At 41.7% G+C, this 144,179-nt stretch overlaps 1 protein-coding gene, 4 long non-coding RNA genes and 1 pseudogene across 9 annotated transcripts; 3 read left to right on the top strand and 3 right to left on the bottom strand.

The window, feature by feature from the left end:
• The first annotated feature begins 14,692 nt into the window (after nucleotides 1-14,692).
• On the top strand, nucleotides 14,693-14,901 carry LOC121690520 (annotated as a pseudogene).
• An 18,031-nt stretch (nucleotides 14,902-32,932) lies between these two features.
• Nucleotides 32,933-121,927, top strand: LOC121690180 (voltage-gated potassium channel subunit beta-3-like). Its single transcript, XM_042070603.1, has 10 exons — nucleotides 32,933-34,414; nucleotides 61,866-61,909; nucleotides 62,008-62,045; nucleotides 62,184-62,263; nucleotides 62,391-62,435; nucleotides 62,977-63,021; nucleotides 63,229-63,272; nucleotides 118,862-118,948; nucleotides 119,119-119,204; nucleotides 121,787-121,927. The coding sequence occupies exons 1-10, from the start codon at nucleotides 34,218-34,220 to the stop codon at nucleotides 121,925-121,927; spliced, it is 807 nt and encodes a 268-aa protein (XP_041926537.1). The 5' UTR covers nucleotides 32,933-34,217.
• LOC121689776 lies at nucleotides 71,918-88,842 on the bottom strand. Its single transcript, XR_006024866.1, has 3 exons — nucleotides 88,725-88,842; nucleotides 81,599-81,600; nucleotides 71,918-71,927 (listed from the first exon to the last, which is right to left on the bottom strand). It is a non-coding gene; the product is annotated as an uncharacterized LOC121689776 (long non-coding RNA).
• LOC121689775 lies at nucleotides 91,644-92,615 on the bottom strand. The gene is made up of 2 exons (XR_006024865.1): nucleotides 92,341-92,615; nucleotides 91,644-91,949 (listed from the first exon to the last, which is right to left on the bottom strand). It is a non-coding gene; the product is annotated as an uncharacterized LOC121689775 (long non-coding RNA).
• A 4,126-nt stretch (nucleotides 121,928-126,053) lies between the features above and the next one.
• On the top strand, nucleotides 126,054-136,432 carry LOC121690364. The gene is made up of 3 exons (XR_006025050.1): nucleotides 126,054-126,456; nucleotides 127,694-127,698; nucleotides 136,421-136,432. It is a non-coding gene; the product is annotated as an uncharacterized LOC121690364 (long non-coding RNA).
• On the bottom strand, nucleotides 136,407-139,134 carry LOC121690363. Of its 5 annotated transcripts, none has more exons than XR_006025049.1 (8): nucleotides 138,261-139,134; nucleotides 138,063-138,143; nucleotides 137,691-137,708; nucleotides 137,492-137,533; nucleotides 137,229-137,393; nucleotides 137,053-137,127; nucleotides 136,886-136,953; nucleotides 136,407-136,784 (listed from the first exon to the last, which is right to left on the bottom strand). It is a non-coding gene; the product is annotated as an uncharacterized LOC121690363 (long non-coding RNA). The 5 variants fall into 5 exon arrangements; XR_006025046.1 differs by having other exon boundaries at nucleotides 137,492-137,708; nucleotides 138,261-138,407; nucleotides 138,749-139,128; XR_006025045.1 differs by having other exon boundaries at nucleotides 137,492-137,708; nucleotides 138,261-139,131.
• Nucleotides 139,135-144,179: the final 5,045 nt, after the last annotated feature.

Genomic DNA, 144,179 nt, shown 5'->3' with positions numbered 1-144,179 from the left:
GAGGACAGTTGTTCAATCACAAGAAGAGGAAGGTTCAATCACAAGAAATGGGATTTTCACCAGTGTTTGTTTTTAGTCAGAGGAACTGTTTCTGAGACTTGTGCTCGATTGTGTTTGCACCTGCTGGCAAGAGTGAAAACCTGTGAGCTTATATTTGTGTCAGAGGAGGTGTGTGTGTGTGTGTGTGTGTGAACACACCAGGGCAACATGTTTGCAGGCCGTGCGGGTTCTGCAGCTACCCCAATGGGTGCAACGGCAGGGAAGAAGCGCTTCTCAATGGGCGACCTATATGCCCTCTCCAGGAAGAGCCGTGGGGGGTCCTCAGGTGGTGGGGGCAGGGGATCCGAAGCCGGGATCCTGGCCGGGCAGATCCTGGACGCGGCTAAGAGGCTCATGGAACGCAGAAGGCTGGAGCTGTACCTTAGAGAGGTTAACCTGTCAATCACTGACACCACAGCGGACCGGACTAACATGGCATACAGGTGATCTCTGTCTTTCACACACACAAACATGCTGTATACATTATACAATGTAGTACAAAAATATGATACTGTGTGTGGTCATGTGGAGCCCATATCTCGCTGACCGTTTGTCAGACTGACCTAAGATTTCGTATGTGGCTCGCGCGTGGCACAAAAATGTGCACTCTCGATTTTGAAGATTTTTGAATGCATATTTCAAAATATGCTTATTTACGTAGGACATTTATCGCTGCACTGCACTGCACTGTTTCCAAGGGGACCAGTTTCAGGGGAGCTCCACCCCATGAATCGTGTAGCCAGAGCCCGTTTGGTGTAGCCTACTGACAGGTCTCACTTTGATGATAGTCAGTCGCTAATTAAAAACGGATTACTCGGGAACCGCTTGTGGATTAAGATGCAAGATGATTATCATGTCTGACCTCAACAATAAAGACTCCCTGTATGCAGTTTAATTGCTTGCATAAAATGATTACGCGGATTTTCCAACAACACACTAACAAACACGGGTATGTATGTAGTGACCACTCAAAATTATGTGCAATAAACTGACGCTTCGAATAGCCCAGGCTACTTTGGACTTGAGACTTTGACAAAACAAATGACAATTCCGACTGCAAGGTCCCAAATTGAAACGAGCGATAGGCTAATGCCACATAGCTAACGTTAGACAACAAGACTGAGCAACATCACTTATTACGCCATCAAACACGGGTATTGACCACTCAAAATAAAAGTATGTGCAATAAACTGGCGCTTCGAATAGCCCAGGCTACTTTGGACTTGAGACTTTGACAAAACAAATGACAATTCCGACTGCAAGGTCCCAAATTGAAACGAGCGATAGGCTAATGCCACATAGCTAACGTTAGACAACAAGACTGAGCAACGTCACTTATTACGCCATCAAACACGGGTATTGACCACTCAAAATAAAAGTATGTGCAATAAACTGACGCTTCGAATAGCATTAGGAAGTTATTCAGTAAACTATACAGTACACATTTAACTCAAAACAGTTGTTAGGCTTATGTCATTCTGATCTGTAGAAATGTCACATGCAGCCATGCCTAAATTTATTACACACGTATTAGAGGCCACATTAATTATAGGCTAATATATTATAATATTCAGTATTCATTATTGAATGCTTAGCTGGAATGATGTTTCCTTATCATCCTATATTTAAAGCAGGTATACTTGTGGGCATGTAATTGAGCTACGGGTTTTCTTCAGGAATGGCATGTTTGAACGGGCACTGCACTAGTGTACACTGATGGACACATGCATGTTAACAAAAATATTCTAACGGCCACACTTTTAGAAAAAGGCAATCGCAAAAATTCAAGGCATTTTTCAAGGTGAGTGTTGCTTTAATAGTGTACTCTGTTGGGACTTAACATAAGTTATATTCACATTTTTACCAGCTCAAAAGGCCTTGTGGTTAGAGTGTCCAGCCTGAGATTGAGAGGTTGTGCCCTGCCGAGTCATAATAAAGACTGTTAAAAATGGTAGCCAATGCCTCCCTGCTTGGCAGTCAGCAAATGTTGTATTGGGGGCAACATATCCAGGAAGGTGTTCATACAGTATACATCACGGTCCAGAATCAGGAAATCTAATCTAAAACATTTGCATCTTCCATGGCACTCTGATTTCCCCCCATTGTTCACCAAGCTTTTTCCATCCCCAGTCAGCAGGACTCTGATCTGGCTGACACTGGGTTGCTTGACCCCATATGCAGCCTGTCTGATATGCAGTACGTTTAGTGTGTTGAAGCAGAGCTGCCCTGAGGAATGGCTTCATATGGCCTCTGCTTTCGGGCAAACATGTCAAGTTTAGCCTCATCTACACTAACAGATGTGATTGATCGATTATACAGCAGGACCACAAACTTCTCAAGGATCTCCAGGTCACTTATTGTGAAAGAGTAGAATGTTGGTGGCAGTCATTCTATAGCCATCATGTTGGGTTGGGTTGGGTTGGGTTGGGTGATAGGAGGGGTTCCTTTGTGTCTGTCTGACAAAGACAATATTTCATCCAATCATCCACTCAAGTATGGGATACAACTAAGTTCAGGTCACCTACACCTAGCCCGATTATTCATCCAGTGCCATTTAAGTCCCGTGTGATCTACACCTTCCAGGTAAGCATACATGAACAAGACTGTGTCTCAAATCGCGTACTTCTGCACTTACAATACCTAATTTGAGTGCATGAGGGTGTTCACACTGAAAATTCCAACGACACGAAGGGCGCTGCAAGTTCCTGGATGGTGCACTCATAACGGTCAAAAAGCTGAGTGTGCAACGCTGGACACTTTTCGCCCTTAATGGACGCCATCTTGGCCAAATAGCGGAAGGAGAGGGAGTGTTTTCAAACTCGTGGTAATCGCGGTTGAGAAAGCTGAAGCAGCAGCAGTGGAAAACAGACTTTACAGAGGTACAAGCAAGTTATAACATAAACGGTTCATGTTTTGACACAGTATGACCATGTCACTGTCGAATTGAGGACGCCAATAAAGTTATATTAAAATGTTTGCAATTGTCATTTCCGTGAAGTGCACAGAGTTAGTGTTTGATATGAGACAATACTATTTTGTTAAAATTTGCTAACTCCGCCAGTAAGCACACAGTGCACATAGGGTACTACACGAAAGTGTACTCACGTAAGCAGGGGCGGAGTGGGGCACTAAAATCCACCGGGAAAATTATGACGACTTGACCTGCAATCGGCCTAGGCCTGCGTTGATTTAAGAACAAACAAACAAATTAAATTGTATTTTTTTTTTTATTTGTGACCATGAAAGTTCTGTAACGCCTGAATAACAAAATGAATTAAGACAAAAATGAATTAAGATAAAAAATTAAGGCTAGCCTTCACAAAAATCAGCATGGGAGAGATAAGTGTGCAGGGTAACCATGAATGACATAGACAGTCAGCGAGTGGTATAAATATTGGTTGGACTTCGTTTAACTTTGAAGTGTAAGTCTTTGAGATTTCTCATGTACGTCACAGGGCCTCGGCCGGCCCACCGGGAAAACTCCCGACCGTCCCGATTGCCACTCCGCCCCTGCACCAGTTGAGGCAGACTCCAAGTCATGTATTGCCCCGCTTACCCTTGGCTTGGCTCTCCCGCGCTGGAACAACCTGTCAATTCAGGTGCGGCCATCTAACTACTACTTTACTAGTCTATTTTCCAAAAAAAAACATTCTTAAGAGAGTATTTTAACAAAATGTAATCCATACATCACTGTTTGAACGATTGACATAATGACATTTGACAGAAATAGCGGCCATCTTGAAAAAATAGCCGCCATGTTGAATTTTTGGGTGGCCAGCGCCTTTTTCCCAAAAAGTGACGCTTAGAGAGTATCTGTGCCAAATTTCATGCTTTTATACCAATTTGAACGATTCTCTTGAAATATGCCATTAATCTGCTGCACTATACAGACTTTGGAGAGAAGGCAGGCTGCAGCCAATCACTCTCTCAGCAGAGCAAATGATGCGCTGAAGACTTCCCCTGTCCTTGACAGTGGCAGCAGCATACCAGATGGAGATGGAGGAAGTGAGGATGGATTCTATGATGGTAGAGTAGAAGTGCACCAACATCGACTTTGGCAGGTTGAATTTCCTCAACTGCCGCAAGAAGTACATCCTCTGGTGTGCTTTTTTCTCTGAGTGGTCCTTGGCTCTTGGGCTACTCTTCTGACTATCCTTCTGACTCCCTGGTCAGAAATCTTGCAAGGAGATCCTGTGCATGATGCAGTGATGTTCCTTCCACTTACAGAAAATGGCCCCAATGCTGCTTACTGGAAGATTCTGAAGTTTTGAAAAGCACCTGTAACCAGTTCCATTGATATGTTTTGCAACAAGGCAATGTTTCTTGTGTGACACCTTGGTAGCGAAAAACCTTTTTATAGCCCATCAATATGTATTAACCCAGTTTATATTAATTTGCACAGATAGGAGGGATAATTACTTATTAATCTCTGCTTATATAAACTGCTATAAACAATTAACTGCTTATAGATTTCAGCTTGTTCCGTGGCTTTCCTTGCCTTGGTGTACTGCTTTTTCTTAGCGTGTTCAATACTTTTTTCCTGTGTAATTTACACTTTATTACACATAACTACTTAAGGAGTTTAATGTTTGGATTTTTTTATATATACAATATACATGTGGAGTTAATACTGATGTCTGATGAAAATTTCATGCAAATAGTATACTTACTGAATTTTTTTTTAACATGTTCAGTACTTATTTCCCCCGTACAGTAATTTTAGGGTACATTTTCTTAGAGTAGAATAATTACAGTGGCTGACCCCTTATGTGGTGTGTGTGTGAGTCTGAAGGGGGTGGGGTCTTGCATATCTAACACAGATGTTCTCTTACGCATGAACACTTTAATTTACCGTCACATCTGGTGTGGGTCATCACTGCTCTAGAACAGGTGTCCTGTGCCGCGCATGTGAGCAGTCATATGGCCCCCAGCAATAGAGCACAGTTGACTTGGGCTGCCTTCCCTATATGGTGACATTCATTATCACCATGGCAGCAAAGGCCTCTATCAAGGCCTCTATCATTGACTCATTGACACGCCCTCTCTCACTCTCTTTCTCTCTCTCTGTTTCTCAGACACCTTTCTTAGGCTTTCCTGTTATGTCTGCATTCTATTTCTCTCCATCTGTACCTCCTCAGACAGCCACTCATGCCTTCTTTTTGTTTTCCACCAACGTCTCTCGAATCTGAAGTTTGTTGGATGGACAGGTGTGTGTGTGTGTGTGTGTGTGTGTGTGTGTGTGTGTGTGTGTGTGTGTGTAGGGGTAGATTTGTTCCCTCGGAAACAGGATTATAACAGAAAAAGAGGGCATTCAGGCCCTCACGGACTACAAGCCCGCGCCACAGAGCTGTGAGAGCAACATCCCTCTGCTCAACAACCTGAACCGCTTCTTTGCTCGCTTTGAAGCACAAAACAGCACCTGCCCACAGAAGACCCATCCCCCTCTACATGAGCAGCCCCTGTGCCTCTCTGCCGACAGCGTGAAGAGGACACTTGCTGCTATCAACACCCGTAAGGCAACAGGTCCAGACAACATCCCAGGTCGTGCGCTGAAGGACTGCGCAGGGGAGCTTAAGGATGTCTTCACAGACATCTTTAACACTTCCCTGAAGCAAGCCATCGTCCCATCATGTTTCAAAGCTGCCACCATCATACCTGTGCCGAAGAAAACTGCTCCATCCTGCTTCAATGACTACCGCCCTGTGGCACTGACACCCATCATCATGAAGTGCTTTGAGCGGCTTGTCATGTCACATATCAAAGCCATTCTCCCCCCCACCCTGGACCCCTTCCAGTTTGCATACCGAGCCAAGCGGTCTACAGAGGATGCAATCTGCTCTGCCCTCCACCCAGCCCTCACCCACCTGGAAAAAAGAGACTCATATGTGAGATTGCTGTTTATAGACTTCAGTTCTGCATTCAACACCATAATACCACAACAACTCATCTGCAAACTTGACAAACTGGGACTCAGTACCTACCTCTGCAACTGGCTACTGGACTTCCTCTGTCAGAGGCCCCAAGTAGTACGTGTTGGCAACAATACCTCAAGCAGCATCACACTGAGCACAGGGGCCCCCCAAGGCTGCGTGCTCAGTCCGCTGCTCTTCACCCTGCTGACGCATGACTGCACTGCAACCTACAGCAACAATCACATAGTGAAATTTGCTGACGACACAACTCTGGTGGGTCTCATCACCAAGGGCGACGAGACTCAATACAGGTTGGAGGTCGACCATCTGACCACGTGGTGCAGGGACAACAACCTCCTGCTGAACGTCAGCAAGACCAAAGAGATTGTTGTTGACTTCCGGAGAGGTCACACCCAACACCTGCCACTGACCATCGACGGTGCTGTGGTGGAGAGAGCGAGCAGCACCAAATTCCTGGGGGTGCACATCAGTGAAGACCTCTCCTGGACCACCAACACTGCATCACTGGCGAAGAGAGCTCAGCGCCGCCTGTACTTCCTGCGGAAACTCAGGCGAGCAAGTGCTCCACCAGCCATCATGACCACATTCTACCGAGGCACCATTGAGAGCATCCTCTCCAGCTGTATCGCTGTGTGGGGCGGAAGCTGCACTGAATACAACAGGAAAGCCCTGCAGCGCATAGTGAACACAGCTGGAAGGATCATTGGTGCTGCACTCCCCTCCCTGAAGGACATTTACACCACCCACCTCACCCGCAAGGCGACCAAAATTGTGAGTGATGCAAGTCACCCCGCTCACAATCTGTTTGATCTACTGCCCTCTGGGAAGAGGTACAGAAGCCTGCGCTCCCGCACTACCAGACTCACCAACAGCTTCATACACCAAGCTGTAAGGATGCTGAACTCTCTCCCTCCTCTCCCCCCTCCACCCTCAGCTACATAACATCCTGGACATTGGACCCACAATGGCCGCCTGCACTACTCCACTTGCACACTTGTACACTTTACAACTTGGTGTTGTTGTCCTGAAAACACAACACTTCTGCTGCTCTTACATAACTTGCACCACTATGCCACTTTCTTTATTACTTAGGTCAAACAGAACTACCCAAACCTTTTATTGGCCTGACTTTGCACTAGTATTTTATTGACTGTCTACGCACAATTTCAACCAAATTTTGCTGCTCTTATTTTTTCATTATTATATGTGCCCTCTTATTTACTTATTTACTTACTTTTTTGTTTACTTGAATGTTATGTTTGTCTGTGGACTTAAATTGGAAAAATATGTCTTGTCTTCACCGTGGGATAGTGAGAAACGTAATTTCGATCTCTTTGTATGTCTGGAACATGTGAAGAAATTGACAATAAAGCTGACTTTGACTTTGACTTTGACTTTGAAAAAAAAGCAGAAAAGAGAAAGAAGACAGGAGGAAGAAAGGGACAGTGGACTGCGTGAGCTGTACAGGGTGTTCAGCCATGTTAAGTTCAAAGTGTGTAGGGAGCTAGTGAACATAGCTACGTCACTTCACCGGAACTCAGTAGTTCAGTAGATGGTGGCCGTATTGGCAGATAAACATCATTTGTTTGCCTTTTTTGGGGGCCTAGCAGCAAAGCTGCGAAGGCACCCATTGAGTTACTAGCTTTTCCTATTATACTTCCGCCATTGGAGTCTATGGCAGCCCATAGAACGCCTGGCTAAAAAGTGCTGAAGTTTGGCAGAAAGTTTCGGGACACTCCACTGACCACTCATACTCATTTACGGACCTCTAAGCCCAGCCGTCTAGCGCCACCAACAGGTCATATTGGATTTAGTCCAAACTCTACGAAAAGTTTCTGCGGTCACAAATTTCATCCGATTTTCACGAAACTTGCACAGAAGATACTTGCCAGATTTTTCAATTTCAACTTTGTTTGCCCGTGACAGCTAATCAAATATGGCGATGAAGCCGCAAAACAGGAAGTGGGCTAACATCTCGGTGATGCTTTAAGTTAACATAACAAATCTTGATAACATTAGTCAGGACACTGTCCCAATCACTCAGCCATTTTCATGCATATACATTGAACACACTAGCGCCACCACCAATTCAATGCTGGACATGCGTTCATGCGCATGATCCTTGACTCTTTTGTCTGATTTTCACAATTGAGGTAGCGTCTGAATCCTTGGACCATCCCGAGTTCATTGACCCCTATCCCGTCACTTTCCACCATATTGGACCTCCGCCATATTGAATTTGGTCCAAACTCTACAGAAAGTTTCTGCGGTCACAAATTGTATCCGATTTTCACGGAACTTGGCGGAGATGATCTTCAGACCGAGCCGCACAAACGATACTTGTCAGATTTGTCAAATTCCACTTTATTGGCCCATGACAGCCAATCAAATATGGCAATGAAGCCACAAAACAGGAAGTGGGCTAACATCTCGGAGACGCTTTAATGTATGAAGTCCAAACTTGGTACAGGGACTTTGTATCTGATTGTGAGGACACAGTAGGAAATTGGCATCATTTGGCCTCTATAGGGGGCGCTGTAATACAGGAAGTGGGCTCATATCTCAGCAACGCTTCCTTGTATGAAGTCCAAACTTGATACATGGACATATTAGCTGATTGTGAGGACATTCAAGGAAAGTGGTCTCATTTGACCTCTAGGGGTGCTGTAATAAAGAAAATGAGCTCACATCTCAGCAACACTTTGTTGTATGTAGAGGGACATGGTAGCTGATTATGAGAACGCACAAGGACATTGGTGTAATTTGGCCTCTTGCTGTGAGTGCTTGCTCATGCCATGGCAACGCCATTCCTGCTATAGCGCACTGCTAGGCCCCCGCATTGCTGCTTGCAGCTATACAGTGGGCATCGCTTTCAAATGGCCACTTCAGTCGCGCATTACGAGGCGTGAAGCTTTAGTACCACTTTCAGCCACTGTGCGTTGCTCTGCCACTGTACATCGCTCTGCCTGCCGCCCCTTCTGAAAAAGCTTGATTTACCACGATTTAGACTACTTGGGTATGGCTTAAGGCTTGACTACACGGTGGTAACGAAAATCGAAATCGAAATTTGCTGTCTACATTATTGTCAGTGTTGGGGTAACGCAACTACGCAAATCAAAACAGTTTTGTGATAATTGAGCCAGTAGAGAAATAACTGTTCAGATTTAATCTGTAGCCTTGGGTAGGCTTCTGCGACGTTTTGGTTTCGTAAATAAATTTGCCCTACTTCTTGACTGCAATGTAGTCAATTGACTGCTTGACATGTCATTTTTATTTTTCTGTACAATAAACAAATACATCTGCTTTAGCCGCAGAATTACATTCATATTTGCAACTTACATAGTCCAATGCATCGTTACACTACGTTAGTGTTTCCCAAAACCATAGTAGCAACGAACGTTCGCTACCACTATCGTAAAGTTGTGTAGTTACAACTACACCTCTCGACCTGTGGTAGAATGCTAGTAGAAGCATAGTTCCAGGGATCTTCATGTCAAAGATGTCACTGACGCCAGTTATTTGTTTGCAAATTAATAATTATAAATATCAATATCAATATCAATATTTCTAATTGATATTTACACTTCTAACCACCATACATCCTTATTTTAAAATGCCCAAGGCAGAAAATACATAAATTAAAAGTCAATTTGCAGCCATGTGCACGTAAGTAAGTCACACACCTGCAGATAATAATAAGGTGGTGCGCACTTTTTGACAAGTCAGCTGAGAATATGTAGCCTTTGATTTTCATGGGGGGGGAGGTCCTTGTTAGTTTACGCAAACCAAGCCAAGAAGGCTGATTCTGATTTTGATAATATGATCTGCACAAAAGATAAACTTAGGTAAACAACGATGTCAATATTGTTGTCAAAATCTTAACCCAGATTCCAACTCTTGGACAGGGGACTGGTAACTGCTGTGCAACGGCGGCTGTCATCTGCCGGCCTTAACGCAATGCGCCACAGAAGTTTGTGCAGGTGCCCGTTCACGTGCTACTAAACGTCATTAACCACCTTAGTCCAGACTACTGAAGTTTGGAAACTATCATGGTCCAATCTTACAGTACTATGTAAGTACGACAGTTTTGGGAAACAGTCGTAACTTACATGTTGGTTAGTTGAACGACGCATCCTGTTAGTAAAAAGCTAACCTCCGTAATTGTACGGGAAACGCACCCCAGATCAGCTTGTAGGCCATTAGCAATCTGTTTATTTTATTTTATGAAGCCTACACAGTAGATCACATGCCACATTCTCACTTTCAATAGACAGATGCAATAGCCATTGGTCAAGTATTGAGTATAAAGCAATTAAGATAGTACCCTATACAAAAAGTACTTCATACTATCATAATAATTCGTTAAAACGAATAGCATTTTGCAAATTGACAAAACACTGGATTAAATATTGTAGGCACAGGAGAAAACTTGTACATCCATTGGCCCGTGGGGAGATCACATGCCAGTTGCCTCTCCCTTCAGTGCTATGACTCGTTCGGCTGTGAGCTTGTTTCGCAAAAAAAAACTCTATTGCAGATATCAACGCGTCTTTGTTCATGGGTTTGTCCTCACAGCAGAGGCTTAGACAACTATGACCCACGTTTTGGTTTCGTAATTTGCCCTACTTATTGACTGCAATGTAGTCAATTGACTGCTTGACCGGTTATTTTTATTTTTCTGTACAATAAACAAATACATCTGCTTTATGCCGCAGAATTACGCACTTGGCCAGCCTATAGAACGTGCACATTTTGAAGAGAATAGAGAATGTACGCACGCAAGAATCTGTAGGCTATTTGTGGCTGGTTACCAGCAAACAATGTTTAATGCATTAACTCAAGACGTCAAACATTGCTGAATGAAGCCCAAAGATATGAAGCCCAAAGATAAATAACAACTTGCATATCTGGCAAGTTGTTATTTTTTACTTAATGGTTAAGACTTAAATGGTTGGGCTATAGGCCTAGTTTGCAAGAAGGAGACATAAAGCGTGAGCATGCCACACTATCCACAGCTGTGGTAGCGGGGAGTAGGAGGATTGCTGTTAGCGCAGGATTTATATAAAATTCTTCAACAGAAGGCCTGCCTCGAATGCAGGCTTGCCCAAAAAAAAGGCCTGTGGTTTGCGCAGCCTACAGTAAGTAGGTCTTAGTGAGTTAGGAGTCCTCTAGACTTCTTTTAAGCTGTCTCAGAGGTGGAAAGTTGCATTTGTTGGGGGCAGGGCCAGATTAACAATTCATAGACCCTAGGGAACAAATGTCTGATGGCCCCCCCTGCCCCCCAGCCAACATGAATCGGGCGGTCAGTTAATAGGCCTATATCGTGAAGATTTGTATTGCCATTTAAGGCACGAGTGCATCTGTGAGGCCAAGCCTCACCAAGTAGCCCGTTTGTTTACAACTAACATTACATTTAATTAAACTGCTTATATATAGGCTATGCCGAAATAGTTTCAACATTTTGAATATCAGTGTCGGGTGAATTAGGAAATGCCTTATGGCTGAAAGCTGCTTGGGATCCCCCCTGTCAAGCAATAACCATACAAAAAGTTAAAAACAGATGACATGATGCACGTCACTGACATAATGCGCAAATAATATAGCCTAGATATTCCAATATATTCGAATACATATGTTTATTTTAGAGGGGATATTCGAACGTCATTTTTGAGCAATTTTGACAGCCCTAGTCCACTGTAGGCCACGCCAATCATCTATTAAAACCTTCCACCTAACCCCGGTGAGTGGGGGTCGCTATAATGCGTGTGAAATAGCACCATTGAGTAGCCTATGCGAAATAGCCTTAAATTCGTTCCGGTGTTGTGTGCCTTCTTGTTTCTCCACCTACTGGTTTCCTTGCGCGTGCATGTGCTGCAGCAGTTGTCAGACATTCACAAACAAGTTGTTTTAGGCGGTTTGAAGTCGCTTTTCATACGCCATGAGCACTCGGGTACATTACAGCCACTCGGACAAAGGACATGTAAAAAAAATATATGTTTTGAAAACTAGCATTAAACTGGATTCGATCCCGCAAAAGCAACACACGCGTGACTCTCTCCATCCTGATTCCCTACTATTTGAGCTAATATGTTACGCGAATCAATGAACTATTGTAGGCTACAATTAATTAATAACGTAGGCAACACCCAGGTAACATGTTGTCCAGGCTATCTGAAACAAGGGGTTGCCTCTCATCTACAACAACTGGTTACCTTGGGCTGCTACAGTCGTCAGTGCACTGTGCACAGTAGGCCTATGCTACTCTTTGTGGTTGATCAACTAAAAATAAAAGATGTATTTGGTGATGATGTTATTGTAGGCCTAGTAGACCTAAATTCTGAGAAATTAAATGGTACGAGAAACGATATACATAGCGCACCAGACCGCGATGTCTTCAATGGTTGAATGAAGGGAGTTTGCAAAAATTAGTCAATAAACATTCTTAATTTTCGAATGTCTTTGTCAGAGAACATCTGACTTTTAAAAACCATAGGCCTGGTAGTCGCTCAGACAAGGAGTTATAAGATTAAGGCAATACCATTTGTGTCATCTAATGCAGTTCAGTGAATTAGCAAGATACCATCAGAAGCCAACAATCATAAAGCGCGTTCTCTCCCCTGCGCATGAAGCTGTCTGCGTGTTGTAGGCTAGATTTGCGTGAGTTCTTTCTATCTGTTTTTCTTTTGTGAGTTGCGACCACCTAGGCTATGTTATAGACCCGACAAAGCCTTGTGTTAATTCTTCAGGTGGGAAGTGTCAGGAATTTTCATATGAGAGACGCTCTCATTGGTGGTTAGTATATGGAGTAGGGAATTGACAGCAACATATCCAATCACATTGTGACAGATGCTGAATTTAACATAAACTGCAATGTTTTATTTTAAATGAATGTAAATTTAGCCGGGACTGTAAGCTGCCACACGTGGGTGCTCGATGTTTTCAGTGGGTGCCCGAGAGACGGAGCACCCACGGTATCGGCGCCTATGACAAGCGTATCTCGTGGTTGCATCCATTACAAACAAACATGCAATGTGAACGTCTGGGATTGGGGAGAGCACTAAATGCTCTCCTGAATAAGCACGAAGTCAAGCCTTTAAATGAAAAACACTCTTTAATAATCAAAAAAATAAAGGCTAATGAAGTAAACTTGTGACCATCAAAAATCGTTTATCGCCTGTAACTCCGTGATAACAGGACGTAACAAGAAAGGCATTTGGCTGAGCAACGGAGGTTAATATGCTCTATATTTTGTCCAAATGATATCTGTCTATCATCGTTGCACTTGGAGAAAACCAGAATGTTTAATTTGTTATTAGGGCAGGCCAGGCATATTTCTGGCTATTAAATTATTTCTAAACCAGTCTGCTAAAGTCTGTAGTGTGTGAAGTCTGTGTAGGGTTTTCCAGCTCCATTTCTTTTTACGGGACACCCTGCTCACTTGAGACCTCTGCCGGTTGTTGCAGCGTCATTGCAGCGTCACTGGAAAAATACAAATTAAAGTCGCGTGATGCCACGTGATCCTGCGCGCGGACCGTGAGGGAAGCTGGCCAAGTCGAAGCACTGCCCACTGTATTTATACTTGGATTTTGTGAAAACTAGCGAGAAATAGACCTAGTACATTCTAAAAAGCTGTTATTGTAATCTCAAAATACATCTAAAAAGAGCCAACTATTTTACATTAGCAATCTAGCAAGCTAACCATCTACTGTTTTGAATGCATAATGTGTTGGACGCGTCTTGTGAAACATCAAACATCTCTATGGCAACTATGGACTGGCAGGGCATTCCAAATAAAACTGTTTTAGCGATCGAGTTCCCTATGAAGTTCCTTGTGAATTTTACACCCTGTGCACTGGGAAGGGAGTAGGGAATTCAGTGTAGGGACCATTGTAATCGGAACGCAACCAGAGAGAGAGAGGGAGAGAGAGAGAGATACAGACAGAAAGACAGAGAAAGTGAGAGCGGGAAGCTTGAATTAAATTTGTTTGAGGGCTGTAATTGTGCAATGAGCAGAGGAATAGTGTGTGTGTGTGTGTGTGTGTGTGTGTGTGTGTATGTGTGTGTGTGTGAGAGAGAGAGAGAGAGAGAGAGATAGATAGATAGATATGTCTGTGGGAACAGAGTGCCCTTATTACTCCTGCCATCTGTCTATAATCCACAGGCAAACAGGGGAGAGAGAGAAAATGTGTGAGAGTGTGTGCATGTGTCTAGTGTTTGACAAAGAGGGGCACAGACAGACAGATAGACACAGAGAGAGAGAGAGAGAGAGAGAGAGAGAGAGAGAGAGAACCTTTGTGTGTGTAGGGTTGGGGTGTGTGTGTGTGTGTGTGTGTGTGTGTGTGTGTGTGTGTGTGTGTGTGTGTGTGTGTGTGTGTGTGTGTGTGTAAAGTGACATTGGGGCAGCTGTGGCCTACTGGTTAGCACTCTGGACGGTTTGAGCCCTGACCAGTGGGACCACGGCTGAAGTGCCCTTGAGCAAGGCACCTTACCCCTCACTGCTCCCCGAGCGCCGCCGTTGTAGCAGGCAGCTCACTGCGCCGGGATTAGTGTGTGCTGTTTGTGTTTCACTAATTCACCGATTGGGTTAAATGCAGAGACCAAATTTCCCTCACGGGATCAAAAAAGTATTTATACTTATACTATATATATATATATATATATGGTACAATGTAATGACACCAGCAGAGGGCAGTGTGGTAAAGAGTTTCTGGTAAAGAGACTTCGCTTCTCGGCGTTTTGGCTAAGATCAAGTGTAGTATCTGTAGGATCAAGTGTAATATCAAGTGTAGTATCTTATCAGTTTAATATCTGATACGTGTTCTACCTGAGGACTATATATTAATTTGAGTTTTGGAACCGGAGGGTTGCCGGTTCGGACCCGACCAGTAGGAACGGCTGAAGTGCCCTTGAGCAAGGCACCTAACCCCTCACTGCTCCCCGAGCGCCGCTGTAGCAGGCAGCTCACTGCGCCAGGATTAGTGTGTGCTTCACCTCACTGTGTGTTCACTGTGTGCTGAGTGTGTTTTACTAATTCACGGATTGGGATAAATGCAGAGACTGCAATGCAATCAAGCATTTTGGGCGATGTGGAGGCACAAGCCGGCAGCAGAGCAAATTCTTGGAAGGCTACCTCTGAGAATGAGAGAGAGAAAAAGATTAAAAGAGCGATGCATACTAAGGAAGCTACCTTTATTTTAGAGACTGTTCACATGTCTGGTTTAACAAGTAGCCTATGGACATTTAATCTGAAAAGTCAAGTTATTCAACTCACACAGAATGTGACCAGGCATCCTGGTTTAACCGGGACAGTCCCTGAGATGCGTGTGCAAAGTCCCGACAAAAAGCCTGTCAGGACTCTAAAATGTTGCGGTTTACACCAATCACTATGAAAGTGTGGTCTTGTTATAGCCTGATCATTAACTAAACCCATGTAGAAAGACTATAGCCTAGCGTCTAGCGTATGATTTCGATAATGTGTGTGTGTGCAAGTGTCAGTCAATAGTAACAATCTGCATATTAATTTTGCATTTTGCATGCCTACCTGTTTATGCGTGTGCCTGCATGTGTGTGTTTACTTATCCTCATGCCTGTGTATGTGTGTATCATGCTTCCCCCGTCCCGTCCGCAGCCAACCTTACAGTATATCTCTGTAAACATTATTGCAATGCCTTGTCATATATGCCTCGTTTTAATGGTTAGGACAATGCAGAAGAGAAAGTCATCGTTGTCAAAATAACCTATGGCTGTGAGTTTTGTTTTCAAATGTTTTATGCACGTCTGGATAACGGGTGAGGAAGAGGCACCTGATGCTTGAACCACTCCACTCCCGCCCTCCCCTGCCACTGATACCAGTTGTTATCCTACTGCCAGGATATTAGATGCATTAAAAAGAGGTGGGGCGCAACTGTGCAGGGCCTCTTCAGGCCCCCACAGAACGCCCCACCTGGCTCTATTCCTAGATGATTTAGTTATTGTTTTCTTGAATGGGGGTGTGAATGTTGGACATCTAGTATGAGGAGCATTAAAAAGTAAGGTGTACAGAGTGGAGCTGGCCCTGGCAGTCACAGGGGAAGAGGAGGGATGTGGAGGTGTGGTGGCAGGGAGGCCCCTCTGGGTGCATATCCTCCCTCAGAGTAGACACACCCCTCCAGCTCATCCACCCAACCACCCCCCAAGGGTACCAGTCCTATAAAGGCAGGCCTTTATTTCTGACGTGGTGCGTTTTTATTGTGAAACATGAGTTTTGTTTGGAACGGCATACCGGTAGGCTATCAAAAGCAGAGGATGTTCGGTTTGGTTTGGGATTTAATTTACGTTTGGACTGCTTGATTATATTGTTAAATGTTGGGACTGATGGCCACTGAAATCTGTGGGGTATTTGATGGTTAACAAGTTGGTTCACAAGTTTAATGTAACTGAAGGAGTGTCAGGATTTCAATCCGCTTATTGCCAGATGAGGCATCCGCTTTCATTCATTCATGGAACGTGCACTGTGCTGTAATGGAAACCTTATTGCGTATAGCCAACGAGGTCTACGATAGCCTAAATTGAGTTATTTTTTTAATTATGCATGATTTACTTTTTTATAAAATTCGTAGTCTGGAATGCCTCGCAGCTCTCTGCGAGACACTCTGGCAAAGAGCAATGATGCACGTTACTTTAACCCCAACGCTCTGGGGAACCAGCTAAATTTATGAAGACAGCACTGCAATGTTGGAGGACAGTACACATTGGTCGTAGTGTTATCCGATTGCGTCGAAGTCCGAAATCATTCAGAGTAAACATGGTCTAGTGTTATCCAATTGCGTGCAGATTTTTAAATGCATGCTTGTTGCTGCCCCTCGAGTTGGGCCATTACATTGTTCTTTGCCAGACCCTTAAAGGGACACCAGGCAAGCCTGATGCTTTTTCTCTACAAAACTCCCCCTCGCTCGGTCTGAAGCTCTTTTCCTTTTCTTTGCGTCTTCCGTCAAGGGTTTTCGCTCTGTAAAGGCTCTGCCATTATACACATGTTTGCAACAATCTCTAGCGTTTCATTAGCCTGCCTCTGTGCTGTAAACTGATCCTGCTTCGGTCGGCGGGATACACCGAACTTGCAAGTGGGATATTCTTCCTACAGGCAGTAGGGGCAGGCGAGAGAGCCTTCATTCACCCCGTAATGAGTCATTTAGCCACATACCGACTTACGAAGATGATTAATTAACATGAAAACGTTGCCTGGTGTCCCTTTAATCTTTCTAGATTATCAGGGTCTGGATTTTCCAGGCTACCTCGCAGCAACAATTGTGTTTAAATGCAGGCTACTGCTTAAGCTTCTGGGAAGCTCAGAAGAGGGCGAGAAGTGGTTGATCAACAAAAAATGTCTCCACGGCTTATTTGATGTGTTTTAATACAGAAAAACACCCTTGGGTCAATTTTCGCTGGAATTACACTTTAAGAAGGGAAAGAAGAAGGATCTCTGGTACTGAAAAGTGTGAAATTGTGCACTACCTTGGACAAAGTATGAAAACATTGGATATTTCCCAAAAACTCATGCTTAATCATTGTACTGTGAAGAAATTTGTCGCTAATTCAGAGCACAGGCGGGTTCGTGCAGACAAAGGCATACATAATAAGGAAGGTTTCTGCCAGACAAATTCATAGGATTAAGAGAGCAGCTACTAAAATGCCATTGCAAAGCAGCAAACAGGTATTTGAAGCCACTGATGCCTCTGGAGTCCCACGAACCTCAAGGTGTAGGATCCTCAAGAAGTTTGCAAGTGTGTATAAACCTACTATTCGGCCACCCCTAAACAATGCTCACAAGCAGAAATGGTTGCAGTGGGCTCAGGAATACATGAAGACTAATTTTCAAACAGTTTTGTTTACGGATGAGTGCCGTGCAACCCTAGATGGTCCAGATGGATAGAATACTGGATGGTTGGTGAATGGCCGCCATGTCCCAACAAGGCTGAGATGTCGGCAAGGAGGTGGCGGAATCATGTTTTGGGCCAGAATCATGGGGAGAGAGTTGGTAGGCCCTTTTAGGGTCCCTGACAGTGTGAAAATGACCTCGGCAAAGTATGTAGAGTTTCTGACTGACCACTTTCTTCTGTGGTACAAAAAGAAGAACCGTACCTTCCATAACAAAATCATCTTTATGCATTGCAATGCACCATCTCATGCTGCAAAGAATACCTTGGGGTCATTGGCTGCTATGGGCATAAAAAGAGAGAAACTCATGGTGTGGCCCCCATTTTCCTCTGACCTCAACCCTATTGAGAACCTTTGGAGTTTTATCAAGCAAAAGATCTATGAGGGTGGGAGGCAGTTCACGGTTCTTTTGCAGTTCTTTGCAGGATGTCAGAATAGCCTCCCAGAGCTGCTCTGGGAGGCTATTCTGACATCCTGCAAAGACATTAAAGCAGAAATTCTCCAAGAACTCAATGAATGCAAGAATTGTGAAGGTGATATCAATGAAGGGGTCCTATGTTAACATGTAACTTGGCCTGTTAAAGAAGCCCTATGCAGGTCTGGTTATTCCTTCGCTGTTTCTGGGTTTTCGCCTGATTTGGGCTCGCATTTTTTACGACATAGCTCCTCCTGCAGCTTCGGTAGCAAGTGACTGCTACGCTAAACCCCCACTAGCTAGTGAGCTAGCCATCAAGAAACCAAACAAAACACATACAGGGCTCACAATAAAATGGTCGAGCAAACACATAGTTCAATAGACTATCAAACAACATTACAAAAATGAAGTTCACCCAAGGGTAGGCTACTTACAATTTCAACAGCAACAAAGCCAAGTCTGAGTCCGTTTTGCAGTCTTTTTAGAAACTACAATCTGACTACATTTTCGAGGCGCGATTGGATACTTCCGCTGAGTCACATCCGGATTTGTTCGGTCCGGGACCAGAAAAATGCATATTCGTTTTTTCCGGGGAGAAGCACTAGGGGGAGACGAAGCACCCACCAAACGACCTAAATTGTATAAGTGTATAGTGTATATATATACTCTTTTGATCCCGTGAGGGAAATTTGGTCCCAATCCGTGAATTAGTGAAACACACTCAGCACACAGTGAACACACAGTGGGTGAAGCACACACTAATCCCGGCGCAGTGAGCAGCCTGCAACAACAGCGGCGAAGCGCTAACCAGTATACCACGGCTGCCCCAAAAGTGTTGTAGAACCATCAGAACGACTCTCATTCTGCATAATTTAGGTATGCATTTTTGCTATAATTGTTGCATAGGGCTTCTTTAAGATGTTTTTGATTGAAATAACTTTTGATTTAATTTACAAATGACCATTTAGTTCTTTACATAATAATTTAGAACAGTGCATTTTGAGTTTTTTATTATTTTTAAAAATACTGTTATCATTGGGAGGTTTGTTCAATAAAATTCGAATTATACTCTAACGGTTGATGACTTGAAAATTATACTGACTGTCATTTGCATCAACTATTTAGGAAAATCTGAGAAAAATGTAATTTGCATAATAATTTGGAACGCAGTGTATGTCTCTATCACTGTTATGTACTTCTGTCCCCTCTTCTATTCCTCTCGTATGTATCCTTTCTCATTCCCTATTGCTTTTTTCTCTGTATCACTGTCCTCCCTTGTTTCTCACCTCCACTCCCCTCTCTCTGCTCTGTCGCTCTGTCCCAACTCCCATCCTCCCTTTCTGCTTTTTCTTGGAACTGGAATTTAGAATTAAAATAATTTCCCTGCATTTTGATGCCTAGGGCAAATTCTCTCCATGGTTCCATCCCAATATTTCACACACGCCACCTCACCATTAAACCATAACACACACACACACACACACACACCACACCTCATCAATGTTAAACACTTTTATACAGAGGCAATGGGATGCTCTTAACCATCAGAATTGTAATTCTCTTTTCTCTTCTCTTCTCTTTTCTCTCTCACAGCTGAGATTTTTTTAAAAAGTCTAGAAAGTTCCAGCTCAGATCAGGCCCACTATGTTTGTATAGAACTAGGGATCTCCTCAGACTGTTTGCAAGTGTTTGTAAATATTCACAGCAAACTCAAATGTTTGTGAACATTCACCTATGGTTGCAAATTTGAATACACCTCAGATAAAGTTCTAGTCCAGATAAGGCCTGGTCCTGATTTTGATCTACACTAGTAATATCTGGGTAACCTCCCCTATCCAGGTTCCGCTCCTTTTCTGAACTAAAGCTGCTGTAGTAGTTGTTGTTAGCAAGCCTAACCAGAGACTTTCTAACGAGGAGACACAGCACTCAAATAATCCTCCATAAGAATGTATGGAGTTAGTTTGTAACACCAATATGGCAGTTGTCTACACATATCCTGCATTGTCTACACATATCTACACATATCCCGACAAGTGAATACATTGTGCCAATCATATGGTATGTTGTGAATACATTGTGCCAATTACGCAGTGTGTGCCCAAAATATCAGCCTGATAACTGCCCAAAGTGCATTGCAAGATGGCCGCCTAGTGGGGGGACTTGCCTTAAAGGACTTTGGTCTAGCTTACTTCTGCCTGTATTACCTGATTTTGACAACACCATCCCTGCAGTGTGCTCTGGACATTTGAAATAATAGCATGGCTTGAAGTCTTGAACACTGGGCCTGATTTCAGGCATGGGCAAGACAGTTTAAGATTTGAAATAGATCATTATAGTCAAGTCAAGTCAAGTTTATTTAATTCAAGTGAAGTTTAGTTTATTTATATATTATAGATACTTCATTATTCATAATTCATTATAGCACAGGCTAAATGTGTACCTTTCTTTGAGCCCTGTAATAGTGATGGGATGTCCACCTCGTTTGTATCTTGACTGGCTAATGTCTAATTATGTTTCTTCATTACTGAGCCCAGAACATACAGTGGGCATCGCTTTCAAATGACCACTTCATTCGCGCATTACGCGGCGTGAAGCTGCGTGAAGCTTTAGTACCACTTTCAGCCACTGTGCGTCGCTCTGCCACTGCACATCGCTCTGCCTGCCGTCCCTTACATCATTGTTGCCGATAGTAATCCCAGCCTACGAATTCAATAACAAAATAAATCATGCATAATTAAACATTACCTCGATTTAGGCTACTTGGGTATGGCTTAAGGCTTGACTACACGAAAATCGAAATCGAAATTTGCTGTCTACATTATTGTCAGTGTTGGGGTTAACGCAACTACGCAAATCAAAACAGTGGTGTGATAATTGAGCCAGTAGAGAAATAACTGTTCAGAATTAATCTGTAGCCTTGGGTAGGCTTCTGCAGAAAACAATGTTGTTGCCGATTTAATACTATCTGGCGACGTTTTTAACAGGCTACGCAATAGAGGCTTAGACAACTATGACCCACGTTTTGGTTTTGTAAATTAATTTGCCCTACTTCTTGACTGCAATATAGTCAATTGACTGCTTGACATGTCATTTTTATTTTTCTGTACAATAAACAATTACATCTGCTTTATGCCGCAGAATTACATTCATATTTGGCTGACTGCAGACGCACCACTTCCCTCCCCATATTCCAAGATTAAGATAGTAGCCTATACAAAAAGCACTTCATACTATCATAACAAAAATAGTTAAAACGAATAGCTATTTGCAATTTGACAAAACACTGGTCCTCATTTTGCGAATGCGAGGACGATATGAGCCTGTTGCATTTAGTTAGATGTCCGAGTCACGCATAATGTTTGAAAACCACTGGCTCGTAATCACAATAATTTAACACACGACAGTTGGATAACCTACTTCATCATGTCCCCATGCCTACATTTTTGTGAGTAGCATAGAGATCGTTAAAAACAATAAAGTATGGCTCTCCGTTTGGGACATCGAAAACTTATATTTTTAATAGACTACCGTCGAAGATGCTGACTTGCAAAAGCCTCGGGATAACACGTTATCTCCACTATCATCAGTCATGCCCCTTGATCAAAGTGGGGAATGAAATAAAAGTTTGAGAACCACTGGCTTAACAAGTTACCTACAGTCCAGAACACAGAATCTGTTGCAATATTCTGATGATCGGCGATGATATCGGCAAATGTTTGTTTTCCAAAGTAAGAATTTCACTTCACCATGCACCTTCGACAATACCTGGCCTACCTGGTATCATTACAAACATTATTCTGTGTCCTAAAACTGGCATATTTTATGGCATTGTGTCATGTAAGTTCGTTGCAAAATCTAGAGAAATGTGTGAGGTGGTCAGCGGGGGACAATTGAGACACACATTGGATTGTGTTATTACTTGAACATTCCACACTATCCACAGCTGTGGTAGGCCTATCAGGGGCAGGAGGATTACGGTCAGCGCAGGCTTTATATAAAATTCTTCAACAGAAGGCCTCGAATGTTGTCTTGTTTGTGGAGCGCTTTGCTTCGCTTCTGTAATTTCGGCTTAATTGAAAATGAGGGCTTCCCTCAATGACCCTCCGAGAATAAATAAAGGTTGAATGAATGAATGAATGAATGCAGGCTTGCCCAAAATAAAGGCATGTGGTTTGCGCAGCCTACAGTAAATAACAGACCCGCCAGAATGTGCGTTATGATGCTTTTTTACAAGGAAGAGGTTTTTGGTACCCTACGCACACTGCATGTTCTTAAATAACAATGATCATCAGTAATATTCGACCATTAATTTGGGTAAATGGGCAAGCGTGACCACCTTGATTGGCTGATTGGCTGATGATTGTAACGCGGGCATGATTCCAAACACCTCCATTACGATGATGAGTGACAGGTCTCAGAATGCGTGTGCTACACAAGGACGGAAGATGATGAATAACTGGGGCCATAGGCTATTCACAAAGGCTTTTATCTTACTACTAGGAGTAGGCTACTCCTAAATCGCACTTAAAGATTTTAGATTGGAGTTTTCTCTTAAAAGTTATTCACAAAGCCTTTCAGACAACTCCTAATCTAGGAGTGAGTCTTCGTGGCTATGGATGACGTCATTACTCATGCACGAGCTTGACTGAAGTGACCACCTTGATTGGCTGACGATTGTAACGCGGGAATTCCAAACACCTCTCTTCCGATGATGACTGACAGGTGACAGATCGGAGAATGCGTGCGCTACACAAGTAGTGCGAAGGACGGAAGATGATGAATAACTGAATAAAAAGGCCTAGCCTAAATGAATAAAGAGTAAGGCAAAACAAATAGCTTAGTAGCCTAATGAAACATAGGCCTATGGATTGATGCAGTAGCCTACCTTTGCAACATTATTAAATTAATATGTCACCATATCCCTAGGCTATGTTTGCAAAGAGGAGAACATTTTAATTTGATTCACAATGAAACGTTACATTTAATTTACATGTTAACAATGAGTAGTTTTGGTTGTTGTTGGTGGCATTATATCGCACGATATCGCTGTTGCTAGCCAACTAGCAAACAAACGTTTAAAAAACAGTTGACACCGGCGAGCCCTCGCCGCGACACGATGCCTCCCCTCAGCTGTGCACCAGGCTGCGACTCCTGCGTCCTTCTCAGCGAAAAGATAGTGGAACTCGAAGCCAGAATAGCGACCCTCCATCAGATTGAGAAGGATGAACAGTTCCTCGACACCATTCTCTCCGTAAGTAACGTTACCTCTCTTACACACACAAATGCCAGATGCCCTGATTTCACTCTGTCCTCCAATACTTTAACCATGCCATGCACTAATGCAACTTCTGTCCCTGTTGCCTCTCCCCGGCCTCTGCTGAGAACCAAGCCTGCTCTGCTGGCCAGCTCCACTCCACACCAGCCTGAGCCATGGCGTAGAAGCAAGCATCACAAGCACGGCAGACGGTCCGGACGGCACTCAGGCCCAGCCCAACCTATACGACTGGAAAATCGCTATGCCATTCTGACCGAGGATGAGGAGCCCCTCCAGCCCCGAGACAACCATCCTGGTCCCTCCTCAAAGTCGGCGCCCCCCCGACCCCCTCCTCCCCGGACCTCATCAACCTCCACCCTGGTCATCGGCAGTTCCATGGTTAGAGACCTCTGCATTCCCCCATCATGTAGCGGTCCCTCCAAGGTCTACTGCTTCCCTGGTGCCAAGGTCCTTGACATCCAGCAGAAACTCCCAAGCATCCTGGCCCGCCACACCAAGGTCAACAACATCATCGTACACGTGGGCACGAACGACATCAGAGATAAGCAGTCAGTAGCACTGCAGGAAAACTACAAAACTCTCATCACCACTCTGATGGGCACAGAAAAACGCTTTGTCATCTCTGGGCCTCTCCCTACCTACAGAAAAGGTGCTGAGAGATGGTCCAGACTGTTCGATCTCCACACCTGGCTCAAACGCTACTGCGCTTCCCTAAGCATCCCCTATGTCAACAACTGGGGCTTGTTCTGGGAGAGGCCCAGTATGCTGAAGCGTGATGGTCTCCACCCAAACCAACATGGAGCCAGGCTACTCTCTGACAACATAGCGTCCACACTGAGACATTGACATTCTGTAGAAAATATTACAGATTCACGCCCCCCAGGTATTGATTCGAATGGCATTATACATGTGGATGAGTCTGAGAATGTTTTCTGCAGGGTAACATACAATACTACTACCATAGATCAAGCTGTGTCATGCAATAGCATGACTTATGCTCATAGTTCTATTCCAACGTTGATTTCTACCCAACGTATAGTAAAAAGAAAAGACAAATTTAAAACTAGAAACCTAACAAATATTCTTTCCATACCTCAGCATATTCCTCAAAAGCCAGAGGCATTTTCAGCTAACATGGGTTTACTAAATATAGGTGCACTTACTACCAAAACCTTTGCAATCAATGATTTTATTAGTGAAAAAAAATTGGATTTTCTGTTTCTTGTTGAAACCTGGCTGACTTCAGACAGCGAAGCTGTTCTTGTTGAGACTTGTCCCCCAAATTATAATTTCTTCCACTCAATTAGACAAGGCAAACGAGGTGGTGGAATTGCCTCCATTCTCTCAAACAAATATAGTTGCGCACGAGTCAACTTTGGCGAATTCGCTTCCTTTGAGTATATTGCCCTCACTCTGAAGGCTGACCCAGCTGTACTTCTATTAACCTTATACCGCCCTCCTAAACTATGGACTGGCTTTCTCGACCAGTTTTCTGAACTTATGTCGCTCATCATCACTAGCTATGATCGGATAATTGTAAATGGCGACTTCAATATTCATGTCAATAAGACAACTGATGCTAAAGCCAGTAAGTTCCTTAATGTGTTGGACAGTTTAGAGCTAAAGCAGCATGTTACAGGACCCACCCACAACCTTGGCAACACCCTCGATCTAGTCATTTCCAGAGGGATAGAAGTCACAGACTTATCAGTAAATGATATAAATATGTCTGATCATCATTGTGTATCTTTTAATATTGTACTACATACTCCAAAAATTCATCCCGAAATTGCAATCAAATCGCGACTCTTGGACATTAGAGCAGAACAGCAGTTCATAGCTCTTATAGACTCCATAAATTTAGATATTTTACATCATCCCATTGATCAAATGGTAGAGGCTCTCAATCGTGAATTAGGCGCTCTGCTTGACAGAGTGGCACCCTTAAAGACTAAAAAAAGGCCCTGTAGCAAACTGACACCTTGGATGAACGAAAATATCCATGATCTAAAAAGATCATGTAGGAAAGCTGAGAGAACATGGAGAAAAACTAAGTTACAGGTTCACCGTGCCATTCTAAAAGAAAAAATTGCAAATTATAATAGAGCTATTCGGAATGAGAGGAGGAACCACTTCTCTAAGGTAATTGCTGAAAACAGTGGAAACTCTAGGGTGTTGTTCTCTACCATTGATAGGCTATTGCATCAAACACCTTTTGATACACTCAGTCAGGCATCCTCTCTAAGATGCGCAGAATTTGCAGACTTCTTCAAAAACAAAGTCATTTCTATAAGGGAGGCTATTGGTAACACAAGTAATATGTTTGATAGTACACCCAAAAACAGCCCCCCAAAATTAAGGTCCTTTAGCACTATTACTCAATCTGAGCTTGGTAAAATTATAACTCAAACCGGCTCCTCAACATGTGTTTTAGATCCAATCCCTACTACATTCCTCAAAAAAGTATATGATGGCTTAGCTCCCTTTTTTCTCAAGGTAATAAATACCTCATTAGAAACAGGTATATTTCCAACTGCTTTTAAAACCGCTGTTGTGAAACCTTTACTTAAAAAGTCAAATCTTGACCATACCAATCTGAGCAACTACAGGCCTATATCAAATCTATCGTTTTTGAGCAAAGTACTTGAAAAAGTTGTTTGTAATCAGTTAAATACCTTCCTCAACGAAAACAGTATCCTTGAAAAATTCCAATCAGGTTTTAGATCAAATCATAGCACAGAAACGGCTCTAGTAAAAATAGTCAATGATCTCAGACTAGCTACCGACTCAAACAAAGTCTCAATCCTTATTCTTCTGGATTTGAGTGCGGCATTTGACACCATTGATCATAGCATCCTAATTCACCGCCTTGCGAAGTGGGTGGGTCTCTCTGATAATGCTCTAAACTGGTTTCAAACCTACATTACTGGCAGAGATTTTTATATCAGTCTAGGAGATCATGTATCTGAAAAACAAGACTTGCCTTTTGGTGTGGCCCAGGGGAGCTGCCTTGGTCCCCTGCTATTTTCTCTATATATGCTTCCATTGGGAAACGTCATAAGTCAACATAATGTAAACTTCCACAGCTACGCAGATGATACCCAATTGTATCTTTCTGTGGAGCCAACTAACCCAGATGGCCTTTGCTCCCTCACTGCATGCCTAACCTCCATTAATCAGTGGATGAGCAAAAACTTTTTGAAACTAAATGATGACAAAACAGAGGTACTTCTGGTTGGACCAAAACTAAAGCGAGATATTATTCTTAGTAATCTGGGGAACTTGGCACACCAGGTCAAACCAAAAGTAACAAGCCTCGGTGTCATCTTAGATGCAGAGTTAAGTTTTAAGCCCCATATCAGTAAAGTTACTCAGACAGCCTATTTCCACTTGAGAAACATTGCCAAAGTGCGGCCCTTTTTAACTCAACAAGATGCAGAAAAACTAATTCACGCCTTTATCACTAGCAGGTTAGACTACTGCAATGCACTTTTCACTGGTCTTCCCAAAAAACATCTAAAGAAATTGGCACTCATACAGAACTCTGCGGCTAGACTTTTAACTAAGACTAAGAAGAGAGAACACATCACCCCTGTGTTGGCTGAACTGCACTGGCTCCCTATTTCCTATAGAATTGATTTTAAGGTTATGTTAATTACTTACAAAGCTCTGAATGGCATAGCACCTTCATATATCTCTGAGCTTTTAATATCTTATCAACCACAAAGGAAACTTAGATCATCCAATTCTAATCTTTTAATCGTACCCAAAGTGCTCCACAAACAAAGTGGAGAAGCTGCGTTTATCCATTATGCCCCCAAACTATGGAACACCCTGCCTCTGTACATCAAGCAGGCGAGTTCAGTAAATATTTTTAAAAAAGATCTGAAAACATACCTGTACAGGAAAGCTTTTAGTTAACTCATCTTATCCTGTAGACTACATTTTCAGATTATTCTACATCTGCTACTATTGGAGGGCGCAGCCAGCCAAAAGCAGATGGGCTCCCCCTATTAAGTCAGGTTCTGCTCAAGGTTTCTTCCTGGAATATGGGAGTTTTTCCTTGCCACAGTTGCCATATGGCGTGCTTGTGGGGGGTAAGAGGGTTAAGGCTGCCAGTCTTATGACGTCATTTTCTATATTTTTGATATGTTGCTGAGTATATCATAAACAGCAAAGAAAAGTGATTGATAATGACTGACTATTATTGTGTTACATGCTTCAAATGTAAAGCACTTTGAGCTGCATTCTGTGTATGAAAGGTGCTATACAAATAAAGCTTTATTATTATTATTATTATTATTATTATTGCATCCCTTTTATGAATGCAAAATTGTTCCCTCGAGATTGGAAGCTCCTGTTGCGCATAGGCTATTTCAAAACATCGCTTCGTGAATTACTTTTTGTGAAAAAATTAGGAGTCCTAAAGTTAGGAGTGACACGCCCGTTATTTTTAGGAGTTGCTCCTAAATTCGCCAGTTAGGAGCTACTTTTAGCCTTAAAATTCTTTGTGAATACGGCCCCTGAATAAAAAGGCCTAGCCTAAATGAATCAAGGCAAAACAAAATAGCCTAGTTTATTAAATTAAATTATTTTTTATTTAATTAGTTAATTAAATTTAGTTATTAAATTAGTTAATTAAATCATTCTGTTACTACGTTTGCAAAAGAGAACATTTTAATTAGATTCACAATAATGTTACATTTAATTTACATGTTGACAATGATTAGCCTAGTTTTGGTTGTTGTTGGCGGTGTTATTGCATGTTAGTTATGTCTACAATGCAAAATTGCTTCCTCGCGATTGGAAGCTCCTGTAGCTGCATAGGATTTCAAAACCGCTGGTTTGTGAATAGGTCTGTGAGTAAGGAGTCCTCTTGACTTCTTTTAAGATGTCAGAGGTGGGAAGGTGTGATTTTTTGGGGGAAGGGCCGGATTAACTGGGCACAATTGTCTGATGGCCCCCCTTCCCCCGAGCCAACGTGAATCGGGTGGTTAGTTAATAGGCCTATCGTGAAGATTTTTCCTGCCATCTAAGGCACGAGCGCATTTGTGAGGCCAAGCCTCACCAAGTAGCTCGTTTGTTTACAACTAACATTCCATTGAATTAAACTGCTTTATAGGCTATGCCGAAATAGTTTTCAACATTTTGAATATTAGTGTCGGGTGAATTGAAATGTTCTCAAAGTAGCCTTATAGCTGAAAGCTGCTTGGGACCCCCCGTCAAGCAATATAACCATACAAACGCGCTTCCTGCACTCATTGTTTCAAAAGCAGTAATTTTGGCTTTGTCAGAACTGAAGAGCTGTGGACGGCACGGCACGGTATGCCCAATGAAAATAAATTAACGCAACGCAACACAACACAACACAGACCCCGCTTCTCTCGCGTCAGTCACTGACATGAACGAAACACAGAACCCGCTTCTCTCACGGCAGTCACTGACAGTAACCTAGAATAAATGCATGGGGAAAAACACTTCCCCATGACAAAGACATCGTAAAACACTGAAAGTTAATATTTTGTCACTAGCAACATTCATCTGTCCTTTGTCAAATGTATTATGTTCCAAGTACCCTATGCGTAATTCTGCTTCATAAAGTTGAACAAATACATTTGCTTATTTCACAGAAAAATATAAATAGCCAGTCTACAGTGCAGAGTTGGTAAGTTATGGTAGGCCAACTTGCAGTGAACATACAAACAGGGGAAATTATTTCTCTTGCAGCTGAGTAGCCTCAGGTGCGCACGTAGACAGACATAAGGCCGAACATGCAAGCGCCAAGAATCGTGCTCTCACGACAATCGCGCCGTTAAACTTAAATAGGTTAACATCACTCTAAGTTCGCCTTCAAGCAAGGAAAACGATGATTTGAAGACATCTGTTTCGTTGGAAGGGCAAGGGGTAGCAACAGGGCAACACAGAGACAGGCCCGATGGCAGGGCTGTTATGAGAGTATTAAAATATGGGATATTCTACGGGAAAACATTAAAACGGCAAGACAGCGGGGAAAGTTAAAATACGTGATAAACACGGAAAAAGTTGGCATGCATTATTTCGGTCCCCGTGCACAGGGATTATTTGTCATACTATTAATCACATATGATTATTTGTGAAATTGTGCAAACAGGCGCAACACATTTGAAAAGGAAGGACTGGTAGCATGCAAGCTCACGGGAAAGATTGATTTAAGAACGTTATCACAAAGTGTGTGGCTGTGGCGCGGGCGGAAGACAATTGGCAGGGGAGGGTCATGTCTTTTTTAACATTTCTGTTGGAGGGTCATTGAACAATTTCTAGCAGACAAGAGAGGGTCATGCAACTTCCAACTGAAGCACTCAAAATTCCTCCGGTGACCCCTTCAATAAATAACGATCAGTCCCTAGATTGCTGCTGGGCTATATGTCTTGGTTCTGTTAACAACTCATTGTCAAACGCATAGCCTATCTCGCGGTTGCATCCATTACAAACAAACATGCAATGTGAACGTCTGGGATTGGGGAGAGCACTAAATGCTCTACTGAATAAGCACGAAGTCAACCCTTTAAATGAAAAACACTCTTTAATAATCCAAAAAAATAAACCGCTAATGAAGTAAACTTGTGACCATCAAAAATCGTTTATCGCTTGTAACTCCGTGATACCAGGACGTAACAGGAAGGCATTTGGCTGAGCAACGGAGGTTAATATGCTCCATGTTTTGTCCAAATGATGACTGTCTATCATCGTTGCACTCGGAGAAAACCGGAATGTTTCATTTGTCCCCGTTTCAATCGTCCCGGTTGTACCTACTCAAAACTCAGATAGAACCTTATTATTCTAAGGTAGCGAAATAGCGTTCAGCATGATTCATGCCCAATTAATTCCCCCTGTTAAAGTGTTCGCCTTTGTAGTTTGGTTTCGTGATAGCCTATGATAAACGGCTTATGGCCAAATATGTGAAAACGTTAAAATACAGTAGACGATAGGCCTAAACCCGGAAAAAGGTGACAGTGATTTTTTCATAATCACTTTGGAGGGTCATAGAAAAATGTATTGCTGGCGAGGGAGGGTCACGTCTTTTTGGACTAATGCTCCCAAAACTCCTCCGGTAGCCCCTTAAATAAATAACGAACAGTCCCTAATGAAGTAAACTTGTGACCATCAAAAATCGTTTATGCCTGTAACTCCGTGATAACAGGACGTAACAGGAAGGCATTTGGCTGAGCAACGGCGGTTAATACTCTATATTTTGTCCAAATGATGTCTGTCTATCATCGTTGCACTCGGAGAAAACCAGAATGTTTAATTTGTCCTGCGTCTCTACGGCTGCAAACGGGATTCACTCGCAGTTAACCAAATATTTCTTTATTAGGGCAGGGCAGGCATATTTCTGGCTATTACATTATTTCTAAACCAGTCTGCTAAAGTCTGTAGTGAAGTCTGTGTAGGGTTTTCCAGGCTCCATTTCTTTTTACGAGACACCCTGCTCACTTGAGCCATCTACCGGTTGTTGGGTTGTTGTAGCGTCTGTAGCGTGATCCCACGCGCGGACCGCGAGTGAAGCTGGCCAAGTCGAAGCACTGCCCACTGTACCCATTTTGCCATGTAAGCTAGTGTAGCCATAGATGTGTATATTTTTTCTGTTTATAAAAAAGCATCCCACACACAAGTATTTTTTATACTAAACAAAGCTATGCATTTATTTTCTATTTTCAGTCTTTTCGTAATGAGATGACAGTACAGACAGCAGCCTTTATAAAGGTAGCAGAGATGATAGCAAAATAAATAAATAGTGTCAGCATAGTATTTCCTCTCCACCTACCCCTCCATAGTATACTACAATCAGGGTTGTGCAAAATTCCAGAATTGAATTGAAACTGGCTCTTAAATTCCAATTCAATTCTTGAATTTGACTTGCATTTCAATTGAGTTAGCAAACAGGAAACAAAATTGCAATTAGAACCCTACAATCAGCATGCATCTCAGTTTTGTGTCTCTTATGCAACCTACAGTACATATTGCCCCCCTTGTTCGGATGTTATTGGTCTCTTCGTACAAAACATCCCCTACAGCCCACAATCTCCTCTCTAATCTCAGTACAGTGTAACTGACCCAGGCTCATATAGGGTCACTGGGGTGACTGAACATATGTTGTGTGGACGATCCTTTAATCCCCCTTTTCCATGCCCACTCGTTCTACTCCTTCCCCCTCCTCTTCCTGCTCTGTTTGCAACCCTTTTGTGGCTGATTCCTTTCTCCCTGTTTTTAAAAACACCTCTGTGGTGTGTGTGTTTGAGAGAGAGAGAATGTGTGTGTAAATGCATGTACAAGTGCCACAAAGGTTCTAAAGTGCACTTTTGAAAATCTACGGGCAAGGGTTACCATATGCAATCAATACTACTGATTGATCTTACTAATGGAGTAATGTGTTTTTTATTTAATATTTTGTTTAGTGTGTGTGTGTGTGTGTGTGTGTGTGCGTTTGTGTGTGAGAGAGAGACAGAGAAAGAGAGTCCACCTCTCTCTCACCTTCTCTGTCCAAGAAACACACTCATTATTTTGTTCTCTTTGGGTTTCCCTCCTCTTCATTTAAGATTATGAAGTCATCATCATCATTCTTATCATCTCTTCATCTCTTCATCCTATTCTCACACATGCAACATATGGTTCACCATGGTAACTGCCTCCAGTATAGCTGGTGGTAAAGTTTATGTTGGGTGACCATTTATTGAAGGTGTAATGATGGCAGTATTAATAACAACATTTTGTACTATTCCCACAAATCTTACAGTAGGCTAACACTGTCCAATTAAAATCTCACATTTGTACACCCAGGATGTAGCCATTCAGATATAATGCAGCAAGATGCTGGAATTGTGTGATCTCTGTCCAAATATTACAGTTATGCTAATCTAGCTAATATGCTAATCTATTTAGTCATAGTAATTAGTTATGCAGCTATCAACACATTCTCTCTTTCTCTGTCGTTCTCTCTCTGCTCTTATGGTTGTGTTTGTGAGAAATCACATGAAATGGAAATGGATTGCTTCCTCTAACCCCAATAAGTTGTCCTTACAGTTATCTGAGATCACTTCAAGTACGCACATCAGGGATGCGAGATTGGGGGGGGGGGGGGGGGGGGTGACAACTGGTGACCGATTGAGTGAGTTGTTGATTATTAAGAACGAAAAAAACGGGCAGCATTGAAATGATGGATGCCCAGTGACTTGTCAGCCAAAGAACGTTTCTTTAAATGATGGCCATTGGTTGTCGCGTGCCTGGAGAGCTTAGTCCACAGAGGGGGAGAGAGGCAAATAACGGAAGACTCCGACAATTCTCCCTCAACCGAGCGCTGGAAAGCGAGGAACGGGACAAGGAACTGCACCGGGACTCTTTCCGATTCCATCCTTCTCGTATTTACCATCCCTGGCGTGCTTCACTGATTTCGCGTGCATAGACAGTAGCCTACAGAGAGAACAGAAGCGGGGAGCTCGAGACACATCCTCTGCCGCGCGATAAGAGCGCACGAGGGGCGCGAGGTCCCAGGAACAGACCTCAAGTAAATGAAGACGGATTGCTTGGTCCGAAAAATGAAGGGAATCTTTGATTTTCGCTAAATGCGCAAGGACATTTTTGGCACACTGAGATATTGAGGCTGTCCCGAATTGAGTTTTCACGGTCACGTGTAGGATATTAATTAAAACATTGTTAAATTGTTGCCTCGGACGATGCATGGACTGACAGTGTCCACCGGACCATAGCGAGCACCAGAGTGCATGGAACTGAAATGTGCTGTTCGACTCCCGTTGGAAATTTCCGTGGCGGCTGACAGTGACGGCACGTCTGAAAGAGTGTGGCCAGTTTTTATATGTGTTAGTCGTTGTGTCTGTCTTGGGCCTGTCCGTGTAAAAGAGGGTTAGGTCCGTCCTTGTGAATTGTGCGTTAAAGAAGCGGTTCTGGCACTGTCCCGCGACGAGGACACGCAGCGGTGAGCAGCAAGCTTTCCACGGACGTTTGACGTGCGTGTTGATGTGTGTGAACGATGTAGCACACATGCAAGGGGTTGGGAATACTGTGCGACGTTAGTTTACTTCGTAACTAGAGGGGCTATTCACCAACTGAGTTTAATCCTCGCAGTGAACTAAAACTTGTTCCGGAAGACCACATTTAACCCTGAATGGCTGTGTGGTTGTGTGTATGAATGTGTGTGTGTGTGTGTGTGTGTGTGTTTGTGTATGATATCTGATCTGCCCAGTCACGCTGTGCCTGAGTGTGTGTGTTGCGTGTTTTTGACCCCATGGTTTAACACTGTCTGTGCCAGTTAATGTTAACTGATGCCAGGACACAAGGACCTGGTTCTGCACAAGTTTGCTATGGGACCTCTTGCAATATTAAGCTACTAATCATCTGCTATCACTAACCACTCGGAACTGAAGACTTGTTTGTGGAAAGGCTGTGACCTGTAGCTCACCATTTGTTGGGACAGACCTTGCCTTTTTCCTCAGTTGATATCAGAAGAGTGTTTTATGTTGCTGTGGTTCTCTGTCTGCAACAAGCCTATCGCCGTGGTTGCTGTTTATGTGCATCCGAGACCACCGCTGCACCTGGAAAGTTGTCCCATTGGTTTCACGGTGAATGTTACCTGGGCATAACTGGCAAAATGCAAGTGTCAATTGCATGCACAGAGCACAACCTGAAGAGCCGCAATAGTGAGGACCGCCTCTGTGTGCGATCGCCCAATCAGAATACTGGTGTGGGGCAAGGGGGCAAACACCGTCTGGTCAGCTCGCGGCCTTACACGGCAGGCCATGCCCACATGAAAGAAGCAATTGGTCGCCATAGCAGCATGAAGTACAGGTGAGTATTAACCTGTACACAGTTATACAAACATAGACCACAGACATAGCACACACACACACGCACACACACACACACACATAGTCGTCACACAAACAGATACCCTGAAGAACGCAAAGCAAATCATGCAAACATAACTGACACCTATCCTCCCACCCACCACCCTGACACAGACAGACACACACAAACAGGTATAGGCAGTCAAATGGTGCTTCACCCCTAATATAGATGTACCGGTATACACAAAAATGACAATGATTTATTCACATTGGGACTTATAATATAATGCTGTGGTATCATGAGATGTCTGTTCTACACTCTCAGACAGGTCTATTTGAGTGCATGTATGTGTGCATATCCTTACACTAACAGTGGGGTAGACTTACAGTATTTTAAAGTTTAATGAGCATTTAACGCTGTGTGAATAAGTACAATGAGACAGCTAGATAGACTCACACATATACATCAAAACACACACACACAAACACACACAGAGACACACAGAGTGGAAATAGCAAGAATGGGATGAGGAGTGTATCTGTGTGTGTACCGGTATGTGTGTGTGTCTGTGTATGTGTATGCATTGTATACCAAATGCTGATATCAGTATGCATGCACATCATGAAATGTGTGTCAGTCATCCTAATAATAATTACATGCTTCATCTGTTGTGCACTGATTATGGGACATGGGGCTTTCTTGAAGACTAGCAACAGAGGAGTGGGTGCAGGGATTCAGTGGCAGTGCTTGGACTGAATCGTGTGCTTTTTTGACCTCATTGCCCTTGCACAGATATTCCTGATCAAATGTAGCCTCTCAGCATATTTAAACTTCTCACACACCTAGACCACATGAACCTGATTGTTATGACTAAAAAGCACAGATACTCTCACTCACATAGGGCATCCGTGGCCTACTGGTTATTGGACTTGTGACCGAAGGGTGGCTGGATCAATCCCTGAATGGTAGGATAAATGTGGATGGGGGTAGTGATTGAAGGGCTGTCCACTGCTCCGGGTGTGTACGTGTGCTCCTAGTGTGTGAGGGCTTCAAGCTCACTGCTCCAAGTGTGTGTGTGTATGTATATGTGCACACTACCCCTGGATGGGTAAAATGCAGAGAACAAATGTGACCAGGCGTGGAATTTCCCTACAGGACAATAAACTTAACTCATTGAGTGCCAAAAACGTAATATTATGTTTTTCCTTCCCATGCATTGAGTGCCAAAAACGTAATATTACGTTTTTAGCTTTTTTTAAAATTACGAAACTAGACACTCTAACACACCTTATATGTGATTTTGGGAACTCTGTGATGAATTGAAATGAAATATATGACGATCGAAAACTCATGAAAAAGCACAATCTGGACATTTTATCTGGACATATTATCATAACACGGTTGCCGCTTTGGGTCGAATCAGTGACGCATGCACGTCAGGTCAAAACCAGGCCATTTTCGTGGGTCTATCACTAGGTGGCAGTCTCGCCAGGTCTCGCTGATCACTCCCCGGAAAGTTTACACAAGTAAGTAACAGGCAACACTTCATATTTCATGAAAGACATTATATCTCCATTTCTAGAAAAAAAAACAGAGATTTTGATGAAAACTAGCCACTGTTTAGCTTGGGATTTCTCAGGAACAGAGGTGTGTAGAAATACACGGTTTGCACCCACCGAGAGCTTAAAGTCTCACCTTTTAAACAAGCTATTGTATGTGTTCATAGCTATAACACAGAATATGCTGTGGCTGTACAAACATCATCAACAATGGTCTAGATTGCTGGACTAAGCTTCCGAAAACAGCTTGGCATTCAATGAGTTAAATATGTACACATGCGCACACCTGCTCACACATACCGTTCACATTCTAACAAATAACCTAATCCTAATCTCTATTTTCACTTTAAGGCTTCATTGTGACAGTAATTGCAAACTATCTGCACTGTGTGTGTGTGTGTGTGTGTGTGTGTGTGTGTGTGTGTGTGTGTGTGTGTGTGTGTGAGGAGTGTAGACTTACACTATCTAAAAAATTAATGGCACCTGGACTCCATGTGAATAAGGACAATAAGAGACAGACATTGAAACACACACACACACACACACACACACACTCACACACGCAAACCTGGCCAACTCCAACTTCTGTTCATTTTTTCTTTTGTATGTTTGTGTGTGTGTGTCTGTGTGTGTGTGTGTGTGTGTGTGTGTGTCTGTAGGCCTATGTGTTTTTAAGAGTGCAAATGTTTTGTTTGAGAATGGTGACAGTGAAGTCTGTTCCTATACTGTTTGTGATGTTTGGTCATCATACACTGTCAGGGCTTAAATTTCACTGCGGGATTGCGGGTATTGCGCATAATTTGTTCAAGTCCCGCAACTCTAGCCATCATAATGCGAGAAATTCCCGCATACACTTTTATAGCCTGTCTGATGACGGTGTGGGGTGGAAGTGGGGTCAAGGCGGTGCTATTGACCGGACGGATCAACTACCGAGTTGAATTGAACATGGCCTCATGCAGACGCAGACACACACACACACACACACACACACACACACGGAGAGAGAGAGAGAGAGAGAACCACTTTGCGCTTACGCAAATAGGCTACTACGCAACCATGGCAAACTTTTACATCTGGAAAGAGCTCCTTGGTAACTATCCTGCTAGCTCAGGTCACGTCAACACTTGATCCCAGAAAGATTGTCTTCAACTTGTTAGTTTTTTGAACATTAATTTTATCTAATAACATAGAAAACATAATGAATTGCATCCACATATCCTTTTGCACTATGCACAACTTGTATTCACTACCGACTAGCCTAAAACCGTCAGGCTGAAGGGAGGCTAATTACTCTCACGTATTTTCTTAAAGTGACAGGCACTCAATTACACCTACTCATCACCAATGTGCACTCAATTAGACCTATACAACACATTAAAGATATGCCTAAGTGTTATAGCTTAAACGTCAATATGAAGCATTCAAATTACTAAATATGTTTAGCTGCTAGTAATTACTAGTAAAATGCTATACATTATTAACTAAATACACTCTATATAAATTAACAAATATATGAAATAGAAACATAGCCTATCACATAAGCCATAATTTTCAGTGTGTGTGTGTGTGTGGAGAGAGTCAAGCAGAATCTAGGATGTCCACTGTTGTGAATGATCCCACTACAGTATATATTACTGATGACGTCAGGGTCTTGGGGGCCCCAAAATCAAACACTTTTAAAAAGTATCGAAGAAGTATCGAAATTGCAATCCCCCCCTCCCCCCTAAATTGTGTAAATCCCCCCTACATGAATAACCTAAGGGGGGAATTCCCCCCCATTTTGAAAAATGAATTTTAAGCCCTGCACTGTGATGATGAGTTGTGCTTTGTTTTTTCAGAAAACACAGAAGTGAGTTCTATTTGAATTACCCAGGGACCTTCATTTAGTAACCTTTGTGTGTATGTTTTTGTTGAGAAGTAATTTTTATAGCAGCTAAATATTAAAATATCTCACCAGATAAGCTCTCAGTCCATTCTCATAGTCACCCAGATCATCCGCTATGTTTGTGCTGCGGGATGGAAACCCTGCAAAAGGAAAGAACAGCATTGACAGGCCAGCATAGCAAAACACTGTACTGTATATCACGTAATTATGAAAGCGCTCAGGCTTTTACTGGTGCCAACTGTGATGTTGGAGTATGTACTTAAAGTCTAACCCTAACCCTAGTAACCTCACTAGTTTTAGACAAGAAGGCTGTACTGGCTCTTTGAACTGCATATCCCTGTGGCTTGGCCTACTCATGAAGGTGTCTGGTCCTATTCTGGAGAGCAAGAGGCAGTTTTCAGGTTTGGTATTGTGAATACACAGAGACCTCCCAATTCGTTATTATTAGGTTCAATATGCTTTCTCTTTTTACAAAAAAAATTAAGATTGTATTACAGTTATATGTTATATTTTTGTACTCTTATTAGTTGTTAAACAACTTGTTTGCTGTTAACTTGTTATGTACAACTTGTAATGACAAACAACTACAAACTTGGCAGAGATTGTCTTTTTAGCTTTTATAGTCATCCAGAAACATGCCAATAATTAGGATGGGCTCGACTCAACAAATGTAGGGTAGCCCATTGATCTTTTCATTTGTGTGTTGATTTAAAACTGGTTTCATGAGTTCATCCATCTGAATTGTTAGTTTTATGCATGGAATGAAAGAAACAGAGCATTTGGCTGGGGAACTGCCATGGTCTAGATATCCAGAGGTTCATGTGGACAGCCTTCACAGGAGGAAATGTGTTTGGAAATTAAGATCAGAATATAACAGATGGGGAAAGGACTGGGATGCCTCAGCTGCATTAGTTGGTGATTTGCCTATAATGTCTGTTTGCGCATGACATCTTGAATTTCCCCTGGGGATCAATAAAGTATCTATCTATCTATCTATCTATCTATCTATCTATCTATCTATCTATCACTAGATCCAAGAGGCTTTATGCAAATTTGCACAGTGACAGGATTTAATTTATTTATTGACTGTGTGCTCTTTATGTGATAGAATACTATCTGCCTATATTGCCTGTTTGCAGACTGTCTTTAATAGATCCATGATAATGTCCTATGGAGATTGTGAGTTTGCACAGTATTACAATAGTATTTAGCATGCTTATTTAATGCCTTTTTGCACAGTGTCTATATTGCTCTCCCTCTTTAAAGGATAATTCCGGTATTTAGCACTTTGAGTCCCTTTTCTGGTTTGTTTTGGATGAACTAGAGTGGTGGACAGAGAAATGTTGACGATGGGTCCTGTCTCGACTTTTTGACTAGTTTAGCATCGCATTTGACTGCTTCAGAATGGCTGGCTACTGGCATGCAGAAACATGTCCTTAAAACAACCTTTAACATTCATTTTCAAAACTGTACAACTCACCGAGTGGTTAGTGGTGTATACAGAGTAAAATTAAGTATAAGTACAGTTGTATGTTGTGTAGACATATTCATAGTTCCTTCAGGCCACTCAACAAAACAGACAACAGACTACAACAAAACATTTGCACTCACGTGTGTGTGTGTGTGTGTGTGTGTGTGTGTGTGTGTGTGTACATTGAATATGAATAATTCTTATGTAAGTGCTATACATTAGACTTGACAACCCCATTGTACTATTTGAGTGGAGAGCGGAAAATGTGTGTGTGTGTCACACTCTTTATTTGTCTTTAATTGCTTTTTCATCACAGCCCATGATCAATCTCTTTCAACCTCTTTCAATTCCCCTCCCCCACTACCTCAGCCTCTCTTGCCCTCCCCATTTCTCTGTGTTTGTGTGTGTTTGTGTATTTCGTGTGTATTTTTGTGCCCCTGCGTGTGGTAATGTTTTATGCAGTAGTTGTGTGTCACCAAGCACAGCTTGGTCATACAAAGTGTAAATTACAGATTGTGTGAATGACTGTATCTGACTGATCAGTAGGATTTAAGTGTCTGTATGTTGTTGTTGTTGTATGTGTGTGTGTGTGTGTGTGTGTGTGTGTGTGTGTGTGTGTGTGTGTGTGTGTGTGTCTGTGTGTCTACCTTCTCTAATAAGGAATGACTAGGAGACTTGAACACGGCCCAATGAACTGCCGTAGCTCCAGGGTATAGCCATGGCCAAACACCCCCCCCCCCACACACACACACTCACACACACTGCTATGTTAGCCTGAGATAATTACTGTCATTTTTATCTAAGTCATAATGCAGTCTCATGCGTAAACATAAAGCTGAAGTCAATGGAAGGGTAAGCACAAACACAGACACACACACACACACACACACACACATTTGCTGTATTTCTTACAGTTGTAATGTACTAATCCAAACCAAATATTGCTGCCTGGCCTGAACCGACATGTTCTTTGGGCTCAGTGAGCATTAAAACTGTAGTAGTAACTCTCTCTCTCTCTCTCTTTCACACACACACACACACACACACACACACACACACACTTTTTTGTAAGAGTATGATGTTTTGGGAAGGGGCAAAAGAATGCATGCAGATATGCATATGGAACATGAGTTATATCCACTGTATATGGGCAGTGAATGTGTATTTGGCTTTATGTTTGTCAACAGTAATGTTCAGTTCAGAGAGATTTATTCATCACATACACAGTTATAATTTAACAAGTAGTGAAATGTAAGCCTGGTTAGCTTCATGACTGTAAAGTAGAAAGAATCTAAGTAAATTCAATTTCAATTTATTGTGCTTATAGAACGCCAAAACATTACACATGTATCAAAGCGCTTTACAGAATGTAGGCAATCAGAGAAAAAAGGAAAGAACGGAAGAAAAGAAAAGAAAGAGAGAGGCCCATGGGTAACTAGCCTGGCTAGCGCCACCACTTCTCAATGAGACGTGGTCTGGGAACCAAACGTTAATTTTCTCGTATTTGAAAAAAATGCCCAGATCCGTTTATTGGGTGCCACGGATGTCTATCAAATGTGTCTGTGCATAGCTCATCATCGTCTTGCTTTCCCACCTGTTCTGTGATTGGTTCCCTATCTCAGGCGAAAATTTGCTCCATGGTCTCCAGGCTGCCTTAGCAGCGTGAATCAAATCGCTCGCAAGGCAGCATGGGAACACCCAGGCTAATGGGTAACAGGGGCGAGGAAAAACTCCCTAGAATTGGAGATGCATATAGGAAGAAACCTCGAGCAGATCCATGACTCAAGGGCCTGACCCATCTGCCTAGGGTCAATACAGGACAGTAAGGTCTGTATACATGACAAATGCATATGATAGTCAGGTGTAGAGAATAAGGCATGGTGTTAAAAGCACTTGAGCTGAAAGTTACAAGAGGTGGGATGATTACGTATCTGGTATGATAATTCATTAATCCTGATTTAGTGACAGAAAGTTCAAATAGTCCAGCGTCAGGCACGCCTGCAGGTGTACGTCCATACGCACTGTGCGTACCATCAGGCTACTCAACAGCGAGAGAAAATTTCCCTTGTGTGTGTATGTGTGTATTCACACCAAATTCGCCTACCATACCTTCCCAACTATGCACAGTATCCCATTAGCTGCATGCCATCAGGCTATTTACCATTTTGTATTACGTAAAGTTAGTGAACACGTTATCAAAATGAACGTGCACACATTTTGTTTGAGCAAGAAAGAGAATACGCACACAGACACGCAATAGGCTACTTGTTGTTTTCTTTTACTCGGCTATCTATATATGGTTATCGGCACACAATGTTGAGCAAATTCACTAACTCAATACTCGTCATGGATATCACAAGTTTAAATGATGTTTTATAAACAAAGTTCGGGTGGAGCCTTCGGGATGATTGACAGCAATTAACTCACCCACTGCCGCCGCAGGGTAGGCCTATTTAAGCCGACCTCCTTTTCCATACGTCACACGCTCCGACGTTCGCGAAATCATTCAGTCTGCGTATTGTTCGCATGGACAAGACAGCTCTCATGGAACTGGAAATCCACCCAGCGCCAGCAAGGCGTTGACCCTACCCACTGGACAGTGGCTCGCATCCGCAGCACTCTCCATTCCCGCGGCATCACGTTCCGTATGTCGGATAGGAAGTTCCATCTCCTCCGCCTTCTAACGCAGTTGGATAACCCGGTGTTTTCGCCCTCCCGCTCCCTCACTTTGTTTTCCTCCCCAGACCAGGAAGCAAGCTGCTCCTTCTGGCATCCCGACGCGGTTCCTTCCGCCGGCCATTCAGCCGGACGAAGCACACACCACCAGCCACCTCGCGAACCGGGCACGCCGACAGCACTTTCCGGCACCACACGCTTCAGAGCGTATCATTCCGCTGCTTCAGCCACAGCCACTGCCACGTCAGCGGCTCAGGCCCATTCCCGCCGCATCTCCGCCGTATTTCCGGGTCCAACCCCACTTCTCCAGACGGCCCCGGTAGCGACAGCGTCGCTACTCCCCCCACTCCTTCTTTCCCTCCCCCATCCACCTCCCCTAGCCAGGACTCGGTCCAGGCCTGCCCCACCTCCAGTCGTTCCGATGACTGCTCCCTCCCTCCCCCCTCTCCCCCCTCCCCTTTCCATTCCGGGAGCCACGTCTGTACAGCACGCCTCAACTCACGAAGCGTCAGCTCGAAGAGTCACCTCACTAGCTCCCCATCTCTCTTATGAGTTAGCGAGCACCTGGTCTCAGCCGGCGCCGATAGCGACAGCGTCGCTACTCCCCCCTAACCCTCTTTCCTTCCCCGTCCCACTTCCCGCGACCCTGTCCCAGGTTGCTCCCCTTCCGGTCGCGTCAGCGACCGCTCCCTCCCTCCCCCCTTTTCTCCCTTCCCATCTCTTCCCCGGCTCCGCGCTAGACCAGCCCGCAGCAGCGGGTCATCAGCACTCAGCGAGTGCTTCGGACCACGACGTCCCGTTCCGGCAGCAAAACTATTCTTTAGCCACAGCACAGGCCCTGCCACCGCCTCCTCACGCTGCAGCATTCGAACCACCACCCGTCACAGCGTCCACCAGGAACCTCATCTTGTCAGGTGCAGACGTAGACCTTTCTACCTTTCTTCCCTCCCTTCCTATTCCCTCTCATAACCGGGATCTAGTTTGCGGCGAACTGGTTTTTCTCTAAAAAATTCTGGCCCAGCATCAAAAACTCTGTCATTTCCCGAGTTCACCGTAGCTTTTACCAACTACACAGAAGTCGTCTGTTTCGTGTTCTCCAGTCGACGCAAATGACTAAGCTAAATGACTACCTGGCCATCATCGCCGGCCTAGCCGTATCCTACGGTGGAGCTCATTTTCATACGTAGGCTACCACCGGCTGTTTTCAGCAAAATGCGCTGCCAGAGTCGGCCTCTGGAACTAAAACCCCTACTGGGGCGCGCTCGATATGGAGCTCCATAACCGCGTTTTCCTAGGACTTAAGCCATCTTGTCCCCTCTGCAATAGCCCCAGTCACGGCGCGGTCGAGTGTCCACTAGTCAACTCATTCCCCAGGGCCGCCCTTTCATCTCGCATCTCCTAAACCGCGCTCAGCAACCCCATCTCTCGAAGACGTCGTATCTCTAGATGCCCAGTGTCTTGTTTTAGACGAATGGAATGGTCTGTGCATGTTCTACGACGACTGCCAATCATCTCCAGAAGAGCTCCAGTTGTACACCGACGCAGCCCCCTCAACAGGCTTCGGAGGCTTTTTCAAAGGGCGCTGGTTTGCATCCCCGTGGCCACTAGAGTTCAGAGAGCTAACAACTGGAAACGAATCGTCAGCCGTGTTCGAACTCTACCCCGTAGCCATCACGGCCCTACCTGGGGGAATGAGTGGACCTCCACGAGTGTGATAATCCACAGCGACAACGAAGCCGTAGTGCACGTCATTAATAACGAGCTCAAAATCGCCTGCGCTTTCCCCTCTTAGTAGGCGTCTAATCTGGATAGCAGCCAGCTACCAGCTTATTATAAGAGCCGCGCACGTCCCCGGTTGCCACAATGGAATTGCTGACTCTCTCTCTCGTCTTAAATTCCAGAGATTCAGAAGCTCGGCTCCAGAGGCGGACCCGTACCCTACTCCACTCCCCAGCTTTTCGGAGACCATCTTCCCATAAACCACCCCCTCAGCTATCTTCAGCCCATCACGGCCGACCTAGCCCTTCAAGCCCTCGCACCCAGGACCATGCAGTCCTACTGGACTGCTTGGTCGTGCTTCAAACAGTTCCACGCAAAGCACTCACTACCATTTCCCAGTTTCGATGCAGTCACCATATCATCATTTATCACCTACGCCCACACTTCACTCGGGATCAAAGTTTCTTCCATTAGAGTCTACCTAGCTGGCATTCATTTCTTCTACAAACGCCCCCACGGCTCCGAATGCCCCTTCTCCGACACCAGGATAGGCTTGTTAATTAAAGGTATCCGTAGGCAACATCCAGTCCCCCAAGACTCCCGCCTTCCCATTACCTCAAGCATTCTCGCCACCCGCCTCGCTACCCTTCGCAAAGGGTCATGTCACCGCATTCCGATTCCACCATCTCCGTTATGTTTCTACTGGCCTTTTTGGGCTGCTGAGATGTAGCGAGTTTACATGCCCTTCGTCTCTCTTCATTCCCGATGTCCACCCGTGCATCGCAGATCTAGAGCAGCTAGACCAAGACACCATTCGATTTACCATCAAACAGAGTAAAACCGATCAGTCCCGAAAAGGACACTCCATATCCATTTAACTCCGCCTCAGATCTTCAGCCTTTCCAATACCTATCTCACTACATCTCATATCGGTCAGCTCAAGCTTCGTCTACTAGCCCGCCCTTCGTGCCAGACGAAGGGCTACCCATCACTCGCCACAGATTCCAGACACTCTTAAAAAAACATTCTAGTCAAATCTGGTTTTCCCGCGGATCGCTACTCCGCACACTCCTTCAGGATAGGAGCTGCCACAACAGCTGCGCTCAACGGCTTATTGGAGCAACAAATTAAAATACTGGGCCGTTGGTCCTCGGATGCCTACCAGTCTTACATCCGCTCCAATCTAGCGGATTTACGACTCGCTCAGCAAGCACTTATGTAGTTGGTAGCGGCCTTTCTCTGTGATCTTTTGGGGTGCAAGCGGTCATCGCTCTATCGCGATATCCGCTCCAGGCACTCCAGGACCACGGACAGCTACCTTGCCAAACAAGCACTTCTCCCATACATTCTAGTCTAGCTGAAGCAATCATATAGAAGGGCGAACTAGTGAAATGATGTTTTATAAACAAAGTTCGGGTGGAGCCTTCGGGATGATTGACAGCAATTAACTCACCCACTGCCGCCGCAGGGTAGGCCTATTTAAGCCGACCTCCTTTTCCATACGTCACACGCTCCGACGTTCGCGAAATCATCCCCCCTCCTCCCCCTACTCCTCCATTTCACCAATTGCCCTGTTACTCATCCTCCTTACACAGGGGGGTGCAAGCGGTCATCGCTCTATCGCGATATCCGCTCCAGGCACTCCAGGACCACGGACAGCTACCTTGCCAAACACGCACTTCTCCCATACATTCTAGTCTAGCTGAAGCAATCATATAGAAGGGCGAACTAGTGAAACACAGAAAATAGAAAGGATGGAGGCAGCAAAGCTAGGAGTTATTTCAGATGGACAAGTAAAACTCCCTGTAAAATAAAATATCATACAGAGTAAAATATCATACAGAGTAAAAACAAACTATATTGGTTGCTAGGTAGATGAGGTTTAACCTGTTGAGGAGTGAATTCTTTAAGACAATGCGGTTCCCCAGAGAGCAAATTATTTTCCTGGCTCCTTCTAGAATTCTACGCGAACGTTCTATAGTTTCAGTGTTCGTAAAATTGTTTAATGGCAGAAAAGTCCCTGAGGGTAATTGTTGCGTCATGTTATAGAACCTTTTTCGAAAACGTTCTAATCACATATTTGTGATCGTACTCCCAGGGGCCCAGCTGCATCTGATCACATATTTGTGACCATACTCCTCAACAGGTTAATATAGTTGGAATGACTGAACAGTTAAATAGGTGGATAGTTTATATAGTTAAATGATTTGCTTGGTAGATAAGGTTTAATATAGTTGGAATGATTGAACGGTTAAATAGGTGGATAATTTAAATGGTTAAATTATTTAGGTAGATAATTGACGATAACTGACAGTTGGAATGGCTCTAATGTTTGCTAGCAGTTATGCTAACTATGTTATCAAAGATAATTTAACCAAGTTACTTAACTTAGCTAATGTTTTAATTTTTAGTAGTTATGCTAACTAGCATGTTAGCAATGTTAACATGCTAACTATGTTAACCATGTGACTTAGCTAACCTAGCTAATCATTTTAGTAGGTATACTAACTATGCTAACTAGCATGCTAACATGTTAAGTATGCTAACCATGTGACTTAGCTAACTTAGCTAATCATTTTTAGTAGGTATGCTAACTATTTTAACTAGCATGCTAACATGCTAACTATGTCAACCATATTACTTAGCTAACCTAGCTGATCATTTTTAGCAGTTATGCTAACTATGCTAATTAGCATGCTAACTATGGTAACCATGTTACTTAGCTAACTTAGCTAATCATTTTTAGCAGTTTTGCTAAAAATGCTAACTAGCATGCTAACATGCTAACTATGCTAACCATGTTACTTAGCTAATCATTTTTAGCAGTTATGCTAACTATGCTAACTAGCATGCTAACATGCTAACTATGCTAACCATGTTACTTAGCTAACCTAGCTGATCATTTTTAGCAGTTATGCTAACTATGCTAATTAGCATGCTAACTATGCTAACCATGTTACTTAGCTAACTTAGCTAATCATTTTTAGCAGTTTTGCTAAAAATGCTAACTAACATGCTAACTATGCTAACCATGTTACTTAGCTAATCATTTTTAGCAGTTATGCTAACGATGCTAACTAGCATGCTAACATGCTAACTATGCTAACCATGTTACTTAGCTAACTTAGCTAATCATTTTTAGCAGTTTTGCTAAAAATGCTAACCATGCTAACCATGCTAACTAGCTACAGTGGGTAGGAGTCATAGTTGATGACAAGTAACAATGTTAAGTTACAATGGCTGAACAGTTAAAAAGTTCAGTAGTTTAAAGGGTTAAATTGTTTAACAGTGAAATATTGTAGTGAGGACTTTTATTTTGAAACAGTTTTTGGCAGAGGAAGCAGTTGAACAGGATGTGTAGTCTTAATAGGGCCAGTTTGTATGCTTAAAGCCTGAGACTGGCAGTTGATCCAGGTGGCCTGAACACCTGCCATAGGATTCTAATTGCTTAATGGCCGTATTATGATGTCATAATCGGCAATGTTAAGTCTATGGGGATTTTTAAAAAGTTTTTCTTTAATAGTTAAAAAAGTATAAAAGTTTCAAAGTTGAAAAGACATAGCAGCTTGGTCTGTTTGAATACCTACGTTACAAAGTTTGAATGAAGTTAAACTGTTCAAGAGAAATTGCGTACGGAAAAAGTGGTAAGCGGAATAATAATAAGAAGTTGTTGAAGTTGCCTAGGAACTACAGTGCATGCAAATGCACTGTATTGTTATTCCACAGGCTTCTTCCGACTTATTATTATTCTTCCAGGCCCTAATTTGGCTTGAACCGCTTATCGTAGAAACTTGGTTCAAATTTCGTCACGTAGCTCTTGCTCTAAATTTTCGTTCTATGACTTTTCATATTTCTACGACTTTTACTTTTTGAGATATTAAATAAAAACTAAACTTAAAATCTCCATAGACTTAACATTGGCTTTATGACATCATAATAGGCTATTAAGGAAATAGAATGCAATCAACTGCACCTGTGCTCTCTCACTGACTGCCTGCAGCAACTTGAATGGAACCTCTTCCTGTGTGTCCCTCTCCATTCAACTGAATAGCTCACTTCTAATCCCAACTTTCTTTCACTTCCTTTTCTTCACTTTCCCTCATTTTCTCTATCCCTCTCTCTATTTCTCCCAATTTCAATAACTTTTAACTATTCTTACTTTTTTTTTACTATTTACACATTGTAAAGCATGGTAACCACTATAATGACCCTAGCAACAACCTAGCAACCACTTTTATAGCATAGCAACCACTATCATTATCCTAGCAACAGCCTAGCACCCACCTTAAATATCCTAGCAACAACATAGCAACCACTTTTATAGCAACCACTAAAATTACCCTAGCAACAGCCTAGCAACCACCTTAAGTACCCTAGCAACAACCTAGCAACCACTTTTATAGCATAGCAACCACTATAATTACCCTAGCAACAGCCTAGCAACCACCTTAAGTACCCTAGCAACAACCTAGCAACCACCTAGCAACCACTTTTATAGCATAGCAACCACTATAATTACCCTAGCAACAGCCTAGCAACCACTTTATAGCATAGCAACCACTATAATTACCCTAGCAACCAACCCAGCAACAACTTTGCATGCACTGTATTTCCTTCAGGAAATGCTTTTCTAGTTTAAAAAATAAAATCACAAAACTACAGATGTGTGACTATTGAAGCATTCTGAGTAACTCAAAAATATTTAGAAGTATGAAAAGTCATTTTATTACACATGGGTTTAGCTACCCTAAATCTGATTGCCTGGCTGGCATTAAGATAAAGACAGATTACATTTCACCTAGTAACTAACTGCTGAAATGCAATAATGACATTTCTGACATAATATGTGATTTCACATTATGTTTTCTATAACTACATATTGAGAAGAGTAGAATATAAGTCATGCCATCTTAGAAAATGTTGAGACAAGCACGTCTGATGTTTGTCATTTAGAAATTAGCAAGGTAAAACAGTTCACTACAAACTGCCTAGCGAGGTAACAACCCGAGGAGAGGCAATAAGTTAATTAGCACTACATTTCTGACAGAATCCGTGATTTCACATCTTGTTTTCTACAACTACATATTGAGAGGAGTAAAAATATCGCTCAACTTATTTCATGTAAGAGAACGCAACTTAGAAACGCAGCGCCCATTGATTTATTCAGCTTTGGTATGCTATACTGACTTGCCAATATAATGCTTACCTAACAAGCACATTGGTACTAGAAAACAAACTTACTTACAGGTTATATACTAACAGGTTCTTAAATGAAATTGTCAAAAGAAAATAACTGATATCAAAAGCAAACGAGAATACTGCAAGCAGTTCAGAGTAATGCAGCTAGCTAAAGTTACATGACGATGCACTTAGTCCCCGCTATGCCATAATGTTGACGCTGATGAGAAAGCATATTACTGTCAAATAACATGATTTTATGACTACAAGTTAAGATTAACCATAACTAGAAACGATGTAAAAACATATATTACCTCAGTTTATCCAGCTGTGTGGTTTCCAGTCGAGGTAAACTCCAACGAAGTGCAGGTGGCATCTGGCGGTCCATGTCAAAATGTACAACTGAAGTGAAAAGTTTTTTTCACGACTCATCTTCAAGTATCCAAAACATTTCACGCTATAAACCCCTTAACCAATCATATCAAATTGAGGCTTATGTTGTCAGCATTACGGGGAAGATTTCAGAAATAAAATCAGTCATTGGACAGCTGAGATATTAGATGATTGGTCATCGTTAAAATTTTAACGAAATTAGAATGGTCGGGCTTGTAAGGGTTAAGGACTCCGTTGTATCGATCCACTAGTTTTTGATGACAACGTTGCCGACAACTGGCGGAAATTTGAGAAGGAATGGATAATCTACTGCAACGCAGGACTGTCGGATAAATCTAAGAAAGTTCAAGCCTACACGCTACTGAACTTAGCCGGCCCAGAGGCTGTTGAAAAGTCGGAATCCTTTGTTTATGGAGAGGGGGAAAGCCACGAAAAACCAGAGACTCTACTGGTAAAGTTTGCTGAATTATGTTTGCCAGCGAAAAACGTCATTATGGACAGGCATGCTTTTAACACCGCTAGTCAGGGAACCGGTGAGTCTATTCAGGCTTATGTCTCCACTTTGAAAATACTGGCGAAGAAATGCGATTTTGGCGCGCTCCGTGATGAATTGATCAGGGACCGTATCGTCTGTTGGATACAGAGCGACACCCTCCGCAAACAACTATTACGTGAAAAGAATCTCACCCTTGAACTGGCAGTTAGCATTAGCATGCTCCATGAACAGTCGGAGAAAAGTTCTAAGAAACTTCATAAGGAAGCTGAAGTGTGCTCAATTCAGAAGGATCGCTGTGGCAATTGTAATGGCCAACACTCACCTGACCGCAGCAAATGCTTTGCTCTCAATAAGATATGCAATAACTGTGGAAAACTTAATCACTTTGCTAGGTGTTGTCGCTCTGCACCAGCGCAGGCCACAGCTCGACCCAAAGCCCCCACGTCACATAGAAGAAGAGAAATGGGTAGAGTAAACTAATTGACCACTGAACCAGACCGTCAGATGGTAGATACTTTTTACTGTGACACAATACTCACTCCCGCACAGAAGGGGGAAATCTTCGCCACGCTCGAAATGAAGAATGGAAATGGACAACTGAAGGTAAAAGTGGACACTGGTGCCAAATGTAATGTGCTGCCCAGAAAATTGCTGCATGCAGTTGACCATACAGTGCATGTGGATCCAAATGAAAAGGTCAACCTAGTGGCTTATGGAGGTGAGTCAATAAAAACTGATGGCACTGTAACACTGCATTGTACACAGGGACAGTTCAAGTTTCATGTGGTCAATAGGGATGTAAAACCTATACTGGGACTACAAGACAGTATTGCTATTGGTCTCATACATCTTGGACCTGACGTCCACATGCTGCAATAAGAGGCTCCAGAAATACTGGAGTACTTTTTGACACCAATGTCATAGGTAAATTGCCTGTCAACCTAAAGCTCAATCCTGACAAGTGCAAATTCAGGGTCAACTGTGTACACTATGTAGGCCACCTGTTAACCGCTGATGGCGTTAAGCAACAGGGCTTAAATTTCACTGCGGGATTGCGGGTATTGCGCATAATTTGTTCAAGTCCCGCAACTCTAGCCATCATAATGCGAGAAATTCCCGCATACACTTTTACAGCCTGTCTGATGACGTTAATATAGCCTAATCATTAAGTGGCGAGTTGAATTGAACATAGCCTCATGCAGACGCACACACACACGGAGAGAGAGAGAGAGAGAGAGAGAGAGAGAACCACTTTGCGCTTACGCAAATAGGCTACGCTACCATGGCAAACTTTTACATCTGGAAAGAGCTCCTTGGTAACGATCCTGCTAGCTCAGGTCACGTCAACACTTGATCCCAGAAAGATTGTCTTCGACATGTTAGTTTTTTGAACATTTATTGTATCTAATGACATAGAAAACATAATAATTTGCATACACATACCGCACTATGCACAACTTTTATTCACTAGCGACTATAGCCTAAAACCGTCAGGTTGAAGGGGGGCTAATTACTCCATAGAATTACTCTCACGTATTTTCTTAAAGTGACAGGCACTCAATTACACCTACTCATCAGCAATGTGCACTCAATTGGACCTACACACCACATTAAAGATATGCCTAAGTGTTATAGGTTAAACGTCAATATGAGGCATTCAAATTACTAAATATGTTTAGCTACTAGTAATTACTAGTAAAATGCTAAATGCATTATTAAATAAATACACTCTATATGAATTCAAAAATATATGATAGAAACATATCACATAAGCTATCATTTTCAGTGTGTGTTTGTGTGTGTGGAGAGAGTCAAGCAGAATCTAGGATGTCCACTGTTGTGAATGATCCCACTACAGTATATATTACTGATGACGTCAGGGTGGTGGGGGCCCCAAAATCAAACACTTTTTTAAAAAAAGTATCGAAGTATTGAAATCGCAATTCTTGACTTGGTATCAGAATCGACCCCCCCTCCCCCCCAAATTGTGTAAATCCCCCCTACATGAATAACCTAAGGGGGGAATTCCCCCCCATTTTGAAAAATGAATTTTAAGCCCTGAGCAAGATCCTGAAATGATCAAAGCTGTCTGTGAGATGGAGAAGCCACAGGACAAACAGGCCCTACAACAGTTTCTGGGCATGACAAACTATCTATCCAAATTCATTCCCCAGTACAGTGACATGACTGGCCCCCTGAGACAGCTGATACATCACGACGTGGAGTGGCACTGGCATGCCCATGATGCGGCGTTCAGCAAACTGAAGCAGGCACTGACTAATCCTCCTGTGTTGCAGTTTTTTGACACATCAAAGCCAGTGGTCATATCAGCAGACGCCTCCCAACACGGTCTTGGGGCGGTGTGCCTCCAACACGGGAGGCCTGTGGCATTCGCGTCACGTGCCCTCACACCAACTCCAGTCCAGGTATGCTCAGATTGACAAAGAAATGTTAGCACTGGTGTTCGCAGCTAAAAAATTTCATGATTTCATCTATGGCCGCCCTGTTACTGCTGAAACGGATCATCAGCCCTTATAACTATCCTGAGGAAACCACTGCACACCGCATCACCACGCCTGCAGGGTATGATGCTAAAGTTGCAACGTTACAACTTGGATGTGATGTATAAGCGTGGCAAGGACCTGTTTGTTGCAGACGCGTTGTCGCGTGCACACTTACCTGAGTCTGAGCCTCCACTTACTGATGACTTACTAGAAGTGATGACTGTCCAGGTTCTCTCCTCACATCGTACAGATGAATTACGAAATGCAGTGAAGAGTGACATCACCTGCCAACAGCTCTCTGAAGTCATTTTGCAAGGCTGGCCCAGCACCTCCAAGGAGCTGCCACAACAGTTGCGACCATTCTTCTCCATGAAGGAAGAGTTGACGTTGGAGGATGGATTGCTCCTACGTGGGCAAAGGTTAGTAATACCTGCAGCACTGAAAAAGTTTTATGTTGGCCAGCTACACCAGGGCCATCCCGGGATTGAAGCCACCAAACGCAGAGCTCGAGAGACTATGCACTGGACCTCAATGTACACAGATATCGAAAGAGAGGTGTCTCGTTGTGCTGCATGCAACGCTTTGACAGCACACCACACACTCCATGACATCCCTGAACTGCCATGGTCATTTACTGCAGCTGATATATTCGAGTGGCGTGCCAAAATGCATCTAGTCCTGGTGGAATCCTACTCAGGGTGGTTCGAGCTGGACTACCTCCCCAACATGACCAGCAACACGGTCATTGCAAAGCTGAAGCGACACTTTGCAACACATGTGTGCCCCACACCCTCATGACTGACAATGGGACCCAGTTCACTGGAAGGGACTTTGCAGACTTCTCACAAGCATGGGACTTTAGACACATCCGCAGCAGTCCTTATTACCCACAATCTAATGGTCTTGCTGAGCGTGCAGTGAGATCCGCTAAGTACCTGCTGGAGAAGTGCCACCGTGATGGCACAGACATCCAAGCAGCCATTAGGTTGACCTTTTCATTTGGATCCACATGCACTGTGTGGTCAACTGCATGCAGCATTTTTCTGGGCAGCACATTACATTTGGCACCAGTGTCCACTTTAACCTTCAGTTGTCCATTTCCATTCTTCATTTCGAGCGTGGCGAAGATTTCCCCCTTCTGTGCGGGAGTGAGTATTGTGTCACAGTAAAAAGTATCTACCATCAGACTGTCTGGTTCAGTGGTCAATTTGTTTACTCTACCCATTTCTCTTCTTCTGTATGACGTGGGGGCTTTGGGGCGAGCTGTGGCCTGCACTGGTGCAGAGCGAGTATTATATACTTTTAATTACTTTTTCTGCTGTTAGTGAATGTGTGTATGTTGTCTGTATGCTACTGAGACCTTGAATTTCCCCTGGGGATTCATAGATAGATACTTTATTGATCCCCAGGGGAAATTCAAGGTCTCAGCAGCATACAGACAACACAAACACATTCTTTAACAGCAGAAAGAGTAGTTAAAGTATATAATATAAAAACACAACTTAGCAATAAGGACAGTAGAAGATAAAGAATATGCTAAATATACTAAAATACAAATTATACTAACACTTAATCTAAATCAATTCTAAAAACAGTATCCACATAGTGGTGATTAATCAATCAGAGGCGCATGCAATGACTGAGGCAGGGACTGAGCCTGTGATTCTCTGTGCATAGTAAGGTATGGTAAGGTGCTCTAAGGTGCTCTGTGTGAATGAGTGTCATGGTGGTAGTGCAATGGTGATAGTGGTCATGGTGATAGTGCGGAGGGGGTGAAGGGGGTGAAGAGGCAGACAGACTATGCAGAGAAGTCTATCTCTCATCTTCCCTTAAGTGAGGCATTGAACAGTTCAATGGCCCTGGGGACAAATGACTTCCCCAGTCTGTCAGTTGTGCAAGGCAGTGAGCGAAGTCTCCAGCTGATCAGGCTCTTCTTCTTAACAATAGTGCTGTGGAGCGGATGACATTCATTGTCCAAGATGTTGATCAGTTTGTTTAGGGTCCTTTTGTCAGATATTGAAGTGATGCACTCCAGTTCAGCTCCCACTACAGAGCCAGCCTTCCTTACCAGCCTGTCAAGTCGCCCAGCATCCTTCTTCTTTGTGCTTCCTCCCCAGCATACCGCTGCATAGAAGAGGGCGCTGGCCACAACAGACTGATAGAACATCCTGAGGAGCTTGCTGCACACATTTAAGGACCGCAGCCTCCTCAGGAAGTACAGCCTGCTCTGTCCTTTCTTGTAGAGTGCATCAGTGTTGGCTGACCAGTCCAGTTTATTGTCCAGGTGGAGACCCAGATACTTGTAGGTGCTTACCACCTCCACATTGACCCCATCAATGGAGACTGGTAGCAGAGCGGGCTTAGACCTTCGGAAATCCACCACCATCTCCTTGGTCTTTGAAGTGTTTAGTTGAAGGTGATTGAGTTTGCACCACTGCACAAAGTCCTCCACCAGGCTCCTGTACTCCTCCTCTTGCTCGTCCCTGATACACCCCACAATTGCAGTATCATCAGAAAACTTCATCAGAGAGGCAGTTCTTCAGTCTGACGAACTGTGGTCGCTCGGTCAGGTAATCTGTAATCCAGGTTACCAGGTGAGCGTCCACACCCATCTGCAAGAGCTTGTCTCCCAGTCTGAGGGGTTGGATGGTGTTAAAAGCACTTGAGAAATCAAAGAACATGATTCTCACAGCACTTTTCCCCTTGTCTAGGTGAGCATGTGTCCTGTGTAGAAGATAAGTGATGGCATCGTCCACGCCCACTTTCTCCTGGTATGCAAACTGTAACGGGTCTAGTGCATGGCGTACCTGGGGTCTGAGCATACCTAAGACCAGCTGCTCCATTGTTTTCATCACATGTGATGTTAGAGCGACAGGCCTGAAGTCATTAAGCTCGCTGGGGTGTGGTTTCTTGGGAACGGGGGTGAGACATGATGTCTTCCACAGTGTTGGAACTTGTCCGAGACGTAGACTCCAGTTGAAAATGTGCTTCAGTGGCTCCCCCAGTTCAGCAGCACAGGCCTTGAGCAACCTTGGACACAGTCTGTCAGGCCCGGCTGCCTTACGAGGATGGAGTTTTTTTAAAAGATAACGTACTTGGTCCGCTGAAATGATGGGGGGGATGAGGGGAGTGGAGGGTGAGGAGGAGGAAGGGTGCTTCTGTGAGGGTTGTCGTGTGGCTAGAGACTGATGGCCATTGGCTGAAGCCATTGTTGCCGCATTGCTCGTGGTCACCATGTGGGGGAGAGGTGCAATAGCCTGATCAGCAGTGATGATGGAGGGGGGGAAGGGAGGGGAGGGGGGCAGCATCTGAGGTCTGTGTGTCTTATGGCTGTTGACTGAGGTCGTTGTCACCTCTTTGTTCGTGGTCGCCATGTGGGGGAGGGGTGCAATATCCAGTGATGGTGGGGGTGTGTTGCCCTGGTAATGAGGTGGGGTGGGGGCTGGGGGATGGGCAGTCGAACCTGTTGTAAAAGTGGTTCAGCTGGTTCGCCCTGTCCAGGTCTCCCTCCACAGAGCTGCTGCTCTTCTTAAGGCCAGTGATAGATTTCATACAGTCCCACACCTCCTTCATGTTGTTATCTTGCAGCTTCTGTTCCATCTTCCTTCTGTAGTCCTCCTTAGCCTCTTTCAGCTTCATCTTGAGTTCCCCCTGTACTCGCCTCAGCTCTGCCATGTCCCCCTCCTTAAACGCCATCTTTTTCCTATTGAGAAGGGTCTTGACATTACTGGTTATCCAAGGCTTGTTATTTGGATAGCAGCGTACAGTCCTTGTGGGAACAACAATGTCCATACAGAAGTTCAGATAGTCAGTAGTGCAATGTGTGACCTCCTAAGTCCTAAGTCCTCTCCATTCAGTAGCACACTACAGTCAGTGCACTCAAAGCAGTCTCTCAAAGCCTCATCCGCTTCCGGTGTCCACTTCCTGAAGGTGCGTGTGGCAACTGGTAGCCTCTGAACTTTTGGCTTGTACATTGGCTGCAAATGAATGAGGTTATGGTCCGTCTTCCCCAGTGGGGGAAGGGGGGTGGCACTGTAAGCATCCCTCACGTTTGCATACATGAGATCTATTGTCCTGTTTTTCCTAGTTGGGCAGTCAACAAACTGGTAAAAGTTTGTGAGGGTGGAATCCAGTGTAATGTGGTTGAAGTCACCAGAGATCGCAAAGAAGGCATCACTGTGCTGAGTTTGGAGCCTAGCGACTGTAGAGTGAATGACGTCACACGCTGTGTCCGGGAGGGCTTGAGGCGGAATGTAGACACAAACAACAATGGCGTGCGAGAACTCCCTCGGTATGTAGTATGGTTGTAGACTGACCGCTAGTAACTCCACATCCTTACAGCATACAGTCTCCTTCACTGTAACATGTCCGGGATTGCACCATCTATTGTTTATGTATAGCACCAGTCCGCCTCCCTTCTTTTTGCCAGAAAGTTTACTGTCTCTGTCCAAACGAGCTACACTGGGCCGGGCAGCTCAACGTTAGCTGGGGGGATATGGCTTGTTAGCCACGTCTCCGTAAAGCATAGCAAACTACAATCCCTGTACAGTTTCTGATTTCTTACCAGGGCAGCCAGTTCGTCAGTCTTGTTGGCCAGTGAGTTCAGTGAGTGCTAGCACACTCGGTCTCGATTCCAGCAGCTGTAAAAACAATTAATAAAGACAATCAGTACTGTGCGATGCACTGCGTATGGACACAACACATCTATCAATGCACCTGAAAAATAGTCACCAAATAAAGTCTTACCCTCTTTCTTCTCGCTCAACTCCGAGCTGAACTCTTCGCAGCATCTGCCCGCAATGAGTTTTCTGGCTGGGTAGCTTCTATACCTAAAGCTCCTGAGTACCATCTCGTAGTACGTCTTACAGGCGGCTGGAAAACAATTAAATGAGAGTGGTATGAATAAAAATCAAACGCAAGTCACAGTAACATTAAACAAGGAAGGAGAAACAGTAAAAAAGTCACTTACACACAATGTCGTCTTTATCAACATCCTGTAGATCGATAAAGGCTACTAGGCTACTCATAGCTTTGGTTTTAGGCTAGGCTACTTTTAGCTTAGCTAGCGTCATCGAACATATTCTTACCGCAAGCTTGGGATTGTTCTTGGAGTTAGTCTCTCCCGCACAGTTGTTCGACTCCAGAGCAGCCAACTTGTCCTCTATGGACAGCAACCTGGAGTTTACCGAATTCTGCAGTTGAGTGAACCGCTCATTCATATCGGCAGTATGTCGATTAAAGGAGAATTCCGGTGTGATATTGACCTAAAGTGTATTGAAACATGATACCGAGTGTGAACGTATGTCTCATAGCCCATCTCGGCTTGTCCCCTGCACTCCAAAATCTGGCGCTAGTTAGCCGATGCTACCAACAGCTACCAACAATAGTGGTGCTTCGGCATCGGGCTAGCCATGCAAATAAATCACTGTTTTACACCTATTTACGAGGCTCAATGTATCTCCACACTTCATTGGTAGACTTCCGAGGGCCCTGACATTTAAAACGAGACATTGAGAACTTTGAAAAAGCACTGGTAGTTTACTTACAAGACGATTTATACAGACAGTATCTTCACGAAGTTTAGCGTTTGCAGCCATCTTGAATTTAGTCACGATAAGCTCGAGCAACGAGTAAGAATGAACTAGTTGCTGCTACTGGAAGAAACTGGAATCCATGCATTTCCACTGAATTATTTTTGGAATCTGATCCCTTATCATACCTGTTCATTCTTACTCGTTACTTACTTTTTTACATAACATTTGCCATTGCTAATGGCATACACAGTAATCTAGCATACTTTCATTAAATAAATCAATTCAAGCTAAAATGTAAGAGTCTATAATTAGGCTATACTGAGCCTGATCTATTTGTACGAGAGATTTTCTTACCTTTTAGAAAAATGTCACCTGGGGTAAAACTCCCCCTGCATCCCTGATTTGCATTTGTATAGCTCACGGCATTTTCATTTACATGTTAAAGCCTCCCCAAGAATTAGGAGGAGGGGGGTCATGGGGGGACAACTGCCAAGCAAGGCCCACGTCAATTTCTGACAATTCATGGCAGTTTTCGGCGTTGCCTGCAAATTGCCATGAACAGCCGTTAACCTGAACTTCCACGACAATCTACAGTGCCGCATACTGACGAAAATCACACTTTTCATGCAGTGTGGGGAGGACCAGTTTAAAGGAACCATATGTAAGATTGTGGCCAAAACTGGTACTGCAACCACTTTAAAATTACTGTAGAGCGGTGTATTCCCCCCCCCCCCCCCCCCCGACTCGAGTTTGCCAACCTGGATGCACTACTGACTTTGTGATTAGTAGATAGGTAGAGGGTGGCGCATCAGGCCAAAACACAATATGACATGACAAACACAACATCAACATCAGTTGATGCACCAGCTATTGTGGACGTAAATGTATTATTATACATAACCCCCCTCTTTTCCTCTTACCGGAGTTTGTATTTCTGTCCCAGCGAAATAACGTACAGCTTGTTAGCTCGCTGGTAGCGTCTGGGACTAGTGAGTGTAGCCATGTCTCACTGATCACCAGAATGTAGCAGTTCGTGATGAGTTTATCTGAGGAAATCCATAGATTCAGTTCATCTATAGACAACATTCTAAAATTTTGCATCATCGAAATTAGTTGCAGTTCCATTAGAATTCCACTGGGAGTGATCACGGGCGAGCGCAGGTTGAATGGGGGTCTATGGAGCTAGACGGCTAAATTTATCTCTCTCACCTGCTTGTCGTGGAAGAATCATAGATTTTATTGTAGTTTATGGAAGTTCAATATAGATTTTAGATCTAAAGTTGAATGAACGAGTACTTATGTCCTTTTCATTTCTTACAGGTTGGGTCGTTGTTGCCCATAACACGCTAGCATTGTGCTAATGAATGACGCCATTGACATATTTGAAAGGCTTTTAAGAAAACTTGTGACTTTAAAAAACAGTGAAGTCAGTGTGTATTTTCTTTGCCTCTCCTATCAAATGCAACATTTAAATTACTACTCAAAAATTAGTAATATTATATGGATATTGAGGGGTAAAGCTCCATAGACCTCCATGCATTCTGCGCTCGCCTGTGAGCACCCTCAAGTGTAATCTAAGGGACTGCAACAAGTCCAGAAACCGGAAGTAACCAGACAGTGCCAATTAGTCCATGGGCCAGATAAAATGTCGGTACCACTCAGGTGGCAAAGGTTGCTTATACTTTTTGAAAAGATACATGTCTGTAGTTAACATTTTTGTATGATAACCCTCCTGGAGTCACAGCTAAATTAGTGTTATCAGCTGTTAAAGTTACCCTCCCCCATTGAAAAAACACATTTTTGACGCAGGAGCCTATCTTGCTATTTTCCTTCGTTAAAGACATATTTGCATATTTGATTTTATTATGTTTGGTGTCATTTAAAAGAGGACAATAAGCTTTCATTCAAGTCCTTTTGTGAACACTTTGGACAAATACAGCCAACCCAGGAGCTCTTCAAACTTTTAATCACACAAATGTTCCTGCCATTTCCGCCTAAATCATCTTTATTCTTTTAATTTTGTGGCATCAGGGAGCATCAGACATACAAAACGCAAACACTGCAATACTGGCACGACTCTAAGGACTCAGAAAATGTATAATTTACCCATCATTCTGAGTTGGTGATTTTCAGCTTTCAGGCATTTTTTCAAAGAAAGGTAATTTTGCCAACCTCTGAGGTTTCCTTTGCTATTGGACTCTGACTGTAATTTATACTCAACCATCTTCTGGGCTTTTAGTAGGGGGGACTATGTGTCTAATTGGGGGGCTTGTGGGATTCGCATGTTAATTTTTGGAGAGTATTATATCTTTGTTCTAGGGGTTGTTAAGAGTAAAAAAAATGTCTCCACAAGGATCCAAATCAAAGGTCAAATTCAGAAAAGGTCAAATTTGGTGTTTTGTTCATAAACCTCACATTGCTGGTATTATAGCATAGGGTTTGGTGCCAAAAAGCAAAGATATTCTACAAGGTAGTGTGCACCACATAAACAATACAACATTATAAAACATTTGTAGGCTGATGATTGATCTCTTTAACAAGAAATTGTGCCTAAAAGGCTCAAAATTGTCCACTTAAAAAAAATAATACTTCAATATCAATACTATCAATTCATGCCTATTAGTGTGCTTGAGTGTAAGCCTACAGTAGCCTGCTCTGCCAGTTTTTATCTACACCCATTCAGAGCACAAAGTGCAGAGATAGACTTTTACATAGCTAGTACCAGCGGAAGTCTGTAAGGCCTTCCGTAGCCTAGTGTATATAAGTGTGAAGAAAAGAAAGGGTAAAAGGATCAGACAAACAGACAGGTGAGTGTGTGTGTGTGTAAAAGAGAGAAAGAGAAAGAGAGACACTAGCAGTGACAGTTGGCTGTTGATAGCTGGCAGGCTGTTGATAGCTGGCAGATTTAGAATATCGAATAACCTGAAGCACATAGTGCTCTGTTCTTCACGGTTGGTGATATTAGTGACCTTAGCCTTCTACATTTGAGCAAGCACATTTTCATAGTTCATGGTGGCACAGTCTAGTTAGGTATATTCTGAGGTGTGTCTTTCTGTTAGTCAGGTGATGGCACACATATTCTCTACAGCAAAAGAAACAGATTTTGGGCTATGTATGGCAGATATGTGTGGACTGGTGAATGACCCATCACTAGAGATATATGCCAAATTTAAACGTTACAGTGCAGTTATATTACAACAGAACAAAGCAGTTTGGCACAGGAACTGCTACAAATCCACTAGTAACAGTGAGCATCTGCAGCATGCTAAGATTCACTACTAGAAATCATGTTAAGCAGGCAGGACTCAGTGTTATCAGAAAAGACGTGGTAGACCATCTTCTGAACCTGCAGCAACACCTGCAACTGCATCAAGTCCATCTAGAGGGACTTTGTACACTTGTTCAGCAGCTAACTTTAATGTTTAAATTATGTATAAGGCAGGTGCTTAGAAAGCCCATTATTGACATTTCAATGGGCTTATAATTAATTAACAAATATAATTTCCTTTTAAAAATGTTAAGCATTTACCCACCTGTTGAGTTCCTTGAAAGCTGGTTGGCACTGGTCCAACTGTCAAGGCAGTTTAAACATCGCTTGTGCCTGCCCATCTCTCCCATGAGTGAAGTTCCTTAAGGAACCCCTAAACAGGCAAGGTTCCTGAAGTAGCCCTGGGGTGACTCGAGGCTCTCCTATTTGTAAGAGTGATCTCTCCCATATGAGTTAAGTTCGTCAAGGAACTCCCTAAACAGACAAGGTACCTGGAGTAACCCTTGGATGACATGAGGCTCTCCTAATTCTAAGTGCAGTTCCATGCTGTAAAAAGGTGTTTAAGGAACTACAAAAACACCATTCACCAGAATCACAGAATGAGGTCCCCAATCGACCTATCACGTGGAAACAAGTTATAACAGACATATCAGAACATGACATGGGCTGTAGTGGACATTGGTTCATGGACTGTATCAACTACAGAAAATGAATGACTTCTGTTGTGAATTCACTTTTACTGGTTAAGACATCTTCTTTTAATTCCAGGAACCTGGGGAAGTCCGGGTTGAGAGTATCCTGTCTGGGCTTAGGTAAGATACACACACACACACACACACACACAAACACAACTTATTTAATAACAAATACTGTGTGTGTGTGTGTGTGTGTGTGTGTGCGCATGTTGTAGGTACCTGGGTGACCTTTGGCTCTCAGATATCTGATGAGGTAAGTTTCTTCCATGTTCAGTGAATCAGTGTGTTTGTTACTTTATCATAATGAGGGTCTATACATCATATTAAGTGTGTGTGTGTGTCTGTGTGTGTGTGTGTGTGTGTGTGTGTGTGTGTGTGTGTGTTGCTGCAGATGGCTGAGAACCTTGTAACTACTGCTTATGAACATGGTGTGAACCTGTTTGACACTGCAGAGGTATATGCATCTGGAAGGTCAGTGTCTCTCCTCTCCCCCTTTCTCTCTCTCTTTCTGGCTGTCTTTATTCACTTCACATCCCAACAGTTTTACTTTTGCTAAAAGCTTCAAAATGCTCTCTTTTATCTTTTTCCCCGCTACCAGAGCTGAAATCACACTCGGAAATATCATTAAGAAGAAAGGATGGAGGTTTGTGTTCATGTGAAGCCTGAACTTCTCTTTGTGTGTGTGTGTGTGTGTGTGTTGCTGTTTATTTCTGTCTTGTGTATTTATAGATTTGTATGTTAATGGTTTAAGTGGACTCTGAATGAGCTGTGCCCAAAATAATTCCTGACGGTATTTTTCTTTTCATCCTGGGCTTGTACACACACACACACACACACACACACACGCACACACGCACACACACACACACGCACACACGCACACACACACACACACACACAGCCTTTCCTGCTGGGCCATAACCAAGTTGGATGAACTCCTATAGCAATAAATGAAATAAGAAAATTAGCAATTTGTCATCTGTCTGTCTACCTATGTATATAATATATATATTATACATTATACTGTGTGTGTTTATATATATAATGCAGTCGATTTACAACCATATTCCCACAATTATATTCCCATTATTATATTCAGCACAATGTACTCCAACAATAACATTGATCTGTAACATGTAACATATACTCTTCTCTCTCTCTCTCTTTACGGCTCCGTCGCAAAGGCGTTCCAGTTTTGTAGTGACAACAAAAATCTACTGGGGAGGGCAGTAAGTGTTTTTATTATCACATTTATCAGTATGTTTGTTTCATTCTGAAAACATGACGGTCTGAAAGTGTGTGTTTAAGAGAGAGAGAGAGACTGTGTATTATCGAGTGTTTTGAGTGTCTGTGTGTTTGTGAGGCTGATGGTAAGATTTTCCAGAGTCATTTGGTGTGTGCGTGTGTGTTTGATCATGTTTCTTGGCCTTTCACAGAGCAGAGACCGAGAGGGGTCTGTCCAGGAAGCACATCATTGAAGGTATGGCATCCGTCTCTAACATCTATATAAATGTATGTCAGGAGTTCTACCCCACCCCTTCCTGGCGCCACCCCCACTACACCACCTTGCATAGATAAATAGATAGCCCTAAGCTAGCCTATTATTGTTAGGCCCACACTATTATTAAGTGTGCTTGCAAAGCAGCACACCTATTGTTCTTCTTAAGTTTTCTTATTATTAGTGGGTTTGATCCAGCAAGACCACTATTGTTCTTCTTAAGTTTACTTATTATATCTTCTTTTTCACCCACTTTTTGTACCGACTACTGCTCCTAGACTGTTTGAGCTATCGACGCGGTTCAAACTCCAAAAATTCAGGCCCGAACCGGTGTAGGGAGCTTGTTACTTTCGTGTGGCTGGTCCTTGTCGTTTTCGCGTTATTCCTGTTTTTCTGCGTTTTTCGGCCCCATTGAAATTAATTCTAATTCTGATTGTGACATCACAGCTCTAATTGTTTACGCTTGCACCTGGCAGACTTCTAAACCATCTGGCACTGTCTAATGGGCTGGGCTGGGCTGTCTGTGTATATGAAGGTGTGTGCATGTAACTTTTGACCCGTATGTCCGATTTTCATAAATGAGGTACCGTTGGAATCCTTGGATGAGGCCGAGTTCCATGCCCCTGATCAAACCCACTCTTGCAGTTCCTCGGAACCGCAATTCTAGTTATTCCTGTTAGCCCAATTTTTCGTCAGCTCCTGCTCCTAGACCTTTTGAGATATCGCCACCGGTCCAACTCTAGAACGTCCGGCCGGAACCGGTGTAGTGTGGAAATTGAAAAGGATGTCACTGACCCAGGTCACAACTTTGGTCCGAACGCCACGAAACTTGACGTACATTATCCTTGGACCAAGCTTTACAAAAGTTACAGAAAGGATTTTTGATTTTCAAAAGCGTTTGCCCGTCACAGCCAAACAAAATCGGCGGCGAAGCTCCGAAACAGGAAGTCGTCCATATCTCAGGAACACTGTCACATATCGATACCAAATTTTGTATATGAACTGGGGACTCCAATGTGAGGGTGCATATGCTAAAAAAAAAAAGAAAAATTCCAAAAGTTTCCATCATTTTGCAAACCACCCACAGGTATTTGGTAACTCTCACCATTCACCTTCACAATGTCTTCCAAGTATGCTCAACGTCTCTGGGCAGCCACAATGTCTCGGGGCATCCTTGCCCAATCATGAAATCCTTCCTCTGCCATGGGATAGTATGGACTTACGAACTGAAAAAGCAAGGAGAACAGTAGCTATATATAGCTTACATAATAGAGTTGTTTTCACATTGACGGTATTCAAATTAAATTTTTCATTATTGTTAAATATCATGATGGGAGAGTATTATTAAAAATGTTACAAGTATGCAAATGCATATGTTAACGGGCATTTAGGTTTTACTGTGTTGTTTTGTTATAAAGACATGCAAGGCATTCTGGGCCGTAATGAACAGTGGTCGGCAACACTCCATAGGCTACGTATTAATATGAATAGGTGTTTCTGTAAACCTAGGGACAATAAACAGCTATCTCTGTTACAAAAACGAGCTGGTAATCGCTCATTGAAGAGGGAACTATGATAAAAAGATTGTTTTCCTAAAAGCATGGAGTTGACGAAAGAATAAGCAAGCAATGTCACGTTAATGTTAAATAGAGCTGGTAAGTCCCGCCCTTTCCGCTGGACCTCTAGATTGAAAAATCGTCAATGCAAGTGAATGTGAGAAAATAATTATTTTCTGGTCCCGTTTGATTTGTGCCATGAATGTGAACATATGTTGTCTGTGAATTTTTAATATAAATTTTCGTGTAAAGAATGCTACAATTGAGCAGGTAGAAGTTTGATGCGGTTAAACTTTGTGTGAGAGCACTTTGTGGACTACAACTTTCCGCTAGACGACAGATCACTAGTTTCCCATAACAACCATCAGTTGGTCGAGATGTAGAGGGTTATTAAGATCGACTTTGAACACAGTGAACCATACAACTTTACAATCACACTGTATCGTAGTGTTAATGTGTTGAGTGAAGCTAGACATGTTTCAAATATTTTTGTTACCATGTGTGTTTATTCCTGCCGTTACAAAAACTAGCATCTCAGTTAATGTTAGCTCAATGTTAGCGATTAGAGCTAGCTCACGTCACAGGCGACATGTAGTCTTTCTCGTTATGTCTTTTCCACAACTGATAGCCGAAGAATCATATAATATACTGTCAAACTCGTAACATGAAAAATTATATTAAAAATTCACAGACGACATATGTTCACATTCATGGCACAAATCAAACGGGACCAGAAAATAATTATTTTCTCACATTCACTTGCATTGACGATTTTTCAATCTAGAGGTCCAGCGGAAAGGGCAGGACTTACCAGCTCTATAGCCTACATCTGAATACTAGGTGGCAACGTTGTATTACATTTCACTAGTGTACTTGAAATACGGTGTGAGCTTCACAAGTAAGGAAGGTGCAAATATTATGTAATTTATCATGGGAAATTATTGGAAATGTTATTTCTTGTTTATTCTAATTGCAAACCACACACATCCATTCGTAATCACACGTACACTTGTAATACCTTGAAAAGATTCTCATTTCGTTTATTAATGATGTTGCCTAGCAACTCAGTGTTCAGAGCAAAGATTTGTTTTATAGAGTTACAGACATAATGAGTCATGTTGTAGTGGTCCACATAAATGTGCCCCTTCTGTTATTAGAATGCTAAGCGGAGATTTAACATCATTCATTTCTTGTGTGGCTAGAAGCTAGCTAGCTATGTCATAGGGAGGAGATGTTGCTGTAACATTATGGGATTTATGTTGCTTAGCGTAATGCCATGGTCATTTGATATGAGATGCTTGTACTCGTAACTTCGTCACTTGTAACTTTAGGACTCCTATTTTTTTTTTACTAAGAATAATTCAGGAAGCATTTTAGCCCTAAAAGTAGCGCCTGAGTCTGTGACAGCTTAAGCGAGGACTCCTAATAAGACCGATTCACAAACAATGTTTTGTGGTGGCATTTCACGTCGCGATGTTTTGAAATGCGTCTAACAATCACGAGGGAACAATTTTGCATTGTAGGCATAAAACTAAGGGATACAGTAACACCACCAACAACCAAAACTAGCCTACTCATTGTTTACATGTACATTAAATGTAACGTTTCATTGTAAATCAAATTAAAAGATTCTCCTCTTTGCAAACGTTGGCATAGGCATAGTGACAGATTAATTTAATAATGTTGCTGCGTGAATCACGTTAAGCGCGAATGAAGTGGCCACTTCTTAATAGGAGTCACTGTATGGAAGTAGGCTAAGTAAAATAGAGATGTTTAAAATAAGATAAAGTTAGGGTATGCCCGCTTGACAACGGCAGAGATAACTGGCCTTTGGCCATAGCAACCATCCATTTAGAACGATTGGCCTCCAAGGATCTTAGCTGTGATTCATGTAGCTACAGTATGCATGCAATGTGATGCAAAGTATAGAAAGGTGATGAAATATACAGAGACAGGTCAAGAAATATAGTGCAATGTAGACAGTAGTATACAGTTGATTTACAGAAGGTGGTTTAGAGTAATATGAATTAAATATAAATATGTGCAGTGTATTAGCAGTTATCTTATACAATAAGTAGAATAATGTATGTGGATGTAAATCGTAAATCGTAAAAGTAAATTGCATTCAATTAAATTGCAATTAAAAATCTTTCCAGTAGGCTTAATGTCACGCAAAAAGTACAACCAAAGCTGAGCTTAATCAACTAAAACGTCTAAAGAACCAGAACTTGAGTGTAGTTTTTTGCTGGGTCCCAGGCCATGTTGGTCTGAGGGGAAATGAGAAAGCGGACAGTGGTTATTAAAGACTTGCAATGCATTCTGGGTAGGCAGCAGTAGTGAAAAAAGAGGTTTAACTTTTAGACACTAGGTGGCACTGTTGTATTGCAATTCACAGAGGATCAACGTGAGAAGGCACATTGTTTTATTTCTCGAGTAATGAGTTTGCATCGTGGATGTTCAAGACTGCAATATCAGTAGCTTACGACGGGAATACAGTTTGTGAAGGTGTGCGTTGATGAACAAAGTAAGTTAGCCGTGAACCTGTTAATTACGTAGGCCTACCAGTTGTACTTCAATGAAGAGTTTATACTGCCAACAAGGTAAGGGAATGAATGTTAGCATAGGACTACGTTTACTTTGTTTTTAGCCGGGTATCGGCTAGCTATCTGACAACAAACTTTTGTCCTTAGTTTCCACTATGTATTTGATACCAAGTATGATTGTCAGTATAGCGGTGAATATTGATATCATTGTTATGGTTTATTTACTATGTTTCTATGCATATTAATGTCATTAGGAGTTAACTCCTGATGTGGGAATTGGACTTGGGAGAAGGATGTCCCCCCACTTGGAGCATTGTTTTGACCATTTGAATAGGCGTTTATTAATAGGCTGTAATAAGCGTTGTTACAAGTGCATGCATCACGCAAATGTCTCCAGTTAAGCCTCTTTGTCATAAAATTCGTTACAAGATTGACCGTCATGCTGTAGCACTCCACCATGCATTAGAAAACTATACAGCTCATCGTTTCACGTTACCCGTGGCTAGAATAGATTGTATCCGAAGCTAGCAAGCATCTTCATGGCCCACTGTTGCAATTCCTTCAATTGTGTTTTGCAGAAAGCAGGAAGGCTAGTCCAGTGGTCAAAATGACACGAACACATATGTGCGAGTAATACGAGTGATTTTTTATCGATGGAGAGCCGCCTCATGTGATACATTTTAGGGATTAAATATCTAAAATTGTATTAGGCCGATTTGTAATGGAAATGACTGACACATAGTTGGCTAAACCAATACAAGTCATAGGCTATTTAACCATAAGCAATGACCAACGGTGAACCTGCGCACGAAACAACTTCGAAGAAAAACTTAGATTGGTGCGCTAATTTTATCCAAACAAAAACTTTTCAAAGACAGCACTGCCACTTGCCTGCCTAATGTATTTCTTTCTTTTATTTTTGATTTGTTTTATTTTTATTTATTGATTCTGCACCTCTGCTTTTTAATCATAAGCAATGTCATTGAAATGACGCCCCCTCAAATTGAGCTACACTGCCCACAGCATATTGAACGTGTAACCTGCTATTCTTATTGCCATGATTTACGTGTGGTAATGAATGAAGCTATGCCACATGTTATGCGTCAATGAGATTAGACTAGATTACATAGGCTACTCTACATTATGGTTTGTCTGTTCATTACATTTTGAAGCTAATCCAATCATCTCTAGGCGCCACGGTCGACTTTTGTCGACAAGATGCGGTACTAAATAAAACGGCCGATTTAGTCAAATAGGGTGTCATATTTCGTTCGACCTCCACTCCACTAGATGGCAGACATGTCATACGTCATCCCTGAGTCCGAAAAAGGGCATGCTTTAAACAAAACCTTCTAGCTACAGCGCACTGAATCAGTGCGTGAAATACCGGAGCTAGTGTGCGTGTGAGCCACTTTGTCAGAGCGATATTGTCAACGTCGGCGAGTATTTGCATTAGATTATCGTCTAATGGCATCAAAAAAGTTTACCCGAAATGAAGTGTTGGGTCTTCTATTCGCGGACCCTGATTCTGAAGGGTGATTGACGGTGATTAGTTGAGTGAGGCTTCAGATGCGTCCCTGCCTTGCAATGATGCAGCTGGACAAAGTGAGAGTTTACTCCATAGTTTAGCTTACACCAAGCACAAACGTTGAATCGTTTGCCCAATGTCACTGGTGGGAATAATGTTTCACGGGTTCGGAGTGTTCATCGGGAAGTTAGCAGGGTGTTAGTGGTGTGGCGAACGAGGCTGGAGGTAGCCTAATGTCCATGTAGCACTAGCTTCTGTCTTCTGAACGTGTGCCTCTCCGCAATCGCGGCGACAGTAACGTGGTGGAGCCTTTGTCTAATGCCACTGGGTATGTTAGACGAGGTCGAAGTGCTCATAGGACAGTTAGGGGGGAACGTAGAGGCAGTGTGGGGAGTCGCAATGAGAATGACAGTAGGCCTAGTCCGAGCTGCGCAAATTCTCTCCACTCGATGCGAGCGCGAGGCAGATCTGGCCATGCTGCTCGCAACAGGAGATACAGAGGTGGTGACACGGGGCAGGAGAGCCATTAGGCCATGCATAGTCTATCACAAGATGATGGGAATGCCAGCCCTGTATGGATAGGATATGGATATGGATAGTCATTATCTCTACAGCAAAAGGCCTTCCCTGACCATTTAGGATATATATGTGTTCTTTTTTGTGTGTTCATGTCCTTGTGATGTGTGTGTCTTTGTCAGCTAAGAAACACAACAAAAAGAAAACAAATACTAACATTGTCTCTTGTCTTGTCTCGTCATCTCACTCCTGATCTGTGCCTTGCCGTGGCAAGTGAGCTTTTGAACTAAACAGGTCTTGTCTACTTGTGTTTGTGTGTCATCTGAATAATATATATGTGCCCCATATATGGAATCAGAGTGCCTACTGTATGTAGTAAATGGAAAATCTCTACAGCAAAAGGCACCTACCGCTACATGCATTTGGTTTGTTTCTGCCATTTATTAGTAATGATTTACATAGTTTGTTTACTACTTAGTATTTACCTGAGCATTCAGTATTGTGCAATATAGCATACAGAAGGTGAGGGACATTTTGGGGGGAAAGAAGTGGTGCATTCTATCATTCAAACATGCAACTTTTCATGAAAATTCTATAATCCAAGATGGCCGCCACCATATAACGTCATAATATGCAAATTAGATATAAACATTTAATCCCTACATAAACTTTGGGTCATCCTTAATATTTCTCTAATTTACAGAAAGTCTCTATCTCATCACTTTTAAGATATAGCCTTTTGACATGAAGATGTCAAAATCGAACGTTTCGAAAAAAACCCTCTGGCGCCTAAAGGGTTAATGTTCACGAAAGCTGGTAACATTTTGGCCTTGGCCTTATGGCCTCAGCCAAGTGTCCCTTGAGCTGAAAAAGGTTGAAGGCCTCTGTACTGTATAATGGTAAAGAAATGTGAGCAACATGTGGTGGACATTCCTTTATTCTGAGATACAAACAGACATACGGTGCTTATAGAGCAGGCCCATATAGATTATTTGTCAAATAAACCAGTAAATCAGTATTAGGGGATGCTGGGATGGAATATAAAACATCAATGTCTCCTATACATTGACTAATCTGTGGCAGGCCGCCACGAAATCAAAACCGGCCGTCACACAATAATGTTCTATTTTGTACTATTTAAGTAATTTAAAAATAATTCAATCACTTTCATTGAGCTGAACTTTTTACGCAGCAGCCTTTCCTTGCCCCTCCCTGCTTTCTCTCGTAAAGAGCCCGCTGCCTCTCCTCTGCATGTGCATTTAACAAAACATAAAGGATTGTTGATGGATTGTTGTTGCCACATACAGTAGAAGCATTGCATAGAAGGCGGCGTGCTAAACTGCTAATCCAAATCATTGAATGGATGTGTTTGTTGTGAATTCGGTTTCATGTTCACGAAAGCTGGTAACATTTTGACCTTGGCCTTATGGCCTCAGCCAAGGGTTCCTTGAGCTGAAAAAGGTTGAAGGCCCCTGTACTTTATGGTAAATCAAAACCAGCCGCCACACAATAATGTTCTATGTTGTACTATTTAAATAATTTAAAAATAATTCAATCACTTTCATTCGACTAGATTACTCATGCATGCTTTATTAATTTTATTGACTCTTGACACTAAATGTTTGCAAAATCCCGATGTAAATGGTACATTCACAGAATCCAATTCTGTGAGAAACACTGAACATTCACACCCAACTTCTGTCATAGCTCATATTTTAAAAATAAATCAGTGAAACAATATCCTGATAAACAAGTAGCATTTTAATGCCTCCATCATGTTTCATATTTGGTAAATAAACCACAGGGAAACGTTAACTGCTGCCATTGGTCAATTCCTCTGTAGCCTGACAAATCTTATCAGAAAGATTTTTGATTTTCAAAAGCGTTCACCTGTCACAGCCGTTACAGCCAAACAAAATCCGTAGCCGCAAAACAGGAAGTAGGTCATATCTCGTATCACGTATCTATACCAACCTTGGTGCATAGAAAATTTGGTAAAGGGACTCGGGACTCCATTGTGAGGACACATATAATTTGGTGCACTTTGACCTAGGGGTCGCTGCAACTAGCAAAAATGTGTTTTGGCATTTCGGATGTATGTTAATGCACGTAACCTTTGACCTGTACGCCCGATTTTGAAAAATTAGCCACTGTTAGAATTCTTTGATTATGCTAGGTTCAACATAGCATATTCCACTGTCTGCTCACATTAGTGACCGCACCAGAGCAAGCACACTTTCGCAGTTCCTCAGAAATGCAGTCTAGTTATTATTAGTGGGTTTGATCCAGCAAGCCCACTATTGTTCTTCTTAAGTTTACTTTATTTATTTATTTATTTATTAGTGGGTTTGATCCAGCAAGACCACTATTGTTCTTCTTAAGTTTTCTTATTATATCTTCTTTTTCACCCACTTTTTAGTGGGTTTGATCCAGCAAGCCGACTATTGTTAAGTTTACTTTATTAGTGGGTTTGATCCAGCAAGACGAAGCCATGCTGTGGGCTTGCGGAGTAAGCCCACTATTGTTCTTCTTAAGTTTACTTTATTTATTTATTTATTATTCCTGTTCACCCACTTTTTGTACTCACTACTGCTCCTAGACCGTTTGAGCTATCGACGCGGTTCAAACTCCAAAAATTCAGGCCCGAACCGGTGTAGTGCGCGTGTTACTTTCGTGTCGCTGGTCCTTGTCGTTTTCGCGTTATTCCCGTTTTTCTGTGTTTTTTGGGCCCATTGAAATGAATGGCGGAATGTTCAAGGATTCTAATTTCGATTGTGACATCACAGCTCTAATTGCTTAAAGAGCGTATGTCAGGTTAAAAAACGTTTTTGACAAATGAAGGGACATGAAGCAAGATAGTAGTGAGTGATTTTTCTTGAAAAATCAACTTTAAATACAATAGAACAATATTTACAGTTATTTTTATAACTGAATTTATGAACATTCCAGGAAACATTCCAGACACAATGATGACCTCATAAGAGGGAGTCCAGCAAAGATGGTCAATTAAAACACATGGGATAAGGGATCATACAGTAGTTTTTTTTAAACTGACGAGGCCAAAAATATGACTTCATTCCAGTATGTCATGCTAGAGTCTACTACCTGCCTGACATAAAAATATCCTGATCGTTGTTTAAACTTGTGATATCTATGATGAGTATTGAGTTAGTGAATTATCTCAACATTGTGTGCTGATAATATAGATAGCCGAGTAAAAGAAAACAAGTAGCCTAGTTGCGTGCCTGCGTGCGTATTCTCTCTCTCCTGCTCAAACAAAATGTGTGCGCGTTAATTTTGATAACGTGTTCACTAACTTCAATAGAAAATTGTAAATTGTAGCCTGATGGCATGCAGCTAATGGGATACTGTCCATAGTTGGGAAGGTATGGTGGGCCAAAACACACACACAGGACATTTTCTCTTGTTGAGTAGCCTGATGGTACGCACAGTGCGTACGGACGTACACCTGCAGGCGCACCTGCACATGAACTGTTTACTGATAGCCCATTACTGTACACAATAATACTGTGCCCATTCATTAACATATTTTAAACATCAGGCGTCTTGTTTACACATTTAAACCATATGTGGGTGGTTGACGTGAACTCAAATTAAAAGTGAAAAAATTTATAATTCAAAAATATATGTCAAATGACATATAATTATATTCCCTTATATGTGAATAATTCAAAACTGAATGTGTCCATTTCTAATTATTCATATATTTTGCATATTATTCAGTTTTTGGTGTGGTAGTCCTAAAATGCGTCCACCGGTGCAACAAAAGAAAAAATGTCATAATTTAATTCAGAGAATGTTGGACAGATAAGATAGATGAGCCCAAGGCATATTAGTTTGCCCCAACTATATTTCCACATCAAACATACCCCCAAAAAATTCAGAATTATGTTATTTATATACTATAAGATGTACACATAGAGACTTCACCCAAATGTCTGAGTTACATTCATTATATTTAGTATAAAACCCAAGGAATCTTCATTTCATCCTTATAGCTGCATAGTAATGATAGCATTATTATACTATCCAACACTTTTTACATACATTTTTCATTAAAATACCTTTTCCACTCACAATTCAATTTGTTGTACCACAGGACATGCCGTTGCACCATTGGACAACAGAGTACTAGTATGCCCATTATTATTTTAAATTCAGTCAAATTTTTAGTACAACACAGGTAAAATATTTTTTTCTGATAGCCATACTTTCACATAATCATGATTGGAATTCATCTATAAAATAACTGGGTCAAATTCATTGAACAACCCATCAGCATAGTGTCTTATGTGTGAGGGAGGAGAGTGTGTGTGTGTGTGTGTGTAAGAGAGGGAGCAGTCTGTGTGTGTGTGTGTGTGTGTGTGTGTGTGTAAGAGAGGGAGGCGTGTGTGTGTGTGTGTGTAGTAGAGTGAGTGGTATTAGTGTGTTAAAGAGAGGGACGATAGTGTATGTGTGTGTATGTGAGGGAGAGTGTGTGTGTGAGTCTTTGTGTTAAAGAGGGAGGAGAGTGTGTCTGTGTGTGATGGAGGATGTGTGTGTGTGTGTGTTTGTGTTAGAAAGAGGGAGGAGAGTGTGGGTGTTCGTGTGTGTGTGTGTGTGTGTGTGTGTGTGTGTGTGTGTGTGTGTGTGTGTGTGTGTGTGTAAGAGAGGGAGGCGTGTGTGTGTGTGTGTGTAGTAGAGTGAGTGGTGTTAGTGTGTTAAAGAGAGGGACGATAGTGTATGTGTGTGTATGTGAGGGAGAGTGTGTGTGTGAGTCTTTGTGTTAAAGAGGGAGGAGAGTGTGTCTGTGTGTGATGGAGGATGTGTGTGTGTGTGTGTGTTTGTGTTAGAAAGAGGGAGGAGAGTGTGGGTGTTCGTGTGTGTGTGTGTGTGTGTGTGTGTGTGTGTGTGTGTGTGTGTGTGTGTGTAAGAGAGGGAGGCGTGTGTGTGTGTGTGTGTAGTAGAGTGAGTGGTGTTAGTGTGTTAAAGAGAGGGACGATAGTGTATGTGTGTGTATGTGAGGGAGAGTGTGTGTGTGAGTCTTTGTGTTAAAGAGGGAGGAGAGTGTGTCTGTGTGTGATGGAGGATGTGTGTGTGTGTGTGTGTTTGTGTTAGAAAGAGGGAGGAGAGTGTGGGTGTTCGTGTGTGTGTGTGTGTGTGTGTGTGTGTGTGTGTGTGTGTGTGAGTGTGTGTGTGAGTGGTAGTGGAGTTAAAACAGGTAAGGTGTGTGGGGGTGTGTGTGAGTGTGTGGTGATGGGTTAAAGACAGCAGGTAGAGTATGTATGTGTGTGGGGCGGAGTGTGTGTGTGTGTGTCACTTTTTATTTATTTATTCATGCTAAAGTGCAAGACAATACAAGAGCACGAAAAGCAGCATGAAAGGGCGATCCCTAAGAAGCAAGAAATGCTTATAGCGGGGACCCATTTTACTCTTTCAATAGATAGATAGATAGATAGATAGATGGATACTTTATTGATCCCCAGGGGAAATGGCTTGGCCATTAATAGAGAGACAGGTATTTTCCACATTATTTGTATTTTTTGTGGAGCGAAATATAATATAGTTTGTTTTATTGATATTTAGTGATAATGTGTTGCACTTAAACCAAGTGTCCACTTTCAACAACCCCTTGTTTGTAGTTTCCTGCAAGACAAGAAGATTTTTGTGAGACAGGATCAGGTTGATATCACCTGCAAATAACACTTTATTAAAGGCATCCGAGACATCTAGGTCATTGATATAAAGGGTGAACATAAGAGGCCCGAGTATGGATCCCTGGGGGACACCAAGAGTAATAGTTTTCTGAACTGATTTATGGTCATTTATAAGTACGAACTGCTCTCTATTCTGAAGGTAGTTTTGAACCATCTCCATGCTGTGCCTCTGATCCCATAATGCTGCAGTTTGATAAGTAAAACATTGGAATCAATGGTATTGAATACTTTCGATCAGAGGTGGGACCAAGTCACTGTTTGGCAAGTCACAAGTAAGTCCCAAGTCTTAGCAGTCAAGTCCAAGTCAAGTCCCAAGTAAATACAGAGAAGGGCAAGTCGAGTCCAAGTCCAAGTCACATCAAAGCCAAGTTGAGTCCAAGTCCAAGTCCCAATCTTTTTCAAGTCCTGAACAAGTCATCAGGTACTCTTCACTTAATAATGCCATTATTAGACTATCGATCATAATTTTAGCACTTCCATCTAATCCACAGTATTTTTTTTTATAAATACAGATTAAAATATGTTCAATGTTTCTGTCTTGTAATCTTTTACGACATATGCATGTGCATACCTGAGTAATCTGTACAAAACGGATAGCTACATGACACTCAGCACAGCTGCAAATATATATAATGTTTTTCCAAATTGCGGAGCCCACTGTAAGGATTAGTAATAATTTGACTGATGGTATTTCACTGCACTAGGCCACAGATTTGCCTGCAAACAATTTATTAGGCTGTCTGCCAGTGGTGACTCATAAGGGAAGCCAAGGTCAACACTTTTATATTATTTAAAAGATAATAATGACAGTAATTGTGTTTTAAAGTATGCATTTCTTAAGAAATATTACACATTTAATGCTGTTTATCTAATTTGTAAATGGACACTTTAAGCCCATTGTGCACTGTCCACACGTTCTCATAATGATCTTTTTTTACCAGCTCCATTCAAATATAGCCTATGGCTAGTCCACAAACTCAAACATTGTTTGTGCCACATGTATAGCACAATATTAACAATGATAAGCATGATATTAAGTTGGCACAAACAGCTTTCATTCCTTTGGAAAGAGAAGCATGTATGACATGATGCTTGCTTGACATTTTCTGTTTGCAATTAAAAGTGAATTATGAGCCTGGTAGCCAGTAGCCACCTAGCTACAGTAGCTGAGTGGAATGTGTTTCAATCGGCATATCATGTGCTTCATGTAAATAAATTATTGAATACTTCAAGACTCACCAGTTCCATTACACAAGGCAAAGACAACTCTTCATAATATTCTTGTCCACTTTCCAAATCACAGTGAGTGCAGCTATGTCATAGTGACCTGGATCTCATAGTTTCTAACAGTATAGTAGACTAGTGAGAACCGGATAAATTCACAATCTCCTCTAATCTCGTACTTGTTGCCTCCACGATTTCTTTTTATATGTTTCTTATATTTAAAAGAAGATATCAATCATCATCAACAATGACAAGCCAGCTGGAACCTACTTGTTTTCTCTCCCTCTCGTGCGTGCTTAGATGTGTTCTCAATTAAATGCAGTAGCCTAGCATAAGTTTAAGTTGGATCTTAATGGAGAGGACTCGAAAAGTATCATCTTTATGTAACATGCTGTTGGTGCTTTTTGACAAACGTTCTCTAACAAGAGTGCAAATCAGTTTGCAGTAAAGCTACTAGTGATTGGCTAAATGTTGGTCCTTCCTCTGTCTCTTGGTGCCCTACACACAGTGCGTAACGCGTGTGAGGGTAGTGGCAGTAGGCTACTGAACTGTGCTCTGGCCGCTTGTCTCCGCTATTTTTTTTTTTTTTTTTAGTCGCAGGAAAGCGTCTCTGGGTTGACTGGTACACGATCAGGAAATGTAGTTTTTGATTCGAGACATGTCAAGTCATCACAAGTCAAAGAGGCAAAGTCCGAGTCAAGTCTTGAGTGAATAGTATTCAAGTCCAAGTCGAGTCACAAGTCATGCCGAATTTTATCAAGTCAAGTCTGAAGTCATTAAAATCATGACTCGAGTCCATGTCATGTGACTCGAGTCCACATGTCTGTCAGTAACTGTAGGTAGGCCTATTATCATTACTAAGCTATTGTTGGCAGTAGCACCATCGTCATCGTCATCATTATAATCATCAGGTCTATTATCATTATTAGGCTAATTGGGAATTGGCACCAGAGCTCTGATATGAATTTATGCTTTATTAATTGTTATTATTACTAAGCCTAATAGTAGGCATATCATCTGCATTAATGTGAGATCTTTGCCTTGCAAAGATCCTCAATTCTTGGCGCAATGTCTGATAAACATATCCTCAAATCATCCTCAATTTGTGCACAATTGCGGTATTTTGTTATTTTCTGTTACTGTTTATTATTTTATATTTATTTTTAACAGCCAAACAAATATTGCATGACTCGCATTTTAGATATTTGGGTATTTGCGCATAGCACGTGCATCTGAGAAGAAAGAATGTGATGAGAGGAAGGCTAGATTATACATATTGAATAAATAACACTGCAGTTTTTTTTAATTTAAGATGAACAATATCAATACAATGGTGGAGCAGTGAGGGGTTAGGTGCCTTGCTCAAGGGCACTTCAGCCATTCCTACTGGTTGGGGCACTCTCCGGTTACAAGTCCGAAGTGCTAACTTTAGTTACTTTCTGTCAATGAAGCCGGAATACTGTACATATGACGTAGCAGCACATAGAGCCTTGTTTACGTTTTTAACCAATGATATCTGCTCAGATATTTATCTGACACCGCTCTTAGTCAATCATTTGTTGAGTGAACACTTGATATGTTACTGCATTGGACGTTGTGCTGCGTCCCAAGCCTCTTCAAGCCTGTCTCAAAAAGCAGTACAAATACTGTACGTGTTCTGCTTGATGTTGCGCAGGACGCAGGACAGGGCATTGAAAATCAGGACTGTCCTTGCTAAAGCAGGATGTCTGGCCACCCTACTTGGTAACAATGACAGGTTCGCTCGCGTGATGCATGCAACAGCACCTAAGCATTTTCTAAAATCGTAAAGTTAATTCCTTAATATGAAAAAATAAAAAGTCAAGTCATATGTCTCAAGTCTAAGTCAAGTCTCAAGTCCTGAATAGCAAGTCAAAGTCAAGTCAAGTCTTTTATACATGTTGATCAAGCAAGTCTCAAGTCCTAAAAAATGTGACTCGAGTCTGACTGGAGTCAAGTCATGTGACTCGAGTCCCCCATGTCTGGTGAATAGACAATAACACAGCCAGGAGTTCTCTGCATGTGACACAGTAGCTGTGTTCTTGCTTATTGAAAGTCCTACTGTAATACGCCACCACTCTAGCTGTGCCAGCACCCCACTCACTCCCTGGCCACTCACATCACAGTCCAGGATGAACGGGAGGGAGGGGTCAGCAGGAGCCAACACAGGGACCTTCCCCAGCCAGAGGTAGGTAGTAATGCGCTACAAGTAATGCACACTTTTACTCAAGTACATTTTTGAGCCAGTAATCTACTCTAATCTAATCTACTAAAGTACAAGTTTATTATTGGAGGAGAAAGTATCTCGAGGGATAAAAGCGCACCTCTCTCTCGGTGTACAATTGTGTGGGAGAAAAGAAACAGGGCTTCAGAATGCATTGCTGCGTTTCCCCGCGATTATAAAAGTAATGACTGGCCTGGTATGTATCAATCAGATTACGTGGAAGTAGATGTTCTATATATCTAACAGCTCAGTTAACGCAATGACGTCCTGCCAGCTTCTGCATTTTCTGGTGAGACAGCGTAGCAACGAGATGAGAGGTATGATATGACACGGAAACTTTCGCCTATACTCATTTCTGGCCAGCATCGTTCAACAATCACGTTGGACAAGGAAAGTAGGCCTACAAATTCATATACAAGCAAAGTACATGCCTCAGAAATCAAGCACACAAGTTAGAAAAAACCTAGCATTTGTTTATGTAGCCTCAATGTTGCAGGACATGACAAAGACGGTCGGCTGAGAAAACAGATAGCCTACTCTATAGCACTGTCCGAGTGGATATGCCTAAGCTATAGTGTTGTCACGATACCAAAATTATGACTTCGATACGATACCTGCCATAAATATCACGATGCTCGATACGATACTACGGCGAAATCCTAAGATATCTGAAAAAGAAAGGACTCATACCTCCTCCAAGTGTATTGAGTCATTTGTGTTGAATTCGGTGCACTTTTGTAGTGTGCAGGTCAATTCCAGGCTCTAAACTTCCTACATATTATGTTGGAAGGATATGTTATAGTTAATTTACATTGTGTTGTGTTTTGGCAATAAAGTAGCTTTAAATAGCCAAACTAGGCTAGATCAAGGTCAGTTTTGAAATTACTGCATGCTGTAACTACTGCACTGAATGCTATGCAGAGGGGCCTAATCTTTAGGCCATCTGATGTACAGTATAGCCTAGGCTACCCTAGGTCTTCCCGTGTTCATGGGATTTCTTTGACAGTTGCAAAGGGAAAAATGTAAGGATAGTCTTCTTTGCGCCCAGTGTACAAGTACTACGTTACCACCACTCAGGTCTTCGTCAGATAGGCCTACACCATTACCTGTTGCAATATATCTGTGCGCATTCCTACATGACGTCTATTTCTTTGATAACATGATTTGCTACCACGTAACAATAAGCCGCTATTATTATTAGGACTCAACACGCTTTGGTGGTATTATATGCTGTGGGCTTTAATTAGCGCATTTCGGGTAGCCTATCCTACATCTGGGCAATAATTATTGAACAAATTGCAGTCTACATGCCATGGCAAATACTACCAGTACTACTGACCGAACATGAAATAGATTATTTACAAGTTACGGTAATGTTATTCTGGCGTGAACATTGCGCTTTCATCACGTTAGCACCCTATGATTACAGCTCGTTATGTCTCGTCAAAATGATTACAGCTTGTTATGTCTCGTCAAAATTAATAGATGAAGGAAGGTTCGCTTTATCCCAGAGAACCATACTCGTTTCACTTAGCCTAGACTAAAACAGAAGAGAATAACTTGGCACTAACCATGTAGTCGTGTTTTCTATAGCCTATTCGTTAACCTGTCGTTCTTTGAACTCTTTAAAAATGTTGGGATATGTCTTGGTGTTTAGCCAAGTTCCATGCGTAGCCTACTGCTTTTAAATGATTTTGAAACATATTTTACGAACGGGCCTCTGTGTACCTGATGGCTTGCCTCCAATATTCGCGATGTAGCCTATCTGAAATAGGCTAGTTCCAGATTTCACCTTTTGTTTTATCCACAAGGCCGAGGACTGTCGGCAAAGAACTATGTTGACGTTGCCTGCGCACTCACTCACTCAGAGCTGCCTGCTGGACACGCCCACTTGCCTAGATGCGTGCAAGGAGCAGTGAGAGCAGCAGTTCACACAGACACAGAACGTTATTTTAATAAAGTATCAATTCTAAAAACGTCGGAAATCGTATCGTTTTTTTGCGTGAAGGCATCGTGATACCTTTTTAGTATCGATACACCGTGCAACACTACTAAGCTATATGTAGCCTAAATGTAAGGTCTACCCATAATATAGCCATTGTTTTTAGGTTACATATGTATGTTCTGTATGGTGAAGTTATAACCAGATTTCTATTAATGCAAAGCAGAAGAATCAGCTGGCAATGGATTTGAAGTGAATGCTTTTCAACCCGTAACCACTTAATGCTTATTCTGGCTATGACAAGATAGCCTACACAAGTGTGTCAGATAATATTAAAGTATATTAAATAAAATATATTTGAAATGGGCTGTTAAAATATGTTTGCCTATATGATTAGCCTACAAAGAAGGAGAAAAGCAAATAGGCGTCAAGGATGGGCCTACTTTTAAAGGGCCATCAAAAATGTAAAAATAAAAAAGTTACTTGTTACTTGAGTAATTTATGAACAAAGGACTTTTTTACTTTTACTTGAGTAGATTTCTCAGATGGTAATTTTTACTTTTACACAAGTCATTTTTGAAGGGAGTAATTGTACTTTTACTTGAGTATAGATTTTCAGTACTCTACCCACCCCTGCCCCCAACGCCTTCTGTAGTGTGGTGAAAGCTGTTTGGTACTCGCTGGTACACACAAAGTCTTTGTGCAGTAGCCTGAACAGGGGTGCAGCCACACAGGAAAACCCTCTCACAAACCTCCTATAAAAAGAGGCTAAGCCTAGGAAGCTTTTCAGTTGTTGCTGGTCAGTTGGTGTGGGCCGGTCTCTGACCGCTTCTTGTCGTCCATTGTGCCAATGCCACGTCTGCCCAGCCCGTGACCAAGGAATGTCACCTCTCTCTGTATGAAGTGGCACTTTTCCGGGTGGAGTTTGAGACCTGCCGCTGCTATACGCTCGTAAAACGTGCCACAGAGACTGGAGACCTGCCTGGAAAGTGAGGCCGTGGGCAAGGATGTCGTCCAGGTACACCACACACTCATGTGACTTCTCCTAACAGCACTTTGTCCATCAGCCTTTCGAATGAGACTGGGGAGTTACAAAGGCCAAATGGGAGGACTTTGAACTGCCAGTGGCTGTGGTTGGTGCAGATTGCAGTCTTTGGTTTGGCAGAGGGAGAGAGAGGCACCTGCCAGTATTCGGACCTCAGGTTCAGTGACGTGAACCAGCCTGACCCAGCTACCTGGTCCAGGGTTTCATGCACCCGTGGCAAGGGGTAGGAGTCCTTTCTTGTCACCTCATTGAGCAGTCTGCAGTCCACACAGAACCTCCACTGTCCGTTCTTCTTTGGGACTGTGACGTCAAAGGCGGCCCATGGGCTGTCGCCGCCTTTAAAGGTACACTATGAATGGGCTGTCACGTGCGGAGAGACCTGTAACGCCTCCCAGACAACCCAACAGTCTGTGGTTGGGGTGAGAACAGTCTTTGAGGATTCTGTGTGCCTTACATAAGTATCGCTTGCCCTGGATGACCTATAGGTATAAGTATAAGTATAGTATAAGTATACTCTTTTGATCCCGTGAAGGAAATTTGGTCTCTGCATTTATCCCAATCCGTGAATTAGTGAAACACACTCAGCACACAGTGAGGTGAAGCACACACTAATCCTGGTGCAGTGAGCTGCTTGCTACAACAGCGGCGCTCGGGGAGCAGTAAGGGGTTAGGTGCCTTGCTCAAGGGCACTTTCAGCCGTGCCTACTGGTCAGGGTTTGAACCGGCAACCCTCCGGTCACAAGTCCGAAGCGCTAACCAGTAGACCACGGCTGCCCCAAAATTTCAGGTTAATTGGCAAATCCATTTATCTATGTCTATGCATTTCCAAACCCAGCCATCCTGTTTCTCCACTATTTCCACACTGTTCAGCTTCACACAGTATCATCCCGGCCTTGCCACACACTTCAATTCAGTGTCATGCCATGGGTGTTTATGGGCTTACAGACCTCGATGGAGGGGAGTGAAGAACCGGTGATGTGTTGGGCAGTTTTCACCACCCTCTGCAGTGTTTTCCGGTCAGAGACAGAGCAGTTGCTGTACCATACTGTTACACAGTGGTGAGGATGCTCTCATTGATGCAGTGGTAGGAGTTCAACAGAATCTGAGGAGACAGCTGGACCTTATTTAGTCTCCTCAGGAAGAAGAGACGCTGGTGAGCCTTCTTGATCAGAGTAGAGTAGAGGTGTTGAGAGTCCAAGAGAGAGGTCCTCAGAGATGTGGACACCCAGAAATTTGAAGCTGGTGACATGCTCCACCTCAGTACTACTGATGAGGGTGTGTGTACTAGCTTTTGACTTTATATGTAAACTCTCACAAGCTGTGAAAACTGATCTGGTTCATAGCTATTGGTAAGTCATACGCCTGCAGCCAAAAGACCCAGGTTTGATTCTTGTCATCGCTCCATTTCAAAGTTATGCATCAATCAACTTTTGGGGCGTAGCCTATAATGATTCTATTGACTGTGTCTTATCTTGTTAAGGTACAATCCTCTCCTTGGAATTCTTGGTAACTTACTGCCACATGTGAATATCGCATGACCCAATTCACATAGACATTTAAAAAATGGTGTGCTTATACTTTAAGTGGTGAAGCAGGCGCGCTCAACTCCCAAAACTTTGGATGCGAGTTAATAGGACTATCAAAATGACATAAAAAAATCGCACACAAAAACACACACATATACATACATACAACATTGCTGACATACATGCATGCACTCATGCCTACCTAAAAGGCCTGTGAATAGATGCAGTATGCTGCTGCTCAAAGGCCATGCTGATAAAGACACAACACACATCTCAGTCTTTCTCACTCTCTCTCTCTCACTCACTCACACACACACACACACACACACCTCACATGGCTAAACATGCTGTACACTCACCATTTGGATCCAGTCACACAAAAACATATCTCTCTGTCCATCCATGTGTGTGTTGCTGTTTCTCTCTCTCTCACTCTCGCTCTCTCTCTCAAAATTCTCTCTCATAAACATCTCCCTGACTAACACACACACAAACCCACATACACATTCAGACACTATACACTACTCATCTCCCAGAACACACACAAACACACACACACACACACACACACACACACACAGTCATTATGGCTCCAGGCAGTACACTCAGTTCCTCCGACTGGCTGGTCAGTGTAGCCGCTTCTTCTGTGGCAGGCAAGCCAGAATGTGTCCTTGCCCACAACTCGCCCCTGGGCTACCAGGGTGACGCAGGCTGAGTTGCTCTCTCACACAGTCCACCCAATCTCTACCACAGCCCCCCAGATGACTGATGGACTCATGCTCATGCTTGTCCAGCAGCGCAGCAAAGAGTTGGCAGGGCAGCAACACACACACAAAGAGAGGTCATCACTGACAAACAGTAAAGCTTTCCCTGTCCCTTCTTGACTTTGATCATGCAAAAAATGCAATCTGAGGAAGCACTGTGATCGTGATCAAGTCACTGGCATGGGAGCAGTGTTGGTGACATCATTGCCCAGAGTCAGACTCTAGCCTTTGATGTCACACTGCCATATTAAGACAGGCCAAAATCAGAGTAACATGTTATCAGAGAACCCTAGAGCTGACAGAATGTTTTCAGCATTATCTACTGTATGTGTAGTGTATTATTAAAGCAGTACCAAGGAGTTTTGGTCTACAACTAGCAAGCTAACACACAAATTAGCACACAAATCTTACAAACACCATAAATACTACAAAGCGAGGTAACTGGCTTATCTGTATATGAACCACTCCTCCATCCACAATCTTGAAAGACATTGGTGCACATATTGTGAGAGAATCACTCCGCCAAGATAACAGGAAGATAACACGGTAACCAGATACCATGATCAGTCATGTTAACCTGCTACAAATACAATATAACAACATATACTAATATACTAATTTCAATGGGTCATTTTCCCAGCGCAAAGTTTATTCGTACTGTATTTTGCACGTCTCATTTTTAAACAATGCGCCAAGAGGTGTTGCAATGAACAACCTAGGGAGTGGTCTGGCGCATTGTCTGAAAATCGCTATCGTACACTACCTAAAATGCATTACACCACTAACCAAGAGAGACCAGGTCAGAAGTCCATGGCGAGTTGTTCATATGATATTTTAAGAGCACATTATCAACAGTGATATGAGACAGAGATATAGACAGAGGGTCACCAATTACAGGACAGCCAACCACAAAGGTATCCAATAAGGATGAAGTGGAAGAAGAGGTGCACAAACTCTTCAACCAACCACTGGCAGTAGGGTGCCTTATACACCTCACAAGACCCATTTACACTGTGTACTAAAGCCATTAGGAAAAGAGAAGAAAACAAAACAAAAACAAAGGAAATTCTCCATAAAGCTCATCAGAAAAGCTTGGACCACATAACATGTCACCAAACGTGTGTATGACCTCAACTCTTTCTTTGTCTAATCATGAAAAACCTGAAACACTGACCTGCATATAGCCTGCATGGACGGATGTGTGTAAACAATGTCTTGCCTCGACAAAGTTTGAATTAGTCTGTCAACTGGCTTGAGAATGCGACCAGATCTTAGCCCTCACCTGTGTGAATGTACTAGGATTTTCAGACTGTGAAACAGAAGCTACTGTGTCAACATCAGGGTTGGGTAGTAATGGATTACAGTGGGCAGTGCTTCGACTTGGCCAGCTTCCCTCGCGGTCCGCGAGCAGGATCACGCGACTTTAATTTGTATTTTTCCAGTGACGCTGCAACAACGCTGCAACAACCGGCAGAGGTCTCAAGTGAGCAGGGTGTATCGTAAAAAGAAATGGAGCTGGAAAACCCTACACAGACTTCACTACAGACTTTAGCAGACTGGTTTAGAAATAATTTAATAACCAGAAATATTTGGTTAACGGCGAGTGAATCCCGTTTGCAGCCGTAGAAGAAACGCAGGACAAATTAAACATTCTGGTTTTCTCCGAGTGCAACGATGATAGACAGACATCATTTGGACAAAATATAGAGCATATTAACCTCCGTTGCTCAGCCAAATGCCGTCCTGTTACATCCTGTTATCACGGAATTACAGGCGATAAACGATTTTTGATGGTCACAAGTTTACTTCATTAGCGTTTATTTTTTTGATTATTAAAGTTTTACATTTAAAGGCTTGACTTCGGGGTTATTCAGAAGAGCATTTAGTGCTCTCCCCAATCCCAGACGTTCACATTGCATGTTTGTTTGTAATGGATGCAACCGCGAGATACGCTTGTCATAGGCGCCGATACCGTGGGTGCTCCGTCTCTCTGGGCACCCACTGAAAACTTCGAGCACCCACGTGTGCCAGCTTACAGTCCCGGCTAAATTTACATTAATTTAAAATCAAACATCGCAGTTTATGTTAAATTCAGCATCTCTCATAATGTGATTCGATATGTTGCTGTCAATTCCCTATCTACTAACCACCAATGAGAGCGTCTCTCGTATGAAAATTCCTGACACTTCCCACCTGAAGAATTAACGCAAGGCTTTGTCGGGTCTTCAGCCCCGAATGTTTAAAATGTATATAGCCCTGAATATCATTTTAAAAGTAGTGTGACACAGCTAAACACTGGTACCTCATAGAACGTCTATAACATAGCCTAGGTGGTCGCAACTCACAAAAGTAAAGCAGATAGAAAGAACTCACGCAAATCTAGCTTACAACACGCAGACAGCTTCATGCGCAGGGAAGAGAGCGCGCACGCGCACACTGTGCTTTATGATTGTTGGCTTCTGATGGTATCTTGCTAATTCACTGAACTGCATTAGGTGACACAAATGGTATTGCCTTTATCTTATAACTCCTTGTCTGAGCGACTACCAGGCCTATGGTTTTTAAAAGTCAGATGTTCCCTGACAAAGACATTCGAAAATTAAGAATGTTTATTGACTTGAAAAATACACTAGTTTTTGCAAACTCCCTTCATTCAACCCTTGAAGACATTGCGGTCTGGGGGTCGTTTCTAGAAAAGTTAGTAACGACGTTGCTCAACCACCATGGTACGACGCAACTTGCAACCAAACAACGACACTGTTGTTACACCTGTTTCCAGAAAGCATCGTACCTGTGTCGCAATTCGCTACCTCCAACGTTCGAACACCATAGTTCCAACAACGTTGTTGATGATGCAGCGATACATATCTTTGGTGGAAACAGTGGCAACGTGTAATACCCCACCCCCTAGAAATGTTCTGTCACGGCCTATGTCGACATGTTTCTAACCTAAACCGAGTGATTAATGCTGGTATTGTCATTGCCATCAGCCAAAACCTAAACCTATTGCAAGCATATAAAACAGTTAACTTAAGCAGACCAATATGAGTCATTATTTGTGTTAAATATCTATGTGTTGGAAAAAATATATAGCCTGGACAAATATCTGGGTATCCCATAGGTTATCAACTGTCTCGTGGCTTAACAGCAGCGCATTGGTGCACTGCACGCTCGGCCGGAGTTCGCATCCTATCTCTTCTTTTCATCTCTGAGTAAGAGTAGGCCTACGAGACACAACAATAGGTTTTGACCATACTTATTTATGTATATAGTTCCTATACATCGAGAGACCATAGGTACAATACATCAGTCAAAAACAATTGAATCTACGTGTCACACTAGTTCACCTGCAGGTAGCGAGAAGCAAGAGGACAATCTCACATCATAAGAAAATCGAACCTACAACGTTGGGATAATAAGTCATCTGCTTTAGCCTCTACACCATTTAACACTGCTGTTGTTAGGGACTGTGAAGATTATAATACTAAAAGCAAGGCAATACTTTAATTAACATAAATAGCAAGAATGAGCCAAGTAGGGGAGCAGTGTCTTAATCAAAATTAAGCTACAGGATAGATCAATCATTGAGTCACGAGATAAACATCCACTTCGCAAATTTTGGTTAGGCGGTTGTGATTTTTGGTTAGGCGCTCCGGACACTAACAGGAACTACCAAGGAACGACACAATTGCGACTGCCTAGGGGCAGTAGTTCAAACGACCAAACTTTGCCTCCTTGTTTGCGATTGAGAGTTCGAACTACCCTTTCTAGAAGCACCAAATCCAAGAACGATGGAGCGAACTACCAAGGTTGCGACGCAAGTTAGCAAACGATGCTTTCTAGAAACGACCCCCTGGTGCGCTATGTAAATAGTTTCTCGTACCATTTAGTTTCTCAGAATGTAGGTCTACTAGGCCTACAATAACGTCATCACCAAATACATCTTTTATTTTTAGTTGATCAACCACAAAGAGTAGCATAGGCCTACTGTGCACAGTGCACTGACGACTGTAGCAGCCCAGGGTAACCAGTTGTTGTAGATGAGAGGCAACCCCTTGTTTCAGATAGCCTGGACAACATGTTACCTGGGTGTTGCCTACGTTATTAATTAATGGTAGCCTACAATAGTTAATTGATTCGCGTAACATATTAGTTGGCTCAAAGAGTAGGGAATCAGGATGGAGAGAGTCACGCGTGTGTTGCTTTTGCGGGATCGAATCCAGTTTAATGCTAGTTTTCAAAACATATATTTTTTTTACATGTCCTTTGTCCGAGTGGCTGTAATGTAGCTGAGTGCTCATGGCGTATGAAAAGCGACTTCAAACCGCCTAAAACAACTTGTTTGTGAATGTCTGACAACTGCTGCACGCGCAAGGAAACCAGTAGGTGGAGAAACCAGAAGGCACACAACACCGGAGAGCACGATTCATTGGCGCTTGCATGTTCGGCCGTATGTCTACGAGCGCACCTGCCTACCATCAGGCTACTCAGCTACTAGAGAAAGAATTTCCCCTGTTTGTATGTTCACTCCAAGTTGGCCTACCATAATTTACCAACTCTGCACTGTAGACCCTAAACTGGCTATTTATATTTTTCTGTGAAATAAGCAAATGTATTTGTTCAACTTTATGAAGCAGAATGCACTAGGCTACTTGGAACGTAACACATTTGACAAAGGACAGATGTATGTTGCTAGTGACAAAATATTAACTTTCAGTGTTTTACGATGTATTTGTCATGGGGAAGTGTTTTCCCCCATGCATTTATTCTAGGCTACTGTCAGTGACTGCCGCGAGAGAAGCGGGTTCTTTGTTTCGTTCATTTCAGTGACTGTTGTAAGGTCGTATGTCCACCTCGGGGTACCCTCAAGTACTCCGAGGTAAAGTGGGCGTGCCTGCCCAAAATGCTGCAAGAAAGCTGGGTAATTTACAGTTTCTAACTCGGGCGGCGGATTTACGAGACAAATAGAAAGCACAGTTACTCCTTTTGAAACAATAAGTGCCGCTTGACGGGGGGGGGGGGGGGGGATCCCAAGCAGCTTTCAGCCATAGGCTAAGGCTACTTTGAGAACATTTCCTAATTCACCCAACACTAATATTCAAAATGTTGAAAACTATTTTGGCATAGCCTATAAGCAGTTTAATTAAATGTAATGTTAGTTGTAAACAAACGGGCTACTTGGTGAGGCTTGGCCTCACAGATGCGCTCGTGCCTTAGATGGCAAGAAAAATCTTCACGATATAGCCTAGGCTAGGCATATTAACTGACCACCCGATTCACGTTGGCTGGGGGGCAGGGGGGCCATCAGACATTTGGGCCCAGTTAATCCGGCCCTGCCCCAGCGTCGGCGTCAAGGGCGGGCCATAGGCCAGGCCCGTCCAAACAGGCCAGTGTGCCCCCCCAACTGAGTTCTCTCCCTCACATAAAAAAATCTAAATATTATTATGCATGATTGATCCATATTGAACGCTGATGTTGAACACTTAGCCTACTCAAAATGAAACATGACGTGTCAACTATGCTACTGTTGATTATGTGCGCAAACTGCGTGATGCAAACTGCGCGATGAAAAGGGATTCTGCACACTCGGACACCGTTGCAATGAGTGCCACCGATATATTTACCACGACTCCTGCAACGCCAAATGAGCATAAATCTCGATCAGTAGGGTTTTTAGACACAGCTGCATAAGAAATCCAGTAAAAGGTCTCAAGATAGATCTGGGAATATAATGGAAAATACAAGGTTTTTCGTATGACCGCAGGATGACCCAAGCTGAATGCATGATCTGTTAATCTAAATTGCAGAAACCAAACTGACATGTCGCATTTCCTATATTTTCCAATATTGTCCAGTGCTAATGATAAAGCAACGGAGATAGTGATTTGGATCATGTAGGCTAGGCCTACTTTAAGAATCGCCCTTTAGTGAGCGCAACACAGCACGGGTCTTAACCTGCTTTATCCAGAGGGAGACATTTTTGGAAGCAGTGACAAAAAGCCCATCATGGACTTGGCTGGGAAATGCGACAGTGGAGTCAGCATTCGTAGGCTATAGCCTGTCGCTGCAAGTACTTCTCCAAACTCAAAAACAGTAGACTTAAAAGTGCAATAAAAGTGGACTCTCAGAGTAGCACAAAATAGTACTAAAAGTCATGCTGAGTGTCCTGTTTGCTCTTAAACTTTCCATCACAGTTGGTGCATTTACCACTTCGTAAATGTGTTAGAATTTGTTCTGTAGGCTACTTTAAAGAACATTTTGAGGGATCACATAGCCTATGTGCAATGTTGTGATATTATCAGTATGTGTAATTTGCTTTTGAGCAGGATCTTACAAGAACATTTCGAAATGAATGGAAAGACACAGTGAAGCCTATAGCCTAGGAGGCTTGTTAGTGGTGAGTCTGTTATAGCCTATTTACTTGTATTGTAGCCATGCAATGCTATTCTATTAAAATTATATTATTCTAAACGTTGTGTGCTAGTTTATTCAATGGCTATGACCGCTATGTTCTTGCACTATTTCCCCCCTTGATCATATTGATTCAAAATCCAAAAGGCTCGAAGGATGCTCTTTATTATATGGAAAAATAACGAATAAAAGTGAGGTGAGGTGCCCCCCCTGTCAGTGCTCATAGCCCCCCCACCAGTTGCTCTCTGGCGCCGACGCTGCCCTGCCCCCAACAAATCACACCTTCCCACCAGCTGTGACAGCTTAAAAGAAGTTGAGATGACTCCTAACTCACAGACCTATTCACAAACCGGTTTTGTGGCATTTCGCCTGTGCGGCTACAGGAGCTTGCAATCGTGAGGAAGCAATTTTGCATTGTAGGCATAACTAACATGCAATAACGCCACCAACAACAACCAAAACTAGGCTACTCGTTGTCAACATGTAAATTAAATGTAACATTATTGTGAATCAAATTAAAATGTTCTCTTTTGCAAACGTAGGCATAGGCATAGTAACAGATTAGGCTAATTTAATAATGTTACAAAGAGACTACATCAATCCATATGTTTCATTAGGCTACTAGGCTATTTGTTTTTCCTTACTCTTGATTCATTTAGGCTAGGCCTTTTTATTCAGTTATTTATCATCTTCCGTCCTTGTGTAGCGCACGCATTCTCAGACCTGTCACCTGCCACTCATCGTAAGGGAGGTGTTTGGAATCATTCCCGCGTTACAATCATCAGCCAATCAAGGTGGTCACTTCAGTCAAGCTCGTGCATGAGTAATAACGTCATCCATAGCAACGAAGACTCACTCACTCTTAGTCAAAGATTCTAGAGCGCTCAGCTCCAGAATCTGTTCAGGAGTTGTCATTTTTCCTTACTAAGAGTAGCCTAGGCTAGGTCTGAAAGGCTTTGTGAATAACTTAATAAGAGAAACTCCTAGCTAAAATCTTTTATTGCTATTTAGGAGTAGCCTACTCCTAGTGGTAAGATAAAAGGCTTTGTGAATATGGCCCCTGGTGTCTAACCCAATGTTGACCACCTCACACATTTCTCTAGATTTTGCAACGACCTTACATGACACAATGCCATAAAATGCCAGTTTTTAGGACACAGAATAATGTTTGTAATGATACCAGTTAGGCCTACGTTCAACAGTAACATAAGTGTAATGAGCTATTCATTGTCGAAGGTGCATGGTGAAGTGAAATTCTTACTTTGGAAAACAAACATTTGCCGATATCATTGGATAGGTGTAACAGTGGTCAAGCATCAGGGGGGACAGAGGCGAAATGTTGAATTTTTCTTCCTTTTTATTTTCCTTTAAGAAAATAAATCAAAACATTGCCTTCAGGCTTCGGTGTACCACGTACAGCATCAGATCAAAAGCATACGGCTACTCCGCTAATTACTCTCTCAATAATAGAAAATGCATAATTTTATCTGAATCATGACATTTAACTTCCCATATAGAATGGGCATAACTAAACTGCATAAAGTTACAGCACTTCACTAGAACCTATTTACATTACGGAGCCACATACCTTTAAGAAAATAAATCAAAACATTGCCTTCAGGCTTCGGTGTACCACGTACAGCATCTGCACAAGCAACATATACATCATGTATTGCGTTACTACTACGTAAACATTCCATTGTACACTTTCGCTTGCTAGCAAGCAAGGCACGCCAGACAGAAGTTCACACACATGGAATTACAGCTAATTACGTTCGGGATAACTCGCTTAACATTCACTGTTGTCTCATACATATATTGAAGCTATACTACACACATGAGAGACGCAGAGTAATATTATTTCCAATACATGTTTAACTACGCAGTTCAACCCATGCATGCTAGATAAGACATTAAGAGCATGGACATGGCTAGCGGAGTTTATGGCTAGTTACCAGTATGGAGAAACTTATAGTCAAAAGGAAAACATTAACAAACTTTTTGTCAAAACATGCTAAATGCAGTACAATCATTACAGTGCATGTAAAATAGTATAACACCTGGGAAACATCGAAGTTATCAACTTAAACATCAATAGAAAACTGATATACTGGGTGGAGTGCTTTGTACAGTGAACCTACCAGATCAAAAGCATACGGCTACTCTGATCGGGTAGGGAAGCAACACAAGACTACACGCAGCAGATCTGCAGTACACCATATGGCCAAGGGTGGCTCCCATTCACAACTATTAAACAAGGCTGTTTTACTTTGGCGAAAATCATATATAACAATACACTACATTTTTAACTCTGTTACAAAGGGGATAGGCCTAGGCTTACTTGTTTATTTTTTACGTACTGTATTTCCACGTGAGGATATACAGTTTCCCAGTTTCCCACCAGTTATTTCCACATGAGGATATGCAGTTTCCTACCAGTTATTTCCACATGAGGATATGCAGTTTCCTACCAGTTATTTCCACGTGAGGATATGCAGTTTCCCGCAAGTTATTTCCACATGAGGATATTAAGTTTCCCAGTTTCCCACCAGTTATTTCAACATAAGGATATTAAGTTTCCCAGTTTCCCACCAGTTATTTCCACGTGAGGATATGCAGTTTCCTACCAGTTATTTCCACATGAGGATATGCAGTTTCCCAGTTTCCCACCAGTTATTTCCACATGAGGATATGCAGTTTCCTACCAGTTATTTCCACATGAGGATATTAAGTTTCCCAGTTTCCCACCAGTTATTTCCACGTGAGGATATGCAGTTTCCCAGTTTCCCACCAGTTATTTCAACATGAGGATATTAAGTTTCCCAGTTTCCCACCAGTTATTTCCACGTGAGGATATGCAGTTTCCTACCAGTTATTTCCACATGAGGATATGCAGTTTCCCAGTTTTCCACCAGTTATTTCAACATGAGGATATTAAGTTTCCCACCAGTTATTTCCACGTGAGGATATTCATTTTCCCAGTTTCCCACCAGTTATTTCCACATGAGGATATGCAGTTTCCTACCAGTTATTTCCACGTGAGGATATGCAGTTTCCTACCAGTTATTTCCACATGAGGATATTAAGTTTCCCAGTTTCCCACCAGTTATTTCCACATGAGGATATTAAGTTTCCCAGTTTCCCACCAGTTATTTCAACATGAGGATATTTAGTTTCCTAGTTTCCTACCAGTTATTTCAACATGAGGATAAGTTATTTCCACATGAGGATATTAAGTTTCCCAGTTTCCCACCAGTTATTTCAACATGAGGATATTTAGTTTCCCAGTTTCCCACCAGTTATTTCAACATGAGGATATTAAGTTTCTCATTTTCCCACCAGTTATTTACACATGAGGATATTAAGTTTCCCAGTTTCCCACCAGTTATTTCAACATGAGGATATTTAGTTTCCCAGTTTCCCACCAGTTATTTCAACATGAGGATATGCAGTTTCCCACCAGTTATTTCAACATGAGGATATTAAGTTTCCCAGTTTCCCACCAGTTATTTCCACATGAGGATATTAAGTTTCCGAGTTTCCCACCAGTTATTTCAACATGAGGATATTAAGTTTCTCATTTTCCCACCAGTTATTTCCACATGAGGATATGCAGTTTCCCACCAGTTATTTCTACATGAGGATATTAAGTTTCCCAGTTTCCCACCAGTTATTTCCACGTGAGGATATGCAGTTTCCCAGTTTCCCACCAGTTATTTCAACATGAGGATATTAAGTTTCCCACCAGTTATTTCCACGTGAGTATATGCAGTTTCCTACCAGTTATTTCCACATGAGGATATGCAGTTTCCCAGTTTCCCACCAGTTATTTCAACATGAGGATATTAAGTTTCCCAGTTTCCCACCAGTTATTTCCACGTGAGGATATTCATTTTCCCAGTTTCCTACCAGTTATTTCCACGTGAGGATATGCAGTTTCCTACCAGTTATTTCCACATGAGGATATTAAGTTTCCCAGTTTCCTACCAGTTATTTCCACATGAGGATATTAAGTTTCCCAGTTTCCCACCAGTTATTTCCACGTGAGGATATGCAGTTTCCCAGTTTCCCACCAGTTATTTCAACATGAGGATATTAAGTTTCCCAGTTTCCCACCAGTTATTTCCACGTGAGGATATGCAGTTTCCTACCAGTTATTTCCACATGAGGATATGCAGTTTCCCAGTTTTCCACCAGTTATTTCAACATGAGGATAATAAGTTTCCCACCAGTTATTTCCACGTGAGGATATTCATTTTCCCAGTTTCCCACCAGTTATTTCCACATGAGGATATGCAGTTTCCTACCAGTTATTTCCACGTGAGGATATGCAGTTTCCTACCAGTTATTTCCACATGAGGATATTAAGTTTCCCAGTTTCCCACCAGTTATTTCCACATGAGGATATTAAGTTTCCCAGTTTCCCACCAGTTATTTCAACATGAGGATATTTAGTTTCCTAGTTTCCTACCAGTTATTTCAACATGAGGATAAGTTATTTCCACATGAGGATATTAAGTTTCCCAGTTTCCCACCAGTTATTTCAACATGAGGATATTTAGTTTCCCAGTTTCCCACCAGTTATTTCAACATGAGGATATTAAGTTTCTCATTTTCCCACCAGTTATTTACACATGAGGATATTAAGTTTCCCAGTTTCCCACCAGTTATTTCAACATGAGGATATTTAGTTTCCCAGTTTCCCACCAGTTATTTCAACATGAGGATATGCAGTTTCCCACCAGTTATTTCAACATGAGGATATTAAGTTTCCCAGTTTCCCACCAGTTATTTCCACATGAGGATATTAAGTTTCCCAGTTTCCCACCAGTTATTTCAACATGAGGATATTAAGTTTCTCATTTTCCCACCAGTTATTTCCACATGAGGATATGCAGTTTCCCACCAGTTATTTCTACATGAGGATATTAAGTTTCCCAGTTTCCCACCAGTTATTTCCACGTGAGGATATGCAGTTTCCCAGTTTCCCACCAGTTATTTCAACATGAGGATATTAAGTTTCCCACCAGTTATTTCCACGTGAGTATATGCAGTTTCCTACCAGTTATTTCCACATGAGGATATGCAGTTTCCCAGTTTCCCACCAGTTATTTCAACATGAGGATATTAAGTTTCCCAGTTTCCCACCAGTTATTTCCACGTGAGGATATTCATTTTCCCAGTTTCCTACCAGTTATTTCCACGTGAGGATATGCAGTTTCCTACCAGTTATTTCCACATGAGGATATTAAGTTTCCCAGTTTCCTACCAGTTATTTCCACATGAGGATATTAAGTTTCCCAGTTTCCCACCAGTTATTTCAACATGAGGATATTTAGTTTCCCAGTTTCCCACCAGTTATTTCAACATGAGGATAGTTAGTTTCCCAGTTTCCCACCAGTTATTTCCACATGAGGATATGCAGTTTCCTACCAGTTATTTCCACATGAGGATATTAAGTTTCCCAGTTTCCCACCAGTTATTTCCACGTGAGGATATGAAGTTTCCCAGTTTCCCACCAGTTATTTCAACATGAGGATATTAAGTTTCCCAGTTTCCCACCAGTTATTTCCACGTGAGGATATGCAGTTTCCTACCAGTTATTTCCACATGAGGATATGCAGTTTCCCAGTTTTCCACCAGTTATTTCAACATGAGGATATTAAGTTTCCCACAAGTTATTTCAACATGAGGATATTAAGTTTCCCAGTTTCCCACCAGTTATTTCCACGTGAGGATATTCATTTTCCCAGTTTCCCACCAGTTATTTCCACATGAGGATATGCAGTTTCCTACCAGTTATTTCCACGTGAGGATATGCAGTTTCCTACCAGTTATTTCCACATGAGGATATTAAGTTTCCCAGTTTCCCACCAGTTATTTCCACATGAGGATATTAAGTTTCCCAGTTTCCCACCAGTTATTTCAACATGAGGATATTTAGTTTCCCAGTTTCCTACCAGTTATTTCAACATGAGGATAAGTTATTTCCACATGAGGATATTAAGTTTCCCAGTTTCCCACCAGTTATTTCAACATGAGGATATTTAGTTTCCCAGTTTCCCACCAGTTATTTCAACATGAGGATATTAAGTTTCTCATTTTCCCACCAGTTATTTACACATGAGGATATTAAGTTTCCCAATTTCCCACCAGTTATTTCAACATGAGGATATTTAGTTTCCCAGTTTCCCACCAGTTATTTCAACATGAGGATATGCAGTTTCCCACCAGTTATTTCAACATGAGGATATTAAGTTTCCCAGTTTCCCACCAGTTATTTCCACATGAGGATATTAAGTTTCCCAGTTTCCCACCAGTTATTTCAACATGAGGATATTAAGTTTCTCATTTTCCCACCAGTTATTTCCACATGAGGATATGCAGTTTCCCACCAGTTATTTCAACATGAGGATATTTAGTTTCCCAGTTTCCCACCAGTTATTTCAACATGAGGATATTTAGTTTCCCAGTTTCCCACCAGTTATTTCCACATGAGGATATGCAGTTTCCTACGAGCTATTTCCACATGAGGATATTAAGTTTCCCAGTTTCCCACCAGTTATTTCCACGTGAGGATATGCAGTTTCCCAGTTTCCCACCAGTTATTTCAACATGAGGATATTAAGCTTCCCAGTTTCCTACCAGTTATTTCCACATGAGGATATGCAGTTTCCCAGTTTTCCACCAGTAATTTCAACATGAGGATATTAAGTTTCCCACCAGTTATTTCAACATGAGGATATTAAGTTTCCCAGTTTCCCACCAGTTATTTCCACGTGAGGATATTCATTTTCCCAGTTTCCCACCAGTTATTTCCACATGAGGATATGCAGTTTCCTACCAGTTATTTCCACGTGAGGATATGCAGTTTCCTACCAGTTATTTCCACATGAGGATATTAAGTTTCCCAGTTTCCCACCAGTTATTTCCACATGAGGATATTAAGTTTCCCAGTTTCCCACCAGTTATTTCAACATGAGGATATTTAGTTTCCCAGTTTCCCACCAGTTATTTCAACATGAGGATAATTTATTTCCACATGAGGATATTTAGTTTCCCAGTTTCCCACCAGTTATTTCAACATGAGGATATGCAGTTTCCCACCAGTTATTTCAACATGAGGATATTAAGTTTCCCAGTTTCCCACCAGTTATTTCCACATGAGGATATTAAGTTTCCCAGTTTCCCACCAGTTATTTCAACATGAGGATATTAAGTTTCTCATTTTCCCACCAGTTATTTCCACATGAGGATATGCAGTTTCCCACCAGTTATTTCTACATGAGGATATTAAGTTTCCCAGTTTCCCACCAGTTATTTCCACGTGAAGATATGCAGTTTCCCAGTTTCCCACCAGTTATTTCAACACAAGGATATTAAGTTTCCCAGTTTCCCACCAGTTATTTCCACGTGAGGATATGCAGTTTCCTACCAGTTATTTCCACATGAGGATATGCAGTTTCCCAGTTTTCCACCAGTTATTTCAACATGAGGATATTAAGTTTCCCACCAGTTATTTCCACGTGAGGATATTCATTTTCCCAGTTTCCCACCAGTTATTTCCACATGAGGATATGCAGTTTCCTACCAGTTATTTCCACGTGAGGATATGCAGTTTCCTACCAGTTATTTCCACATGAGGATATTAAGTTTACCAGTTTCCCACCAGTTATTTCCACATGAGGATATTAAGTTTCCCAGTTTCCCACCAGTTATTTCAACATGAGGATATTTAGTTTCCCAGTTTCCTACCAGTTATTTCAACATGAGGATAAGTTATTTCCACATGAGGATATTAAGTTTCCCAGTTTCCCACCAGTTATTTCAACATGAGGATATTTAGTTTCCCAGTTTCCCACCAGTTATTTCAACATGAGGATATTAAGTTTCTCATTTTCCCACCAGTTATTTACACATGAGGATATTTAGTTTCCCAGTTTCCCACCAGTTATTTCAACATGAGGATATGCAGTTTCCCACCAGTTATTTCAACATGAGGATATTAAGTTTCCCAGTTTCCCACCAGTTATTTCCACATGAGGATATTAAGTTTCCCAGTTTCCCACCAGTTATTTCAACATGAGGATATTAAGTTTCTCATTTTCCCACCAGTTATTTCCACATGAGGATATGCAGTTTCCCACCAGTTATTTCTACATGAGGATATTAAGTTTCCCAGTTTCCCACCAGTTATTTCCACGTGAGGATATGCAGTTTCCCAGTTTCCCACCAGTTATTTCAACACAAGGATATTAAGTTTCCCAGTTTCCCACCAGTTATTTCCACGTGAGGATATGCAGTTTCCTACCAGTTATTTCCACATGAGGATATGCAGTTTCCCAGTTTTCCACCAGTTATTTCAACATGAGGATATTAAGTTTCCCACCAGTTATTTCCACGTGAGGATATTCATTTTCCCAGTTTCCCACCAGTTATTTCCACATGAGGATATGCAGTTTCCTACCAGTTATTTCCACGTGAGGATATGCAGTTTCCTACCAGTTATTTCCACATGAGGATATTAAGTTTACCAGTTTCCCACCAGTTATTTCCACATGAGGATATGCAGTTTCCTACCAGTTATTTCCACATGAGGATATTAAGTTTCCCAGTTTCCCACCAGTTATTTCAACATGAGGATATTTAGTTTCCCAGTTTCCCACCAGTTATTTCAACATGAGGATAGTTAGTTTCCCAGTTTCCCACCAGTTATTTCCACATGAGGATATGCAGTTTCCTACCAGTTATTTCCACATGAGGATATTAAGTTTCCCAGTTTCCCACCAGTTATTTCCACGTGAGGATATGAAGTTTCCCAGTTTCCCACCAGTTATTTCAACATGAGGATATTAAGTTTCCCAGTTTCCCACCAGTTATTTCCACGTGAGGATATGCAGTTTCCTACCAGTTATTTCCACATGAGGATATGCAGTTTCCCAGTTTTCCACCAGTTATTTCAACATGAGGATATTAAGTTTCCCACAAGTTATTTCAACATGAGGATATTAAGTTTCCCAGTTTCCCACCAGTTATTTCCACGTGAGGATATTCATTTTCCCAGTTTCCCACCAGTTATTTCCACATGAGGATATGCAGTTTCCTACCAGTTATTTCCACGTGAGGATATGCAGTTTCCTACCAGTTATTTCCACATGAGGATATTAAGTTTCCCAGTTTCCCACCAGTTATTTCCACATGAGGATATTAAGTTTCCCAGTTTCCCACCAGTTATTTCAACATGAGGATATTTAGTTTCCCAGTTTCCTACCAGTTATTTCAACATGAGGATAAGTTATTTCCACATGAGGATATTAAGTTTCCCAGTTTCCCACCAGTTATTTCAACATGAGGATATTTAGTTTCCCAGTTTCCCACCAGTTATTTCAACATGAGGATATTAAGTTTCTCATTTTCCCACCAGTTATTTACACATGAGGATATTAAGTTTCCCAATTTCCCACCAGTTATTTCAACATGAGGATATTTAGTTTCCCAGTTTCCCACCAGTTATTTCAACATGAGGATATGCAGTTTCCCACCAGTTATTTCAACATGAGGATATTAAGTTTCCCAGTTTCCCACCAGTTATTTCCACATGAGGATATTAAGTTTCCCAGTTTCCCACCAGTTATTTCAACATGAGGATATTAAGTTTCTCATTTTCCCACCAGTTATTTCCACATGAGGATATGCAGTTTCCCACCAGTTATTTCAACATGAGGATATTTAGTTTCCCAGTTTCCCACCAGTTATTTCAACATGAGGATATTTAGTTTCCCAGTTTCCCACCAGTTATTTCCACATGAGGATATGCAGTTTCCTACGAGCTATTTCCACATGAGGATATTAAGTTTCCCAGTTTCCCACCAGTTATTTCCACGTGAGGATATGCAGTTTCCCAGTTTCCCACCAGTTATTTCAACATGAGGATATTAAGCTTCCCAGTTTCCTACCAGTTATTTCCACATGAGGATATGCAGTTTCCCAGTTTTCCACCAGTAATTTCAACATGAGGATATTAAGTTTCCCACCAGTTATTTCAACATGAGGATATTAAGTTTCCCAGTTTCCCACCAGTTATTTCCACGTGAGGATATTCATTTTCCCAGTTTCCCACCAGTTATTTCCACATGAGGATATGCAGTTTCCTACCAGTTATTTCCACGTGAGGATATGCAGTTTCCTACCAGTTATTTCCACATGAGGATATTAAGTTTCCCAGTTTCCCACCAGTTATTTCCACATGAGGATATTAAGTTTCCCAGTTTCCCACCAGTTATTTCAACATGAGGATATTTAGTTTCCCAGTTTCCCACCAGTTATTTCAACATGAGGATAATTTATTTCCACATGAGGATATTTAGTTTCCCAGTTTCCCACCAGTTATTTCAACATGAGGATATGCAGTTTCCCACCAGTTATTTCAACATGAGGATATTAAGTTTCCCAGTTTCCCACCAGTTATTTCCACATGAGGATATTAAGTTTCCCAGTTTCCCACCAGTTATTTCAACATGAGGATATTAAGTTTCTCATTTTCCCACCAGTTATTTCCACATGAGGATATGCAGTTTCCCACCAGTTATTTCTACATGAGGATATTAAGTTTCCCAGTTTCCCACCAGTTATTTCCACGTGAGGATATGCAGTTTCCCAGTTTCCCACCAGTTATTTCAACACAAGGATATTAAGTTTCCCAGTTTCCCACCAGTTATTTCCACGTGAGGATATGCAGTTTCCTACCAGTTATTTCCACATGAGGATATGCAGTTTCCCAGTTTTCCACCAGTTATTTCAACATGAGGATATTAAGTTTCCCACCAGTTATTTCCACGTGAGGATATTCATTTTCCCAGTTTCCCACCAGTTATTTCCACATGAGGATATGCAGTTTCCTACCAGTTATTTCCACGTGAGGATATGCAGTTTCCTACCAGTTATTTCCACATGAGGATATTAAGTTTACCAGTTTCCCACCAGTTATTTCCACATGAGGATATTAAGTTTCCCAGTTTCCCACCAGTTATTTCAACATGAGGATATTTAGTTTCCCAGTTTCCTACCAGTTATTTCAACATGAGGATAAGTTATTTCCACATGAGGATATTAAGTTTCCCAGTTTCCCACCAGTTATTTCAACATGAGGATATTTAGTTTCCCAGTTTCCCACCAGTTATTTCAACATGAGGATATTAAGTTTCTCATTTTCCCACCAGTTATTTACACATGAGGATATTAAGTTTCCCAGTTTCCCACCAGTTATTTCAACATGAGGATATTTAGTTTCCCAGTTTCCCACCAGTTATTTCAACATGAGGATATGCAGTTTCCCACCAGTTATTTCAACATGAGGATATTAAGTTTCCCAGTTTCCCACCAGTTATTTCCACATGAGGATATTAAGTTTCCCAGTTTCCCACCAGTTATTTCAACATGAGGATATTAAGTTTCTCATTTTCCCACCAGTTATTTCCACATGAGGATATGCAGTTTCCCACCAGTTATTTCTACATGAGGATATTAAGTTTCCCAGTTTCCCACCAGTTATTTCCACGTGAGGATATGCAGTTTCCCAGTTTCCCACCAGTTATTTCAACACAAGGATATTAAGTTTCCCAGTTTCCCACCAGTTATTTCCACGTGAGGATATGCAGTTTCCTACCAGTTATTTCCACATGAGGATATGCAGTTTCCCAGTTTTCCACCAGTTATTTCAACATGAGGATATTAAGTTTCCCACCAGTTATTTCCACGTGAGGATATTCATTTTCCCAGTTTCCCACCAGTTATTTCCACATGAGGATATGCAGTTTCCTACCAGTTATTTCCACGTGATGATATGCAGTTTCCTACCAGTTATTTCCACATGAGGATATTAAGTTTACCAGTTTCCCACCAGTTATTTCCACATGAGGATATTAAGTTTACCAGTTTCCCACCAGTTATTTCCACATGAGGATATTAAGTTTCCCAGTTTCCCACCAGTTATTTCAACATGAGGATATTTAGTTTCCCAGTTTCCTACCAGTTATTTCAACATGAGGATAAGTTATTTCCACATGAGGATATTAAGTTTCCCAGTTTCCCACCAGTTATTTCAACATGAGGATATTTAGTTTCCCAGTTTCCCACCAGTTATTTCAACATGAGGATATTAAGTTTCTCATTTTCCCACCAGTTATTTACACATGAGGATATTAAGTTTCCCAGTTTCCCACCAGTTATTTCAACATGAGGATATTAAGTTTCCCAGTTTCCCACCAGTTATTTCCACATGAGGATATTAAGTTTCCCAGTTTCCCACCAGTTATTTCAACATGAGGATATTAAGTTTCTCATTTTCCCACCAGTTATTTCCACATGAGGATATGCAGTTTCCCACCAGTTATTTCTACATGAGGATATTAAGTTTCCCAGTTTCCCACCAGTTATTTCCACGTGAGGATATGCAGTTTCCCAGTTTCCCACCAGTTATTTCAACACAAGGATATTAAGTTTCCCAGTTTCCCACCAGTTATTTCCACGTGAGGATATGCAGTTTCCTACCAGTTATTTCCACATGAGGATATGCAGTTTCCCAGTTTTCCACCAGTTATTTCAACATGAGGATATTAAGTTTCCCACCAGTTATTTCCACGTGAGGATATTCATTTTCCCAGTTTCCCACCAGTTATTTCCACATGAGGATATGCAGTTTCCTACCAGTTATTTCCACGTGAGGATATGCAGTTTCCTACCAGTTATTTCCACATGAGGATATTAAGTTTACCAGTTTCCCACCAGTTATTTCCACATGAGGATATTAAGTTTACCAGTTTCCCACCAGTTATTTCCACATGAGGATATTAAGTTTCCCAGTTTCCCACCAGTTATTTCAACATGAGGATATTTAGTTTCCCAGTTTCCTACCAGTTATTTCAACATGAGGATAAGTTATTTCCACATGAGGATATTAAGTTTCCCAGTTTCCCACCAGTTATTTCAACATGAGGATATTTAGTTTCCCAGTTTCCCACCAGTTATTTCAACATGAGGATATTAAGTTTCTCATTTTCCCACCAGTTATTTACACATGAGGATATTAAGTTTCCCAGTTTCCCACCAGTTATTTCAACATGAGGATATTTAGTTTCCCAGTTTCCCACCAGTTATTTCAACATGAGGATATGCAGTTTCCCACCAGTTATTTCAACATGAGGATATTAAGTTTCCCAGTTTCCCACCAGTTATTTCCACATGAGGATATTAAGTTTCCCAGTTTCCCACCAGTTATTTCAACATGAGGATATTAAGTTTCTCATTTTCCCACCAGTTATTTCCACATGAGGATATGCAGTTTCCCACCAGTTATTTCTACATGAGGATATTAAGTTTCCCAGTTTCCCACCAGTTATTTCCACGTGAGGATATGCAGTTTCCCAGTTTCCCACCAGTTATTTCAACATGAGGATATTAAGTTTCCCACCAGTTATTTCCACGTGAGTATATGCAGTTTCCTACCAGTTATTTCCACATGAGGATATGCAGTTTCCCAGTTTCTCACCATTTATTTCAACATGAGGATATTAAGTTTCCCAGTTTCCCACCAGTTATTTCCACATGAGGATATTAAGTTTCCCAGTTTCCCACCAGTTATTTCAACATGAGGATATTAAGTTTCTCATTTTCCCACCAGTTATTTCCACATGAGGATATGCAGTTTCCCACCAGTTATTTCTACATGAGGATATTAAGTTTCCCAGTTTCCCACCAGTTATTTCCACGTGAGGATATGCAGTTTCCCAGTTTCCCACCAGTTATTTCAACATGAGGATATTAAGTTTCCCACCAGTTATTTCCACGTGAGTATATGCAGTTTCCTACCAGTTATTTCCACATGAGGATATGCAGTTTCCCAGTTTCTCACCATTTATTTCAACATGAGGATATTAAGTTTCCCAGTTTCCCACCAGTTATTTCAACATGAGGATATTTAGTTTCCCAGTTTCCCACCAGTTATTTCAACATGAGGATATTTAGTTTCCCAGTTTCCCACCAGTTATTTCCACATGAGGATATGCAGTTTCCTACCAGTTATTTCCACATGAGGATATTAAGTTTCCCAGTTTCCCACCAGTTATTTCCACGTGAGGATATGAAGTTTCCCAGTTTCCCACCAGTTATTTCAACATGAGGATATTAAGTTTCCCAGTTTCCCACCAGTTATTTCCACGTGAGGATATGCAGTTTCCTACCAGTTATTTCCACATGAGGATATGCAGTTTCCCAGTTTTCCACCAGTTATTTCAACATGAGGATATTAAGTTTCCCACCAGTTATTTCAACATGAGGATATTAAGTTTCCCAGTTTCCCACCAGTTATTTCCACGTGAGGATATTCATTTTCCCAGTTTCCCACCAGTTATTTCCACATGAGGATATGCAGTTTCCTACCAGTTATTTCCACGTGAGGATATGCAGTTTCCTACCAGTTATTTCCACATGAGGATATTAAGTTTCCCAGTTTCCCACCAGTTATTTCCACATGAGGATATTAAGTTTCCCAGTTTCCCACCAGTTATTTCAACATGAGGATATTTAGTTTCCCAGTTTCCCACCAGTTATTTCAACATGAGGATAAGTTATTTCCACATGAGGATATTTAGTTTCCCAGTTTCCCACCAGTTATTTCAACATGAGGATATGCAGTTTCCCACCAGTTATTTCAACATGAGGATATTAAGTTTCCCAGTTTCCCACCAGTTATTTCCACATGAGGATATTAAGTTTCCCAGTTTCCCACCAGTTATTTCAACATGAGGATATTAAGTTTCTAATTTTCCCACCAGTTATTTCCACATGAGGATATGCAGTTTCCCACCAGTTATTTCTACATGAGGATATTAAGTTTCCCAGTTTCCCACCATTTATTTCCACGTGAGGATATGCAGTTTCCCAGTTTCCCACCAGTTATTTCAACATGAGGATATTAAGTTTCCCAGTTTCCCACCAGTTATTTCCACGTGAGGATAATCATTTTCCCAGTTTCCTACCAGTTATTTCCACGTGAGGATATGCAGTTTCCCAGTTTCCCACCAGTTATTTCAACATGAGGATATTAAGTTTCCCAGTTTCCCACCAGTTATTTCAACATGAGGATATTTAGTTTCCCAGTTTCCCACCAGTTATTTCAACATGAGGATAAGTTATTTCCACATGAGGATATTTAGTTTCCCAGTTTCCCACCAGTTATTTCAACATGAGGATATGCAGTTTCCCACCAGTTATTTCTACATGAGGATATTAAGTTTCCCAGTTTCCCACCAGTTTTTTCCACGTGAGGATATGCAGTTTCCCAGTTTCCCACCAGTTATTTCCACGTGAGGATATGCAGTTTCCCAGTTTCCCACCAGTTATTTCAACATGAGGATATTAAGTTTCCCACCAGTTATTTCCACGTGAGTATATGCAGTTTCCTACCAGTTATTTCCACATGAGGATATGCAGTTTCCCAGTTTCCCACCAGTTATTTCAACATGAGGATATTAAGTTTCCCAGTTTCCCACCAGTTATTTCAACATGAGGATATTAAGTTTCCCAGTTTCCCACCAGTTATTTCCACGTGAGGATATGCAGTTTCCCAGTTTCCCACCAGTTATTTCAACATGAGGATATTAAGTTTCCCACCAGTTATTTCCACGTGAGTATATGCAGTTTCCTACCAGTTATTTCCATATGAGGATATGCAGTTTCCCAGTTTCCCACCAGTTATTTCAACATGAGGATATTAAGTTTCCCAGTTTCCCACCAGTTATTTCCACGTGAGGATATTCATTTTCCCAGTTTCCTACCAGTTATTTCCATGTGAGGATATGCAGTTTCCTACCAGTTATTTCCACATGAGGATATTAAGTTTCCCAGTTTCCTACCAGTTATTTCCACATGAGGATATTAAGTTTCCCAGTTTCCCACCAGTTATTTCAACATGAGGATATTTAGTTTCCCAGTTTCCCACCAGTTATTTCAACATGAGGATATTTAGTTTCCCAGTTTCCCACCAGTTATTTCCACGTGAGGATATGAAGTTTCCCAGTTTCCCACCAGTTATTTCAACATGAGGATATTAAGTTTCCCAGTTTCCCACCAGTTATTTCCACGTGAGGATATGCAGTTTCCTACCAGTTATTTCCACATGAGGATATGCAGTTTCCCAGTTTTCCACCAGTTATTTCAACATGAGGATATTAAGTTTCCCACCAGTTATTTCAACATGAGGATATTAAGTTTCCCAGTTTCCCACCAGTTATTTCCACGTGAGGATATTCATTTTCCCAGTTTCCCACCAGTTATTTCCACATGAGGATATGCAGTTTCCTACCAGTTATTTCCACGTGAGGATATGCAGTTTCCTACCAGTTATTTCCACATGAGGATATTAAGTTTCCCAGTTTCCCACCAGTTATTTCCACATGAGGATATTAAGTTTCCCAGTTTCCCACCAGTTATTTCAACATGAGGATATTTAGTTTCCCAGTTTCCTACCAGTTATTTCAACATGAGGATAAGTTATTTCCACATGAGGATATTAAGTTTCCCAGTTTCCCACCAGTTATTTCAACATGAGGATATTTAGTTTCCCAGTTTCCCACCAGTTATTTCAACATGAGGATATTAAGTTTCTCATTTTCCCACCAGTTATTTACACATGAGGATATTAAGTTTCCCAGTTTCCCACCAGTTATTTCAACATGAGGATATTTAGTTTCCCAGTTTCCCACCAGTTATTTCAACATGAGGATATGCAGTTTCCCACCAGTTATTTCAACATGAGGATATTAAGTTTCCCAGTTTCCCACCAGTTATTTCCACATGAGGATATTAAGTTTCCCAGTTTCCCACCAGTTATTTCAACATGAGGATATTAAGTTTCTCATTTTCCCACCAGTTATTTCCACATGAGGATATGCAGTTTCCCACCAGTTATTTCTACATGACGATATTAAGTTTCCCAGTTTCCCACCAGTTATTTCCACGTGAGGATATGCAGTTTCCCAGTTTCCCACCAGTTATTTCAACATGAGGATATTAAGTTTCCCACCAGTTATTTCCACGTGAGTATATGCAGTTTCCTACCAGTTATTTCCACATGAGGATATGCAGTTTCCCAGTTTCCCACCAGTTATTTCAACATGAGGATATTAAGTTTCCCAGTTTCCCACCAGTTATTTCCACGTGAGGATATTCATTTTCCCAGTTTCCTACCAGTTATTTCCACGTGAGGATATGCAGTTTCCTACCAGTTATTTCCACATGAGGATATTAAGTTTCCCAGTTTCCTACCAGTTATTTCCACATGAGGATATTAAGTTTCCCAGTTTCCCACCAGTTATTTCAACATGAGGATATTTAGTTTCCCAGTTTCCCACCAGTTATTTCAACATGAGGATATTTAGTTTCCCAGTTTCCCACCAGTTATTTCCACATGAGGATATGCAGTTTCCTACCAGTTATTTCCACATGAGGATATTAAGTTTCCCAGTTTCCCACCAGTTATTTCCACGTGAGGATATGAAGTTTCCCAGTTTCCCACCAGTTATTTCAACATGAGGATATTAAGTTTCCCAGTTTCCCACCAGTTATTTCCACGTGAGGATATGCAGTTTCCTACCAGTTATTTCCACATGAGGATATGCAGTTTCCCAGTTTTCCACCAGTTATTTCAACATGAGGATATTAAGTTTCCCACCAGTTATTTCAACATGAGGATATTAAGTTTCCCAGTTTCCCACCAGTTATTTCCACTTGAGGATATTCATTTTCCCAGTTTCCCACCAGTTATTTCCACATGAGGATATGCAGTTTCCTACCAGTTATTTCCACGTGAGGATATGCAGTTTCCTACCAGTTATTTCCACATGAGGATATTAAGTTTCCCAGTTTCCCACCAGTTATTTCCACATGAGGATATTAAGTTTCCCAGTTTCCCACCAGTTATTTCAACATGAGGATATTTAGTTTCCCAGTTTCCCACCAGTTATTTCAACATGAGGATAAGTTATTTCCACATGAGGATATTTAGTTTCCCAGTTTCCCAACAGTTATTTCAACATGAGGATATGCAGTTTCCCACCAGTTATTTCAACATGAGGATATTAAGTTTCCCAGTTTCCCACCAGTTATTTCCACATGAGGATATTAAGTTTCCCAGTTTCCCACCAGTTATTTCAACATGAGGATATTAAGTTTCTCATTTTCCCACCAGTTATTTCCACATGAGGATATGCAGTTTCCCACCAGTTATTTCTACATGAGGATATTAAGTTTCCCAGTTTCCCACCATTTATTTCCACGTGAGGATATGCAGTTTCCCAGTTTCCCACCAGTTATTTCAACATGAGGATATTAAGTTTCCCAGTTTCCCACCAGTTATTTCCACGTGAGGATAATCATTTTCCCAGTTTCCTACCAGTTATTTCCACGTGAGGATATGCAGTTTCCCAGTTTCCCACCAGTTATTTCAACATGAGGATATTAAGTTTCCCAGTTTCCCACCAGTTATTTTAACATGAGGATATTTAGTTTCCCAGTTTCCCACCAGTTATTTCAACATGAGGATAAGTTATTTCCACATGAGGATATTTAGTTTCCCAGTTTCCCACCAGTTATTTCAACATGAGGATATGCAGTTTCCCACCAGTTATTTCTACATGAGGATATTAAGTTTCCCAGTTTCCCACCAGTTTTTTCCACGTGAGGATATGCAGTTTCCCAGTTTCCCACCAGTTATTTCCACGTGAGGATATGCAGTTTCCCAGTTTCCCACCAGTTATTTCAACATGAGGATATTAAGTTTCCCACCAGTTATTTCCACGTGAGTATATGCAGTTTCCTACCAGTTATTTCCACATGAGGATATGCAGTTTCCCAGTTTCCCACCAGTTATTTCAACATGAGGATATTAAGTTTCCCAGTTTCCCACCAGTTATTTTCACGTGAGGATATTCATTTTCCCAGTTTCCTACCAGTTATTTCCACGTGAGGATATGCAGTTTCCTACCAGTTATTTCCACATGAGGATATTAAGTTTCCCAGTTTCCCACCAGTTATTTCCACATGAGGATATTAAGTTTCCCAGTTTCCCACCAGTTATTTCAACATGAGGATATTTAGTTTCCCAGTTTCCCACCAGTTATTTCAACATGAGGATATTTAGTTTCCCAGTTTCCCACCAGTTATTTCCACATGAGGATATGCAGTTTCCTACCAGCTATTTCCACATGAGGATATTAAGTTTCCCAGTTTCCCACCAGTTATTTCCACGTGAGGATATGCAGTTTCCCAGTTTCCCACCAGTTATTTCAACATGAGGATATTAAGCTTCCCAGTTTCCTACCAGTTATTTCCACATGAGGATATGCAGTTTCCCAGTTTTCCACCAGTTATTTCAACATGAGGATATTAAGTTTCCCACCAGTTATTTCAACATGAGGATATTAAGTTTCCCAGTTTCCCACCAGTTATTTCCACGTGAGGATATTCATTTTCCCAGTTTCCCACCAGTTATTTCCACATGAGGATATGCAGTTTCCTACCAGTTATTTCCACGTGAGGATATGCAGTTTCCTACCAGTTATTTCCACATGAGGATATTAAGTTTCCCAGTTTCCCACCAGTTATTTCCACATGAGGATATTAAGTTTCCCAGTTTCCCACCAGTTATTTCAACATGAGGATATTTAGTTTCCCAGTTTCCCACCAGTTATTTCAACATGAGGATAATTTATTTCCACATGAGGATATTTAGTTTCCCAGTTTCCCACCAGTTATTTCAACATGAGGATATGCAGTTTCCCACCAGTTATTTCAACATGAGGATATTAAGTTTCCCAGTTTCCCACCAGTTATTTCCACATGAGGATATTAAGTTTCCCAGTTTCCCACCAGTTATTTCAACATGAGGATATTAAGTTTCTCATTTTCCCACCAGTTATTTCCACATGAGGATATGCAGTTTCCCACCAGTTATTTCTACATGAGGATATTAAGTTTCCCAGTTTCCCACCAGTTATTTCCACGTGAGGATATGCAGTTTCCCAGTTTCCCACCAGTTATTTCAACATGAGGATATTAAGTTTCCCACCAGTTATTTCCACGTGAGTATATGCAGTTTCCTACCAGTTATTTCCACATGAGGATATGCAGTTTCCCAGTTTCCCACCAGTTATTTCAACATGAGGATATTAAGTTTCCCAGTTTCCCACCAGTTATTTTCACGTGAGGATATTCATTTTCCCAGTTTCCTACCAGTTATTTCCACGTGAGGATATGCAGTTTCCTACCAGTTATTTCCACATGAGGATATTAAGTTTCCCAGTTTCCTACCAGTTATTTCCACATGAGGATATTAAGTTTCCCAGTTTCCCACCAGTTATTTCAACATGAGGATATTTAGTTTCCCAGTTTCCCACCAGTTATTTCAACATGAGGATATTTAGTTTCCCAGTTTCCCACCAGTTATTTCCACATGAGGATATGCAGTTTCCTACCAGTTATTTCCACATGAGGATATTAAGTTTCCCAGTTTCCCACCAGTTATTTCCACGTGAGGATATGCAGTTTCCCAGTTTCCCACCAGTTATTTCAACATGAGGATATTAAGCTTCCCAGTTTCCCACCAGTTATTTCCACGTGAGGATATGCAGTTTCCTACCAGTTATTTCCACATGAGGATATGCAGTTTCCCAGTTTTCCACCAGTTATTTCAACATGAGGATATTAAGTTTCCCACCAGTTATTTCAACATGAGGATATTAAGTTTCCCAGTTTCCCACCAGTTATTTCAACATGAGGATATTTAGTTTCCCAGTTTCCCACCAGTTATTTCCACATGAGGATATGCAGTTTCCTACCAGTTATTTCCACGTGAGGATATGCAGTTTCCTACCAGTTATTTCCACATGAGGATATTAAGTTTCCCAGTTTCCCACCAGTTATTTCCACATGAGGATATTAAGTTTCCCAGTTTCCCACCAGTTATTTCAACATGAGGATATTTAGTTTCCCAGTTTCCCACCAGTTATTTCAACATGAGGATAAGTTATTTCCACATGAGGATATTTAGTTTCCCAGTTTCCCACCAGTTATTTCAATATGAGGATATGCAGTTACCCACCAGTTATTTCAACATGAGGATATTAAGTTTCCCAGTTTCCCACCAGTTATTTCCACATGAGGATATTAAGTTTCCCAGTTTCCCACCAGTTATTTCAACATGAGGATATTAAGTTTCTCAGTTTCCCACCAATTATGAGGATATGCAGTTTCCCACCAGTTATTTCTACATGAGGATATTAAGTTTCCAAGTTTCCCACCAGTTATTTCCACGTGAGGATATGCAGTTTCCCAGTTTCCCACCAGTTATTTCAACATGAGGATATTAAGTTTCCCACCAGTTATTTCCACGTGAGTATATGCAGTTTCCTACCAGTTATTTCCACATGAGGATATGCAGTTTCCCAGTTTCCCACCAGTTATTTCAACATGAGGATATTTAGTTTCCCAGTTTCCCACCAGTTATTTCAACATGAGGATATGCAGTTTCCCACCAGTTATTTCAACATGAGGATATTAAGTTTCCCAGTTTGAGGATATGCAGTTTCCTACCAGTTATTTCCACATGAGGATATTAAGTTTCCCAGTTTTCCACCAGTTATTTCAACATGAGTATATTAAGTTTCCCAGTTTCCCACCAGTTATTTCAACATGCGGATATGCAGTTTCCCACCAGTTATTTCAACATGAGGATATTAAGTTTCCCAGTTTCCCACCAGTTATTTCCACATGAGGATATTAAGTTTCCCAGTTTCCCACCAGTTATTTCAACATGAGGATATTAAGTGTCTCAGTTTCCCACCAGTTATTTCCACATGAGGATATGCAGTTTCCCACCAGTTATTTCTACATGAGGATATTAAGTTTCCCAGTTTTCCACCAGTTATTTCAACATGAGGATATTAAGTTTCCCACCAGTTATTTCCACATGAGGATATTAAGTTTCCCAGTTTCCCACCAGTTATTTCCACGTGAGGATATTCATTTTCCCAGTTTCCCACCAGTTATTTCAACGTGAGGATATGCAGTTTCCCAGTTTCCCACCAGTTATTTCAACATGAGGATATTAAGTTTCCCAGTTTCCCACCAGTTATTTCCACATGAGGATATGCAGTTTCCCACCAGTTATTTCAACATGAGGATATTAAGTTTCCCAGTTTCCAACCAGTTATTTCCACATGAGGATATTAAGTTTCCCAGTTTCCCACCAGTTATTTCAACATGAGGATATTAAGTTTCCCACCAGTTATTTCAACATGAGGATATTAAGTTTCCCAGTTTCCCACCAGTTATTTCCAGATGAGGATATGCAGTTTCCCACCAGTTATTTCCACATGAGGATATGTAGTTTCCCACCAGTTATTTCCAAATGAGGATATTAAGTTTCCCAGTTTGAGGATATGCAGTTTCCTACCAGTTATTTCCACATGAGGATATTAAGTTTCCCAGTTTTCCACCAGTTATTTCAACATGGGTATATTAAGTTTCCCAGTTTCCCACCAGTTATTTCAACATGAGGATATGCAGTTTCCTACCAGATATTTCCACATGAGGATATTAAGTTTCCCAGTTTCCCACCAGTTATTTCCACATGAGGATATTAAGTTTCCCAGTTTTCCACCAGTTATTTCAACATGAGGATATTAAGTTTCCTAGTTTCCCACCAGTTATTTCCATGTGAGGATATGCAGTTTCCTACCAGTTATTTCCACATGAGGATATTAAGTTTCCCAGTTTCCCACCAGTTATTTCCACGTGAGGATATTACGTTTCCCAGTTTCCCACCAGTTATTTCAACATGAGGATATTAAGTTTCCCAGTTTCCCACCAGTTACAGTGGGTCCCAGTTAAAAATTGACACTTCATTCACGATCATGGTGAATGGTGAAATGTAAGTACAACTGCAGCCGCTTGGGGGCAGCATAGTCCGCTGTGGAGTTCCACGGTCGAACCAGACGGCGCATTCGACAGCAAGGGCTATGATTGGCCGAGTTTTCAGTGCGTTTCTCTGTGTTTTTAGCAGCCCCTGCAACATGCTAGTCCACTGTAGCCTAAGCCTTGTACATAATGTTAAACATAGTTTTGGATTCAGTGGCAAGATTTCTTGATTGTACAGTGTCTGTCTCTCAGTAATGTTTTAAAATAAGAGCTTCGTCAGCTGGCAGTAGGCTACTTTGTCGGTAGTCATGAGAAGTTCGCTTGCTAACAGAACATAAATATGCTGCCCAGAAACCTTGTGAATAGTTTTTTTTACTACACTAACGAGGTTGAAATATAGACTTTGCCTACAGCATCTCCTTAACAGTAATGTTAACAAAATGACAGCATTCATATGACAAGAAGAAAAGAAAAGAAAAAGAAGAAAAACGAATTCGGTCACTCAAGACTGTGCCACAGCAACCAGTGTAGGCTACAGTCCTACCCAATAGGCCTACTCGAAGCAGATAGCGTTGTATGACGGTCGAGTGGGTTAATGCACGTATTTCCAGAACAGGTCTGCAACTTTCAGGTAGTTCTGAGTTCGAATCTAGGCAGGAGCAGAGCCATATAAAGGCCTGGGCCTATTGTTATCATTTTTTGCAAGGTGTTGCTCCTGGCAATACTTGTTTATAAGACGTTTGGTGATTAATTGATAGCTGTTTTTGGGACACGTTAAACGTTCTTTATAATGAGCGCATCCGGGGAGTAAAACGACTGTTACACGCTGTTACAACTGTAGGCTACAATGATTGCAATACAAAAATATGCGCGTGTTAGTTTAGTTAGTTTTGTGATGTTTTGCACTTTTGCCTCATGTGTTTTCAGGTTTGAGGGCTTTTTTGGCAAGATTGACCTTGGTTAGACTCTGCATATGTTATTTCTCCGTATGGAAAATAAAGTCAATTTTCGACACACGTCTGTTATTAGTTCAATAACAAGTGTTGCTTGTTAAAACATGTGACTAGTGAAACTCAAATGATTTTAGAAATATTTAGCCAAAGCCAAAAAGTGTTAGAGAGAAGGAGAGACGCCGGTGCAGCTCAGATGTCTTCTTAATTTTCTTTATTCTTTAGTAAAAGGTGCAGAACATTATTAAACTTTGACTAACGTTTCGATGTTCGTTAGTCAAAAACATCGACACATCGAAATGTTAGTCAAAGTTTAATAATGTTCTGCACCTTTTACTGAAGAATAAAGAAAATTAAGAAGACATCTGAGCTGCACCGGCGTCTCTCCTCTCTAAAATATCTGTCCTGGCCTGGTTGCAACGGATTGTGGCCAAACGACAGAAGCGCGGAGAACCCTCCTTTGTCTACCAAAAAGTGTTACTTTGTGTCCCGCGCTCCCCCACTGCTTGTGAAAGAAGGGGATGGGGGAGGGGGGCTTAACGTGAAAAAGCTTAACGTCACAAAACGGCAACGAGTCGTTTTAGGCTACAGGCCTTCATAATGGTAGGCTACAGGAAGTGGGGGGAGGGTATGGGATGACCAGAGCCGTCATCTATCGTCTTTCCAGGCACACAGCTTGTTATATAGCCTATCGACTGCCTTAACAGATAGGCTTTGGTCTTGGGTTTGGCCTTACAGCGAACTCAATGCTCTTGTTGCTTGCAGTTTGTTAAATAAAGCAATGCAGATTACATTATTTATTTCTGATTAATTGCGTCTTTTGATGTATTTTGCAACATTTGCTTGTTAGGCTGGGCTACTGTCAATGTCCTGTACAGGTCAATGTTCAACAGTTGCTGGTGTAGGCCTAGGCTATTAATCAATTAGGGACTGTTCGTTATTTATTTAATTAAGGGGCTACCGGAGGAGTTTTGGGAGCGTTAGTCAAAAAAGACGTGACCCTCCCTCGCCAGCAAGAATTTTTTCTATGACCCTCCAAAGTGATTGAGAAAAAACGCATGACCCTCCCCAGTCCCAACAATTTATTGATGCCTTAGGCTACTGGGTCAATTTGGGAGCTTGCATGCTACGACTACTTCCTTGAAATGCCTTGAAAAGGCTGTCGTTTGCACAATTTCACAAATAATCACCGGGACCGAAACAAACCTGTCAACTTTTCCCGGGTTTATCGCGTATTTTATCTTTTTCCTCGCTGTCTTAGGAGGAGCTGCAGGGCCGTCGCAAGGGGATGCGAGGCCCTGTGCGAACTTGACAGATGCAAGGCCCTTTTCACTTACGTGCATAAAATCATGCGATAGCTTACTTTACACATAGCCAAGGCTACCGTCGGTGTATTTTAATAGTAGCCTAGTCTAATAAGCTACACCAGCTTGCCTTTAAGAGGGGAAATTCAATTGTATAGCCTATAACATTAGCTGAGTCACATATTTGGCCATATGGTGTTTATCATAGGCTACATCACGAAACCAAATAGTGTAACAAAGGCGAACACTTTAACAGGGGGAATTAATTGCACTCTAAAAAATGCTGGGTTGAAACCCAGCCGCTGAGTAAAATGGGGTCCAACACAGCATTGGGTTATCTTAACCAAGCAAATTGGGTTACTAAATTTAACCCAACAACTGGGTTGAAATTTAACCAATATGTTGGGTTATGTTGACACAACTGTTTAGTTAAAGTTACGTAATGTTTGGGTTATGTAACCAAATCCCCAAAAACTACTGGTTGATTTTTAAAATACTCTGTTGTTACAAACTTTTAATAACTCAAAGTTTGTATTTACTTACTTGAAAGAACACCTTCTGTTAACAGCTTGCATGGTATAACAGGGCTGCCAACTTTTCAAAAAACCTTGGAGTGAGATTTGGTGGGGCCAACCAAAATTTTGCTGGGGAAATTTTTGTTTGGCTCGTTCAGCATTATACCGTACAGTAAAAAAAAAATTGTTTCTCAGGTGCCTTCTCAGGTACCGTACATTGTTTCTCAGGTGTAGGGACCAGGGTCCCAGAGTTAAATTAACATTGGTATCAAAGGGATCTAGCCTAATGCTAGGACCATGGGCGATGGAGGCATTCTGAAAGTGGGTGGGACATTTCAGTGGGGGGTATGGGGGTCCTCCCCCAGAAATTTTTTTTTGGACTAGATGCAATTTCCTGAATTCTGGTACATTTTACCAGGTTATTTAGATACTTCTATATAACAAAATAAAGCCAGCCTACGAAATTAATAAAAAGTAAATCATGCATAATTTAAAAATAACTCAATATATAGGCTACTTGGCTACGCAATAAGGTTTCCATTACAGCACTGCGGACGTTCAATGAACGCATGAAAGCGGATAAAGTAAATTAAATATCAAACTAAAGTGAAAATGTCATGCTTTTGAAGGCCTACCATTGTGTAGTCTAGCTGTGGTTAGTGACGTGATGCTGTTAATGGGGAGTTTTACATAAACCTATAGGTTATTATTTATTTGGCGTACAAACAGCACTGGTATTTCGCACGGCAATAGTGGGGGGTCCAAACTAACAATTTTAAAAAGTGGGTGGGTGTTTTGTAAGAATTTAAGAAATGTTTGTATATTTTAACTTTTAAATGCATCAATCTGGTAGCCTAGAAATCTAGACGCACCCTAGCGGCAGCAAATTAATTTGCTCAGCCTGTACGTCTAGTCAAACCATAGGGATTTCTATTGGCTGATGCCGTGGACGTCATCCAATCACAGCGCTCTATTTTGTTAGAGAGTCTTAAGGCGGGCTTAACAGGATAACAACAGTCCTGCGACGGTGAACAACAAGGAAGGTGGCTATGGCGAACGAAGAGCGGTTGTTTGAATCGGCGTTGGCGTCAACTTTGGAGGAGTTGGACTTGTGCTTTTCTTTGAAAGTTGAGCAACACAATGCACTTAAGTCATTCCTTTCGAAGAAGGATGTATTTGCCGTTTTGCCGACAGGATACGGATATGGTCGTAGCGCTGGCCTATTGCATGCCTAGGCAGTTTGAAAGACAATTCTCTGCCCGCCCCTTGGATTAAGCAAGGTGAATGGTTCGATTCCAGACTATACATTTAAATGATATAGGATGGCCCGCCAGGCTATCAATCTGGTGCACTTTTAAAAATAAATTCAGAGGTCAGACTTGCTTATTTTTATGGAAATATTTGTGCTGTAGCCTAAGCTATTTTGCACTTCAGAATTATAACCATGCATACACAGGTGGAATAGTTATGGTGATATTGCAATAAGTTCACAACCACAAAAACATACAGTATGGTACATTTCACAGTTCAGAAATGTTCAGCACTCCATGAAATTATGCAGAAGTGGTCACCTGTGTTTTTCAGCTAGTTCATTTAAGATAATATATTGGTCATTGTAATGGCCATAGCCTACAGGCTATTCCTTTTTCAGGATGTACCCATATCTGCATGATGTGAATGTTTGCATATGGCTTATGTCAGGCTTTATATCAATATTTGTGTCTCCTTATTTGATTTTCTTTATATTTTTGCATTAATGTCACTAGAAAGCATGGCAATATAAATATATTCATTTATCTGTGTAAGTGGGATTGGCTGGAACCTGACAATATAAGAACCATGATAGTGGGATAATCTACTGAGCAATTTACAAAAATGTATGTAGGCCTACTGACAAATAGTTTACATTAGAATACATTATAATTTCGCCCCAATGAGGCTATGTTGAAATGTGTTGCAATTTCAAAAACAGAGGCATGCTTTATATCCTCGTATTCGGTACGGTTTGCTGTTTATTGTGATATTAGGTTTGCCACATGTTGTGTGAAGGGTTAGTGAGATATTAAACCGAGAGTAATGGGTGTGCACTGTGTGCAAAATGCAAATATGATTAGCCTAAATTGCACGTCGGTTCAATGATAATTTTCTCGCGAACCATTTATCACAGCAACTTGGCGCTAATATCATTGGAAAGCTTAGATTCCGCTCGTTCACATGATGAGTGATATCATGTATAGGTTTAGTTTAGTTGAACCTCATCTGCCAGGTATTTGACCTACCACGTTGACACTTCAGCGTGAAAAATACTCAAAGCATAGGCCTACCTGAAGCCGGGGGAATGCGCCTGGGGTGGCTTTTGAAGTAGCATCGCAAATGAGAGAAAATTTAGAAAATTCCACAGACAGGGGGTGCTCTTGAACCCTCTCACCGTCTCTGAAAGCATAACCGTGGCTCAACAGGTAGATCTATAGTCTAAACTCATTTTTCAGGCATCTGACCGACCGGGTTGACACTTCAGCGTGAGAAATCGTGGGTGTGGCGTGTGAGTGTGTGAAACTAATCAAATGCATGTGTCTCACGGCCAATGCGTGAGAGTTGGCAGCTATGAGTTAAGGCTACTGCTTTGTCCAGCTGTTATTATTCCTTCACTCACTAACAGGTAGCCTACATGTGACGGTGAAAGTGATATGTTCTAAGAGAACAGTATGTTGATGATGCTCAATCTCGACTGAGATAGTGCAATTATTATTTTGTTTGTTTGTGCGTGTATATGAAGGTATGTGTATGTGTTTGTGTGTGTTTGTCTGTGTGTGGCAGGTCTGCGCGGCTCTCTTTCCCGACTACAGATTGATTATGTGGATATCGTCTTTGCCAATCGTACTGATGTCAACACCCCAATGGAGGGTCAGTCTGTGTTTACATGTTTGTGTGTGTTTATGTGTGTTTGTCTGTGTTTATGAGTATAACTGCAGACATTTGAAGAATATGAGCTGTGGTGTCATCAATCTTTTTTTGTGTTTGTTTACTGTATAATAAGTTAAATGTTACATAATTTGTGTGTTTGTTTGTTGCAGAGGTGGTAAGGGCAATGACATTTGTGATAAATCAGGGAAAGGCCATGTACTGGGGAACATCAAGATGGAGCGCCATGGAAATAATGGTGAGATTTTTGTTTTTTGTGTAGCTGTTTTATTTTTTCCCCAGTCTGGTCCCCTCTCTCACACCAATTCTTTAACATATCCCTCTCTTACACTTCTCCATCTCCCCTCTCTCTGTCTCTCTCTCTCTACTATAACACTCCCCCTCTCTCTGTCTCTCTTTCTCAAATTAAAATTCAATGAGCTATTGTAATGACTGTTAAAGTTACTAATGGTGTTTGTGTGTGTGTTGGGGGAAATGGTGTGCATATGTGTGCTTATGTGGGTGTGTTTAAGTGAGTGTGTTTGTTTGTGTTTATGTGTCTGTGTGTGCTTGTGTGTGTGCGTGTGCGAGCCTGAGTTTGTATATTTATGTGTGTGTGTGCATGTCTGTGTGTCTTTATTTATTTGTGTGTGTTTGTGCGTGTGTGTTTATGTGAAGGGATGCAGTGGAGGCTAATCGCAAGTAAACGCAGTTTACAACCTCTAAAATTTCAGAAATAGAGTTTATCCACCTCTTATTATAGTTTGTCCACCTCAAAAGAGTTTATTCACCAAATGCAACTTTCAACATTCAAAAATCACACTGTATTACACATTCCACATTAACATGTACGCTCATCAACACTTTAGGAACCATTTAATAGCACTGGTATTGTTATAAACATTGAACACTAACCTCCACCATCATCAAACATGTTCTGAATGCCTTTTTTAAAAATCCGATACCGCATGGCACAGTCCACCTCACGAGGGTCACATAATTCATAGTTTACCCGCCTCTTATTTTACTACTACACCCCTGGTTATGTGTGGGCTCTTTTGATCCTGTGAGGAAAATCTTGCCAGCCAAGGAGTGAAATGTCCAAAATCTTTTTAGTAAACTATTTGTACACAAACAATTTCAGTTTCATGTTGTGTCGAGCCTTCTTAAGTGTTTTAAAAATAGTGATTCGACGCGTATGTATCAAAATAGTAACTAACAATGCAAAATGCATGTTAACCATGTTACTTAGCTAACTTAGCTAATGTTTTCTAGGACTTATGCTAACAATTCTAACTATGTTGTGCTCGTAGCTATAGAGGTGCTAGTCCTTGAAATAGGTTGTGTCTATGATCTGTATATGGAAATAGCCTATTTGAAAAAATGACTAAATGACAACCCCTCCTTGCAAAGATCAGTGACCTAGACCGGGGGACAGATCAAAACTAAAAACAATGGTTTTTAGAAGACAAAACAGAAGACAAAACTCTGACTAAACCTATATGCGGCGGTCATAATAAATCAGTAACTTGCATCACTTTGACTTATTCTGATCCACCATTTAAGTTCTGCACTTCAAAAAACACTTATCTAATCAAATCTAACCAAGTGTGATTAATCTTATATCAAGATCAAAAATCTAGTTGGTATTTGTCACGTTACACACACACCTTGCTCTTGTTAACGTGGAGTTTATTATTCACACAAGCTAGTACAACCTATGAATACCACACACACATATGTCTCTGTCTCTGTCTCATTCTCTAGTCGCCCCTCAGCTATGTCATCACCATAACCATACCAACATAGTTGGGCACGTTCGTGCATCTCACTACATCTCCCCCTTTTAAGACAATAAACTAGAATAACATCTACTCACTTCATTCTGAGCATCTTAAAACAGTTTCTTACTACCATTGCTACTATACAAACTTGTACCTAAGGAAGAATAAAAGCAATAAAATGCTTTCAATAATGTAAGCAAGCACATATTTCCTACTGATTTCCTGCTTTGAATGACTTTTGTATTTTAAGAGATTAACATGTCTTTAAGTGGCATGAAAAATAAGCCTGTCAAATCGCCAACAACCCCAAAGGCAATGGGGGACACACACTGTTTATTTTGTGCAGCTAGGCTACTCAAGTGGCATTGATGAGTTAAACAGTCACATTTTTTTCCTACAGGTATTATATTGAGAGAAAATAGTCAGTTGTAAACAAAGAACTCTTCTTATGTAACCATTTCGTAAATGGACTGAAGTTGGCTCTAAATATCTACTTTGATTGATTATGCTAACCGTTAGCATCTCTATGGGATTTCTCATATACTTTAGCCATAAGCTAACACATTAGTTTCTATTCTGTAACTTGAAATACTAGTCTACATGATTGCTCTTAAACAAAACATCGAAGGAAATAACTGAAATGTACTCTGTTGGTCTGCTTAGTTTTACAGTGAATCCTAAGTAAAGGTTTGAAAGGAACTTCAGCTTCAGACTTTCTCTTGGGAAGCTTAGGTCTATCTTCTTTAATGTAGCTAGCTAGACCATGTCATTGCCACACACAAGTGGGGGCAGAATGGGAAATGTGTCATCATAATTATCTCATAATTACGAGATAATATGTCATAATTATGAGCTACTATCTCGTAATTATGACATATTATCTCGTAATTACGAGATAATTATGATGATGATTATCTCATAATTATGAGATAACCTGATTTTTTTTTGTGATGTGAATGCAATGCGCCACCGTACTTAAAACCCCAAATAAAGCATTATTTCATAAATCAATCATTGAGTCTGTATCTGATAGGTGGTCTGATTTCACGGCCCCTAGAGGTCACTCTGGTGGTCCCACCAGATGGAGCAGGCCGTGCCGGTGTCCTCTGTAAGGTCTCTGGTGCAGTGGGCCCCGGTGAAGCCCCAGCACAGGTCGTGGACTGTCCATTGGCCGTGTCGGGCTGACCTCTGGCTGTAGCTGTGGCTCTGGGTAAAAATGAGTTTTTGTCATTATTAGGACAATAAACATAAGTTTTATCATGTAGACAAACATCAAGCTTCAATTCGGTTGTTTTTTGGGAGAAATAAGAAGAAAGGGAAACTGTGGCAGAAGCCAGTAACATCAGATACGGCTTTATGCCTTCCTTCCTTTCCGCTGCTACTGAAAACTCGATTGAAGATACGGTGCGAAGTCACAGCAAGCTGCCTTCTGACCGACCATCAACGTGGTTGTATTGCCGGCTGGAGTTATGTCTAGGCTAGCGTAGCCTAGCCTAAATGCCAAGATCAAGGAATGACATTATGCTGGTGCATTAAAGATAGGCTAATCTTGATAGCCTAGCCTAACTTAAAAGCCTTGCAACATAGGCTATTCAGTAACAAGCGGTGCATTAGAGCATGGCTTGTAGCCTAGGATATCTTAATTCACATCACAGTAATACAAGGCTACATGTCAACTGAAAAAAAAATGTTTCTCATGGGCCTATATGCTAGCTCTCGCCTGCAAATGATAGTCATTGACTGAAAACTACGCGAGTTTGTTGGAGCCGCAACGATACACCTTCCACACACACACACCAGCAGCAGGAACGTACAGTGGGCATCGCTTTCAAATGGCCACTTCAGTCGCGCATTACGAGGCGTGAAGCTGCGTGAAGCTTTAGTACCACTTTCAGCCACTGTGCGTCGCTCTGCCACTGTACATCACTCTGCCTGCCGCCCCTTCTGAAAAAGCTTGATTTACCTCGATTAAGGCTACTTGGGTATGGTTTAAGGCTTGACTACACAGTGGTAACGAAAATCGAAATCGAAATCTGCTGTCTACATTATTGTCAGTGTTGGGGTAACGCAACTATGCAAATCAAAACAGTGGTGTAATAATTGAGCCAGTAGAGAAATAACTGTTCAGAATTAATCTGTAGCCTTGGGTAGGCTTCTGCGACGTTTTTAACAGGCTACGCTATAGAGGCTTAGACAACTATGACCCACGTTTTGGTTTCGTAAATTAATTTGCCCTACTTCTTGACTGCAATGTAGTCAATTGACTGCTTGACATGTCATTTTTATTTTTCTGTACAATAAACAAATACATCTGCTTTATGCCGCAGAATTACGCACTTGGCCAGCCCAGAGAATAGAGAATGTACGCACGCAAGAATCTATAGGCTATTTGTGGCTGGTTACCAGCAAACAATGTTTAATGCATTAACTCAAGACGTCAAACATTTTCTAAACAATACAAACAGAAAAGATGCAGCAGGCAGCAAATGTAGAAGAGTAATTTCCAGTGGAAGAACAAAATGCTGAATGAAGCCCAAAGATATGAAGGCATATCTGGCAAGTTGTTATTTTTTGAAGACGTAAATGGTTGGGCTATAGGCCTAGTTTGCAAGAAGGAGACATAAAGCGTGAGCATGCCACACTATCCACAGCTGTGGTAGCGGGGGGTAGGAGGATTACTGTTAGCGCAGGATTTATATAAAATTCTTCAACAGAAGGCCTGCCTCGAATGCAGGCTTGCCCAAAAAAAAAGGCCTGTGGTTTGCGCAGCCTACGATAAGTAGGTCTTAGTGAGTTAGGAGTCCTCTAGACTTCTTTTAAGCTGTGTCAGAGGTGGAAAGTTGCGTTCGTTGGGGGCAGGGCCGGATTAACAATTTATAGACCCTTGGGAACAAATGTCTGATGGCCCCCCCTGCCCCCCAGCCAACGTGAATCGGGCGGTCAGTTAATAGGCCTATATCATGAAGATTTGTATTGCCATTTAAGGCACGAGCGCATCTGTGAGGCCAAATAGCCCGTTTGTTTACAACTAACATTACATTTAATTAAACTGCTTATAGGCTATGCCGAAATAGTTTCAACATTTTGAATATCAGTGTCGGGTGAATTAGGAAATGCCTTATGGCTGAAAGCTGCTTGGGATCCCCCTGTCAAGCAATAACCATACAAAAAGTTAAAAACAGATGACATGATGCGTGTCACTGACATAATGCGCAAATAATATAGCCTAGATATTCCAATATATTCGAATACACGTGTTTATTTTAGAGGGGATATTCTAACATAATTTTTGAGCAATTTTGACAGCCCTAGTCCACTGTAGGCTACGCCAATCGTCTATTAACACCTTCCACCTAACCCCGGTGAGTGGGGGTCGCTATAATGCATGTGAAATAGCACCATTGAGCAGCCTATGCGAAACGGCCTTAAAATCGTTCCGTTGTTGTGTGCCTTCTGGTTTCTCCACCTACTGGTTTCCTTGCGCTTGCATGCGCTACAGCAGTTGTCAGACATTCACAAACAAGTTGTTTTAGGTGGTTTGAAGTCGCTTTTCATACGCCATGAGCGCTCGGCTACATTACAGCCACTCGGACAAAAGACATGTAAAAAAATATATGTTTTGAAAACTAGCATTAAACTGGATTCGATCCCGCAAAAGCAACACACGCGTGACTCTCTCCATCCTGATTCCCTACTCTTTGAGCCAACTAATATGTTACACGAATCAATTAACTATTGTAGGCTACCATTAATTAATAACGTAGGCAACACCCAGGTAACATGTTGTCCAGGCTATCTGAAACAAGGGGTTGCCTCTCATCTACAACAACTGGTTACCTTGGGCTGCTAGTCATCAGTGCACTTTGCACAGTAGGCCTATGCTATTCTTTGTGGTTGATCAACTAAAAATAAAAGATGTATTTGGTGATGATGTTATTGTAGGCCTAGTAGACCTAAATTCTGAGAAATTAAATGGTACGAGAAACGATCTACATAGCGCACCAGGCCGCGATGTCTTCAAGGGTTGAATGAAGGGAGTTTGCAAAAATTTGTGTATTTTTCAAGTCAATAAACATTCTTCATTTTCGAATGTCTTTGTCAGGGAACATCTGACTTTTAAAAACCATAGGCCTGGTAGTAGCTCAGACAAGGAGTTATAAGATAAAGGCAATACCATTTATGTCACCTAATGCAGTTCAGTGAATTAGCAAGATACCATCAGAAGCCAACAATCATAAAGCACCTGTGTGCGCGCGTGCACTCTCTTCCCTGCGCATGAAGCTGTCTGCATGTTGTAGGCTAGATTTGCGTGAGTTCTTTCTATCTGCTTTACTTTTGTGAGTTGCGACCACCTAGGCTATGTTATAGACGTTCTATGAGGTACCAGTGTTTAGCTGTGTCACAAAACAATAAGCTTTGTCAGACTACTTTTAAAATGATATTCAGGGCTATATACATTTTTAACATTCGGGGCTGAAGACCCGACAAAGCCTTGCGTCAGGTGGGAAGTGTCAGGAATTTTCATACGAGAGTAGCTCTCATTGGTGGTTAGTATATGGAGTAGGGAATTGACAGCAACATATCGAATCACATTATGAGAGATGCTGAATTTAACATAAACTGCGATGTTTGATTTTAAATTAATGTAAATTTAGCCGAGACTGTAAGCTGGCACACGTGGGTGTTCAATATTTTCAGTGGGTGCCCGAGAGACGGAGCACCCACGGTTTGGCGCCTATGACAAGCGTATCTCACGGTTGCATCCATTACAAACAAACATGCAATGTGAACGTCTGGGATTGGGGAGAGCACTAAATTCTCTTTTGAATAAGCACGAAGTCAAGCCTTTAAATGAAAAACACTCTTTAATAATCAAAAAAATAAACGCTAATGAAGTAAACTTGTGACCATCAAAAATTGTTTATCGCCTGTAACTCCGTGATAACAGGACGTAACAGGAAGGCATTTGGTTGAGCAACGGAGGTTAATATGCTCTATATTTTGTCCAAATGATGTCTGTCTATCATCGTTGAACTCGGAGAAAACCAGAATGATTAATTTGTCCTGCGCTTCCACGGCTGCAAACGGGATTAACTCGCCGTTAACCAAATATTTCTTTATTAGGGCAGGGCAGGCATATTTCTGGCTATTAAATTATTTCTAAACCAGTCTGCTAAAGTCTGTAGTGAAGTCTGTGTAGGGTTTTCCAGCTCCATTTCTTTTTACGAGACACCCTTCTCACTTGAGACCTCTGCTGGTTGTTGCAGCGTCACTGGAAAAATACAAATTAAAGTTGCGTGATGCCGCGTGATCCTGCGCGCGGACCGTGAAGGAAGCTTGCCTAGTCGAAGCACTGCCCACTGTAGTAATTTAGAGCCTACCTTTTGTTGAACCCTTGTTAAAACCCGTACCAAACAACTGACGAGAAAGCAAATCCATTAAATCTGCCATAAGTTTTTAAAACTTGCTGCCAGCTAGTCAAAACTCCGAAGTTGTTACAGGCTGTCAATTCTATCAATGCAAGCCTAAAGTTTAGTGTAGCTGCGGGTTAGTGGGGAAATTAAAGCTTGTCGCAAAGCAGGCAGCTTTAAATTGCAGTAATATAAAATGACCAAATAAAGGCAACCAATCACATCCTAATCTACCTAATTTGTGTGGGAGAACTTTGTTTTATCATCTGCATTTGGTTAAGTTTCCATTCTATCCAGGAAAATGTATAGGCCTACAGTGTTTAGGCTAATCATAATCATAATAAGACCTACACACATCATCAAAATGTATTCCTGATTTCATGATAATAATGCAAATACTGCAAGTAAAATCCCAAGAAATATTAATTCCTATGTTTTCACTGAAGCCTTTCAGCAGACATTAAGATGCTACAATGGGATGATTCTGAAATATTTATTGAAATAAACAAGCCAATGAGTATTAGTGCCTCATATCCAAACAGAAAAATATGCTTTATATTAAAACATCAAAACACTCTCATTCTTAATTCTGACATCTCAATGACTGTCTGTGTGGTAGTATGAGTATGAAATACAGAATTTTTTTTAAAAAAAACTATAATTTTCATATGATGTTGATAAATGTGAAGCCATTTTATCATAGTGAGTCCAATAGGGTTATTATTGCTTACATTTGAAGTGAATGTTATCATTGTTATCATAACATTGTGCTATAAAATAGAAGTTACAGTATTTTGTATGACCGATTGTCATTTTGTGGGCAATACTAAGGCAGAATACAGTAACTTCCAAAAAAGGGTCAAAGGTCAAATTTGAGTTAATTTTTTTTTTGTAGATAGATTAATACAGGTATTCACTACAAAATGTGAAAATGACAATATTATACCTATTACTCAATTGTCAGGACATTAAGATAACTTTAAAGTCATTTTTCTTAGTTTTAAGGTCTTTTGCCTTAGTAGGGCAGTATTGGAGTTGCACACAAATTTTCCTCCAATGTGGGGACTTTGGTCCAAATCTGTCGTCCCATCATTAATTGAGCTGGACTGGCCCCTGTTGCAGCAATGGGTGTTGCCTGGTAACACATCAGGGCGAGGTATGGGTCCGGTTGCTTCAGGAACCTTTTAGCAGTCTGGACTACTCTCTCAGCTGCCCCGTTCGCCTGCGGATAGTGGGGGCTCGAGGTTGTGTGTGTGAACCCATACTCTCTACTAAAGTCAGTATATTCGGCTGATGTGAACTGCAACTGAACTGTGAACTGATGTAGAAGGTAAGTGGGCCATTTCGATGTATACGGGAATAGTAGTCCACTACTACCAAATACTGCTTCCCTTCTAGTTCGCATAAATAAAGTCTTACGCCAGCCATTTCGAACACAGGCAATGACCGTCTGAAGTAGTAGTAGTGTGGCGCCCAGGCCATAACTACTGGCGTCCGCGCTGACAACTGTGCGGCGGTTAGAGTCATAAAAGACCAGAGCTGGAGCTGATTAGAGCATGTCTTTGGGTTTCTGTAGCGCTCGCTCTTAGAGGTCACCCCATGCCCACTCACTATCCTTCTTGAGTAGGTCAGTAACTGGGTGTAGCACAGTTGAGAGGCCCAAGAGGAACCCTTCCCAAGTAGTTGATCATTCCCAAGACTTGGCGCAGCTCTCCCACATTAGTTGGGCTGGGCATCTCTGTGATAGCTCTCACCTGGCTTTTGTCTGGTTTCATGCGTCCACACTGATTATGTGTCCGAAGTAGCAAATCTCTGGCTTGTTGAAACAACACAGTTGTTCGGTTGACTCAGTTGACCCATACACAAGTACGTCATCCATCACGACAACGACTCCATCGTGACCCCTAAGCAGGTTAGTCATCAGTCTCAGTCATCAGAAAATTTCAGGGGCTGAAGAAATCCCAAATGGGAGCCTCCAGAAGCAGAACCTGCCCATGGGTGTAATGAAGGTGGTCAGTGTTTGGCTATCGGGTTCAAGGGGAATTTGCCAAAAGCCACTAGAGGCATCCAATGTGGAAAATACTTTGGCTCCGGCTAACTTAGGAGTGATGTCCTCCAGTGTAGGCAGTATGTATCTTTCCCGCTTGCCGGCTTTGTTAAGGCGCTTGAGGTCAACACACACTCTGACCTGATCTTTATTCTTCTTCTCTACTGGCACCATAGGTGCACACCAATTGGTGGGCACCGTTACATGCTCTATGATGCCTAGTGCTAACATGCGCTTCAGCTTCGTTTCCGCCTTGGGCAGGAGGGGGAGTGCAGATTGCATTTAGTCTTTTAACTAGGCCTCTGCCCCCCAGTAGATTCTGTGCAAACTGTCCTTTAATGACCGTTACCCAGAAGGCATACTTTTGTCACCTGTGCAGACTGGTAGCAAGGAATTTGCCAATACACTCTACCTCACCACTTGGGCTAGTGGCGCTGACTGTAGTCTTGGCTAATTTGGGCTTATGTGGCAGCTTATTGTATGTTCTCTCGGTCATAACAGTAATGTCCGCCCCCGTGTCTATCTTAATTTCAACTAGACTGCCATTCACGGGTAGTGTGACACGCCAGTCATCATTGAGATCTGGCTGCTCTATTACTGTGCGGGCATAATTTGTCACTGCTCCAATGAAGAAAGTTTTGACCATCATCATATATTTCTTCTTGTGTCAAAGCCATTAATTCTTTAGGCCTATTAGTTTTGCATGAAACTTCAAAATGTCCCATCTTATCACACCTGCGACATTGCTTATCACCTGCAGGGCAAGTTTCACTTTTTCCATGTGTTCTTCCACACCTTGAGCATCCATTTTGTTTACTGTACTCCTCTCATTTTGAGCCACTTTGTCCCTGTCGCTGCCGCCTGCCCTTATCATGCATCCAGCCTGACTGTTTCGGATCCTTGTGCCTTACAGCATTCACTGAGCACTCGCCACGTATGTCCACACTCTGCTTTTTGACCTGTTCACTCTGTCGAGCTAGCTGGATTGCTTTCTCCAGTGTAAGGTCGGCCTCAAGCTGCAACTTTTGCGATACATCTTCGTCTTGTATGCCAATGACGAGTCGGTCTCTTATCTGCTCGTCTTTTGTCATGCCAAATTCACAACATTGGGCTAACTCATACAGGCTTCTCACGAAAGATTCTACGGTTTCACCCGGCTTCTGTACACGCTTGTGGAAGATGTGAATTATGTTGCATTTAGGCACGAAGTGTTCATCAAACTTTGCTACAACTGTCTTGTAGTCTAATTCTGGATGTTCTGCCTCTCCCACATACACAAAAGATTCATAAATCGGCTCCGCGTCCTTCCCCAGAAGGGAGTTAACTTGTACCTCACCGTTCTCTCTGTTGAGCTTGGAAGCCACTAGAAACCTGTCGAAGCGGAGCTTCCACACTGGCCATTCCGCCGGCTGGGTAAACTGTTCGGGTGGTCGAAACTTTGCCATCTTCGTTTTTGGCGTTTAGTCCGTGACTTCTGACACCATGTCACATTACACATACACTGTGCTCTTGTTAACGTGGAGTTCATTATTCACATAAGCTACTACAACCTACAGTGGGCATTGCTTCGATTTGGCCAGCTTCCCTCGTGGTCCGCGCGCGGGATCACACGGTATCACGCGACTTTAATTTGTATTTTTCCAGTGACGTTGCAACAACCCAAACAACCGGCAGATGTCTCTTGTGAGCAGGGTGTCTCGTAAAAAGAAATGGAGCCTGGAAAACCCTACACAGACTTCACTAGGAGACTGGTTTAGAAATAATTTAATAGCCAAAAATATGCCTGCCCTGCCCTAATAAAGAAACATTTGCTTAACTGCGAGTGAATCCCGTTTGCAGCCGTAGAAGAAACACAGGACATGAAACATTCCGGTTTTCTCCGAGTGCAACGATGATAGACAGACATCATTTGGACAAAATATAGAGCATATTAACCTCCGTTGCTCAGCCAAATGCCTTCCTGTTACGTCCTGTTATCACGGAGTTACAGGCGATAAACGATTTTTGATGGTCACAAGTTTACTTCATTAGCGGTTTATTTTTTTTCATTATTAAAGAGTGTTTTTCATTTAAAGGTTTGACTTCGTGCTTATTCAGTAGAATTACGCACTAGGCTACTTGGAACGTAACACATTTTTGTTTGTGCGGGAGAGAGAATGACAGCGATTAACAAATTGCACTTGTTGCTGTTTACCAATAAATACTATATATTTTTGCAAACAACAAAAACAGAAAGGATGGAGATAGCAAAGCTAGAGATTGGGCAGGAACAAGGTCAATTAGTAGATATGCTTGTCAAAACATTAGGAGCTGGATGTGGATGCATGAAGCACAAGTATGCTTTACTAATGTTATGTATTTCAATGAATCATAAAATGGCCCTGATAAGTCACTAGACATTAAGAAATCATGTTTATTTCAAATACTTATATCACTGACAACAGTAGTCCGGCCAGGATATTATCGTTTAAAAAGTGAAGTTGCAGCCCTCAACTGATGTTGACTGTTGATATTGTGTTTTGTCATGTCATGTTGTGTTTTGGCCTGATGCGCCACTCTCCACCTATCTAGTAATCACAGTCAGTAGTGTTTCGGCATCCGTGTTGGCAACCTCGAGTCAGGGGGGGGGGGGGGGAGGGGATACACCACTCTACAGTAATTTGAAAGTGATTGCAGTACCAGTTTTGGCCACAATCTTACATATGATTCCTTTAAGCATGCACGCTGTTTAACATTACACGGTATACTAAAAGTAAGCCAAAGGTAAATGTAGCCTTTTTAGGGCTGTGTAAAGTTGACCAAATTACTGTAATATAATATGAATAAAGTAGGCTACTTTGTTGCTACAACCCTTCCGACGTTAATGGGGACGATGTTGACATTTTCCCGTATTTTGGGTGAGAAACCCGAGGCATCTCCCTTATTTTCAATGTTCAATGTTGACAGCTATGGAACAAAAGAGAACGTAATATGGCGCCAGAAATCACATTCGCTCTAGAACCTTTGCTAGTGCCTATTTCCCTCAGTCTCCATTGAGTCTCTACGAAAGCCGCAGCGCGAGGCCTTGAGGGGTAAACGTGGTGTGCAGAGAAGGGGCCCCGAAGTGTGAAGACTGAGACTGAGAGCTACATGGAAAAATATGCACCTAGGCCACTTTGAAATGTTGCTGTTTTCATGATTATAAAATTTGGGTGACCCCCCCTCCTACACTAAAAAAAGTTGGGTGACACATACATTCATGATATGTTCAAATATTGAAGTCGTGGGAAGTTTACATAATTTAAGCTGTAGGATGTTTCATTCGTCCCCCATGCTGTCCCAACCAGGGTTAGATTGAAGGGAGGGACGATTGAAACCAAACACACGTTTGACTTCTCCTTAAATAACTCTTTAACGGTTTTGTTCAGAGCTATACATGCAACTGCATTTGACAAAGGACAGATGTATGTTGCTAGTGACAAAATATTAACTTTCAGTGTTTTACGATGTCTTTGTCATTTCCCCATGCATTTATTCTAGTAACAGATTCATTTAATAATGTTACAAAGATACTACATCAATCCATATGTTTCATTAGGCTACTAGGCTATTTGTTTTGCCTTACTCTTGATTCATTTAGGCTAGGCCTTTTTATTCAGTTATTCGTCATCTTCCGTCCTTGTGTAGCGCACGCATTCTCAGACCTGTCACCTGTCAATCATCGTAAGGGAGGTGTTTGGAATCATTCCCGCGTTACAATCATCAGCCAATCAAGGTGGTCACTTCAGTCAAGCTCGTGCAGGGGTAATAACGTCATCCATAGCAACAAAGACTCACTCACTCTTAGTCAAAGATTCTAGAGTGCTAGTCTAGTGTAGTGCTAGTGTAGTTTAGGAGTTGTCATTTTTCCTTACTAAGAGTAGGTCTGAAAGGCTTTGTGAATAACTTAATAAGAGAATCTCCTAGCTAAAATATTTTATTGCTATTTAGGAGTAGCCTACTCCTAGTGGTAAGATAAAAGGCTTTGTGAATATGGCCCCTGGTGTCTAACCCAATGCATAGCCCATTTACACAAAATAATGGTCAACATTACTGATGATCATTGTTATTTAAGAACATGCAGTGCGTGTAGGCAGGGCCGCGTTTGTGCATTGGGCAAAGGGGCTGCTGCCCCGGGCCCCGGCCACTAGGGGGCCTGGCGCGGGACATTTAAAAAAGAAAACAAATCTCTTATCTTCACCTGTCTTTCCCCTTATCAATGCATGCTATCCCAGACAACAATGGCTTCGCATGAGACAATTAGGAAATATGAAAGCGGAGCTCAAAAAAGACTAGGCCTACTTCAGCCTACATTCAGAACCAAGAAACTGACATCTGGAGTCTTTCTCAGGTGTGTGTGCTCCTTTCGTGAGACAGAAAGAAAAACTGAATAGGCTATCCCTCCTGCATGCGGGCTTTAGCGGGCGGGAGCGGGACATCGTGTTACAGATGCGGGCGGGAGCGGGACTAAAAATGACACATTAATGCGGGAGCGGGCGGGACAGAATATTGCGGGAGCGGGCGGGAAAATCAGTCCCGCGCAGACCTCTAGCACAAGGTAGGCAAGATTATTGTGCTTGTCAAAATGGCTAGCATTACCGCTGATTAAAGCCATACGTGAACGTAGCCTTCGCTAGAACAAAACTTAAGGTAACTTTAGCCTTTATAGGGCTATACAAAGTTGTCCAAATAAATAGGTTGTTGTTAGGCGTTGTTGTTGTAAAGATATTGCATGTGGATGTCATTAGCCTACTATGTAGACTACTTTTTAACTGACCAATGCAGGAACCTAACCGGGACAAATATTATCAAAGCGTTGAAAGTTAGGTGGGTGTGTGCGTACCATCCTGCAGGCGCCTTGTCCACTTTTTTCAAAACGAGGATCAAAATAGTGATAAGTACATGTCCGCCCCTGTCCCTGACAACGTTACCGTTATCGGCTCCAACACCCCCCTTGTTTGTATTTGATGTGGCTGGGCTGTGTGTGTGCGCTAGACTGCGTGTTTCAATGTATTTGACGTCGTGGCTGGCTAAGGCTGTGTGTTAACAATGTATCATGATGTGGCTGTGTGCGTGCGTGCCAAACTCTAGGCTACAATGTTTCATGAGTTCAGAGTTCGGGAGTTGCACATTTTAGGCTGACCTGGGTACCACTGGCAGTTTTTTTCAAGCCTTAGTTTAAGTAATTCATTGATGGTAATAATATAATATTTCATGGTTGATTTTTTTTTTTGTGCATTGCCCCATGTTTGTAGGCTAGGCCTACTTGTTTTTTGTATGTTGGTACAATTGTATGTTGGTTAACAGTTCCACAATATAAATGCAAATTTCATTTTTACATTATCTGTCATAATTTAATTGCCTCTCTCCCTCTCTCTGTCTTACGTATATTGATAATAATAATAATAGCAATATATATTGTAAAAAAATGGGGGAGGCCTCTGCCCCGGGCCCCAGATGACCTCAACCTGGCCCTGGCGCTTGATAGTTCAGATCTGTTTCCCTTTGGATCTTGTTTGGTCGAAATATTAAAACAGTGATCAATAAAGTTCTCAAGATCCTCAATAGTGTTTGCCAGTATGATTTCCACATTAATTACAGCACATTTAATTAATCTTAATGGAACAGCGTTTCTCGCTCACACATTCACTCCACCTGCTCCCACGTCATTTTCCCCCTGCTCCCACGTCATTTCCCCTGACTAAAGTGTTGTGAATATTTTCCTTTCCATATTAAAAATCCCAGGGGACACGAATCAGGAGAAGGAAGATATACAATATAAAAGTACTTTATTATAAATGTTAACTCAAGTATGATCTTCCGACAAAAATGTGCATTTCTTTGTTAGGAGAGGGGGAGATAAAGAGCGCGTGCATAAGTGACGATTATTTCTGGTGGTAGCAGAGTAATGGATACCTACAACAATTGTTTCGAATAAGACAAAACAAACATGTCGGCAACGAATGAAATGTTAGATATCCCGCTGTAGGTATCCCCGCACTGTACAAGTGAAATACATCAACCTATTCTGTTCTTGCTGTTTTTCTCACGATATAGCCCATACTGAAACTATAGAAAGCCCCAGACAAATAGGCAAGATGTTTTGTGGTGCGTCAGAAAATTAGACATTTATTTTTTTATTTTTTCCCGAAAAGTGGGGTAGCCACTGGCCTCGTGACCCAGTGACGTTGGAAGTGGGGGTGCGGCCGCGGATAATTTGCAGCACAATTGAATGGTAGCCTATTATGGAACCACGGACTGAAAGAAAAATAAACTAAAAAATGTTCCTGATTTGAAAATATTTCTTAACTCATTGAGTGCCAAAAACGTAATAAAACGTAATATTACGTTTTTAGCTTTTTTTTTAATTACGAAACTAGACACTCTAACACACCTTATATGTGATTTTGGGAACTCTGTGATGAATGGAAATATATGACAATCGAAAACTCATGAAAATGCACAATCTGGACATTTTATCTGGACATTTTATCATAACTCGGTTGCCGCTTTGGGTCGAATCAGTGACGCATGCACGTCAACTCAAAACCAGGCCATTTTCGTGGGTCTATCACTAGGTGGCAGTCTCACCAGGTCTCGCTGATCACTTCCCGGAAAGTTTACAGGCAACACTTCATATTTCATGAAAGAAGTTATATCTCCATTTCTAGAAAAAAAACAGCGATTTTGATGAAAACTAGCCACTGTTTAGCTTGGGATTTCTCAGGAACAGAGGCGTGTAGAAATACACGGTTTGCACCCACTGAGAGCTTAAAGGCTCACCTTTTAAACGAGCCATTGTTTGTGTTCATAGCTATAACACAGAATATGCTGTGGCTGTACAAAAATCATCAACAATGGTCTAGATTGCTGGCACTCTAGGACAAAGCTTCCGAAAACAGCTTGGCATTCAATGAGTTAATTTAATGTTATCAAATAAAGAGACATGCAATTAGGGGGTAGTGGTGTCAGCGCTCATTCAATGTGCGCGTCTGCGCAAGTGAAACTGAACCACTGGAGATGACGTGTGTAGAAGCAACAAACAACATTATTTAAAACAATGAACAAAGCTGATCCTTGCTGTCCATGAAAACAGCAATCTAATCAAAAAATGGAAATAACAGGTCTTTGAATTGACAACAGGTCTTTGAATAGACTGTTGTAGGCCTAGCAAATATTGTGGCAAATAGCCTATGGTGATGACACGGCTTTTAAAACATTTATTTCACTCTCGCTGGAGAACAGGCTGTTGCGCAAACAAATGAATTAGGGTGATGATCTGCCAAAAGCTATGGTTTTGCTTACCCATTTGCACAATAAATAATTTCTGAAAGGTTCTCTCGGTTGTCACGGAATAAAAATAAAAATAGCTCCCGGGACACAATAGAAAGATGTCTGGGACAGTAGAAAAAGTGTCAAATTTCAAAATAGGTACTTTTTTCCTAAACTATTCACAAACGTATCTTTCTTGTCTGAATAAAATAATAGAGAAAAATGTTAACAGAGAAAATACAACAGGTTTGACCTGGCGTAACGGGCAGCTGGCAAAAGCAGCGTTAGCCAGCTGAAAGGGTTTTTATACAGCCTTACAACACTTTTTACTGCTGTTTGATTTTCTTATTGGTACAAATACAGTATAAGATACGTTTATGTGGTGGGTGCTTGTGTTTCTTTAGGAATCTGCCGTCTTGATTTGTATAGAAATTAATATTAAAGGGACACCAGGCAAGCCTGATGCTTTTTCTCTACGAAACTCCCCCTCGCTCGGTCTGAAGCTCTTTCCCTTTTCTTTGCGTCTTCCGTCAAGGATTTTCGCTGCTTCTTAGCCGGCTCTGCCATTATACACACGTTTGCAACAATCTCTAGCGTTTCATTAGCCTGCCTCTGTGCTGTAAACTGATCCTGCTTCGGTCGGCGGGTAGGATTCACCGAACTTGCAAGTGGGATATTCTTCATACAGGCACACTGTAAAAATTATAAGATCCTGGAGGAACTTTTAGGGGTTCTTCAATTTGAAACTGTGGGGGAACCTCAAAAGGTTCTTCGAAGAACCTTTAAAGAAAGGTTCTTTGAAGAACCTTTTCAAAGGTTGCTTGAGGAACCTTTTGAAGTTCATTACAGAACCTTCATTATTATTAACCTTTATTGTTATTATTCGTTTTATTATTATAATGTGGGATAAATGTACATGAAACAACAGATGTATTTAAGCAAGAATTTAATCAAAAGTGTCAAAGCATGTCAATGGCAAAATATTAGGAATACTGTACATGAAAGGATGGACAGATAGATACATACATAAATAAATATATAAATAAACAAATAATACACAGGCTACATAGATGAAGGCATGAATGAAAACATCTATTAAACAATGCTATTAACAACATCACAATTTTAACTTCCTGATCTAAATGAAATAGTCAATAAATGATTGATGAACTGCTAGCAATGCTCCAATGCCCATCAACACATCTTCTGGTGTTATGACGTCTTGTCCGTCCATGCAAAGTGTAATGGTGGTGTCTTCCTCAAAGGGGTTGCCTCATGCATAGGGTAGGTGCGGGTGTCTTTGATATCTGAAAAGTGCAGAATAACAGTATTTAGAATGGTGATTGGTGATATTCAAGCCCATTGGCAGGGGAAGTTTCTAACAGTGTCAAATGACTGGTACTCTTACCTTATCCACAAGTATGAGCCTGTCAGGATTGTCCCCAAACAGATATGGCCGCTCTGCTGCAAAGAGTCCTGAATTTGAACAATACACTGGATAAGTCTTATAGCACTTGTAATTCATACAGTTTTATAGCAGTAATGACATGAAGTGTAAATAAAACTTCTTAATACCTTTGTATATGTAGGTTGTTTCCTCACAGGCCTGATTTAGTGCAGATTGGTACTTAGGTCAATGTTATGCAGGTGCTGAATTTCAGAGAAAAGATGAGAACAAATTACATGTTTGCTTGGCAGAAGAACATCTGAAAAATAATTTGCAGTGAACTAAATGCCAAATGTTAACTCACAGTTCAAATGTGGTGTAAAGCTGGGTATTCGGTAAGGATTTCCTGTGTGGACTGGCGTTGAATAAATGCCACTCTGTCACTGATTGTTCTCCTCATTCTGTTTTCAATCGTATTTAGATCAGGGTTTACTTTTCAACACTCCTCCTTCATTTTTGTCTCATTGTCCTGTAAGTGTTACATTCAATTTAAAGTAAAGGTCAATTTGGTTAAAGAAATGTAATAAGTAGTAATATATGGTGTTTAATCATCATCTGAAAACTTACATTGGATTTGGATCAGCTTTCATCACCGAGAACATCTACAATCTGTCAGTGTAAAAAGATCATCAGTGAACATCACGCACACACACACACACGCACACACACACACACACACCATACCCGAATTACAGTGTTTGCATCCTGGGTAGCAGGCATCTGTGTGAATAGAAAAAAAAAAAAAAATAAGTGCAGTTTCCCTCACAGTGGATTGAGTTTTGTCCTGGAATCAAAGTAAACATCAATAAGGATCACAGTGAAGTGTAATTCTGAAAGCTTCTGCTTGAGATACAGATGCATTGAGTGATGAATTTTGTCTTTTCCCATGCTTTGCTCGATGGTATCCAATTTAAGGAAGGCTCGGTGGGATTCTCTCCTTCTTGATTTGCTTTTAGCATTCCCAACCAACTATAATATGAAAGGTTATACAACAACCTGAAGAGACTACAACAACCTGAATACCCCTAACAGGAATATCCCATCCCATTATCCCTATTTGTTAGGTGCACTAAAAAAGGACCCTCACTACAGCCACTAGGCCTACCTGTATGTTTATGACTTATAATAATCTACTTACATGCATATCCTGGTCCTGTGCGATCCCGGAGGAAAGGGTGCTTAGATACAGCAGCAGCACAAATGTCATGATACTGGATACCTTTGAAATTAAACATAGAGATGGAGTAGCCTATATTTTAAATGACTGGTTGTTGTTTTGCATGAATGCAAATGAAGAACACTAAGTAAAGCTGTACCTCATGCTATATACACTTACCACATTGAAATTGAATCAAATAGCATCTAGGACCTGTAGCCTATAGCTTCTAATCTGTGTGCAGCAGTATGAACGTCAGGACTTCCTCCATTAATGATAGCTTTCATTTCAGGAGAGTTGGAAACACGGGAAGTTGAAAAGTCTGTGCTGAAGGAGTAAAATAAACAGAATAGTTGGCTAACATTCAGTTTAAGCATAGCATACAAGCCAAGGCATAATGCGATCTTATAACTTAACAAACTAACGGTAGGCTAAATAAGGCTAAGCTCTAACATTAACGTTATGTTAAACAAAAAGTTAAGATTAACGTTCACTAACGATGACACGTTGACCTAACCTTTAGTTGTATGCTATAGCCTATAATGAGGTTAACGTTATGGTTAAAACGTCTCGTTTCCATTTAGGATATGTATCATTTAAGGTATAGTTTCTGACAAACGTCAACATTAAAAAAGCTTGAGATAGGGCTGTCAAAATGTTGCACTCACCTCCTGTAGTAACGTTGACTCAACTGTCAAATTCTGTTGCCATTTTTAAAGAAGATTCCACACACGCGTCATCGCCTCGAGCAACACCTGTGCGCCCATCGAGTTATCCGACCGTGTTCTGCTGCTATTTTGGCATAGACTAGGCAGCAGGTCTAGCCTATAGTTTATTACACACAATTAACAAAACACCACACAAGTAGCTGAATGCTTCAGCTCTTTTGCGCAATGAAACACTAGTCAAACTATAGGCGATTATTCATCAAAACTCTTATTTTGTTGGCATTGCCTAGGCTACAGGTCTACCCATCATATTATCTGATAAGGCTATGTTTTGAATCAGTTAGGCCTAGGCTACATAGCAATATAGGCCTGCAAAAGATAAATTCAAGAAAAATATTCTTTCTCAGCTGGAGATCCTCCAGAAACCTTGATTAAATTGGGTTCTTTGAAGAACCTCCTTTCATACTGAAAAATCGTTAAGGTTCTTGCAGAGACCTCTAAGAGCATCAAGGCACGTTTGAGTTCTCAGAAGAGCCCCTGGGTTCTTGGAGTAACATTGAGGTTCTTCAAGGAACTATCCAATTTTTACAGTGCAGTAGGGGCGAGCGAGAGAGCCTTCATTCGCCCCGAAATGAGTCATTTAGCCATATACCGACTTACGAAGATGATTAATTAACACGAAAACGTTGCCTGGTGTCCCTTTAAGTGACACATAGGCATACACATAAAAGGGCGAAAATAGGGTGGTAATAGGTCAGTTTTCCGATTTTCCTAGGTTAACCTTACCAAACTAGCAAGCACACTGCAAAAAATAAAATCTAACCAAGTGTTATTAATGTTATATTAAGATCAAACAATCTATTTGGGATTATTTTTAGTGTGAAGAAGCACTCTTTCGAAAAATAATGACTTAATTGACTTAATTTAGAAAGACTTATCAAGACAAATTTACTTAATGCACTGGCAGCCAAATTTGCTTGTTCTTAGGACAAATTTGCTTAACGCACTGGCAACCAAATTTGCTTGTTTTCAGGACTCTTAAAATAAGTTAAACTCTTCTTAAATTAAGTCAAATGATGTTACAAGAAAGTGCTAGGTAAGTCTCTTTATACTTAAAACAATACTGTAGTGAGATGCACAAACGTGCCCAACTATGTTGGTATGGTTACGGTGATGACATAGCTGAGGGGTGAATAGAGAATGAGACAGAAGGCCCTTTCACACTGGCGAAATCGCCGCGATTTTATGTACCAGAATCGCGGAACAACTGTCCCTTTCACATAGACCGAGGCGGAACGGCGGGACAAAGTGTCTCGCCAAATTTACTACCAAGCCCCCTAGACATTTTGCCGAGTTTTTTCGTTCCGGCACCAGTGTGAATGGGTCAAGGCGAAAAGGGGAATCTGGGCGGGCATTTCGATTCGGGCGGGCATTTCGATTTCGATGTCCAGCCCACCACAGGAGATTGCAAAAAAATCTAACTGATCAAAAGCAGCAATAGCAGAGACAGCACATTATGTCAATCTATAAATTCACAAAGTCTCCAGTCATTCAATGCCTGCTAGAGTTGCCTGTAGCTTGGAATGCAATCAGTTGCCATAATAGGCTATCCTAAAATCCAGCGAAAAAACAAAGCATGAACTCATGAGCGTCTGTCTGCCCTATATGTATATTCTCTGATTGTAATGCTTACAGATATCTAGACGATATTTGTAACATTTGTTTTGTGTTTGGCCTGTTATAAAATCATGTAAACCTATTGAACAATTTAAACACATTAGGAATCGCAAAGTTGGAGACATGCATAAAGACATTGCTGCAAATTTTAAAACTGGATTACTCTGGAATGGCTAACTGTACAGGGGCATGCTTTACACCTTTGTGTTCGGTAAGGTCTGCTGTTTATTCTGATATATGGTTTGTCTTGTGTTGAGGTAAAGTTCGTGACGTATTCCACCAAGATGAATGGGTAGGGAGACCGGCGCAAAAAAAATATGATTAAATTGAAGTTACTTTTCTCGCGAACCGTTTACTACAACAACTAACCACTAACTGTGCATCATTTGCCCCAATTTTGGAAATTCAACTTGTACCCAATTTTAAAATGTGACAATACTAATGAAAAGAAAATGTGTAGAATATTAGCTGGATTGAATAGTATCTAAGGGGTCCACCAAGCCTCTAAAGTTGCTTCTTAGCAGAGCCTGTCTCCCCGCTCTGGAAAAATCAGTTTTTCGTAAATAACTTCCAAAATAATGCATTTAGGCCTACAGTGTCAATGAGAGTTGAATATAAATGTGGCTATTGCACATCTTTTGGTACCAGTCTGATATCTCTAGCTTCATTGGTTTCTAAAATATTGCATTTTCCCCCTATTTTTAGCGTAGCGATATGTCCCAATATCTATAAAAAGCAGATGTGAAGGTAGTCCAGTCATGGTCTTATATGAAAATCCTTTTTTTCATATTAATATAAGTATAAATATAAGTATATATACTCTTTTGATCTCGTGAGGGAAATTTGGTCTCTGCATTTATCCCAATCCGTGAATTAGTGAAACACACTCAGCACACAGTGAGGTGAAGCACACACTAATCCCGGCGCAGTGAGCTGCCTGCTACAACAGTGGCGCTCGGGGAGCAGTGAGGGGTTACAGTAGGTGCCAGTAGGGGGTTACAGTAGGTGACTTCAGCCATGCCTACTGGTCGGGGTTTGAACCGGCAACCCTCTGGTTACAAGTCCGAACCGCTACAAAGATCACACACTCTTCCTCTTCCTCAGGTTTGGTGTTTTCTTTCTGTCTGCTTCCACCACCTGCAGAACATTCTGGTAGTTATTCTCCTCTTGCAGAGCCTATGTAGTCTGTGCTGAGCTTCACATTACGCTCTGCGCTGTCATTGACCACATGCATGGACTCTTAGTGAATCAAGGCCTCATCTTGGTGGTTGCAGTGTTCAGTGGCTGTTGACGCATCATGGAACGACCTGCAGTTCTTCAAGAATTTGCTTCGGTATTCACATGTTTCAGCAGTGATCTCCAGGAGTGCAATGAAGGCCTTTGAGAGACACCAGTGATACTTCAGCACAAGAAATCCCTGGCCACCAGCTTGCCTGCTGTCAAACCATCTACCTCCTGCACATGTCCAAATGACAGATATGGCTCAGGTTTCGGCAAGCCCAAATTTCCAGGAAAGATAACCCAAAAGACGACACTAGCAAACCTGGGACCTGATTTGTGGTATATCTTTCATCTTCTGCAGCTGGACCCTGCTTTCCTCACCACTGACATCTCAACCTGGCCTGCTCACCCAGCCTACAAGGAGGCCTTGATTCACTTGGAGTCCATGAATGTGGTCAATGACAGCGTAATGTGAAGCTCAGCACAGACTAGGCTCTGCAAGAGGCAAAGAACATTACCAGAATGTTCTGCACAGAGAGAAAACACCAAACCTGAGGAAGAGGAAGGGAAACATGTAAAGAGTGTGTTAAAACATCAACATCATATGGTGGTTAGTTATTAAGAATTATGTATGTTCTATCTATTCATGGATTACCCATTTGCTCAGTCATATAATATGTTTGTAGGAGGTTTACAGTTTGTCTTACACTTTGAAATGTAAGGTGTTCATAGTTCTAGAATATGGTAATGTTAGTTAATGGAATATAATTTAAGATTTTATTGATAGCTTACTTTCATGCTGTTATTATGGAAATATCCATGTGAAATGATGAAAATCCATGTGAAATGACAACTGCCATATCTCAGGAAGCAATAAAGATAGAGACACACAGCTGGCACCAAATGATGCGCAATGTACATATTTATATTCAACTTTCTTTGACATTTATATGGCTAGATCTATTATTTTTGCCGTTATTTAAGAAAGAAATGATATTTGTATATCCGTTGTTAGTTGGAAACTTCAGAGGCTCGGTGGACCCCTTAGATATCAATAGAATTTTATAAAATTTCTCATGGAAGTTTAATTTAGTTAGTGTAAAAAATCTATTCTAGGTACAGATTGATTTTCAAAAAAATTGAAAAAAGTGGGGCAAATGATGCACCCTGCATGGTGATATTTTTGCTATGTACAATGTAATCTAACATTACCTCTCCATATACAATGCATATCTTCTGTCAGTTAATCTCTTCTCTCCCGTGCTGCCGCTGGGGCATTTGGGTTAAATGGCATCGGCATGCAATTCAACATCGCGTCTCCTTAAGTCATCTAATATTTCCTAATTTATGTCATCAACACATCCGTGATTCGTGAAAATGTGTACGCTAGATTTATGCCTATTTTTTCACCACTTAATGGACACCGAAGTGTGCGTTGCGCAGCACAGGCGGCCTGTGAGAAACAGTTTCCAAGTTGACCTAACTTTCAACTCTGCACAGTATCCCATTAACTGCTTGAAAGTAGGCTATTTACAATATTTTCTGTTAAGTAGAGTTTGTAAACACTTTATCATCAACTTAATGCACGCACAACATGAGCAGGAGAGAGAATAACAATGAATGGGTGCATCAACTACAGAAATTGTAGCCATACTTGCTGCTTTCTTGTACTATTTGCTGGTTAACAGCACATAAAAGCTCACTAACTCAAGACTTTAAGGCCATCATGGATATAAAACGTTTTTTGAAAATAACGAAAGGATGGAGGGAACATAACAAAGCTTGGAGTTATTTCAGATGGGCTACAACAAGGTAGGCAAAATTGTGGTGCTTAAAACCTTAGCGCAGCTGGAATAATGTTGATGTTAAAGCGCACGCGATGTTTAAAGCCATACACAACGGTAAATTGGAACAAAACTAAAGGTAACTTTAGCCTTTATAGGGCTGTATAAAGTTGTCCAAATTAATAGGTCATAATTAGGCGTTGTTGTTGTAAAGATATTGCATGTAGATGTTGTACTATATAGGCTACTAAATTTTTAGGTCACCAATGCACGAACAAAACCGGGAAATGGACAAATATTATCAAGGCTTTGAATGTTTCCGTCTGTGCACGGGGGTGTCTGTAGATTGGTGTGCAACGCATTCATTCATGCAGGCCTGTGGTCATAACCTGACCCTAGCCAGATGAATTTCGCTCCGCCTAGCTCCACTCATCCATCTGGAACAGATCCATTGAAGTGTTGCTTCAGAAGGCTGGGCCTAATCAAAAAATGCTTGCATATGATTGAATAAGCCACTTGTCCGTCATCTATTGACGTGCTACTTCAACCACTCACATCAAAGCCAACCCGTGACGCTAATAACAGTGTCACAGTCGCTTCTACGCTATGTCACATCTATGAAACTCCCGCCCTGCGTCCTGATTGGCTGAACCATAAAGTTGGTTGCAGAAATCACTCTCAATGGAAGAGGTCCCAGATGGATGTGAGTGAAGCTAGGCGGAGCTATAGCGGAACGAAATTCATCTGGC

Source organism: Alosa sapidissima, chromosome 18, assembly GCF_018492685.1.
Source record: "Alosa sapidissima isolate fAloSap1 chromosome 18, fAloSap1.pri, whole genome shotgun sequence".
NCBI classification, from domain to species: domain Eukaryota; kingdom Metazoa; phylum Chordata; class Actinopteri; order Clupeiformes; family Clupeidae; genus Alosa; species Alosa sapidissima.
This window is presented reverse-complemented; position numbering and strand designations above follow the sequence as displayed.

Bases quoted from the DNA above. Each gene is read 5' to 3' on its own strand.
- LOC121690180 (XM_042070603.1), top strand. From the start codon at position 34,218: ATGCAAGTGTCAATTGCATGCACAGAGCACAACCTGAAGAGCCGCAAT. The intron at 61,910-62,007 runs GTAAGATACACA...CGCATGTTGTAG, and splicing joins AGTATCCTGTCTGGGCTTAG to GTACCTGGGTGACCTTTGGC. The intron at 62,436-62,976 runs GTTTGTGTTCAT...TCCGTCGCAAAG, and splicing joins ATTAAGAAGAAAGGATGGAG to GCGTTCCAGTTTTGTAGTGA.